This window comes from Rhipicephalus sanguineus, chromosome 2 (genome assembly GCF_013339695.2).
Source record: "Rhipicephalus sanguineus isolate Rsan-2018 chromosome 2, BIME_Rsan_1.4, whole genome shotgun sequence".
NCBI classification, from domain to species: Eukaryota; Metazoa; Arthropoda; class Arachnida; order Ixodida; family Ixodidae; genus Rhipicephalus; species Rhipicephalus sanguineus.
The window spans coordinates 175,759,984-175,904,162 of record NC_051177.1 but is presented as its reverse complement, the minus strand read 5'-3'; the positions used below and the strand labels follow the sequence as shown (position 1 = coordinate 175,904,162).

The 144,179-nt window shown below is 46.4% G+C and overlaps 2 protein-coding genes across 2 annotated transcripts; both read right to left on the bottom strand.

The window, feature by feature from the left end:
- Positions 1-40,081: 40,081 nt before the first annotated feature.
- Positions 40,082-54,569, bottom strand: LOC119381397 (uncharacterized). The gene is made up of 6 exons (XM_049413101.1): positions 54,478-54,569; positions 53,794-53,955; positions 53,308-53,584; positions 53,097-53,207; positions 52,714-52,797; positions 40,082-40,496 (listed from the first exon to the last, which is right to left on the bottom strand). The coding sequence occupies exons 3-6, from the start codon at positions 53,575-53,577 to the stop codon at positions 40,476-40,478; spliced, it is 486 nt and encodes a 161-aa protein (XP_049269058.1). The 5' UTR covers positions 53,578-53,584; positions 53,794-53,955; positions 54,478-54,569; the 3' UTR covers positions 40,082-40,475.
- Positions 54,570-59,950: 5,381 nt separating this feature from the next.
- Positions 59,951-130,886, bottom strand: LOC119383872 (sodium-dependent phosphate transport protein 3). Its single transcript, XM_037652148.2, has 10 exons — positions 130,626-130,886; positions 124,237-124,368; positions 122,778-122,933; positions 113,765-113,948; positions 96,713-96,852; positions 92,637-92,786; positions 91,957-92,086; positions 84,617-84,772; positions 69,072-69,157; positions 59,951-66,109 (listed from the first exon to the last, which is right to left on the bottom strand). Exons 1-10 carry the CDS (start codon positions 130,884-130,886, stop codon positions 65,828-65,830), a joined length of 1,677 nt encoding a protein of 558 aa, XP_037508076.2. The 3' UTR covers positions 59,951-65,827.
- Between the last annotated feature and the right edge of the window lie 13,293 nt (positions 130,887-144,179).

Below are 144,179 nucleotides of genomic sequence, written 5' to 3'. Positions count from 1 at the left end.
ATAGGACACATTCGCACCCTTTCAGTATCATATGCATCATTTTCTGAAACGCTGAGGGCGCCGATGCCAGTCCGAAGCAAACCCTCTTGAAGCGAAGAGTCCGTCATGTGTTATGAACGTGGTAAGGTCACGGCTCTCTGGAATGAGTGGTAACTGGTGGTATGCAGAAGCTAAATCTAGCTTCGAGAAGCGCTGTGCCCCAGCCAAGCTGTTCAGGAGTTCCTCAGTTTGTGGCAAAGGAAAACTGTCGACTACTACAGCTTTGTTTGGCTCCCGTAGGTCAACGCACATGCGAATCGAGACATCTTTTTTTATGGCTACGACAAGGTGAGACCCACTCTGAAGAGTCGACGCGCTCAATGATGCCCTGAGCTTGTAATTTCTGAACTTCGGCCGAGACTTGCTCGCGAATGACGAGTGGTAGTCGTCTCAACTTGCTGGCCACCGGTTGGACAGACGCGCAAACTTTGACCTTGTGAGTAAAACCTTTCACAGTTTCCAGCTCTTTTGCAAATAGGTGCTCAAACTCGAACCGCAATACCGGAGGTAGCACAGGAGTTTCTTGCGTCATTAGAAGACACCTGAGAGGCGACCCTTGAATCTTCATATCCAGAGCCGCGATGCCATCTAGTCCAAGAATGGTTGTTCCTCCAGGCACAACGTAAAGTAGGACAGAAGTGCATCGGCCATGGAATGAGGCCGTAGCAATGAAACATCCTTGTATAAGAACTGCTGTGCGACAGCCCGCGTTTCAGAGGAAGAGTGGAAAGGGGGAGGGGAGAGGGAAAGTGGAGAGAGAAAGTGTAGAGGGGAAGGGGAGAGGGTATGGAGAGGGGAAGGGGAGAGGGGAAGGGGAGAGGGTGAGTGGAGAGGAGGTGTGTGGAGAGGGTATGCGCATGCGCAGTAAGGGTGGTCACGCCGCACACCACCACCACCACCACCACCACCACCGGATTGAGCTCCGCCTTAAGATACTTCGCATGTAAAAATGGCGTTGGTAAAGTTCTTCGGCCAAGATCGAAACCGATGATCCTGTGTCGATCAAGAATGACACAGAAATTCCTCCAATTTCCAACGCTGCGTAAATTCCCTTCTTACGGCTCCAGATTTGACAGACACCTAGGTGGTCGTCTGGGTCAGCTGTGTCGTTATCTTCGGCGACATGCTGAACATTTTTCCCGCACTTTCGTAGCGACTTGCACACCTTTTCAAAATGGCCCATTTTCTCAAACTTTCGACACTTATGTGCCTTGGCCTTGCACTGAGAGCTATTTGCAAGGTGGGCCGTAGAACCACAACGGTAGCATTCTTGCTCTTTCTGAGATCTGCGACACTGACTTTGCATGTCATAGCAAGTACACGTGCTACAATGCCTTTCTCTCTGGTATAAAATGTTAGCATCTTTTACACGATGAACTTGTGATTCATTTTGTGCAAGCTCTCGTGCTTCTCTAGTCGCTTGATCGTGCTGTTTCGCAATGGTAAGAGCCCTAGAAAGCGTGAGAGACTCTTCCAGCAGAAGGCGATCACGTAAATGCCCACTTGTAGTTTTCTCAATGAGCTGGTCGCGTATCATGTCGTCCGCCAGGTCACCGAAATTGCATGCTCCTACGAGACTTCTCAGCGCGGTGACGTAATCAGCCGCAGTCTCACCTGGGGCTTGCGTACGTCGACGGAAACGGTGACGCGCTGCAGTGACGTTCACCGTGCTCTTGAAGTGACCTTCCAGCGTCGCGATGGCGTGGTCGAAGTCATCCGGGCTTGGAGACGACGCTAATGTTCCTCCCGCAGCGCTCGCAGCCATAAGCCACGGGTCGTCCGTTGTCGTCATGTCTGGAAAATGCGCTGTCCTTCCAAGCCCAAGCAGTTGAGTAGGATCGCCTTCCGACGAATAGCAGGTAGATCGGAGGCGCCCGAAGCAATCATGTAGTTCTTGAATGCCTGAATCCATTGCTCCCATGGGATGTCTGGGTGTCCAGGTGACGACAGGAACGGAGGTGGCGGTTGTAGCCCCGAAATACTCATCGTGGAGGACGACAGGCAACAAACGAGATCTCAGATGAGGGTCAAGCCGCTAGCACATGGGTTGGTGAATCTTCGTCGCCAAAATATGTTATATCGTGCATAGTAATTATGACAGCATTAGCGAAGACATCACTGTTTATTCTATCTTTTTTTGCTTCTCCCTGAGGCGGCCGCCGAGCGCGTGCCATCTCACAGCGCCGTCGTCGGTAGCGACGCCTTATATAACAACACCCTCAAAGGGGACCCTTGGGGACCCCGTACTTCCCTCACGTGACCACGCTGCAACAAGTTATGCTGACGTCATAGCTGCCATGTTTTCTTGCCGCGTTCGCTCCAGCAGCCTACTTCCCGGCGGCTGCTCGCGAACCGCGCGGAAGTGCGTCACAGTCCTGTGTGCTGACGTGATCGAGCGCTGCACCCGCTAGGTGGTGATAGTTGCACCCGGAGGCTCCTCCTTTTTGAAACCGAAACTGAAACTGGTCGGTAATGAGAAGAATGCAATTAATTATCTGTCGCTCGCTGCAGCAAACGATGTGCCGTGTTATGACTAACAGGCCCCAAGCAGCACATTGCAGAAAAAAAAAACGTGAGTCAGAAATTTTTGTGTCAGTACCCCTTTAAGAAGTTATATTTTTCCATGAATGAAACATAAATGTACAGGTAGCTCTAGATACCGTCTTCTACTTCACTGCAGTAATCTTTTTGATTATGGGTGGTTTGACTCAGTCCTGTAGCCAGGAATTTTTTAGATGCGAAGCAGCTTTTGCGTTGGGCTTTGTCCGTAGTTCCATTGGCGACAATCCGCTTTCTAAAATCTACCATAGCCATCTGTAACATGATGAGCGCGCGCTCGCGCCAAGGAGAAGTCTTCTTCGTCTTGTTCTTCGACCGCCTTGAGGATGATACGTACAAGGCACTTTAGGGGCCCGGGCTGCCGTATGCTGTCCTAGCTTGGCGTAACGCAGAGAAAATCACGTGTGCTGGCACGCGCGTTCGGGCCTGTGTAAGGGGCTGGGCAAGACGCTGTGGCCTCTCCCCCTTACACTCTCTCAGCAATCATGTGATGGCGTCGGCGAACGAGAATCTGCAGACGCGCGATGAACCAACGCGTTGTATCCTAGTCAGAATGCGCTGGCACGCGCTAGCGCGCTCGGGCCTGTGTAGAGGCTGGGTAAGACGCTGTGGCCTCTCCCCGTTACAGTCTCTCAGCAATCACGTGATGGCGTCGGGGAACGAAATTCTGCAGACGCGCGATGAACCCGCGTGGCGTGCTCCAACAAGAGTTCGGGACGAGTAACAGCAACAGCAACTACAGTGTGAATTCATGGTGTGCTCTACTTGCAAGGACGCGTTAACATCGGACAAGGTGCCCGTGAGGAACGGAACTTTAAGTCGACCCATGCACTCCTTCGCATCCCCACATAGTTCCCTTTAGTGGGAGATGGTGAAATTTTTTCGGGGAGGGGGAGGGCACTTGCTGACGGCCTTGATTATTTTAGAAAGACAACTATTTTCATTATTTATTTTCGGTAAAACAACCCCCTCTATCAAAATTTCAAGGGGGGGGGGATGCTAGGACCTTCCCCCTTCTCCCTCTGGCTACGGGTCTGCTTTGATTATCTGTGATTGTAAGTTGAGGCCGTACTACGTCATATCGGGCTAGTACTAGGATGCCCCATTGGTGGCGCAAACTGTTACCTCATTTGCCTTAATTTCTCAATTGCCAAAGCGCTGCTGCACATAATATTGGCGTTCTCGATGTTAGCATAAACTGTTATTTGGCTTTAGTGTCCATTTAAACCAGCGTTTTCTTGAGTTGCGCCAGATCGAATAATAAAGGAGTTAGCTCTTGTCATACTTCGTATACCATTCCAATTTGTCTCTATCGCATTAATTATTTCGTCCTTGCAGCGAAACTGTGTGTTTTCATGCATTACAGACACTGTTGCCACTGTGCTTGTTTATTAAATGCGAAGCATTTCTTAGCGAACCTCTGGCACTTTGAGCGTTTCTATCTACGTATCTATCTATCTATCTATCTATCTATCTAGCCGCCTACGTCTGGGTGCTCTCATGATCACCTCCTTAACTTGGTGTAGACCAAAATTTGCATGGGAGGGTAACAGGATTTGACGAATATGACTGCCGGGTCATGACATGAATAACGTTAAAATCTTGTCGCGTACGTCGTCAAACCCTTTCCACTAGACACGTGTGGCACATACCCGTTTACCACGGGCCGCGGTGTACGGGTATGCGCCACAGGTGACTGACATTTTATATCTACCCAGGAACGGCGAGAACAGACATTGTTAACTTAAATGCTAGAGCGTTACGGAAAACCAACATCGGCAGCGTTGACTCAACGAATGGAAAGAATGAAAATTAGGATCCCAGCAGGAGTCGAACCCAAGCATTCTGCGTGGCAATCAGCTATTCTACCACTGAGCCACGCCAGGTCTATAAATTGGTTTGTAAAAACAGCCTACGCAGGCGTTATAACGGTGCAACGTCAATTGTGGTTGTGGTGCTGGCTATCTAATTTTACAAAAAACCAATAAACACTACATGATACTCCTACGATATGTACTCCTACGATATACGCGTCATATCAGATTAACATCTGTAGTTCCAGTGTTCGCTCCGCTTTTATAGCAGTCTAATAAACATTACGTTTGTATTCCTATGACTGATTCAGCAAGCTATACTGAAGCATTGCTCGACCCCGGAGGAATACATTAACGAAAGTCACATATGATATCCACATCACCGCACCGCAAAATGCACTTAGTCCGCCAGAACGACGCAGTGTCCTCTTCATTTCTTACGAGGCTGGGCGATGGCCTTATGCTGACCGAGGATGATGCCAGATTGATTGACAGCCGCTTTGTAGACTAGGCTACGTAGGCCATATACGCCCAGGTAGTCTACAAATACGACAAACACCATCCACTGATGTTGGTCTACGTAGCACTATCCAGGCCTACCAGCCTCGACGGCCTATACCTCACCAACGCGAAGGGTGGCTTCAGGTTCCGACATGTCGCCGGCTCTGTCGACAGACAATTTGTCGACGAAATGACCGAGGCATCCACGAATTCCAACAGCTCTACTATACCACATACTTCACTACACATGGACCCCTCGTCACCACGATCACGACCGGATCCTATAACAAGTCATGACCAGCTGCTGGTGCTCACTGATCACGGTGATGATGCTCTTGTTCAAGAACTATCAAGAACTTCTTGCCCACATGCACACGGGTTCGTGAAACGTGCGTGTGTTCTCGGGGCACGTACTCTACATATCAGCTTACCGCTTCTGGTGTTGGTCATGCCCACGTTGCCATTGGCAGCGTCACCCAACCGTAAACAACTGGTTATATAACACATATGCGGCTCTTCAGCATATCTAAGTGTGCGTATAAAATTTATACAAATCTTTAGCGCCATTTTGTAACGTGTCGCTCAGCAAAAAAGTTACGCCACAGTCACCTACCCGCCGCATGCTTCGCATAACATCGACTTCCACGGTACGTGGGATCTGCCGAATTTTTTGCTATACGCAGTTTCATAAGTGGACGTTTAGGATTTTACTATGCTAAGTACACAGGAGGCACCGAGGCACGTGGTACACAATCTCTCCTTTAGCGCATTTGTTTGTAAGTCTACGCACGCAAACTGCAATCCTGCGGGTATGCCGAAGGACAGCTGCCGAGTCCTAGAGGAGGTTGTCCGGAATGTCGGCACGTTCAGTGTAGCTAAGTTGTGTGCCGCGCGATTGGACTGTGATGGCGGCCACGTCGCACGCCTTCTTGATGCTGTCTGCCAGAGGAACATCACGGTGTCGCACGTAGTGGTACGCAAAAGCTCCGTTGAATGCGTCGCCGGCTCCCTCTGCGATCCGTCAAGAACAAGCCGGTAATTGATTTATTAAAGATTTTCGTGTTTTACATGCTACAACATACATACTTTACGTACGATTATGAGCATGTAGAACCGCATCAACTGAGGTTGACTCCACATTAATGGGGTGCAGTGGAGTCGACCCCAATGCGGAGTCACCCCACTCACCCCACTCCGCATTAATACCGTCTTAGCCCATTAATGCGACGTCACCACTCGAGTGGGGCTACTCCGCATTGTGGTCGACTCCATTTCACCCCACTAATGTGCACCCCATTAATATTGATCGCCTGTTGTTGCATTTTACCCAGATCGAAATGCGGCCACTGTGGCCAACTATTTCACCAGTGCACGTGAACTTTGCAGCGCAGCACATTATCTACTATGGTGGGTAACTGATTAATGAATGAATGACCTTATATAAATGATTTATTTTATTGTGCTTGTTTATTTTTTATTTCTAAACAGTTGGAGAACGCCTAAGCTTCGAATTCAAGAGCGTAACGTGATAGCATAATTGGGCTACATGCACACTGCCTTTTTAATCTCTTGTCATGCTTCACTTCTCGGCGAGCACCTTAAACGACCCGCGAGGAAAGAATGTCTATTCATGCTAATGGATACAATCGTCCACGGTGTTCGCGTGCTTGCTACTTCGACAGCTTAGTTCAATCACATAAAAGTAAAAAAGAAAAGAAGCTGCAGTCTCCTTTAAGGCCAAAGCATCAGAGGCCTCACGAAACGCTAAATGTGACCGTCGGCGTCGACCAGAACGATGCAAAAACTCACGTGATCAGCGGTTACGTCTTGATTACGTCGCACTGTGACGTCGTCATTACGTCACAAAGAGCCAAAATTCCTGACTTCGGCATGACTTCATCATGACGTCACACACTGAACTCATCACGCGAAATAATCGCGTGATGAAAGGTGGGCCTATACCAGAGGCAGTGCAAAACGACGTGAGGAGCAGAAATCTTGCAATACCTCCGAACCTAGACGCAGTGCACAACCACGTTAGGAGCAGCAAAAATTCAAGTGGTGGGAGAGGACCTGTACAATCGAATCAAAAGAAATTGCTTTCGCCTTCGGATCGTCCTACACGAATGCATAAGGGATCATGTGACTTTTTTCTACAGGTTTACTTATATTTTATTTTTCACATTTTTTTGTCGTCATGTTGGTGGGGCAGCTTGTAAACAGATGTATACCTTATTGGTTCTGGGGTATCATAAATATGGAGGCACTGGATTCAAAGTTACAAACTGTAGTACGTACAACCTTTGCAGTGATTCGATGAAGTAACAGTATGATAGCTTACAAAAGTATAGAAATTAAAGCTTGTCGACCTTGAGACCATTGCCCTGCTAACTTAAGCGACTAACTATACCCACATTTGAACTTGAAGTTATTTGCCAAGAAAATACGCAAACGATATGTCACGAGCGATAGCAGACGACGCTCGGTGCAGTGTCTCGCGCCTTCGCGCGAATAAAACGAAGAAGATCGGCGCCGAGCTCGCGCGCGCTTGGGCAGCTTCGAAGAAAAAAATTACGCCTACGGTAGCGGCTGCTAGGGTGTCCCCCCTTGATCCCCCAGCGGCCTAAACTCCTCAGGACCGATGAATAAAGTTCTTGACTGACTGACCATCTCCCACTAAAGGGAGCTATGTGGGGATGCGAAGCAGCGCATGGGTCGATTTAAAGTTCCGTTCATCACGGGCACCTTGCCCGATGTTAACGCGCCCTTGCAAGTGGAGCACACCATGAATTCACTGTAGTTGCTGTTGTTCATCGCGCGTCTGCAGAATCTTGTTCCCCGACGCCATTACGTGATTGCTGAGTGAGGGGGAGAGGCCACAGCGTCTTACCCAGCCCCTTACACAGGCCCGAACGCGCTAGCGCGTGCCAGCACACATGGATTTGTCTGCGTTTCGCCAAGCTAGGACAGCATACAGCTGCCCGGGCTCCTAAAGTGCTCTGCACATATCATCATGAAGGCGGTCGAAGAACAAGAGGAAGGAGACTTCTCCTTGGCGCGATCGCGCGCTCAGATGGCTATGCTATGTGGGACGGTCGGAACTACGGACACAGCCCAGCGGAAAAGGAACTACGGACACAAGCCAGCGCGAAAGCTGCTTCGCATCTAATAAAGAAAAGGGTCTGGCAGTCCCTTCCTGGTCTCTAATGTGTTCAGTCGCCTTTCTTGCGCTGCCTGGGAACCCATAGAAACAGACAGTTTTCAATTTCTCTTTCTGAACCATTCCGCCACCTTCTGAGATTCTACAGAACTGATTTGCAATTGCAGGTATAGGGGTACTTTAAAATTCTTAAGGTGGTTGATTAATCTTGTATTTAGCGCAAAATGTCGCCACGGAGCTTCAGATTTCATTCGACCATAATAACTTTCCGTTTATGTAATGTCTCTCTCATTCTCCCTTTAGGTGTCCGTTATCTCGCGCTACAGATAAAACAGTTAGGTTCATCGATTTACCTTGTTTGGAAAACACGCAGTAAACGATATGGTACAGCAGCTAACTATGTCGTTAGCGCAACAAATCTTTAACCATTACCTGATCAGGTCGACCACGCAGGCGCCAAGAAAGACAGCTTCGACATTCTTGACATCCGTGAGTTTCCCCTTAGCGCCTTTCTCCGGCTTGGTTTCCCCGTGTTTGCTCGGTGGCTTCGCTTCACTCATGTCGCGATCGCGTCGTCAGGCTGAGTGATACAGTGGGGGCTCGATGCAGTGTGAAGCTTTGATCTCGGAATCCCAGCTTTGCGTGCGACGATAGAGACAACACTTAAGATCCTAAACTGTCTAATCAAGGAAGTCTTCGTTAGCGATGGGGACGCTCAGGACTGCCTTGGAACATATGGCGCAAGTAACATCCCGTCACGAGCCTAGGCGCTCTTTGTTTCTTCCTTACGGCTCCTTCAAGACACACCTGCTAGTCTTTAATTGCCGCACTGAACGATCACAACGGAAGAGGGATCGCAATGTGATTGCAAGGACCAGCGGGGATTTCATGTACTGTATTATTCTTGCTTTGCATAGACGCATAGAGCCTACTACCGTCCCAGCACCAAGACGAGCGGATATGGCTATGTAAAACAACCATAGTGTAAAAGGATTGTCTTAGGTTTTATTAGGTAGAAAACGCCTTCATGCTTACAGGCATAGTCTAAGTTGCATAATATTCAAACTTTAGCCACTTGACGCTGCGCACTATTTCCCAAGTGCAGGTAGACCTCCACGGATGTGGGCAAATGTCAATGGCGAGTTTTAGTTTGGTACTTCAAGAAAACTGAGGGAAAATTCCGCTCTGCGAAGGTGGATGCTTATCGAAGCTGTGTGGGACACGACGGAGGCCAGTGCGGTATGAAAGGCCAGGTTGTGAATGCACCCATCAACGTTCAAACCACTCTGCGGGGTCTACCGCGACACATGAACGACGAAAGTGCCATCGAGTTTATGAGTAGGGGCTCACTTCTGGCCTTGTTGGTACGACATATCTTCTGCCTTTCATTCATTTCCTTCCTCCTCCTCTAGTGTTCAGCGTAGATTTATCAAGGCGGCACAAGACGAAGGGGACACACACACAGGCGCCAGCTTTAAACAAATGATTCATTTGAAGCCGGATCACACACATTTACACATTTAAAAAAACCAGACATGGGCAGGTACAGTTGTATCGAGGAAAACTAGTTCTTTGTTTGTTAATAATGATGAAGGGGTACTAACGCAATCTCCGCCAAGCATATGAATTGTCGCTGATTCAATGATTAATCGAGTGCTTTCATCAAAGTACCTACGGAAAATGAAACATTTATCAAAATGCGGAACAAAAAAAAACGCAAAAATTTCAAATAAATCATGTGTTGGAACTTAGCGCCCGCTGCAAAACCGGACTCTTAAAAACGCTGCCAGCGGCGAAGTGAATGTGCATCGTGTCACTGGATCATCAGGAACGCCGGAGAGAAACTCAACTCGTGGTCGGTGCGGCTACTGCGGAAGGGTGCATGAACCAAGATGTCCAGCGTGGGCCAAGACTTGTGCATTATGCAAGAGGAAAAATCACTTCGCGTCATGCTGCAGAAGTGCCAGGGTTCATGAAGTTAGCACTCCAAGTTCCGGCGATGGACAGCAAGGAGCACACGAGTCGGAAGACTGATATTTTGACATTGTGCGTCGATAGCGTCTTGGGGCAGCGAGATTGGATCGTGAACGCGCTCGTGGCTGGACACCCGACGCGGCTCAAGGTGGACACAGGGGCGCTGCCAACATACTACCGTATGCTCACTTTCGCAAGCTGCGTTCTGCAAAAGCCATGTTCCGCCCATGCAGCACGGTGTTGACGAATTACGACGGAAACGTCATTCAGCACCTGGGACAAGCGACGCTACCGCTTCAGCTTCAAGGCAAGCAAGAAAACGTACCATTCTTTGGTGTCAAGCGAGGCAGCCAACCGCTGCTTGGCCTGAAGTCATGCGAGAAATTCGGATTAGTCTCGCCTGTGTATGACATCAGCAGGGCCGAGCCACACTGGCAGGAGTAGTTCCCTTCACTGTTTCAAGGCTTAGGATGTGCCCGGCGTCCGTACCATCTACAGCTGAGCGACGAGGCACGCCCTACCGCTATGCCTCCTCGGCGAGTGCCTCATACTCTCAAGGAGCCGCCACGAAAGGAACTGAGTCACATAAAAGCTGCAGGCATTATCGCCAATATCACCGAGCCCACTGACTGGGTTAGCCCGCTTGTCATTGTTCGTAAAAAAGATGGCCGACTGAGACTTTGCATGGACGCCCGTCAGATAAACTGAAACCTAATGCGCGAACACTACCATCTCTCGCTTCGGGAAGATATTGAATCGGAATTAGCTGGTGCCGAAACCCGGGATCGAACCAGAAGCTGTCCTGGAAGACTTCGCGCCAACTGAAGGGCCTCCGGAGGTTACCCCATGCCCAACAATGCCACAAATACCAGAGTGCCCCCAACCGGCCGCAACATCCCAGGAGCCAACTGTCGGTGAGCCCAACCCCACCTCTGCAGTGTCAAGTCCTAGTCCAACGACCCCGCCTTTACGACGCTCTACTCGAGTGCGGAGGCCTCCAGGCTACCTGCGGGACTACGAGACCCTTCCTTTCTCCAAAGAAGGGAAGATGTACCGTTAGGGGGCCGGCACCCAGGTGGTCTGACAACACAGGCTCGGGATTCTTGCTCAAAGGCGTGGGCTCAATAAACCGCCGGTTCGACTACAGTTGCAACGCTGTGTGCTTGTCATTCTTTACATGCTACGCCGTCGTCCGGGACCGCCCTCGCGAGACCATGCTCGTCTTAGTGAATAGCGAACGCGAAGGCAATTGGGCCGACAGGACTGTCTTGAAGAAGGCGTTTGTACACGTTCCTCTAAAACAGGAACGAAAGCTCGTTCCTCCCCAATATTGGAACTCGTTCCAGTTACATTTAGAAAATTGGAACGTGTCGTTACATTAACGTTACATTTGAATTTTTATTCAATATATAATGCCGGCCACTGCCGGATAATCATAAGGTGAAATAACGTGAGCAATTTAAAGCTCACATCGAGCTACATAAATTTTACAAATCTGACAGCGCCAGCAAATAGATAAAGATGTAGATAAAAGGAATCTAAAGAAACGTTCCTAGACGAACTTTTTTATAGACCACCGGCCACACTACCGACATGTCTACTGCAACTTTCCTGCTCGTGCATTACAAATGCAGCAATAATAATAATAATATCTGGGGTTTTACGTCCCAAAACCAAGGTATGATTATGAGAGACGCCGTAGTGGAGGGCTCCGGAAATTTCGACCATCTGGTGTTCTTTAACGTGCACCTAAATCTATGTACACGGGCCTCTACCATTTCGCCTCCATCGAAATGCGACCGCCGCGGCCGGGTCGAACCCGCGACCTTCGGGTCAGCAGCCGAGCACCGTAACCGCTATACCACCGCGGCGGACCATTACAAATGCAGCATTGTGGCACTTTCCACTTCAGTCTTCAAATGCGCAGTTAGAACACTGCGCTTGAGATGATAAAATAGAAATTCCCACACATGCATCAATATAAGTAAGTTTCTTGCAGAGGAAACCACATCGAAAGGAACAATACATGGGCGTTTAACGGGTTATGATTCAATATTGCAGTGTGAGTAGAAAGTAATGTCCAGGATACATATTCGCAACTTAGTAAAGTGCCTTGTTCGCACTCAGCAAGAGTAGCATCTCGATGTTGGTATCCGACAGACGAACCTGTTTTCTGGTCACCACTTCCTTGCCAATGTTGAAGAGCCATCCATCAAGCGCTTGAGGGCACTGCCGTGTTGTACACAAAGGAACAAATAATAATAATAATAATAATAATAATAATAATAATAATAATAATAATAATAATAATAATAATAATAATAATAATAATAATAATAATAATAATAATAATAATAGTAATAATAATAATAATAATAATAATATCTGGGGTTTAACGTCCCAGAACCACGATATGATTGTGAGGAACACCGTAGTGAAGGGCTCCGGAAATTTCGACTACCTGGGGTTCTTTGAACGTGCACCTAAATTTATAGGAGCACTGACATCAAATTTTAAAGTCTAGATGTGCCATTCGTTCGATTGCTCGGTATGCATAGGTCTTCTTGGTCAAATTTGAATGGCGTCCGTCGCGTGGAAATAATTTTATTTCGATGGCAAACTGCGTACAAAAGCTCAACGGAAGATTGATCACGCTGCGACATCGACACTAGTGCTACGTGTAAGGTGTGATACATTCTGCAAATACCATCCTGAGTGACGATACGCTAGTAACAGTGACGTTGCCGATCTGAGTGCATTTATTGTGGCGCCGACGACGCCAGGCGACGCTCTCACTCCGAGCGAGTGGCTCTCCTTGCTGTCCCGATCCGTGCTTGCGATTCATCGTGTCTCATCGACTAATTTGTCGTGTGCTCCACAGCGCGAGTGCCATCAATCGGAGCGACTACGTGCCAGCATGTCGGGAAACCGCTTTGTAGTGCGGACCTGTTCGTCGAGGCGCGGAAAAAGCGGAAAGTGCGTGGCGTTTCATTACACGTACGGTACACGCCAACACGACCACAAGCTATCAAAGTGGAGTAGCCTATAGACAAATAACATCGCTAACAAGTAACACGCATGTAGCGTTAATAGTGAATGTTAGTCCGTGGACTTCCTTGCGCTGGCGTAATACTGGGTTACTGCAGCCGTAACCGTGAGAGGCCTAGGGTGCCTTGATGCCCGCGCGCTCCGCTGAGGGTGAGGACAGGCGCGTCGTCTGCTACGACCGCCGCCATTGCGAATCCAGCCGCAGCTCGGCAGCATGCGAAACGCCCTACACAAAGCGCTTGCGGTGCGCGGATACGTCCGGAAATAAGTGCACGCTAGTGAGCTTTCTCGTTTTCTTTTCTTTTTTGAAGCTTCGGCAGCTTTTATTGCTGCTGTTGCCTAAATGTTTATTAAGGAAGCCCGTAATTCATGTAAGCCTGTGCATGTGTTATGCGCTAGAGGTGGACGTACACTCTGTTATGTTGAAAACCAATCCTCTTCCTTACGCCGGAAACGACAAAGTCTAAAGCCTTACTTGATTTTCTAGTAAGTTCTGCATTCCAACTACGCAAACAATCGTTAAAGTATTTGTATACATGTCAGCAGCAGCAGCAGCAGCATGTCTATCTGAACACACAATTTAGTGTTGCGAAGCTACCTAAGCGCGATTAAGATGGCTCATTTTGCTAAGTTTGCAAACAATTTACTCGTTTAATATAAATGGCATTAAACATATTGTACACAGAATAAAGGGCCAAGGGGCAGTATGGTGCGAAGATCCTGCTAAAATGAAACGAAAGCTTTTTTATCATTATTATTGCTGACATTTCTCGCACACAATTTGTAGCCGCTACTGTATCGGCACTCGAGTTACACCTTGAGTCCTTATCAAAACGATGAATACGTTGTGGAGTAGTATGCCGTAAAACTTTGCATGCGCGCAGCATCATTGTGCTTTCCTTCTTCTTTCTGTATCTGCAGTTTCTTTTTCTGTATCTGCAGGTTTTCTCGCATGCCCAATTACATGCACATATTATTGAGTGTTTCCAATACTGTTTTACACTTTGTGCGGCAGATGCACGGCGTCGTTTATTTGTCTCTTTTATTAATATTATTATCATCTGGAATTTTACTTGCATGATTACGAGGCACGCCGTAGTGGAGGGCTTCATGAATTTTGACCATCTGGTGTTCTTTAACCTGCACTGACATCGCACAATACACGGGCCTCTACCATTTCGCCTCCACCTAAATGCGACCGCCGCGACTGGGATCGAACCCGTGACATTCGGGTCAGCAGCCGAGCTCCGTCACCACCGTGGCGGACGTATTTTTTAAGGCGAAAGCCTTAAATGCCTCATCAAAAGCGAAATTTGACCGTCGGCGTCCAGCCTCTACGGCGTCAGCGTACCACGACGTTGGGGACACGGGATGCAAGAAATCGTCACGTGATTACGTCACCATATGACGTCATCATGGCTTCACAAATTTTGGCCTGACGTTATATGATGCCGTTATCACATGACATCGTAGCTTGGTCAAAAGTGGGCAGATCACGGAGGCAGTGCAAAAGCAGGTGAGGTGCCTCCGATCTTGGAGGCAGTGCAAAACCGCGCTTTGTGCGCAAAAAACTGAGAATAAGAAGATGACTTTCGCTTTCGAGCCCTGTTAAGCGAGCGCATAAGGGAGCCTGTGAGTTTTTATTTCATTAACTGGTTTTCCATGACGTACTCATTGTACAACTTGACTTTGTTTCTTGTATTTTTTACTGACATAACGTGTCTACTGTACACAATGCTTCCCCGTCTTCTTCTTGTTTTCATGCGTCTTCTTTGTATAGACGCTTCGCGAGAACTGTTTGTATACGCATTCCTGTTTGAGCCTTCAGGGCATGGGCGTAGCCAGGGGGGGGTTCAACCCCCCCCCCGAAATTTTTCAGTTTTGCTTGCGTATATATACACGCACACATACAAACGCACGCACGAACATACATAAAGTATGGTTGAACCCCCCCCCGAAAAAAATTTCTGGCTACACCCCTGCTTCAGGGCTCACATTATCAACAAATAAATTATGCTTGCTCATAGAAATAAGATACTGAATGTGTGTGTGTGTGTGTGTGTGTGTGTGTGTGTGTGTGTGTGTGTGTGTGTGTGTGTGTGTGTGTGTGTGTGTGTGTGTGTGTGTGTGTGTGTGTGTGTGTGTGTTGTGCGTGTGTGTGTGCGTGCGTGCGTGCGTGCGTGCGTGCGCGCGCGCGCTTTAATATCCAATGCCATTCATTTGTGCGCATTAATGCTGCGCCGACAGAAGCAATTACACAAATAAAATGCAAATTACACAATAAAACACAACTGCCACTAGTCGATTTTCAGTGATCGTAAATGAATAAAAAAACAGGAACTGCGTAATTATTTAAGACAGGACAAAAATGTAACCTTGAAACACTGAAGCAGGGAAGGATAAAAAACATTTAACTGCACACATACATACATGGGCATCAGACCAGCACAGAAAGCGTACTTGAAACACGGAAAGGAATATAAAAAACAAGAACCCGCCGTGGTTTTAGTTACGGTGCTTGACTGGTGACCCGAAGGTTGCAGGATAGGATCCCTGCCGCAGCGGCCCCATTTCAATGGAGGTGAAATGACAAAGGCCCGCGTACTTATATTTAGGTGCACGTTAAAGAACAACAGATGGTCGAAATTTCGGGAGCCTTCCACTATACGCCTAGTGCGCGCCGACGGAAGCGCCATAGGCGGCGAACTGAATCATTGCTCTCGGGAAAGCAACCCTAGCAAAAATTCCCAATAAAAAACCAATAGCCTATTGGGTTATTGACACCTATTGGTCTATTGGTTCTATAGGTCTATTGGAACTGTATTTGGCTATTGGTCTATTGGTTCTATATCAGCCTACTGGACCTATATTGGTGTATTGGTTCTCTATTAGCCAATTGGAATTATATTGGCCTATTGGTTCTGTATTTGCCTGCTGGCATTGTATTAGTTTTGTATTTGCCCACTTCTCAGCCCCATTAGAATTAGTCTTGCGCAAGTGTTTTATGGGTGTCTTGTCGTCATGCAGAAGGCCCACACTGTGGCAGCGCCCCTGCAATGATAATCACAGTGGATGAATGAGACATATGTTCAAATATATTCTCATAATCAAAACTACAAGTGCTTCTTCTGGCCCTTGATGATGTTGGCGATCTTGCGGGCCTCATCCGCACTCGAGGAAGTGCCTGAAAGATTCTGTAAATAAACAGAGCCATGAAATCAGAAAACAGTAACACATGTTTAATTAAAGTTTACCTTCAAAGCAATGTATAGAAAGTAGACGGCACAGTGAGAAATTATCTAGACCTTAATTCACTGCACATGTTCACAATGTTGCAGGAGCTGAACTATAGCAAAAAACTGAGTGAAATATTACACACCCAACTGTGGCTTATTGCGTGGAAGAAAACAGTATATCGGCAAAATTTTGCGGCAAAAAAGGAAGGAAAAGAAAGGGGCAAATTTTTTTTAAAAAATTAAGCAGCACCTTATCCCGTTTACACGCTTGCGTCCTGTGTTTTTTGAGCTGTACCCAAGAATGAACTGCAAACTCGTCCTTAAATTACAGCAAACTCAATAATCACTTACTATCTGTGACGTGCTCTTATTCACGATGGTGGTGCGACTATCATACTAGAGCGTGCCACTAAATCTCAACTTAAAGATGGCATGAAATAAATTAAGCTAGGGTAGATTCACGATGAGGCAACGGTAATATGTAAGACAGTAGTAAAGGCAGCCTAGATTCCATATCGTTGCAAGCCGAACACAGCAGTCAGGCTGCAATGAGTTGGATATAACACACGTGCTGCATGTTACGTGCTTATGCAATTAAGCCAACAACATTAATAAACCCACTCCTGCGATAGCCCTAATTGGGCTGCAGTATATAAAAATAAAAAATATGAAATAAAAAATCGCACCAGTGCGGTACATATGCTATGCACATTTTGTATAATGAATTATCATGTGGCCTTCTGTGGTTATTGTAACATTATGTCGAACAAGTATGATAAGCCGATTGGCGCGCACTACAACACACAAACAGCATCGACTAGAGCGTTTTACTATGAGGCGATAAACGCGTTTTCGGCTTAACACGCACGTTGTAAATACTTACAAAGGACTTGCGAGACTCCAACTACACTCACGAGCAGGGCGCCTGTCCTTTACCTCTAATCTATGCTACGTTTTTTTGTGCATACTGACAAACACAAAAACAAACTGCAATAATATATGCGCTCAATCATTCAACTTCTGAGAGCGTGTGGACTTGCAATCGAGGCGTTGCTGGTCTCGCTGTCATCAAATACCGGAGACAAAGGACGAGGGACTTGTTTTCCCGACCTTTCAGCTTCGTCCCAAGTTTGAATACAAAAAAAGGTGATATCAAATAAATACTAAATAGGAGTAACTACCATGCCCACTCAACTCACCAAACAATCGGAGCACATGGGCCTTGTTGCTCGTCTTGCCATTATTCTTGGTGCCACTTTGTAGAGTCGAAATCGGTCGAAATCGGTCAAAATCCAAGACATTTATGGCTCAGAACGTCTCCATCTGGTGCACGCTGAACACAGTCTTCACGTTATCGTCGCGGAAGCACACTAAAGCAAACATCGTGTAAGCAGGCTTACGTGAAGCATCGAGATCACACAAAGCGCGCGCTATGGCGACAGACACAACGTTTTGGCTTAGCTTGGCCGCAGGCTGGGCTTGTCTTCGTATCGGCCGAGCGCGGATGGCGCGCCAAACGCACGGTCGGTCGCGTTTGCAGATCCACAATTCTTTCTCCTGTATCTTTACAGCACTACTTATATTGCTTAGCATAAATAGTTATAAACTTTACATATTATCCAAAGCTTATCTTAAAGCTTAGCACATGGCTTAGCCTGCTTAACCAAAGGAACGTGTAAAAAAAATGTTCACACATGCAGCGTCGCCACGCCGCGCACTGCCGCGCACCGTCTCACTTTTTTTTTTTTTGTTCGTCACCTGGCTGGTTCTATGCCGGTTGTGATCTCATGGCGGTTTCTTTATTATTATTCTGTGGTGTCTGTGTTGTCGATTCCTTCGCAAGTTCTTCTTTAGCGTGTTTTACTATAGTGCCCGTTTACCGCACGGCATGTACGGAGACACCGTACCGCCGTGGTCGACACGCAGCCTTTTTATATAACTCTTTTAGTCGCGTGAGTTGCTAACTGCACACGGTGTCTCACGGTGTACGATTAAGCTCAATCGGGATCAGACTTATCAAAAGTGAATTGATCCCGTCTGCAGCTTGCGTATATAGCCAATCATGATCAAGAAATTTGATCGGGATCGGGTCCGACGCGCTCAATCAGTCATAAGATGTTATAAACAGCTACCAATAGGCGGTAGCTGTTTGAACAATAAAACTCCTGTTGGCCTTATACATCTTCTGTTAGTACATTAAGAAACCAATAGGAGTACTTATTTGACCAATACAACTCCTATTGGCCCAATAAGTCACCGATAGGCAGCACCGATTTGACCAATACAACTCCTATTGGTCCAATAAGACACCAAAAGGCAGCCCCTATTTGACCAATACAACTTCTATTGGTCTAATAAGACACCAATAGGTGGTGGCTGTTGGTGTCTATTGGTACCCATAGAAGTCTTATACAACCAATACAGCTCCAATAGATGTCCTATAGAACCAATAGTGATTTCCTATTGGACCAATAGGAAATCCTATTGGCATTTTTGCTAGGGAAGCAGACGGCCGCCGTGGTTTCCTACGTCGTTGTACGTGTGTTTCCGCGTTGTTCACGTTTCCGTAGTGAAATAAGTAACGTTCGTCGTATGTGTGGTGGCCGCAACTTCAAGGGATGTCGAATAACAATTGCTGTGGAGTGGAGTGCTCAAACACCTACAAAAACGCGCCCGGAACACGGTTTTACTCACTTACCGCAAGGCCTCCTGAGCAAGAGCGACGGAAGCAATGGATCGCCGCTGTTCGTTGGCAAAAACGAGCCGCTTCGTCATTGTGCGGGTTAACACGTCGCTTCTTGTTCTAATGCTTTCGTTCTGCCATATCGGTGCTCGCTGGATGCACTCGATCATGTTGACACTGGTAGACGACCAACGTTATCAGCCTGAGCATGCGTTGGTTCGGTTCGACCGCCGTGCAGGGCACTTCGCTCAAACGTTCTATATTTCAGAAGTGTTGTAGTTCGGGTGAGTTGGTCATCCATGAACTTAGCTTGTACTAGCGCGGTACATGTACCGCACTATTACAAGCTAAGTTCTATATTTATTATTTACAGAAACAGAAATGCAGCAATGGTTGACTTCAAAAAGAACAAGAAGTTATTCAGACGTCACCTTTGTAAACAAAACAAAGTGGATGTTCACCACGAGCTGCACCTCATAGCTGGATCTTGTTACGCTGGTCTGCGCGACGCACCTTTGATATTCACCGGCATGACGATTCACTCCACGCGGACGTTCGTTCTCCTCCGCAGTCGGTCATCACGTCTTCTCGGCGATCTCTTCAAAACTTGTCACTGCCATCTCTTGATACTTCACTCACAGCACTAGATCATCAAACAACACGTCTTCTGCGGTCGAGCGAACGATGCTATCACTAGAACAACATAACTTCTTCGCCGACTAACTCCTCACTGACTGACTTCTTCTTCAGTGGTTAATCAGGAAAGGAAGAAGGCACCTAATTTCTGTCTGCCTATAGGCGACACGGCGCAGTGCCTTGTAGGGGAGGGGGGTAAGGAGGGAATAAAAGAATAGTAGGAAAATAGAGAGAAAAGTGAGAGGAGCACATCCATCCAACGAAGAGAAAAGAGGACAGGAAAGATTGGGAAACGGTCACGGTAGTTCAGGGACGGGTCCGCGAAACACAGCTAGAGGCACAGTGCACAACATCGACGAAACGGAGAAGGTCCCGACGATGAGCGGCGCACGGCATAGCGGGCGCCCCCGCGCGCTTGCTGCGCTTGCATTGCCTGTATCGGCTCGCGCCTGGGTTCGGGAAAGTGCGTATGATTCGTCTGTGCGTAGCACTGCGAAAGCTAGAGAAAGGGCGCGATCCTCTCACCGATTCGTCTGCGGAATCAGACGGCGATGCTGGCTTGGCTTTGCTTTCTCGAATACAGTGAACTCTCAATTGAGTGAACTTCAAGGGACCCAAGGAAATAGTTCACTTAACTGAAAGTTCACTAAACTGAATATTCACTAGAATATGGAACAGCATTGGGCACAGCAGACATTAGAGTCAAAAGTGTGAAATGCAATTTATTTTGAAAAGAAATCTGTAATTTTCATTTGGACTGGTGCCCTTAAAGCGCAAGAAGAGACAAAGCTTTCCAGAGAGTGTACGTTTCTGTGCACTGCCTCTGGCGCAGCTTGTTGCTGAGACACGAAGTCTCGCAACTTTCTAACATACTCTACGACTCTACCGCGTCGGCTAGAGTTACACGATTTGAACCTGCCTCAGCGGTTACGACTTCCTCGTCGCACTCTTCTTCTTCTGGTTCTGGACGAACACTCGAAACAATTTCCAAATCAGATAGTTCTGCACATGTGACAAGATCACTGTCACACTGCACATAGTCCTCAAATGAAGCACCACTGTCAACGTCCAGCTGTTGTTTCCCGAAATGAAGATGACCGCACAATACCGATGATGCCGATGAGACAGACAAAAGAAGGGGCGAACTGATGCGCGCGTGGCTCGCTTTCGTCACCCGCACGGCCGCTTTGCCTCAGCGGCGCTGCATGCACAAGCGATGTCGCGCCGCCGCCGATGGATGGGCGATTTAGTGGCGGCTCGCATCGGCTATGCCAGTGCTGCAGTGCACAAAACTTCGTTGAATTGGTTAAAAAAATGAGCTTGGGTCCGCGGATCAAGTTCGTTCAACTGAAAAATTCACTATTGTGAAATTCGTTTAACTGAAAGATTTTTGCATAGAATGCATAAGAAAATCGCCGGGGATTTTCTAAAAGTTCGTTATTCTGAAATATTCGTTAAACCGACGTTCGTACAAGTGAGAGTTTACTGTATCCCGATCTTTCGCGTTCGTTATGTATCGGTGGCGTCTTCTGCGGAGAGGGTAAGAGGCGCGCGGGCGCGCTCCCGGCGCCTTTTTATACTTGTTTTTTCAATGCGCGCGCTCTGTCGCGCACGAACCGTCGGCGCCAGGCTTTCATGCCGTGGTTCGAAATCGGCGACGTGCGCTTAGTTAAGCGCTCGTTCGTGACAAACATCGTGCACAAGTCCACTTTCGTAGAGGGCCGCGCCTTTCCTGCAGCTGCCAGTGCAGAATTGGTTGTCTGGCACCCGCACGAAGGGGAAATAGCAGCCGCGAGCTTCATTCATCTCCTCACAGCAAAGCTGTGCAAAGCGCTGTCGTCTGCTCGGCTTCCCGCACGTACTGTCGGCGGCGCCCGCTAGGTGGCTATCAGTGGCGCCTCTATAGGCGGTGCGCAAGGCGTATATACGGCGCCTCTCAAAATCATATCGGGGTTCTTGGGACGTAAATTCTCACAAATAATTATTATTAGGAAAAAAGAAGGATCTGATCTGCAGACAAACACGCATAATATATTCCATGATACACTTCAAATCACAAAAATATCGAAAGAAAAAAATCAAAGGCAGATACAGGACCAACCAAGTGCAGTAAAGAATGTTTGCGAATAAAAATACAGGATTCATGCACGCGTGAACCAAAGCATTTTAAGCATGTAGCTGATATCAGTGTGTCCATTAATTACGCTAGGTTAACACCGGCAGAAGTTATCCTTGCATGTGCATTCGAAATACCGGCCGGAAACTTACGTTGCAAGTGCATAATGTGTTCTTCGGATGCCGCTTGTCACGTTTGATTTTTGCTGTCGAAAGAAACCTCGTATCTTCTAAAACGATACAGCTCCCAGCGTTTCTGGAATGATTGGTGCACTGCGGCACGCAACACCCTGCCATGGTGACGGTAGCGAGCGCATAAAACTGGAGGGAAACGAGCACCGACCTAAAAACAGCACGCGCGCCACGCACAAGTGGCCGGGCGGGGGATTCAAAATGGCGGCCACGCTGCCGCCAAGGCCGAGGAGGCGGCCCCTGCCCTTTCAAAAACTGACACCACTCTAAGCGGGGGCGCGCGCATCGAGGCCGGATAGGTGGGGCCATCTGGCGGCGCAAAGAAGAACCTGGCAAGCACAGAATTGTTATTGTGGAAACCTATCGTATTCTATTTCGCCGCTGGTGTGCATTCGCTATGCCGATATTCCATAGACCCCTTTGCCTATATCGGAATGCCGTGCACGCTAAAATTATCTGATATAGCTAATTGAGACACACCAGCGAGTATGGCCCAAGCGTGCGTCCCCGGGCACCTCCTCGTTGCTGCTTAGAATGGCGTCCATTTCTGAATCGCTGTTTTGATAGGGTCGAAGCGAAAATGTTTCGCGACGTCGCGTATCGCGGTGTTTCTAAGTTCCAGAATGTCATCTTCAACACAAGTCGATACTTTTGACGGCGACGCTGCAGTGGTGACAAGGCATGACTGAACGTGCGCGCCTAGCAGACGAAATGTTAGCTGAGCAGCTGATCCTCACGTCACTCCTTTCTGTGGACAAGTGGTAAACTGGGGCGCGGTCTGGAGTTGACCGCGAGGGAGCGCTGCCAGCGGTATGGAAAGGAGGGTGATAGAGGCTGTGTCATCAGAGGTATGAGCCGGCAGCTCGGCTACAGCGTAATGGCGGTAAACAAAGACGTGTACGAGCCCGGCTTCCGCCCTTTTGCACAAGATGGCATTCATTACAGTGGTGCCACGGGCAGGAGGGTAGGTAATAGGATAGGTCGCCAAGCCACAGCTCTTTTAGGGGACCGTGCCCTGAGGCCACCAGTGTAGTCAGATACGATTTCAAAGTGGCACCAATATCCAAGACACGTAGAGTCCGTGGGAGAAGAAATCGACGTAGACACGAGGGCCGAGCAAACTCGGACGTAGGGTATATTAACATGCAGGGTGGCAGGAATAGGTTGAAGTGGGGAGAGATAGAAGAGCAGCTAAGGGAGGAGAAGCTGATGATATGTGGGTTTGTAGAAACACATCTTAGAAACATGGAACAACCACCTAGCAATCCGGACTACGCATGGGAATATTGCAATAGAACAGAAGGCAGCAGGAAGGGGGGTGTTATCGGGGCATTTATTCATAAAAGTACAGACTGGCAAAGGTTCAAGCAGGAGTGCAGGGAACATTTATGGCTAAAAGGGAAAGTGGCAGGGCAGATGACACTCCTGGGTTTTGTATACTTGTGGACAGGAGCAAAAGCCAGAGAGGAAAACCAAGAAATGGTGCAGTGCATAGAAAAGGACATTGATGAACTAGGAGAATAGTGCGAGATAATTATATTAGGAGGTATGAATGCACACATAGAAGATATGGATGGATATACTGACCCAACAGGTAGAATGCTGAGGATATGTGTGAAAGGCATGATTTAATAATTTGCAACAGTACCAAGAAGTGCGAAGGGCAGATAACATGGGAGGTGGGAAGGCTGCAGTGGACGACAGATTACGCACTGATGTCACATAGGATGCATGATAGGCTAAGGGTGATGAACATAGATGAATATGGTTCCAGAAGCTTGGGTAGTGATCACAAACGTATCAAGCTGAGTTTTGGAAGAGAAATGAAAATAGGAAGGAGGCAATATGAGCAACCACAGGGTAATATATATTCAGAAAGGCAAGTAGAAATAGCAACTAAAGAGATTGAGAAAGTAATCACCGAGGATACTAAAACAGTGTGGACGTACACAAATCTAACTAGACTGAGTTGGAGCTTGCTAAGGTACGAGTCAAATCAACCGGGAACAGGAGACACAAACCCAAGAGCTGGTGGGATGAGGAAGTTAAGAGAGCCATAGTAAGACGTCAGGAATCCTCCAGAGAACACAGGCATGCTAAACAGAGGGGTGAACCGGAAGATGATGTCGAAAGAAAATGGGGTAACTTTTTGAGCTGCAGAAGGGAAGCTTCCACTGTGATCAATGAAAAGATTAGAAGAAAGGGGGCCCAATGGATGGCGGAAGTAAACAAAAAGGATAGAAAGGCAGCTGCAAAGTTTTGGAACCATCTCAATTCTCTGAGTAATAAGACATGCATGGAACAGAGGTTTATACCTACAGTTCAAGGGGTTAGGCTAGAAGGGGATGAGGCAATGGAATTTATAAGAACAATGATGACAGAAAAACTTAAACAAGGAAGCGACGCGCGCGCATGCACCCTAACGGATGAGGATAGACCAATTAGCGCAGTGGCTCCACTGGGACCACGAGAGTGGCAAAGGGCAGAGAAGAGGGTTCCTAATAGCACATCAACAGGCCCTGACGGCATCCCAATTATGCTAATAAAGAAATTAGGTCCAAACTCTAAGCAAACATTAAGAGAAGCAGAGAGCAAAGCAATAATGGATGGTGAAGCCCCCCATGGGTGGAGAGTAAGCCGGATGAGCATGATCAATAAAGGAAAGGGGGACAAAGCTGATATAAACAACTACCGTCCTATAACAGTGACATCAGTAGTTTACAGGCTGGTGATGCAGATCGTAAAGGAAAGACTACAGACATGGGTGGAGAATGAGGGGGTGTTGGGGGAACTTCAAAATGGGTTCCGTAAACGAAGGAGGTTGGAGGATAATCTGTTCTCATTGACGCAGTGTGTATTTGAAATAGCGGAAACAGAACACAGGCCCCTGTGGCTGGCATTTCTAGATATCAAGGGAGTTTACGATAGTGTGATTCAGGAAGACTTGTGGGAATACTGGACACACTAGATGTGGAAGATGGAATAACTAATCTTCTAAAGGACATCTATAAAAGTAACAAGGTAGTTATAAAATGGGAAAAACAGGTATCCGAACCTATAGAGATACAACGCGGGCTTTTTTGCAAAGCAATGGGGGTTTAGGGACAGTGAAGGCAAAATAGACTTTAAACGAGTAGAAATAACCAGGAGGAGGCTAACCGATTGGTGGCTACAATCAAGGCATGAGTGAAATGTAATCCTTCAATACATAGTGATAGTACTTAACTTTATGGCTAGGTGGCGTGAGCCACCGCCCGATCTTAGAGTCACTAGAAAATTTTCAGAGTATCGCATCTGTTTTCCGCGCGCCGCCGCCAACGCGATTGGCTTACTCGCATCACGTGACCTCTCGCCGCCATATCCCTTCCAAGCGCTTTGGGTGCAGGCGCATTGAATGCAGAGCGCGGCCGGAGATTTAGCAGTGCCATGGTCCCTAGAAGTACTTCGTCGCTTCTTTAAACGCGTCATGCAGATGCCAGAGAGTAGCTCACCAGTAACCGAACGTTGCTGGTGAGCTACTCCGGGAATTTTGTATATTTTTGCATTCCGTGTGGGAAACATTAACGTCAAAGAGCGTCGTTGTACATGGCTGCATAGTTGGCCGCGGAATGAATTCGTCCCCCTCGACGAACACTCCTTTCTGCAGTGAACTACACAAACTTTGCTGGAAATAGCTCTCATGCAGCAGGATTCTTCACCTTTTCGGTGCTCTATGTTCAGCGATATTGAAAACTACATACCACATACCTTTCTATTTGCTCGGCTGTTGCTCGATCTGTTGAACAGATTGTGCATGCATTTCGAGTTATAAGCGTGTCACGCACGAGAGCGAAATCGAAAACTTATTAATAACTGTTTACTGTATACATTGAAGGCAATTGTCGCATGATCATTTGCCACTGCGCAAAACTGAAGCGTGGAACTCTGTTGATAAACTTGGTATAAGGCAATGTTATTGGGCGTACTTTATTTTTAAAAAAAAAACGTTGCTAATGCTGCATTGCGCCGAGCGTACCCTTACAATACTGTTTAGTGGGTGAGAAATGGTCACAGCAAAAAAAAAAAAAAAAACAAATCGTCTTATCCTCCCACGCTTTGAGGGAATCGATTTCATGCGAGCCCTAGATCTATATACATACTGTGTTGCAGTAGCATGCGCGTTAGAAATTTTCGGGATGTGCTATTTCTGATCAAAATAACATAAAGCACTGCGCCGAGGAAGTTTTAACAAGAGTGCATTAAGAAAAAAAAGTTGAAAGTAAAAGCACTGCAGAAACCGAATCCCAGCTGTTTACGCGCTGGCAACGCAAAAAAAAAAACTTTGTCGGAACACAGCAAAATATTTGCAAATGCACTGCAACGTTGGGAATATTAAGGAGACAAAAAATAGGAAATGAAACAACTGAGTAATGACGTCAAACATTTTTGATAGCCTATTTTCTACGTATCTAGCTGTTAGGAAATGACAACGTATTCGCAAAATAAGATGCACCTTACCTAGTGCACGCCAATTCGCCCGTGCGTTCGGCTGCTGGCGTTCCGAACCGAGACAAATATTTCACGCACAACTTCCACTTACCGTACACACACCACTTCTATTACAGATAACACCCAGCTGAACAGCAAGCATGGCGCGCAAGTAAGGTATGCGTCAGCGATCAGTCGACGGACGCAATGCTGAATGTTCTCGATGTTCGATAATGTTCTAGAATGCGCTATGAAGTGAACCTGAACACCGACTGCAAAGCTAGCGCAAACAAACAGTCAACGTTCACCAAGTGTCGAAGTAAATGGCATCTCGCACAGCCATTACGCTAATGCAACTCTGTCTACAGCTCCGCACCTTGCGAACACACCTGGCCGTGAAACAAAAAGAGACCGATGAAGCCCCGAAGAGAGTTCGCGAGCACATGGCAACATTCGCCGCACGTTTCATTAGCTACATCGCTTACCACGCAGTCGATTCATGACTGTCGATGAGTCGAAATCACTTCTGATATCCTTTTGAAGAAACATACACGCACATATTACAGTTACGCCGAGCGTAACACGGCATCGAGGCGAAAAGATCGGTCACTTCTCAACACACGCTATCAGCGCGCCGGACGGTCCGGAAGGGAAATGGCCGCCGCCGCCCAATGTTGCCCGCGTGCAGCCTACCTTTGCGGTACTCTGAAATTTTCCACTGACTCTACCCGATCTAAAGGGCACAGCCGTATACATGCATCCATCCATCTATCCATCCAATGGCGGGCTTGCAAGCCGTTTCGAGTCGTGCTACATACCGGTGATATAAATCAATAAAACAGATAGCTATTCGTCCCTCAGTTGCATTTTCGGTCGCGAATCGCTACTAGGGGGTAGATAACTGTTCGTGGATGCAAAAATTTTGACATGCGTAAATTTGATGTCAGTGCTCCTTTAAGCACGAGGAGGTCGTGCTGCAGCGATGGGGGTAAGTTGTGGCGCCAAGGCGTGCTGCGGCACTTTGGAGGACTAAAAAAAAAGCAAACAAGCAAAAGCAAATCTGGCGACACGGGGAGCCAAAAGTATCTATAAACGTTGCGGGGAGCGGCGGCATGAGCAGGTCGTAAGTTTATAGAGGAGGTCGTGCCTTTAAGTACACAAACATTTTCGCCTCCATCTAAATTGCAGCCGCCGCGGCCCGGATTCGATCCCGCGACATTCGGGTCAGCGGTCGAGCGCCATAACCGCTAACCGAGGTCGTAGGGGCGAGGGCAGGCTCAGCGGGTGCAACAACAATCTAGCGCTGGATGCAGCACGCATAACGTTTATTGCATTACAGACGTTATCGGTGAGGCGGCTGTCGAAGTGAACTATGATAAAAATTATCGACCAATAGCTGCGAGGATAACTCGCATGTTGAAGGTATTCCTGCCTATGCGCAACCATCGAAGGCATCGGACAGGCGCCACTGCGGCACAGGCGCCCACAGCGTTTCGGTTCTCTTCCCCGCCATCCACGCAACCGGGTGTAAAAAGGTCGAGCCAGCCGCTAAATACCACGCGACGAGAAAAGCATTCCTAGGCACTGGGCCGAAGCTTCGCAGTCGGCGAGCGCGCGAACATAAAACCAATAAAACGTCGGAAGCGTATGCTGCACGGGGTAAGGCGTTCACTCCCAAGTTATAGAACCAAAGTAACTTCGCCACCATTACGTTGCGGCCCAAGACCATTCTCGCGCAGTGGGAGACCACCGCGCGGGATTTCGGTGGTTAGCACGTCGTTGCTTCACTCACTTTCTGCGGCCTCTAGCGTTGTGATTGGTTCCTCTGTCCCATGCGCGTCAAACACCAGATTCGTGACGATGATTCGCGCCGTTCGAGGACACCGCGGAACCAGGCGCAGGCGCCTCAACTAGGTAAGTTGGCTCACCCAGTTTTCCCTATGCCGACAAAGCCACGGGGACGCGTAGCAGAACCGCCCGAATACGCAGCCCCCCCCCCCCCCCCGAATACACACACACGCACACACACACACACACACACACACACACACACACACACACACACACACACACACACACACACACACACACACACACACACACACACACACACACACACACACACACACACACACACACACACACACACACACACACACACAAAACTACTTTCGAGTTGGCCGAACAAAAATGTCACCGAGGTAAAAAAAAAATGCGCGCCGTTTCCTCGCAAAGGCTTTACAATGAGGTTCAATTATTCTCGAATGTCAAGTAAATGTTCTCCAATGTGTGTCTACACTCCAGAACGGCCCTTGATTACTGTCACACTGACTCAGACAAAAAGAAAAAAAATTGGCTGTTCCTCCCGCACGTGGTCGGTCTCGGCATCGCGCGCTTCCCTGCGCCCCTGGCGGGCGCCTTAAAGGCCAACTCCGGCGATTTTTTGGCCATGTCAAAGTAATGGTGCTTTTATGTTCCTGAGACGCTCCTGTTACGGGCCCGATAGCAGAAATACTCGGCAAATTGGAGAATAATTTTAAATAAGCAAAAAAGCACAACACCGAAACCGAAACCCAACCGAGTGTACTGTCTGCGTATGACGTAGATGTTGTTACGAACGAACCGGAAGTCGTGCAAGGCATTCCGGTCACGCCGGCGCGGAGTATGAAAACTGTGACAGCCGGGACGACCAGCGAAGCGACGGCCAAACCAACGTTGTCTGTCGCCTTGTGCACAGCAGACGCTCGCTGTAGTGGCCTAAGCGCCGAAGTTAGCGGTGCCCTCGGCTGCGTCACTTCCGCCGCCTCGCCAATACTGACGTCACAGACGCAATGTTGCCAATAACTGTGGGAAGCCAGGAGGGCGTTTGCAGACAATCTTTAAAATTCATTTGCAAACAATCTGCGCATGTCTCAAGCCTGTAATTTGGCATAAATGACGGAAACGTGCAAAGGAACGTACCCAGCGAATTTCACTGAGATCCATCGACCTCGAAAAATCGCCGGAGTTGGCCTTTAAAGTGAAAATAGAGCGGTAGATTCTTGCGCCTCACGCGGTCGCCCATTCGCTCTGTTCTGCATCATGTGCTGCGTGCGTGAGCCTGTTCGATACTGAGGAACGTTTACAGAAGGAACGCCGTTCCGTCTGCCGTTCCTACGTAAACGTAACGAGTATTACCATTACAGTTCCACCGATCCTCAATGGAACGGTGACGTTCCTCCAAAAAGGAACTAGTTCCTGGAATGTCGTTCCCTGGAATGCCGTTCCGTACAACACTGGTGTGAAATGTTGATATTTCTGGGACTCGATTCGAGGTCAGTCTACGAGGAACTGTTCTAGAGGCCATTTCTTGCCGACACAGCTAGGGACAACACTACATCACTACCAAGGACGCTTTCGACTTCCTTGCCATGCATCGTTGAACAGCATATCCACGAAGAGTCAGAGCGGGCGAAACAGTGCTTGGATTATTCCACCGTGGATCCACTCGTGTAGGTTATACAAAGGGAACTGATCGGAAAGCATATGAAGACTATATTGTGGACATGAAGGACTCGGGCGTCAAACACAAGCTCAAGAATTGATGACCGAGGACCTGGCGCGTCTATTCCAGTTCAAGTGCGATCAAGACGGCGTCAAAACTTTGCTCGAATATGCCAGGAAGCACCTTCCAAGTTAGCAAGCTGTATTGTGAACGAGCACGGGCACTCAGTGAGCCTGATACCGGAAGTTATGGTCCTGAGAGAAAAGTTTGACTATCTCATTTACGTGTCTTTCAACGATGATGAAGTCGCCAAGCGGACAATCGTTACTGACTTTGAGTACATACTATGTTTGACTAACAAAACGGCCGAGCATCTGGTTTCATGATCAAGAAGGAAATGGACCGGTTTCTGGAGAAATCCATCATAAAAACACAGCGCCAATTTAAACAGCATACGCGGATGGGCGCTGTTTCTCTGTCCATGCTTAAATTAGCGCTGTGTTTTTATGACGGATCCGTACCAACGAGCTCGCATCCAAACTCGTCTAAGCCATCCTGGGGAAAGTTATGGCGATATTTCGGCCCTTGCAGGATAAGGAGCTTTGCGAGCGGTATGCTACAAAAAGCGGCTGGCCAAACGGCTGCTTTTGAACAAGAGCACCCCGCAAGCAGTCGAGACCCTAGTAGTCCACAGACTTCGACAAGAATGTGGTTACGCATATATGCGAAAGATTGAGGTCATGTTTGCGGACGTCACCTATTCTGCGAAACTGACTGATAAGTTCGAAAAAGCTGTATCAGCCTGCCAGATGGACTTCCAAGCGACCAAAATACAAGCACTGGTCATGACGATCGAAATTTGGCCCTTTGCCGTGGTCAGCGAGATAACGCTTCCACCGGTCCCCAGGAAAGCATTCCAAGTATTCTTCTTGTATTACTAGGGCACGCACTACAACAGAAGACTTTCTTTACAGCCCTATCTTGCATGGCTACGTCGAGATTGATGGGTGAGCGTGGCATCGACGTCGAAAGCGGCGAGCAGAAACTCCGGCCAGCTTCGTCCGCGTACCTATACTATACAAGTATCCACATACCAGATGTGCGTGTTGATGCTGTTCAACCACCACGAGCAGCTTTCTTACGAGGGCACTGCTTCTGAGACAAACATCCCCGAAACAAGCCATCATACGTTGGTCTTTCATTTTTGACATCAGAGGGGAGGGCAAGTGTGCTCTTCGCACTCCCCTTTGGTTGGTAACAACTTTATTGATGGTCCGGCAGAGCTTTCGCCGACTGGGCTTTTAGTAAATATATGCCTATATGCAAGTGGCAGAAGCTCAGACTTGTTTTGACAAGATCTGGGCTGGTACTATAACCAAAAAGGCATTCCATTTTGTTTCTGTTCCGTATCGCCAACTAGCTGTTAACGACTGGTAGAAATCTTCTAGGTTGGGCCAACAGTGCCTGTTTGTATCGCGAAGCATTACGAGTGCTCACAGCGTTACAGTAACACAATAACGCACGCAGTGCTCATGGCGTTATGAGTGCTTGTACGTTAGGTAAAACGCATACGAGACAATAAATTATTTTCGATACACCATCTTTCTCGCCACGAATCCTTCGGTCTTGGTCAGAAATTTTTGGTCTGTGATATAATCGCCTGCCTGTCAAAAGAAGTCACAAAACCGCGAAAATTCGCGACGACCTATAGGTGGCAGCACCGTCACCCCGCTAGTGTGGATACTGGTTTCGTGTGGTGTGTGTAGAAGCACACGGCGCTTCTGTTTTCACATCGTGATTTTGTGTTCCGTACCCGCAGAAAACTCTTCGTTATCGATGGTGAGGTTTTGTTCGGTGCCACAATGCCGCACATACTGCACAGAGCCAGGGATAAGCTTTCATTTTTATCCCACCGACGCGGAACGTCGCCGACTGTGGCTCGTTAGGCTTCGTATCGGCAAGACGCCTTCCAAGTACGCGATGGTGTGCAGCAAGCACTTCGACGACGGTGCATTCGCATTCGCAGACGAGAAAGAATGGTGAGTAGTCAGTGATAACTTTGCTAATGTGTGCATTTATATGCTTGTTGCTGCTGTGCACTACGAGCGTGAAGACGGTCGCAGTAAGCGAACGCTCGGGGAAGCTTCCCTGTGCTTTGATTTTCCTACACTTCCGCAGGAAAATTAAGCGAGAATCAATCTAGAAAGAAGAAAATTAATTCATGGAATTTATTCTTTGTCATTCGTGTACTGTCTGCGCTGTGAATGCAAAGTTTGTTCGCGCTTGGCTATGAGTCTGTTTAACCGAGAGTCCCTGAGCCCTTTTGTAGTTCGCGCATGTTCCATTGTGTTTACACGGCCGCGAGAACAGTTCTCGTTGTTCCGCAGGGCAAGTACGTGCACCGAAACGCGGCAAGTGTGTATGCATGATCTGGTGCATAGTAAAAAGGGTATCGTTTTATGAGCCCTCACTCGCCACGTAAGCGATGAAAATGCGCGAGCGAGTTTATCGCCACTGCTGATCTTGATGAATATATTTTTCTCGCTCGCTCTCTTTTTTTTTAAGGGTTTTCGCGGAAGAGATTGAGGCCTGACGCACTTCCGACACTCTACTTGCCAAAGCGCAAATTTGACAGGCATAAGCTACCTCGCAAGTACACGGATGTCTTTGTATACATTTCGCCACAAGTTATAATTGCGCAAGGCAACTCAGTTTTGCGATTTCTGTGTCATTCCATTTTCTGTTCTGTTTAGGGGACAATTTAAGTACCGAAGTGTCAGATGTGACTTGACGAAATATTTCTCTGCAGTGGGACCAGCACCGTACACAACTAAAGCTCGTCGCGTAACCTATAAACGACAGTCCCGAAGTTATACACCTAACCACAACGCGCAAGTGCATGAGAGCCTTTTTTTTAACCACTGAGCCGCTAAAAGGCTATATTCACATGAGATTTAATACTTCTCATCTTTAGGACAACGCCAAGTGCACTTTGCAATGCGCTTGAACCATAGACCGGCACCTACACCGATATGATTCTCGTGAACGCACGGTACGACGACCACACACAGCACTCTCGACAAGTGCACTCACTGATCTTATTACAGTACATATACAGCCGATCAAGGCCAAATGCTTCTTTACATCGTGTTAGGCATACGTACGAGCGGTTAAAGTTGCACCAACGCAACGGAACAAACCGCCTTTTGAGGCCCTGCATGACGTACGCGCACATGCAAACACAACGCGGCTAGCTAGACGACGCATGGAGCAATCCACACTAGGCGCGCTTCAGCCAGTAGCCGCCAGGCGGCGACTCCGCTCGATCTCGCGTAGAGTCACTGGAAAATTTCAGAGTATCGCAAAGGTAGGCTGCACGCGGGCAACATTGTGCGGCGGCGGCCATTTCCCTTCCAGACCGTCCGGCGCGTTGCTAGCGTGTGTGTTGAGAAGTGACCGATCTTTTCGCCTCGATGCCGTGTTAGGGTGGTGTAACTTCAATATGTGTGTGTGTGTTTCTTCAAAAGAATATCAGAAGTGATTTCGAGTCATCGACAGTCATGAATCGACGGCGCGGTAAGCGGTGTAGCTAATTAAAAGTGCGGCGAATGTTGCCATGTGCTCGCGAACTCTCTTCGTGGCTTCATCGGTCTCTTTTCGTTTCACGGCCGGGTGTGTTCGCAACGTCCGGAGCTGTAAGCATAGTTGCATCAGCTCAGTGACTTCGTGCGAGATGCCATTTACTTCGACACTTGGTGAATGTTGACTATTTGCGCTAGCTTTGCAGTCGGTGTTCAGGTTTACTTCATAGCGCATTCGAGAACATTATCGAACATCGAGAACAATCAGCATTGCGTCATTCCACTGATCGCTGACGCATACCTTACTTGCGCACCATGCTTGCTGTTCAGCTGGGTGTTATCGGTAATAGAAGTAGTGTGTGTACGGTAAGTGGAAGTTGTGCGTGAGGTATTTGTCTCGGTTCGGAACGCCAGCAGCCGAACGCACGGGCGAATCGGCGTGCGGTAGGTAAGGTGCATCTTATTTTGCGAATACGTTGTCACAGAGAATATCTCCTAACAGATAGGTAGAAAATAGGCCATCGAAAATGATTGATTTCACTACTCAGTTGTTTAATTTCCTATTTTTTGTCTCCTTAATAATATTCCCATCGTTGCAGTGCATTTGCAAATATTTTGCTGTGTTCCGACAAAGTTTTTTTTTTTTTGCGTTGCCAGTGCGTAAACAGCTGGGGTTCGGCTTCTGCACTGCTTTTAATTTCAACTTTTCTTTTTTTCGTAATGCACACTTGTTAAAACTTTCTCGGCGCAGTGCTTTATGTTATTTTGATCAGAAATAGCACATCCCGAAACCTTTTAACACGCATGCTACTGCAACAGAGTATGTATATAGATCTGGGGCTCGCATGAAATCAATTCCCTCAATGCGTGGAAGCCGATTTTCTTTTTTTCTTTTTTTGCTGTGACCATTTCTCACCCACTAAACAGTATTGTAAGGGTACGCTCGGCGCAGTGCAGCATTAGCAACATTTTTTTTTAAATAAAGTACGCTTAATAACATTGCCTTTTACCAACTTTATCAACAGAGTTCCACGCTTCAGTTTTGCGCAGTGGCAAATGATCATGCGACGATTGTCTTCAAGGTATACAGTAAACAGTGATTATTTTAATAAGTCTTCGATTTCGCTCTCGTGCGCGACACGCTTATAACTCGAAATGCATGCACAATCTGTTCAACAGATCGAGATATAAACAGCCGAGCAAATAGAAAGGTACGTAGTATGTAGTTTTCAACATCGCTGAACATAGCGAACAGAAAAGATGAAGTATCCTGTTGCATGAGAGCTTTTCCGGCAAAGTTTGTGTAGTTCAGTGCAGAAAGGAGTGTTCTTCGAGGGGGGCGAATTCATTCCGCGGCCAATTATGCAGCCACGTACAACGACGCTCTTTGACGTTAATGTTTTCCACACGGAATGCAAAAATATACGAAATTCCCAGAGTAGCTCACGAGCAACGTTCGGTTACTGGTGAGCGACTCTCTGGCATCTGCATGACGCGTTTAAAACAGTGACGAAGTACGTGTCAATTTTTATGAAAGGGAACACGCGAACGCGTGGCCTGCGCTCTGCGACGGCTGCCTTCAGCTCCGTCAACCGACAGCTAAAGAAAGCTCGCCCGCTTTGGCGTCATCTATTGGCAAACAAAATAACACGTCATGGCCGGTTGCGAAGCGCTTTTAGATAACGCTGCATCTCGACTCGCGTAACGGGCTATGCAGGCAGCGCGTCGTCTGCCTGTCAACAAATCAAGCGTGGCGCGCCAGCACTGCGCGAGCTGCAGGAATTGCCCTTAACGCGAGCCGAGAGGCAGCGTTATCTAAAGGCGCTTCTCAATCAGCGATGATTCGTTATTTTGTTAGCCAATAGATGACGCCAAAAGCGGGCAAGCTTTCGTTAGCTGTCGGTTGACGGAGCTTACGGCAGCCGCCGGAGCGCGCAGGCCATGCGCTCCCGTGTTCCCTTTCATAAAAATTGACACTGTACTTCTAGAGACCGTGGTACTGCTAAATGTCCGGCCGCGCTCTGCATTCAACGCGCCTGCACCCAAAGCGCTTGGAAGGGATATGGCGGCGAGAGGTCACGTGATGCGAGTAAGCCAATCGCGTCGGCGGCGGCGCGCGGAAAACAGATGCGATACTCTGAAGTTTTTCTAGTGACTCTAATCTCGCGGCCAATTCGCCGCGAGATCGACCTATAGGAGGCAGCACCGTCGCCGCGTTAGTGTGGAGAGGCGGTAGGCGGCGCGTATACAAATGCACACAGCGGCGCTTCGTTGTGAGCTGTTTGAGCCGACTGTCGGCGAATAAAATGCGTTGATTGCAGCTTACTGGTAATATATACGCTCTTCATTGTTGAATCGATGCGCGAATATCATCTAACGTTACTATTACTAGTGAGAGAAGCGCAATCTGCCGATGAAAGGTATGCTCGCCCTGGGTGACAGTCTGCGCTTACGCACTGTACGACGTTTTTTTTGTTGTTGTTGTTTTCTCTGTACGTGTTTATCTGGTGTTCTGTGTACTACGCACTGCTGTAGCACGCCTGAACTACTTAAGTGTTTACTTATTCTTCTTCATTTGTATACCAGCCCAGATTCCTGTGCAATGAGTTCAATAGCACTGTTCGCACGAACACGCATAAGAGTGCTTAGCACAGAGTTTTCATCGATTGATTACGTGCACGACAGTGATGCAACAAAGGTCCAGTTATTTTATGGAATAAGGTTTTTTTCTCTCGATCTAATCATGTCCGCTGCCTTCCATCAATTTATGACATCTCCACACAAACGCTCAAGGTAATGTAAAAAAAAGGATGTGGTTTTGCGTGATATTATACGACATAAATGTAAGGCACGCCGTCGGGATTAATTTTAAACATCTGGGTTCTTCAAAGTGTACCTAAATCTAAGCACACGGGTGTTTCTGCATAAATTTCGCCCAACGTTAAAATTGCGCGCGGGAACTCCGTTTTATTACTGCCGTGTCATTCCATTGTCTCTTTTTTTAGGGGACAGATTGAGTGCCGAAGTGTCAGACTTCACTTGATAGAAATATTTCGCTGTAGTGGGACCACGACCGTACAATAAAAGGACATCTTAAGCACAACTAAAGCTCATCATGAACTACAGTGCCGCAGGTACACCTAACAACAACGCGAAAGTGCATGAGCCTCGCTTTTGTTTACCACCGAGTCGCTAAAACGCGGCATTCACACACTATTTAATACTCCTTATGTTTGGGACTACGCCAAGCGCACTTTACGACGTGCTTGAACCAGAAAGCGGCACCACAACATTGAAATGATTCTGGCGAACGAAGGCGCGCGAGCTCACAAACCGCACCGGCGACCGTCGTCTATGGGGCAACACCAAAGACCGCTTGACCAGCTATAATGAAATTACCGAGGCCTTCTGCCTGGCCCGCCGAACCTTTCCTCCGCCCAGCGACAAGCTGAACAGGACGCAGGCGGCGGCCCTCAGACAACTGCAGACGTACACGTACCCCAACCCCGCGCAGTGTAACAGGCTCTACCCGAGTACATATCCGACAAATATATGCAAGGTCTGCCACACTGAGGTCGCCACATTAAATCACATGCTCTGGGACTGTGACAAAAATCCGGAAGGTGCTAACTCCGGAACCCTTCCGCCGCGGTGGGCCGCTGCCTTGCGCAGCCCCAGCCTCGGCGACCAACTTTGGGCTGTCCAGCAGGCCCGCGAGGCGGCGGTGAGGCAAGGCCTCGACGTCCCCACGTGGGAGACCTAAAGCCCAGTCGGCGAAAGCTCTGCCGGACCATCAATAAAGTTGTTACCAACCAACGAAGGGTACGACATCAATACACAGCCCTCTCGAAAGTCGCACTCACTGATCTTATTACAATGCGCATGCGCCGAGCAAGCCCATTTGCTTCTGCAAACAATGTTAGGTATACGTACGAGCAGTTAAACTCGCGCTAACAAAACATAACAAACTGCCCTTTGAGAACGTGCAGGACGTACGCGCACATGCAAACACGACGTGGCTAGCAGACGACGCAGGGAGAAATCCACACTAGGCGCGCTTCAGCCAGTAACCGCCAGGCGGCGACTCTGCTCGATCTCGCGGCCAATAGGGAACCCAACCTCAAGTTTGCGGCGCGACGATAGCGCCGCGCCAGCCGCGCTGCGGCTCTGTCGGAAAGCTCTGAACCTTAGGCGCGGCCGACTCAGCCCCTTTCACGGTAGCGGTAGCGCACGTGTTCTTCTCTCGGTGCGGGTAACTGAGGGGCCGTCAGCTGGGTACGTTGAACCGAGAGGCTTGCTGTGCGAAGCTGCGCATTTCCGCGATGGCAGAAGCGACCCCGCGGAAGCGCAAGCGTGGTCCGAAGTATTGCGGTTTAGTGGCCAGCCACAACAGTGCAGACAACACCAAGGCACACGAATCACGTGTTAAACTGTGTAGGTTCCCGGGCGTGTCGCACTAGAAATAAAGGCGGCAAGCGTGGATAGATGACAGCGCTGTCTCGCCTTCTATTTTGGCTGTCTGAGTTCATCGCTTTCGTTCGTTCCGACTACCTGAATCGGTATATAAGTAATGCGGCGCATGCACGCAGCGACTACAGTAATGATTACACGCTGTCTTCTCGCATTGTTAAAGTTCAGTTACGGTTGTAGGTGAAGCAACTTTGTTTTGATTCCCCGTGCTCGTGAGACCTACCCGTCGTTGTTGAACGTTCACATTCGCGTCATACCGTTAGCGTTGCGCGGTTGGTTGAATTTAATTGAACTCGGCACATCGTCAGAAGTTCGGCGCCTGCATTTCACGAGTCGGGAAGGCTGTTTTATCACGCCGGAACGGACGTCTGTGCATTTTCAGCAAGCTTTGACATCGTTCTGCAGGTTTGCTTTGTTTTTGTCACTTTATTAGGGCGATATATATTTAAGCCGCTAAATATAACTGGCATTAATACATGCTTTGCAATTGCAACCTTGAAGTAACCACCTTCTGACTTTGTGCGATTTTCTAGCCGCGTTCGCGCCACAGGTTTTATACGCCTGCCAAGTCGATATCATAAAAAGAGACTGCAAGCATGACGCGAGAGCCGAAAAAACGAGGCGAGCAGTTCATCTTGCTTCGCAGTGGTTAAAGCTCAGCTAGCTGCCTCGCGTCTTAATCGGCGGGTGATTCACCAGCGGCACAGAGGACTTGACTCTAACCTTCTCAGGAAGCAGTGCCATGGCCGTATAATCTTTTTTTCGCAAGCCGCAAACGTTTGTTCACGAAAGTACACGGCTGCTACTGTAAGCATGCCATATCAAAACAACAATCATATGATTCGTAGTCCACGCCGCAGAACATCGATAGCGTGTACGGCTTCATTTCGGAGTGCATGTGGACCATTATTCATCTTTAACATGACAGAATGAGACTTACCTCGAGGTATACGTCCTACGCGGTGTAAACGCGACTTGGGAAATGCATTTCGCTTTGAGTCGGGCGTCGTTGTCGTCGATCGTCTGCTCTTCACCGTTAACGTGATTGACGAGCCATTTTATCAAGTTCGCTTTTCGGAAGTGCCAGTCAAGCTTGAAAATCCTTTTGAAGCCGCACTGCAAGCGGTACATTGTGAGGTGCCGCAAGTGCACCGCTAGAGCTCTGCACGTGCACAGAAGCGAGCAGCAACGCGGAGGAGAGAAGGGAAAACGCGCGCTGCTTACACCCCAGTTTCTCTTTTTCGGCCAGCGATGGCTCTGCCTGTTGTTATGACTGGCAGTCGGTGGCGTCGCGCTGACCATGAGAATCGGCGGGCGAGGCGTTCTCACACTGCTAGAACACCTGCATCTTTCCTGGAAACGGCGTTCCCGGGACGGCAAAGCCGGAGACAATGGGCCACCTGGGCTTGACTTGGTATGCTGCCGAAACGACATGACCTGTATATTTGTACAGGAGTCGCCGCAGACCTTTTTCTGCCTTCGGGGAAAAATCGGAGGAGCAAGCACGTTCTGCCTTCGGGGAAGAATCGGAGGGGCAAGCACGAGGAACCTGTTGTCCTGCTTCCCCCACCTGCGTGCCGTGGACCACCGAACCCTTGCTGCTTCAAGAGTGCAACGACCCCTCAGCGACAGTGAACTGGACTGTGCCATGGTGGGTGGGGTCGTGTGTGTGATTGGTGGTCATCAAGAAGGAGGAGCCAGCCGGAGGGGTTAAAACGACGGTGCTGAGTGAGAAATGGGGCTCTGAGCCCTCGGTAACAGGCTCATCCAATGCGCTCGTCGCTGAACTCTTACCTTGTCACTATGTAATTGAGTGTTCAAAAGTGCCAGTAAACTTGTTATTGTTTTCCCATCTTGCTAGCATCAGTTCCTCAACCCGGAGACTCGACTACGCTACCAAACGGAGTCCGGGTACGACGCTGCCCTATCGTAGCAACAACCTGGTTGCCGAGAAGGGATGGATCCAAATACCCAGGCACGACACTGTCAAGAGCAGCAGCGCCGCTAAGCGTTGCTTGGGAAGCCTGCACTAAGGAGCGCATTAGTTTTCATATGCTGAAGAATAACTAATTTTGTTTCGTCTCACGGAACAAAATAGAAGTTTGTTTCGCGTTGATGAATTGACAACAGCTAGTTGAAGCAGCTGGCCAGAATGGATTCATTCACATATAATAATTATTTTCACGGTTGGTATAATAGTGTTGACCCTTCTATGCGCGTAAACGACATCAATTCATATAGTAGTTTTCCTTAAATTAGGCAGGCAAAGAAAGCTCAAATATTCCACGGGATGGCATGGAAACTCAGTCCTTCAGAGCAATGATTGAAATATCAAGCATTCTCCTGAAAAGACTTGACGCTGTTGTGGCTGTAATGGCGAGTATTGCTTCCAAGGGACTGTATGTTATTCCAGGCCGTAGCTTCGCCAGGAACAAGCACAGCTTGCCTTCTCTTGACATCGCATTACACCAGTACTTTGGTGGAGGCGGTAAGTTCAAGAGAAGGTGGAAGACTTGTCATGTCACACCACCAAAATCAGGGGCTCCGGAACCGGGGGGGGGGGGGGGGGGGCAATGGCGGCCGGCTAGGGATGGTCGATTAAAATTTTTAATCGATTAATCGTTAATTGTTAATCGATTTAGCATTTAATCGATTAATTGCTTTCGTTGGAATCTTTTAATCGATTAATTGACATTTTTAACGGGTGCTTTAAAACCGATATCTCTTTGTTTGAGAGGCATCGTTCGTGTTTAATATGGGCCCAAATCTTTTCATTAGACGCGCTGACGATCCAAAATTCCCACTTTCGAAAGTGTCAACGACGGGCACCTTGTGTGCAGTCTGCGAAAATTCACACTTTCGCACACTGGACACAAGGGGCCCGTCGTCGTTGGTTGATGTCGCGGATTCAAGCACCTGTGGCTATCATCCCTGGACTATTCGGCAGCAGGTCGCATTTTCTCGAAGCCTGCCTACTCGAGCTCATCGAAACCGAAGGCGCGTTTGGGGACCACACTGGTTGGAAAGTCGCAGTTGAAACATGCAGTGTGGCGGAGGGTGAGAAAATCCTGTGAAGGGTAAAAGAGAGACGAGGAGGAATTAAATAAGAGGCTCGCTCTAGTAAGCAAGTCATCTTTTCTCGGTTTGTCGGTTAGATATTGTGGAAGCCCTACATAATACTATAATTGCGGACTGACGCGATCTTTTTCCTGAGGTCACCTATGCAGAGATTGCACAGAAATATACTGGTCTCAAACAGACCATCCGTACAGGCAACTGCGGGAAATAGAAGGAAAGAAGATGACATTTAGGGGCTCGTTTTTCTTTGTTAGACACAATATTAATTAGAACTAAGAGACAATATTGCCAAGAAAAAGTATAGGGGGTGTTATTTGTAATAATTGGGATATAAATCTGAAGAAAGTGAAGTGGACGGAAAGATAACTTGTCGCCGGAAGGGACCGAACCTGCGACCTTCGAATTACTTTTAGGGGCTCGTTTTTCTTTGTTAGACACAATAATAATTAGAACTAACAGACAATAATGCGAAGGAAAGTGTAGGGGAGGTTAAGGGTGTATGACAAGGAAAAACGAGCACTTAAAAGTCACCTTCTTTCCCTCATTCATAGCGAGGGTCTCCTTCTGGCAGACTTGGTGCCTTCAGGTAGTATGCGAGGGATTATTGGTCAGCTGCCAGCTCGTAAAAAAAGGTCACTTGCTACGTGACGCCAAAAGGCAGAAAAAGAGTGTTCCACACTCGCCGCCATGGCTGTGATCGGCGCTGACTAAAACTCCTAGGTTTAAATGCACATGTGTACCCTATGAAGTGGACGTGGCATGACCGCCGCCGTAACTCAGTGGTAGAGCATCGGACGCGTTATTCGAAGGTCGCAGGTTCGGTCCCTGCCGGCGGCAAGTTATCTTTTCTTCCACTTTACTTTCTTCACATTGATATCCCAATTATTACAAATAACATCCTCTATACTTTCCTTGGCATTATTGTCTGTTAGTTCTAATTAATATTGCGGGAAATAGAGTGACATGAGTTTCTGCCTCCCGGCTAGAAAAAACAGCAGCTGCGCCAGTATACTCCGCAGGTTTCACCTGATCTTTGCCGTAACACGGCGCCACTCACACCTTTTCAATTGTGCGTACATCCTGAACTGTGAGCGCTATCTAGTGTACCAGACATTACAACATAAATTGCGCGACTGTCCTTTCTTGTCACAGCAGAAGACGGGGGCCTCTAGCTGAAAGCTGTATTTCTCCCTAAATATGCGACCATACAGTATTACTAAGTGCTGCAAGGTCACTTCTTCAATAGTAATGCACTGGATGCTAGACGTTCGGTAAACCGACGCGTAAAGTTGCGGATTACATAAAGGGTCTATAAGGGCATTTTCACAATTCGCGAGTGCGCATTCCTGCGCTACATTTTCTCTCAACTAATGGCAGCAACTTTCGTACTTCAAGAGAAGACGAGGTCGTAGTTGCACGTGCTGGCGTTTGTCTATTATGCGTGTTTGTGTCAAGAGAGCCGAGTTTACACTTTCCGAGTCCCAGCGCAAGCAAACCACGCTTGAACACTCTGTTTGAAGAAGTGACTAGCTGCCAATAATTGGGCTAACTGCATCGTAGGAAAGTTAGCTCAACACTCATTCGTGCTCAGCCATATTACCTATGTCGCTGCCTACCACCGATGGTTCGCGGCAGAAAAAGCCAAACGCTAGGGCTTCGGCAGAGTACCAGCACGGAACTCCTCCTCCAACTAGGCCTTCATAACACCCTTGAAGAAATAATTGAAGCGCAACAGATCTCGCAGTACGAGCGCTTGAGCAATACCAAAGCCGGCCGCCACATTCTCGACAGTCTCGGCATTTCTTATCACACACAACACGGTAACAAACACGACATACCACGCGATATCCGTACTAAACTCATAATGCCACCATTGCCAAAGAACATGCATCCTGAACACAACAAAGGCAGAAGAATCAGTAGAGCCAGAGCTATGCTCCAAAGTTTTGGCCACAATGAGGAGGCCGTGTTTGTCGATGCAGCGCGCTATCGAGACGGTCGCCGTTTTGCTGTTGCGGTTGTAGACCATACGCACACATGCATGACCAGGCAGGTAGAAACAGCGGAGGAGGTAGCTATCGCGCTGGCCATAGCTCACACCGATACCCAATATATTATCAGTGACTCACAAACGGCAGTTCGAAATTTTGCAAATGGTAGGATCTCTCCAGTGGCATTGCAAGTCCTTACTAAAGGCAAAACCCGCTCTGACGAACAAAATGCACACATCCTCTGGTTTCCCGCCCACACACCCGTCGACCGCACGGAGGTCAATCTTAACGAGGTAGCGCACAACATGGCTCGAGGTCTCACGTTCCGAGCTGCGTCTACGGTTGACACTACCCGAAAGGACTCCCTTGTGAACGAATGGGAGTGGGGGGATAGACTAACCAAATTCAGCGATATTACCCAACACTATAAAATTCAGCGACGGGAATACCCCCCGCCCCACCCCAAACTTAGCCGGGCCCAGTCCGTTCAATGGCGGCAATTACAAACAGGCACCTACACTAATCCCGTAATTATGAAGCACATTTACCCTGATTTGTATACAAACAACTCATGCAAGTATTGCACCAATAGGGCCACACTAGCGCATATTCTCTCGGAGTGTCCAGCACTAATTCGCAAAACTAGGGACGCGGCCTCCAATGAGGACCTTCGGGTGCGTTGGCGGGCCGCGCTGCTCAGCTCAGGACTAGACAATCAACTCTGGGCGATCCAGCAGGCCAAGGAAGCTGCTGAGAGACACGGTCTCTCGGCCGACTCCTAGGCGGGAACCCAGCCCGGAAACCTGCAGGAACTTATTAAAGTTATTCACTCACACACAATTATGAAAATGGTATATACGACGTATAGAGTATATACCCTATACGACAGAGAGTTGGGCTAGTTGGTATACAGCAAATAAAAGATGGTTACTAGCGTCGTTGTCCTCTTTACGCTAGCAAACGTGTCTTATTATGTATATACGGATTACCTAATCCTCTCCCCATCATCGTACTTCATCACTCTTTTTGCCCCGTAGCGTTTTCCCCGGTGCAGAGTAGCAGGCAGGGGCGTACTAGCTCAGGCCACCCTCTCTGCCTTATAATACAATATCGCTCGCTGTTTCATTGGTAAAGAATATTTTATTTGCTAAAGAGTAAAACAGAACGGCGCTAAGAACCAGTGAGTAAATAAGCAGCGCATATTACAATGCCGCACTTACACAAGAAACGAGTAAAATCTGAGGGTTGAATAAAATACAAAGAAAGTTGCGATTGACACTACAGGTGACGAAAACTACTCGTTTACCAAATGTAAGCAGACATGCGTTTATGCGGCAACACGATGAAACAGCGCGGCAAAAAACAAACACGAACAAAATAAGCTTGAAGACGATGCGCTGGCACGTATGAAATTTACAGAAAAGAATAAACTTCTCGTTTGAAAGTTGGCGAATCCACGTGCTGCTTATTTTCTCAACAGTCCCCTTTTGTTTTGTTTCATGGGGTTGCTGCTCCGAACCACACGAATTTTTTTCTACTGAGCGAAGATTGTCAGTTGCCCGAGATGCTCGGGCGACAACCGACACCTCCTTTGGGTCGCCACACATCCAGCATGCGAAAAAAGGCGTTCGGATGCTACTGACGTTGCAGGAATTGGCAAATATCCATTGCAACGTCAAAAACATGATCTACGCCAGTTCGCATGCTGTGCCAAGTCTCAAATGGGTTCGGATTGGTGCGGCGATCGACTACAGGGTGACTATAGTATGTCTTGAACTGAGAGGGCATTTAGTTCATCGGATCGTACTCCAGTGCAACGCAATTGCGTAGAAGTGCGCGATCGACGGCATCCCAAATAGAACCAGAAAAAGTAGTAGTATTCGGCTTTGCAACTTCCTGCGTCTAAGGATAGCGTTCAGGGTCTGCGTCTCAGGATAGCGCGCCTCGCAGTCATGCACTCCGGCCAAGGGGCAAGGTTGGGGGCGGGAGTGGGGGATGCCGTAATTGATTAATCGAATAGTTTTATTCGATTATTTCGATTAATTGAAAGGCTCAAATCGATTATGATTAATCGATTAATTGTAGACCTTTAATCGATTAATCGATTAATCGTTCATCGATTTTACCATCCCTAGGGCCGGCGCCCCCACAGGTTCAAAACCAGTGGGGGCATGCCCCCACGCTAAAGGATATTAACCCCCCCCCCGCCCGTTTTCTTCTCCCCTGGTACCACCCTTTAGGCTAGAGGCTCCTTTGACTAGATAAAGCGTGCTCCCTTGCTTCAACAAACGAAACATAATTTTCTGGAAGCCTGTGACTTCTGACACTCTATTTGTCGGTGCTTTGTCTGCGTAAACAGCACTGCCTGTTTTCGTCTGGTTCAACGTATCTTCCGTCCTGAAGCGGGCTGACGCTCCATTCTACAGCCCTTGCCGGAGCACGTCTCAGCGCCACGAATTTAGGATGCTTCTCGTTCTCAGCATCTTTCCTTGCCCCTATCCAAGCCGATGAAAAGCAATCAGATTAAAAAGGTCGGTGTAAGCCTGATCCCACATAAGCAAGATTTTGACCATTAACCTACCCAGGGGCGTAGTCAGAAGCTTCTTTCTGGGGTGTCTGACCTGCCTTTATCCATGTTCTTGCGTGTGTTTGTATGGCTGCACGTATATATAAACATACAAATTGTAATAAATTTAGGGCGGTGGGGGATATGAACCCTCAAACCTCCTTCTGGCTTCGCCACGAACTTATCGCTTAAAATGTTCGTTTTCTTCCGGTTCGGCCCACACCACCTTGGTTCTTCCACACGTAATGACCGTAGTGAAAATCGGAAAGGAAAAGAGTGGTCCACAGTCTTGTTGCTCAAGGGTTGCGATCGAGAAGCTCTTTACAAACTCCGGGCATGTCAGCCTCCAAGCATACGGCGAGCTTTCGTGGGCATACGCCGGCACGAATTGAAAAAAAAAAGAGAACTAATTGTAGGCTTTCCTGCAAGCTTTCTTTCTTATATTTTTTTCAAACCAGAAACTCTTTAACAGACTACTTTTTTCTATCAAAGTGCGTTCCCTCTCCTCCTTTTTTTCGCTGTCTATCTGTACTTTCCCAATGACATGTTCCCCGACCAGCGTGCGCAGGATGGGGGTTGACTATCTGAAGTAATTTTTTAAAAGACTTCGAGGTGCAGACGTCTGCACTGAAAGGGGTAAGTGTCACGTGTGAACCCATTGTTGCTCACCAAATTAACATTCGCGCTCCTAGCCGGCAGACAAAGTCGCCTTCTCAGAAGTGCTTGCTGCTAACACGTACGCCGGACTTCGGTTCATTGCCCTTTCTAAGCTTTATGAGCCATGTATAGTCAAGTTTATTATGCTTGAGGTAAAACTAAGTATGAAATTGCACCCTGCTCCTTTGCATGCGTGGTGCATTCATTGTGAACACAGCACAAAAGCACCATGCCGCCGAAAGCCACGATTTCCAAGTTCTTGTTTCTAGATGCCAGTGCACATGAACTGGATGTGAAATGAGGCTGATTGAAGAGGGAAACTCAAAGAATAAAACGCTCTCGGGCCACCGGCTGCCCGTCGTCTGAGCAAGGTTCCGTGAAGCAAGGTTGCATCATGTGATCCAACTTAGCACGTCACAACAACTGCAGCGCCCGTGTCTCCAGTGGTGGGCCTTGGGCACAAAAACACCAGAGATACACGAAGTAGAACTGTAATGGCAAATTATCATATTACGATCCCATTCACGCCATTCTTACTGTGAACGTTTAGCAAGAGAGAAAATAGCGAAACTTAACTGAAGGATATATGTACTAACGCCCGTTCAACTTTCTCGTAGTGATCACAAACGCAGTCCGGCCACGATTCGTCAAGAGCTATTCATCGTGGTATCCTCCTTACTCATTTTTATTTTGCTTCTGCCGGTGAGCGCGGAGGTAATGGTGGCAGCCAGGTGTAGTTTGACCCCGTCCCCAGCGATGTCGACGTCGTTTATACGAGCGAGCTTCGCAGTGATTCTGCGTCGGATTTCACACGTAGAGAACTTTGGGGCTTCGATGGTTTTGATCACGTGGTACATTTCTCCTCACTGGCACCCTCCCACCTGCTCTTCGGATGGGTGCCGCATTCCAAGGGCGGATTGAGTGGCCCTGCATGGCCCTGCTCTCACTGCTCTGCCTCACCTCTCCCCACTGCCAGTTCTCCCAGAGGAAATCGCCATTAATAAAATCACAAAATGAAATACGCGTATACACAAACAGTATTCGGCAACTGGACGCCTCGCTTGCCTTCGACGAAAACGAGGCTTCGCTTTCCGTCGGTTGCTGCCAGAAAAAGCTGCCGCGAGAGCACGGGGATTATTTCAGACTCACTGACACACAATCCTAGCTGCTTCCATGGCGAGGTCTTCCAGGCGAGGTTGAATGTCTGCAATCACGAAATCCGCGGCTATGCAGCGGCCATTTGCACACGTGGTGACGTAACATCGCGCCTTCTAATTCACTGAGAGAAATGAGATTCGTGACGACATCGCTTATGCACCAAATCTGGGGCGGGAGAAATCGAGTAAGAGATATTCGTTCTATGCTTACAAATATCTGCACTAATAAGTCATCTTTTCACACCCAACCGAAACTGCACGCATTCTTCAATGCCCTTGTTCATTTCAGTTCAACGTCATATTCCTCGTTAGTGTTCCTTTAAGGTCTCTAACTGGCTGTTAGTACCAGACGCCCAAGCGGGAAAGTTATACCAGAAAACATCTATATGCACTTGTTCACTACGTCGGGAGAGAAGGCGGACAAAGAATATCGACTTCACTGTCGGCTTCAATGATATGCGGTAAGCTACAACGATACTTCTTTTTCTGCTGTTACAGCTCAATATTTTGCGTTGGATGTTTCAGGCAAACGTTATGGTGGCTTTATGAGATGGTATATCAGCGTCATCTGGCCCATATAGACTCCGAGTGAGGCACAAAAAAAAGAAAAAGAAAAAATGGCCGAGGGCATCGTGAGCGAACTAGATAGGGAGTGTCTATTCTCCCGGCAGCCGAGAAAAACTTCAGAAAAAAATTTCACTCGGCAATCGCGTCATATTGGTAATCGTAATCCTTGTCCTCATTCGTGATAAATTTCTCCACAAAGCATTGTTTTCTTGTTAAGGTAATGCACACACACACACACATACACAAACACACACACACACACACACACACACACACACACACACACACACACACACACACACACACACACACACACACACACACACACACACACACACACACACACACACACACGCAGGGCCGGATTAACAGTGCGGAGGGCCCGGTTCAAAAAAAATAAGGGGGGCCCCTACCCCCTCGCCCCGCCCCCTTTCTTTCCCGCTTTGTCATCTTCTCATGCTTGAGACTTGACGCTTTTTAGATTTAGCCGCAAAGAACACAAGCCCTATTTATTCTAAGCCTCTCCGGAGTGTTTAATATCACCCGGGCGTTTTCTTTCTTGAGGAGCACGTGGAGAGATTGTCATCGTAATAATTAACTATGTCAGGAGACGAAGACACATGGACAGCATTAAGATTTGTCTCGTTCGTTGGATCATACCGAAAGAAGACTAAAATGTGCGAGAAGTTTAAGACGAAGAGAAGGAATGCATACGACACTTAGAAGTGCAGTCCAAGCCCCGTGTGTGTTTCTTCCATTCGTCTTAACCTATAGCGTTGTTTACCCTTATTTCAAGAGAGGAAACCTTTCCTCGAAAATCGGGGAGCGCCTTTGTGAAAAATAGTTTCCTCTATCTGCTTCAGCTTCACTGATTCGGTAGCGCACGCTTTGGTTGCCTGCGTGCGAACGCTGTCGAAGTTGACAGGTGTGGGCCTTTTTCAGAAACTGTTCGTACGTACTTACAGTAAATACGCTACCAATCGTCTAGCTACTCTTGATTTCATACAACACACATTTAAGCTCTTCTAAGGCAGCATTTCGATATAGTGCTATTATGCATATTGTATATGCCTACTGATCACAACAAGTAATACAGATGGTTTAAAATTAAAATATTTTCAATATGGCAAGGGGGTGGGCCAAATCTTTCGGAAAAGGTGGCGCCTATAAAAAATGAGATCCATGTAAAACTTTCACAAAAACCTTTTTAATAAGACTGGAAAAACGACCACACATTTTCATTTATGCACAAATCGTTCGCTTTTAAACATGTAATAGGGTTACATTTTTGCAGGCAATATTCACTTTCATAGCGCTATAGGAGGAGGAAACACATTCATTGCACACATCTTTTCTGCGGTTAAACTGCGGAATATCTTGATATTTTTACGAAATATTTCTTCTGAAACACAGTGTAGAAAATTGGTGAACTCTTTCGCAGAAATGCAACTTTAAAATGGGGCGTGTATACCTATTAACATGTTCTATGTTTTCATTATTCTTTTAAGTAGAGAAAGAAGGTATGTACGTTTCTACAAGCGGTTTCGTGCCTTTTGCTGAGACAGTTTGTTGATGAGCTCTTCAACATTTACCCTCCTAAGAACCTCCGTCTTTACGCTCAGCAGTGACAAATCACTGAGCCGGCTGTCGGTCATCGTTGATCGAAGCCTGTTTTTATCAATTTCAGTTTGCTGAACGATCGTTCACCAGTGCAATTTGTGACCGTTAAGTACAAAAAAATTCTAAGAGCCACATGGACATAAGGGAAAGAACCTTCAAGCTTTTCACGAATTAGAAGTTTCAGCATGTCTGCCACAGAAGAACAACCTTCGTTGCTCGCATGTGAAATGAACTTTTCAAGCTCATCGGGAATTGTGTTAGCCAGATCAGAAAGGTACTTTTTCACGAGGTCCGTTGCCTGCAGGCGTCTCTGCGCAGGTGAAATACAGTTCCAGTCTGTAATAACAGCAAACTGCGAGCAGACCTCGGTGTAAGCATTTAAGCGGGATGTGAGAGCGTGTACGAGATTGTCAACCATGACAAAGAAGGTTTCACAGCGGAATTTCGCGGAATGATCTTGTGGCTCTGGCGTGCCTGCAGTGCTGTCGTACCGTGTAGATTGCTTTCGCTTTCTCTGCGAGCTTGTTTTGTACGAAGCGTTGTCGGACGCTTCCTTCTCAAGCTTTTCAATTTCGTCAGACCTCTCTCTTTAGCCGGGTACATAATCACACAATGATTTCATCAGGCTGACGGCAGCATTCAATGAAAGTGTGGGGCTCTGAAGTGCCTTGCTGGTGGCGTTGAAGCGCTGCAAAAGTCTATTCCCAAACTCGGCCATCAGCGCGGTTTCCAATGTCGACATTGCCTTCGGCAAAGATTTTGCCTCGTGCTTCGTTTCTGCTCGTTCTTGAGGATCTTCGGATAGTTCATTCAAGGCGGCTTTGATTTCCTTAGAACCTGCCACGAGAGCCCTCGTTGCATCCGTTCGCGCTGACCACCGCGTGTCTGAGATTTACTTTCGGATTACCGCTGTGTCGTTTTGTTTCAAATGAGCCCGGAGTACAGATCAGCGACGAGTAGATGCGGCAAAGAAAACGTATATACGTTGTACAAGCCCGAAAAAACTAACGGCTTGCCCACAAGAATCTACTGCATGCGCCCCGACCAGATTAAGAGAGTGAGCAGCACAAGGGATGAAATTTGCTTGTGGATTGATTTTCTTCAAATGCGCCTGCATGCCAGAGTATTTTCCAGCCATATTGCTCGCGTTGTCGTATGACTGGCCCCGACAATCTTGGAAGTTAACTTCAAGATTTTCTAAGAGGTCGAGCGTTGTCTTCGCGAGATCTCCCTTTTGTGACTGGTTATGGGCAAAAATCCGAGAAAATGTTCTTGCAGGCTCATCGTTAGCAACGTTGCGAATGACCACTGTAATTTGATCCCTCCGACTCTAATCAGGTGTAGAATCAACTGAAAGAGAGAGAAGTACTTCGCACTCGCAATGGCGCAAGTGATTTTTTTTTTTTTTTCGGACTTCAGCTCCGAGGGCTTCTACAACCTCTTCCACAATGGTTGAGAGGAGAGGTAGGATGTTTTGCCACATCCAATGTTCCCAAATTTCTTTATATGGGCGGCAAGGAAAGGATCAAACTTGGCGATCAGTTCAAGACACCCAAGGAAGTTGCCATTTTGAGGAGACCCGAGTAAATCATTGGATAACATTACCACTGCAACTACGCAGTGAAGAACATTTCTCCAGTAAGTTGCCCGTTCCAAGCAGTGCTCTTCAAAGGAGGGAAAACAGCGCGAATGTTTGGACGAACACAAAAGGGAGACAAGACCACGGCAGGCGCTGACTTACAACTGATCTTTATTTCTGTGAAGAAGGCACATTTATACCATGTCAGTGTACACACACGTGACTGCCCTTAATGTGCTAACATCCCTCTGACATCGACATCACCGCTCTTCAAAGGATCGAATGACCGACGTTCTGCGCTTGCACAGGTCAAGCATGTATTGTCTATGATACTCATTTCCCTCGTGTGTCTTTAACTTTGCATATGCCTTGTTCCATGAAATGAACCCATCTGGTTCCGAAAATTGGTCCTTCTCGCTGACATCAGAGTACAAAGAAAGCATTATACAGATCCTTTGGAAGGGCTGTACAGCAGCTATTCGCGCAAGACTATACTTCGCCGTTGGTGCGGTGAGCATAGAACATTTCTTGCTTGAAGTGGCGGCGGTAGCCCTTCGGTGCCACGTCAGTTGGCTGAAAGTACGAGCGAGAGTAATCACCCTGCATGTTTCTAGCATTTTCACAGACATCCCCGGTTTGTGCCACCCAAACGTTGACAGTGGCTACGCGCAAAGGAAACCGGTCCGCGGGATCCATAGACATGCAAGGACGCTCATCAGGCAATGGCTGATCTGTCTCAGTTGGGGTGCTCGTCCCTGGAGAACTGGGCTTTTCATCGCTGTGTGCGATGAAGTTGGTTCCCCGACCATGCTCGTTGAATCTGTTGACTTTAAAGCCATTGAAAAGAGCGCCTCGCTCAGGAACCACTCTCTATGCGCCTTCGCATTGCGTGTTGGACCGAGCTGCTAAAATCCTCGTCAGGCTGCTTATGTGTCCATCCGCTGGATCAGCTCCTTCCCTCTACACGGTGCATGGTCTTGGGCGAGTAAAAGGTTTTTACCACAGGCTGCAAAACTGTGAACTGACTTCAAGATTATGCACGTTATGCAACGAACAACCTCTTAGAAGCATGCATATTGATTATTGAAATAGATAATCTGTTTCTATCGGGGGAATCCAGCAGGAGGGTTCAACTTTTTCGAACAAAACAACGAGGTCGGCCGTTTTTTCTGGCCCTTGGGGCGCCCCCTAAAACCGGAGGGCCCGGTTCATTTGAACCCTTTGAACCCTGGATAATCCGCCCCTGCACACACACACACAAACACACACACACACACACACACACACACACACACACACACACACACACACACACACAAACACACACACACACACACACACACACACACACACATATATATATATATATATATATATATATATATATATATATATATATATATATATATATATATATATATATATATATATATATATATATATATATATATATATATATATAGACACGATGCGACATCAGCCCACAGACGTCGTCGCCCCCACACATCAGATATACTTCCGGAGCCCCTGACCAAAATCTTGCAGTACCTCTTCCTTTTCCTTTAGAGACCCAAAGCCATGAAACCCACAGCTTCGCTTCCAATTGCCATCCACGCTTGCAATCTTCAGGAAGGAACAAACACAGCCCTATGAAAGGAAAGAAAAAAAAAGGAAATGCAGTTAGGTAAGAGGAAAGACAAATGGAAAATATTTTGTACTCTAGTGCAACTAAGCTTATTCAGTCTTGAAAGAAAATAAGCACCACCACTAAAAAATGAAGAATGTTGGGCAGGAATAACAAATAAGAATTAAGGGTTCCCATTAATGCGACTAAATTGCAATAAAATAAGAATTTGTACGCTAACAGCAAGGCACCATCACAATTCAGCACAACATAAGGAGCAGAAGCATTATTGTCCGACCTTGTGGCTTATTTCTATGTGCACGACTTGAGCAGATGCCTCGGCGCCATTTGTCATCGAGAGAAATATAGATAGGTTTCCTAGAGTCACACATTCTTCCGTTTGGCATATCTGAAGGAATGAAACACAAAATATGATATGGTATTTACAGATTTTTTAACGCTGCATGGAGCAGTTGAAAAGACAGCACTGAAATTAAGTGTATCCTCACAGCGTCTTCCTTTCCGGCAAAATGACTTTCTTCTGCTGCACCACACGCTTGCACCAAAGGATGCGAATCGCTCGTGCTGTTGTGCGAAGGACTAGCTGTGCATGTTTCCAGAGATGCATTGCTGAAATCGCCCATGTTCAAGTCACGAGGCACATCGGCCAAAGTGGAGGTTTCTGGCTCCTGCATCGTTGCTCCATCAGCTGTACCTTGCGATGGATCGTCATCTCCTGTATCAAATTTTTTGGATGTGATTGCCCGGTTGAAGTGCATTTCCCACCTGCATTTCACAAAGGCCAAGATCAGTGCCAGTCCTGTGTAGGCTGCAAGCAAACCTCTCGTGAAGTCAAAGCACTGAATGAAAGTCCATGCAGCTTTTATTTACAACATGCAGACATTCCTATTTCATGAATCCGGGAAGTCAACAGAACTATTAGAAAAGAAGTGGCTCTAGTTTCCACTTGCAGCTTCACCTGTTTGTTGTCGTACCTTTGGGCCCTTTGCAGGTCAGGTGCCTTTTTTCTGTAGACAGGCGGAAAGATGGTTGGGATGTAGGATGGATCTTCGCGAACGTCACTCTTGCAGTTGCCCACAAAATGACAGCTGCAAATTCGTGTATGCTCTTTGGGCAACCACGAAGTTCCGTCGGGACTGCAGAAGAAAGAACAGCATTGCCTGTAGCCAACCGTCATGATACACGCAAGCGCACGCGCACACACACGCGTGCGCGCGAAAGAAAATCGCCGGTGTCAACTGCAAAGCATGTATCAAGTGCCTGTTAAATTTATCGGCTTAAATATATATTACCCTAATAACGCGACAAAAACGAAACAAACCAGCAAAACGGTATGAAAGTTTGCTGAAGAGACGTCCGTTCCAGCGCAATAAATCAGCCTTCCAAACGCGTAAATTGCAGGCGACGAACCTTTGACAATGTGCGGAGTTCAGTTGAATTAAACCAACGGCGCAACGCAAACCGCGGTATAACATGTGTGAGTGTGAACGTTCAACAACGACGGGGAATCAAGATGAAGTTGTTGCACCATACATCTGCAATTGGACTTTCACAATGCGAGAGCAATCTAGTAGCCGTTGCGTGCATGCGTCGCGTTACGTACCGATTCCGGTAGTCCGAACGAACGAAACCGCGACAGAAGGCGAGACAGAGCTTACTTGATTCTCCTCACTGCGGTGATCCACGCTTGTCGCCTTTCTTTCTCGTACGATCTGCCCGGCAATCGATACAGTTTCACGGGTGGGTCGCGTGCCTTCCCATGTAACACAAAACCTCTAAAAGACGTCTCGAAACGGCTACGGACGGCTATAGACGTCTTGGTATACAAGAAGATCAAGAATAGACATTTTTGCAAAATAAAGCACTCGCCTCTCAAATATGCCTGCGTACTGTTTATTACCGTTTTCAACAGCTACGACATAGCCAGAGTGTATTCTGCCAAAGAAGTCCACAACGTCTACTTTGAGACATTTTCTAGACATTGTGGGGGAAAGTGCGCGCGCAACGACTATTTAAATGATTCTTCAAATGTTTTGTCCACGAGCGCAAAGACGCCAAAACGGCATGTCTAAAGAGCGGTGACTGTCGCTTTAGTGAAAGAAGAGACGCAGAAAACAAAGCCCTCAAAATAATTGGTTTCGCTCCGCAACGCGGGTTTCTATCAGCAGTTTGGTAAGTATATTCTTTTCAAGCCAAGGTGGCTAAGGCCGCGCAACGCTCGCGCAACAGCGAACGACAACAGACGCAAACGCGCAGGCATGCCAGGCAAGCATGCTACTGATGCTACGCAGTCGGAGGCTCGAAGCGGGTGTTGTCGAAGCGCGCATGCTCCTAGTGGAGATCAGTGGTTTACCCCTGCATTCGAGAACATCTTTTCACTCGGCGCTCCACCTTGACTCAATGTCGATGGCAGATACACCTATTGGCAGGAATGTTCACTAAATATTGAGCAATAGGCGGGATCACTTTGTGAAAACCGTTGTGTCTTTTCTGTTGAATGGTGACGCTGTGCTCAGCTCGGTCAAGTGAAGGGTGAGGCTTGTTTCAGAATACTTGTTCCTTCCTCCCCCTTTCCCCTCTTCCTCCACTAGTTCGCGCCAGCCGCCAGGCGCCAGTTCGCGGCGGCTCGATCGGCAGCAGAGCTAGCAGAGCTAGGCGACGGCCGGCGGTCATTTGCGTTTTGTGTAGCGTTGTCAGCTTTTGTTTGTGAACGGATGAACGGATTACGGGCTGTTTCGCATCAAGTAACGGTGATCATACTGTCTGTCGCATATTTTCCATCAGTGTTTGGTGAAACAATCTTTACTGTGTGTTTGCGACGGTACGTTCGTCGGTACGTTCGTTTCAAGAAGCGATTGTTCCGCTCACCACCTTCGTTGCAGCCAGACAAACAGCTAAGAACGTGTACACGTTCGGATAGAGTGCTTTTTTCGGTAAGTGCACCTGACTTTTCGTCGTTTTTACTGAAAGGTTTTAGAATTGTGATTAAAATGGGAACAGTTCTTCGCTAGGTTGAACCGCGTGGTCTAACGCGAAACTATACGCGCCGGTGCGACTCGCCCTATTTTAAGTAATTGTGTTTTGCGCGTTACAGCTCGTGGCTCCACGCACGCACGCTAGTGACAGGCCGACATAGTTTAAGCAAGCATGCTTACAACTATGCCGGCCTGTCGCTGACAAAGTGCAAAGCTTCTACCTATAGGCGCCTCGCCTGTGGGTGTGGTTATGATTGATTGTCGTTTCTTAATACATGACACCGTTTTATCATATCTGTAATTGGAAATGTTTCTTTAGAGTGACTTGATGATCTGTTATTTGTTGTAAATCCTGCGTAGCTTACTTGCTTTCGCTGTATGCAGCTTTTCTTCACTGCTGTTTGTGCAAGATATTGGGCCTGAGACCACGCCAGCTAATGCGGAAGCCAGTGCAGTTTCTTTGACGAGACTTGGAGTGCATTCATGCAGAATTTTATTTACGTTGCTGCCGTGCCACTCAGCTTCACCTTGTGCGGTCACCTTCCGATGTGTTTTGTGCCACATTTGGTTGTGCTTTATTCATTAATAAAGCCGATTTGACAACATCATGGGATAATTTATTGTTGCTGAGAAGCACGATTATTTATTTGCGCGCCATCCGCTAAACGTCATTTATGTAGTACAGTATACGTGTTGATCCCCTGCGTACGTGTTCAAATTTATTATAAACCGATGTCTTTTATATGAAAATTGGATATGTATGGTGTGCTGAAGTAGCCAATAATTCACGCGGCATATATGAGTGACTGCAACAACTTGATTCGGTCTGCAATAAAGGAGAGTAAACTCAGCGTCGAAAATTTATATATGCAACACTGAGGACATGCGTGGGTGAACAGGTATGTACGTATGTTAGTGATCTTGATTGTTTGGTCACTTGCTCGACGACTGATATAGGAAGTGGGAGAAAAAACAGTAAAGTGCTCTCGCGGGAGCTCTTTCGGTCCCTTCAATCTCTATCTTCCCATGGCAGCCGTCAGGCGGCCGACCGAACATTCTGCAAAGACAGTTATAATAGTTTATTTTATATTTCGAAAGTCCAAAATTTCGAAAACGCCGGAAAAACAAAAACGTCTAGAAAACGCCTTAACATGGTCTTGTCAAAACGTCTTTTAAAGGCGTAAACTAGGGGGACATTAGCACAGCTATCAGACGTCGAAAAGACGTCTACGGCTACGGGAATGTCTTGACCAAGACGTCTATTAGCCCTTTTTGGTAGCCGTTCAAGACGTCTTTTAGACGGCAAATAGCTTCTTTTGTGTTACATGGGTTGTCTGCATTGTTGTAGCACCCCACGACACAGCAATACTTGGGACCTCGTTTACACCGGGTCGCTTTTGCCATCGCCAAACTTCGCATAACATGCCAAGCTCAATTCCTTGCACCACAGAACACCTCTACCACTTCGCCCGCACCGACTCACAGCTGATTACAAATCACAACGCGTGCGCGCGGAATCCGCGGACGCTGCCGCTGCCGTCAAACAGCCTGAGCACAGCTGAGACTCTATGGCTGAGTCAGCCGCGCCGAGCGGTGCTACGTACGACACCTAAGAATTCCCATTCTGAGTAATGAAAATTCGCTATTTCGTGCATTTTCCCCCGCGTACTTAGCTAAACATCCCAGCACATTTCTCTGCACAATGGTAGTAACACACACACACAGTGTACCAGCGATGCCAACCCTAGAGATTTATCCCTAGATCTAGAGGTTTTCTACCACTTTCAGGGATCTGGCGCCTTTTTGTTGAGTCTAGGGATGTTACATTACACAGCCTCATGACAGGCGTGACTGAGTAGTCACGCTTTTTCCACTAGAAAGGCTATAAAAAACTATAAGCTTCGCTATTTGCTGTTTTTCATTTAAGAGAACTTTGGTGTTCTGCTGGGCTGGGTGAAAGCCAGATTACCATAAGTGTTTACCACGCACGCGCGTATCATCATTAGCGCCCTGAGTGATTGCTGTACTCTATGAAACAAAGAGAAATTTTGCCTTGTAATGCACATGAAAACGTGGCAAGTTCACGCTCGCCGTGTGCCTTCACCGTGCAAAGTCTCCATCTCTAATAACTTCTGGACCAGCCAACCTTGGCAAAAATTAAGAGAGCAAAAGTAGGAATCAAAGTTATACGAGTTCATCATTATGAAAACGGCATGAAGGAAAGAGATGAAAAGACTGTTCGCGTCTTTCCAGTCTTTCTGTCGCTTTCATAAGAGCGACAATGCTGACAAAATATTGGGCCAAAACGTGAAGCTGATGGAAAGTACACATGATGGCTATCAGCCAGTAAAAAAGGACCCCTGTACATCTACTGACAATAATGCAATGGTGATTACAAATGTGGAAAATCAGAAATTAACCGCCACCTCGAAGGCTGAAAGCACAAGAACGGCACTACAGACTTGCACTTGACCCGAACGATCACATATATGCCTTCAATGAGTGTGAAAAGTGAACCTGACAAATCTGTCTGTCTCTGTAGCAGCTCGCACCATCTGCAAGCACTTTTATGTGCAATTACTCTACAATAAATGTAGAAAAAAAGACCATCAGTGGCTGTTAATATCTTTCTTTTTAATTCCAATAAGATTCAGAAGAATTGGGCAAGAGAGTGAACTATCTTTAGACTTTGTTAAAGTTGAATTAGCCTGAATAACAACATTCAAATGTCAATCTAGAAATTTTTATTGCAATCTAGGGTATTTTCGAGGGTCAATCTAGCAATAAAACGTTGACTTTGGTTGGCATCACTGACACACATACGTGCACACACACACACAACGGACATGTGTGACATGCTTACGACCATCAAAATCATGAGTGATGCCTGCACTCCTGCACAACACAAAAGCGCGGCATTCATAACTCACGTGCTTTAACACCCGTAGTAAACTAGAAATCGTTACACATAATTATCAGAAACAAACCTCTGGGGCTGTGCTCTTGCGTACTGCATGCGACAGCAGTAGACGAAAGCACCGAAAGCGCACTGTGACCGCTATGTTTCAGTCACCATAGGGGAATTTCACCATTCCTGAAATGTTGCAAAGATTTCCTTTTTTCCCTTTTGTCCAAAATGACAGCTGAATATTTCCCGGAAAAGAGAAAATTCCCTGCACGCAACATCCCTGGCCGCACATATTCCGTTTCACAAGAGCTTGCAGCCAGAGCTGCAGCGCGGTGCTCTCATCATCCTGTAAACTCGAGCTTGGGTTCCCTATACCCCCTGCGTAGCTTCAAGCACTCTCTCTGGTACGAAGGGACAGAGAACACACTTAAAGGGGTATTCAGACGGGGGAGAAATGCTCGGGGTGTAAAGGCGGAGCCTAGTGACGTCAGCTCGCGAGGAGAAGTCTCCACAAATGCCCCCCACTCACACGGACGAGGCAAACGGAGGGGGAGACCAGTGTTACTAGACTACTCTGGTGGCTTGCACCACCCGTTTGACGAGCTGCAGACGACCATCCAGCTGCGGACTGGACACCCACTGCCGCTCTCTGCAGGAGCAAGTGCAACAATGTGGCCAAACAAGAGCCCGAAATTCCGCCACATCCCCCACCGCATGGGGATCGCTTGTCCTTTCGGGGAAAACGTCCCCGTCTCCTCCGAGGAGGCGCGGGGGGGGGGGTCACGCCCACTCGCTAATCCGTGACGTCGCGGTCACGTGATACGCAACCCCCCCGTCTCCCCCGAGCATTCCTCCCCCGTGTGAATACCCCTTTAAGTACGCAACAAATCCCCGTAGCTGTGCTCGTACTTTACGGATTTTAAAATTTTGTGTGGCAATCAATTCGTGAGGCAATAAACTACTTTAATGAAGCCATTCAATGATTACTTGGAAAAGTGCTGCAGGGCCCCTTTAAGCTCTCTCCATTAATAAATCCTCTAATATATCAACCATTCAGTGCTCATTCACTTTGAATACTATAGCCAGAAATACCTTCAAAATACACATCTTTAAATTAAGCCCCAAAAAACATATCTGTTTCACGTAATACCATTGCCAGAAGCTGCAAAACTGATTAACTATATTTGTAATCGATTTGTGTGAGAAATTTGCTGGCACTGATGAATATGCCGTGAAAAGAACTCTCAATCGGCTTGGCACACCTCCTTTATTTATATAAGCTTAAAAATTGAAACAGGTCGTACGCCATACACATTGCACCAATGACTAATTAGAGTGCTTTAAGAGGGAGGGACTGATTGATAGAGAAAAAGAATATGTGTACACTTCCACTGCATACCGTGCGACTGACACCCAAACATCTGTCCACACTGTTGGAAATAAGGAGAAGGCATGGACAGATGTGCAGACCACTTGGATGGAAAGAAAATACAAAATTGCAAGCGGGTAGTTTGCAGCAAGACAAGGTGTGCTACATCATCATGCAATTGCACAAACAAGACCTTGACTAGAGGTATTTCACCGGAATCCAAGGAGAAACAAAACTGCATGTTCCTGAGAAAGCGTACTGAACCTATTGTTACATATGTGGCGCTGAGTGAATTAGTGACTGATCAAAACCTTATCTCAGATCAAAGACTAGCCATTTTGTCTGTTTTGTAGGAACCACAGGTGTGGCCCCAAGCAACTCTTTATCGATACAGGGTCTGTCCCAAAAGTTCCCACAATTTTTTTTATAAATCATTAATTCAATATCAGTTTACAATCTTTTTAGAGCTTTCCAAAGTATTCTCCCCCTGCTTCGATGCACCACTGCAAACACTTCACCCAATCATTGAAGGCGCCCTGGAAGCTGTCAATAGGAACCGCATTCCACAGCTGCTTCTTCGGCGTCCCATGCAGAGCTCCTTTCAGGGTTCTTTTGATCCTTGGGAACAAAAAGAACACCGGTGGTGCAAAATCGGGGCTGCATGGTGGCTGGGGCAGCGTTGCCACACTTATTTTGGCCAGCAACTCGGAGCCAGTGAGTGCGGTGTGGCTTGGTGCATTGTCATGGTGCAAGATCCAATTGAAGCGAATTCCTTTTGGACGTGTCGCACTCTGTTGCATGACCGTTTCAGCACTTCACATCAAAACTCTTTGTTGAATGTATTCCCCTGTAGCACAAATTCACTGTGAATCGTACTTTTTATGTCAAAAAACCCAATGAGCACTGCCTTGATTCACGATTCGCTCATCCTTGCTTGTTCTTTCGGGCGAGGAGACTCTGTGGTGTGCCACTCGCTGCTCTGACGCTTTGATTAGGGATTGTACTAAAATGTCTACGTCTTGTCCCATGTGATCACTTTGTCCAAAAAGTTCTGGGTCCATTTCATAGCATTCATGCAATTCCTCACACTCCAACACACACTCTTCCATCATCTTGCCTGTCACGACTTCTGGCACCATTTTTACGCAGACTTTCGTCACTGGAAGATCCTCCGTTAAAACGCGATGAACGATTGTTTTGGGTATTCCACACTCTCCTGCAATCCAGCGAATACTTAATCGCCCATCCTTGTCCAGAACTTTACACACTTTTTGCACCGAGTTGTCCATTTGTGTTGTTGATGGGCGTCTCGAATGGTCGCTGTCATTGACAAACTTCCAACCTTCCCGGAACCTCTCGTGCCACACGAAAGTTTGGCTTTGTTTCCTCGCGTCATCACCGTAGGCTTCCTGAGGTGTTTCGATCGCCTCCGCCCTGTTTTAACGCAGATTCACACAAAACTTGATTGCATAACGCTGCACCAAAAACTGGTCCATTGTTTTTCTCGATGGGGGTGCAGTAGATACCTCAGCGCGGAGTGTGACCTGCCTCAACAACTGCCCACAGGCGACCGAGACCAGTCTTGTTTCGAAGCTTAAATCCCCCACCAACTTCTCTGCCCAAAGCCCCACCCCCCACAGGTGGTGTCGCAGACTATATAAAAAAAAAAAAATTCCGGGAACCTTTGAGACAGACCCTGTAAGTCAATAACACCATACAACAACTGCAGCAAAGCAGTCACAGTAAATTGTACAAATTTGCAACGAAATAAATATGCATACAAGACATACAGAAAAGTACACAAGCAAACAGAAGAAACAGTGACAAACTGATTACCATTCGAAACACAAAAGAAAGCAAGAGCATGACATGTTCAGATAACAAAACCACATATTTAATTAGAGATGCTAAGTCTTATGTGCAGTGGGACCTTGCTTGCCATGATAAAAAACAAGCCCACTAAAACCAAAAGGCTATGACGAGAATAAAGATCCAGGCCACGTGAAAATGTTCTTGAAACGCCAACGGCAAAGAAACTTTGCCTAAATTCATTATGAGCGAGCAGTTTATACAACAGAAGCAATCTTAGCAAGTCCACAGGGCTGGTAATGGTAGAGTTTTGTTGTTAGCAGGCTTTAAACAGCACCCTAGTAGACAACGTGTGCAGAGTGGTTCTTGTTACAATGTAGGTCTGGGCATGCCACCTATGAGGTGTCAATGCTGCCTTATCCTGGAAGTCATGCCAAGAAGCTGCGCTTTCTGATTTGTACCCTTAGCGTGCGGCCTATCCAGAAAGTGGTAATGGCAGCATTTCTTCTTCTTTTAGTTTCGGTATCAAAAATGGCTATTTTTGAGAGCTTTCCGCAATACTTCCGCTAGTACTATTTAAAAACATAGGATTTCGCATGGCAGCTCATCGTACCTCACAATCTGAAACGAGACTTTTATCTGGTAAAAATAGTGCAATGATAACTTCAAAGGCACGTAGACGACCAGCTTTGGCACAGCACTTGGCAGTAGAAACATTTTTAGTCTCAGTTGTGTGCCTTGCGTATCACATTTAAGAGGATTATCTGTAATCAAGTGATTAAAGAGACACTAAGGAAGGTTACTTTATCTGCTTAGTGGGAATGGGAACGCTTCTCGAAAGTTTATTTGATAAGAAACTGCTAATTGCTAACAAAGAAAATGAAGGCCAAACTTCACTTTTCTGAATCTCACATTTAAGCTTGCAATGTTTGTATGGTGGTGTGATGTTAGAAAATTTTGTATTCTAGACAGCTTTGGAAGAAAATGTTGAGGACCTTGCTAGTCCCTAGTTTCTGGTGCATTTGTAATAAGACAATGAAAAAAAGCCAAGCTAACTAATATCGAATTAGAACAGCTATTTGGGGGAATTGGCCAAACTTATCACGTGAGTGCAGTGGAAGGTTCTTGGATTTGCCAGTACCTCTACAAGGTCCACGACAACTGTCCTATAACCCACTTTGACGCTCGCATATACAGGTTGCCCCAGCTAACTCTAGCCAGAGTTTTAAAATATGCTGATGCATTATATGACGATGCAACCAAATGCATGTTGTTGACTACAGCATGGAGTAAGACTACTAATTCTTGTGTCCTGCTTAATTGCTTAATTAGGCAATTCAAAGAACTTAGCTGCTCAGCACAAGTTGCAGTGTAAAATGTTTTCATGTGGTGGGTGCCTTGGGTCACCGCACGATGACTCGAAAAGGACCTTTAAAAGAGCATGACTTACTTCAAGTGTTACAAATCGCTGATCAACTTTCTTAAGGCACTCAGTTACTGGGACATCACAAACACCAAATTTTCAATATCGCAGAAAAAAGGTTTACAGAAATTCTGGATGGCTAGCGAAATTGCACAGACTAGAATATAGACCTAAATGCTTGTTTCTTGCTTTCTAAAAACAGTGGCACAAAATACAGTACCAATTCTGAAAAGGATTTTCAGGTATCTTATATCTTAGTGTGCTCAATAATATTTCTAAAATGCGAGCTGCATAATGACTTGTACAAAATGCTCGTGCAAGTATACATTATGCAACATGATTGTTTGAAGTCAGTGGAGTAAGGTAGCGTAAAGTAATAAAAAATGTTGAAAGATGATGAATGCAAAAAAAGATGAGTAAAATGCATAACTCTGTTTGACTTGTAAGGCTTAGTTCTGCCCGCTAGGGTATGCAAGGCAATGTGTACGGCTGCCAGCCTTTTGGCTAATAAGTCGGCATATATTTATCGGTATATGTATATATACTGTGTGTCAGTATGTGAATGACAAAGAATAGTATGCAAAGGAAATAGTCCAAGAAGCAGAAATAAAAAAATAATTATAAGCACAACATATTACAAAGCACACTTCTGATTTACACAAGTCCCGGCTCAAATAGAAATGCTGCCTCCGATAGCAGTAGCTACTCACAATGTAAAGCTGATAACAGCATTTGATAATAGGAACAGACATGTGTATGGAGGAATGACCACACCCCACAGATGACATAAAGGCACACAAAGTGCTTGACTGCTTCTCAAGTACCAATAATTTGCAATAACATCAACAATTTTACATATGTATCAGTTGCTGAAGTTAATTAGGCAGCAGGATAAGAAACAGAAAAAGGATGAATGTGAGCCAAACACATGCAAGTAATTGTGTTTGCTGAACTGCTTTTCTTTTTGCTCATTTGTCATGCTAAGTTAGGCCAGTAATTATGTAAAACCAATTTAGCAATTCAGCAAAATGTTGTGCTCATTTACAAGATCAACACATATATCCAGAAAAGAGACTTTTGCCAGAAGAGGACCTTTTCTGTACTAGACTGTTCCATCACTGAGGTAGCCATCAAAGGAAATTTCTTGGAATTAGTAGTACTACTAGCAAAGCCTACTGTTGTCATGAAGCACTTGCATGACCAATGGCGAGCCCATAACAAATGCCTTGTTATACCCTTCACACCAATGACTGTGTTTCTCTTGTCAGTAGACAAAGCCACTTAATGTCATCAGTGGCTCCTAAGATACTATGTCCTGAATTTCCACCAGCAATAGTATTTTCTAGTTTTCCATCTCAGTTTTCCTTCTTTTTGCCCTTCACCATGACTTTGGACAATTACTGTGCCATTATCACTGGGACTAGGCGCTTGGCACAACACATAATGAGAAAGAAATGAAAAATAAAAGGCAATGTCACAACATACAAACTCTGAATTGCTTTCTTAGAAATGGCTGAGCAAGATCATATTTTACCACTACATACACCCAGAATCTAAACAAATCAGACAGTATGTCTCTGATGTTTACAAGTCATTCAGAAGCTGCTTTTAAAGCACTCCAATATCACTTCACCGAGAAACGTCAAGTTCGGCTTTAAGCTGCTTACCATGTTAGTGGCTAAGTATAAAACTCAAGTCTGAATGTCCTAGGTGAGCAAAAATGATTTTGTTTTTTCCGGAATCGCTAACCATTTCGCCACATAAGTATTTGACACATACTGCAGCATCCAGTTCTTTGTCTTGGCAACCAGTTAAAATGCAGCAGTAGCAACATGCGAAGTCCTATAGAATGTGTATGCGGTGACTAAACCTGTGCAACACCTCAGCTTTCACAAACAGGATTCCAGAAAAATGTGAACACAAGGCACTTTGTGACAGTTGTTGCACTCACTTTCAATTCAACGGTGAAAGCCCAAACGGATTGATGATTCTAAGAACGGTGCACAAAAAAGACACCGCTCGACATAAAAAGTTGCACTCACAGCACAGTGTCTCGTGATGCATTTGACTGGTTCTTGCCAGACAACAATGCAGTTCACAGCAATGCAGAACCCGCCGTGTGACTGTTAATTCTGCCCGATCTCGAACCCACTCTCACCTCAAAGGTAAGGGCTGGCAGGCACGGTCACTTGACACACACTGTCAAGTGACTCAGGTCACGGTGCTCCAAATCAATCGAACAAATGCAAGTGCTTGATGTTGATCAATTAAGTGTAGAGCTTGCGTGACATAGCACAATCTTGCATAAGGCTCGTGCTGTCTAGAGCACATTAAGCTGACAGTCCAACACATCACCGGGCTAAGCCAACTGCTTTCGACCAACATTACGTTTCAAACACGAATGGAAATTGCGAGTGCCACGTCTTCACACCGGGTTGTTGAGTGTCGCTCACATCCACTGCCATCAGGCATCAGTCTCGGTGAAATGTCGACACCAAAGCAGTCTGCGAGATCCTGACTAGTGTCACAGCTTCTTGGCAGTTGACAAATCCACTGCATCCGGCGATGCCGGTGTACCGAGAAGTGCCGTACTCGCTGCGATGGCGCCTTCCTCGGCAGATGCCACTGCATCACCACAGTTCGACAGCGGAGCCGATTGCTGTCGCTTGCTGGCAGCAACACCGGCCGGGTCAGCCCAAGGCTGCCGCTCGGCTGAGCCATAAATGGCAAACACAACACCGCCCACGAAACTCACGGCGGCTGCGAGGTAGAAGATGTGTGTCCACTGCGTCGCCTTATCACCTTTCTGAAAAAAAAAAAGTACTACTTTAGTAAACTTAATATGCATCGAAACAGGGTCTCCCCTTCTTGCAAGCTCTTTTGATACGGGCCAATGTTACTGAGCAAGAAGCCAGTTGGGCCTGAGAAGATCATGATTATTGACTGGCTGTTGCTTTGAACTACCTAGTGACTAGTTCAGGCAAAGATGGACGCTTGAAGCGACATGAAATCGTTGAACAAGGAAAGTTGCTAGACAGGGGCACAGCTAGAAACTTTTTCCGGGTAAGTTTTTTGCATGTGTTTGTAAGTGTACGTATATATACACACATACTAAATGTGGAAATTTCAGTGGGAGGGGTTGACGCCCTTAAACCAACCCCCTGGCTACGCCACTGGCTGGAACGAAACTTTCGACAAGAGGACTTGTCTTCGTGAGGGCAGTGCATACTAGTCTGATGAAGAAAAGTCCACTTGTTGAAACCTTGGCTACAGCAACATCCCCTGCTCAAAAATTTCTCATCCTGGTAGATATACGGTTGACTTTCATTAATTCGATTCTGTATGAACTGATGAAATCAATAAAATTATCTGGTGGGGCGAATTACACAAAATGGGAAAAAAAAACTCGCTGATGACTTATTTGGCAGATTTTCAGTCAACTGTAACACTTCCAGAATTGAATATTTACACATACTTCATGGTCCTTAAGCAGAAAACTGACACAAAAAAGGACATTGTAGCGTGTAAAGTATGGAATAAATGTAGCATGTTCAAACTTGCAAGAAAAACAGAATATCTTTTGATACTGGAAAAAAAGAAAGTGACAAAGCCAGCAAGATTTACCGTTATGAAGAACAATACATGTCACTCTCGGTACATTTGATGGCAAGTTAAGATTTTCTGCATTAATCACGATCACAATTGAGATGGTGTCCCACGCCAGACTAAAAAATTTGCAGTGGCTTAGCTCGGCTATGTCAGGATATACGTAGCGTTAGCAAAGGTTCAGCTGATTATTCTTAGCTTTCCAGATTGTCTTAAGATTATTAGCCTTCTTCTGTTCATTCTTTGCAAGCTGAACCGCTAATTGCCAGGCAACTACTTCGGGATCCGATGACACAAGCTTCTCGCCTCTTCTGCGCCGTTGAGCAGCATTTGTGCTCTGCTTCTCCATGGCGTGACCCACCTGCAAACGCCAGTCAGAGGCGCTATCAAGTTCCCCCAGCGCAGTGTCAGACGGCGACTGCACAGCGAAGGCGAATAGCTGCGCGCGCGCCGGCGGCACTGTGTCTATGGCTACGATGTCACTCCTCTCGAATGGGGTGCAGACCAGCAGCGGCGAGCTGCGCGCGGCGGTGGCGGCGAAGTCTGTGCGCGCGCCGGCGTCAGCGTGTCTGCCGCGCCTACGACGCCATTCCTCCCGAACGCGCAGACCAGCGGCGGCGAGCCGCGTGCGGTGGTGTCGGAGAGCGCGTGAGATGCCAGCTCCGGTGACCCAGCTGTGTGACATCACTGATCCTTGCGCATGCGCAGCACAGCTCATGACCCTCCATGCGAAATCGGCTCCGGCTAGGCAAGTGTAGCTAACGCTACAAAACTTCAATAGTCTGTCTTACAATGCGTGCAACGGTCGAAAATACTAGGCTTGTGCGAATAGTAAATTTTAGGTTCGAAGCGAATAATGATTTTGGTCGAATAATTTCGAATCAAATTCGAATAGTATATATCACACATTATAAAGAAAAACAAGCATATTTGTCATCACCAACCAACCTGCACAACGTTTTTTTTTTTATTGTAACAAGGCATGTGCAAATGTCATTCTTTTTGGTTCAAAGGGAGTGGAAGCAACTTTGAATAGTAGCAGGATTTGGCTTTCGGTAGAATGCAAGTGATAACCTGTGAAGTATGTTATGTTTTAAAATTTACTACACTTGGAGCACATAAGCTGGTACAACAAGTTTTTAAACTTAAAAAAATGATGAATCGATGAGAGGGTAATATGTTCATTTAACCTTGAAGTGGGGCTTCGGGCCAGTGCAGATTTTCCCTGGAAAGGTGTATTCACGGTATAGCACCCCTCCACTGCAGTGAACCACCTTTACAGGAGGTTACAAGCGAACAGCACGGATTTTTTCTGAAAAGGTGTATTCACGGTATAGCACCCCTGCACTGCAGTGAAACTACCTTTACAGGGGGGTTACAAGAGGATTAATATACACCTATTCGTTCCTTTCGAATACTTCGAAATTTTCAATAATTTAAATTCGAATCGAAGCGAATTCGAATACTGTATTATTCGTCCGAATATTCGAAGTGCTCGAATATTCGCACAAGCCTAGAAAATACCAATAACACGTGACGCGACTTGTTTTTGCTAGCTGAATATGTAAAGTAGTCAATATGCGAGATGAATTCATTTGAATGCGTAATCATAATCTGACTGAAAATTGAGTGTTATCACTGTCATACTACATAGACTCGTCATCTTCTGATGGCAATGGCAATGATGCTGGCCAGACTGGCTTTAAATAGGTTAGTGGATGCAGTTCTGGTACAGTAAAAGCTCGTTCATTCGGATTTCACGGGACTGGCAAAACTGTCCGAATGAACCGATGCCGAATTATTGAAAAGTATCAAGAAAACAAAAACAAGTGTCGATTACCTCGATGCACTTAAACAAAACATATGCTTGCCAGGACCAGAGAACATGTCCGAATTGTCCGATTTTCCAATTAACGGTGGTCGAATTGACAAGCTTTTACTGTATTGGTTTCGTATTAAAATGCATTTCCCAACAAATTTTTCAGAAGATTTCTACAAAGAAAAAAAGCATGCGTCAGTACGGGATGTACAAATTTTTTAATCAAAATGGCGAAATGCAATCCAAGGCAAAAAGAGGTGAGGACAGGAACGAGCACTTCAGGTCGTGATGCTGTTCCCTCTCCTGAACTGCTTTCGCCTGGGGTTCTGAGCAATTGACTTACCGCGGAGGATGACAGCAGACCAGCAACCAAAGGAGCTAGTACTCCTGTGGTCTGTCCGAATGTCGTGATCATCCCGTTAAGGGTAGCTGCACAAAAAAAGTTGGCGAGAAGTTGAGAGTGACAGTGTAAATAATGCTGTGAGATGGTAGAATACAGTGATAAACAGCACATGGCACTTATTAACCCATTTGCTTCCACTACTGGTGCTGTACTGGCGGTCTAAAAGGTGCTTTTCTTGCCCATTGTTGCTAGGTAACAGCACACTGCAAGTGGTTTTCATTTCGTTTGGTCTTGTTTACACCAGAAAAAGATATGAGTCCACAATTTTGAGAGCAACTGGCTACAAGAAGAAAAGTTCTCTGAGCCTAGACAAGTTTCTCCCATTGTAAACACGGTGATGCGCATAAGTGAAGGGCTTTCAGAGGAGGAAGTTCTCAAAATTGCTTTTGACAGTTATGCTGAAAGAGACCACCTTGACAACGGGGATTTCGTGCTCGATGCTGCATGCTGTGCCTCTACGGTGACAGTGACGATGAAGATGATGCAACTCATACGGAGCAAGTTGCACTTAACGCCCCTTCATGCTTTGAGGTTTTTCCCACTCGTAGATTGCTTTTAGCACTGAGATCAAAATAAGAGCATAATTTATGTGATACGACGAAAGTAGCACAACTTCAACAATACCTTGGTTTGGGCAAGTTCGTCCATCATTAGAGAAATTTTCAAAGTGCAAACGACGAAGACGAAACACATACAACAGGAGTGGTAAGTTGCAAGTAAAGTGTCAGTCCTGTTGTATGTGTTTCGTCTTCGTCGTTTTGCGTTTTTCAAGCTTTCTTTAGCACAACTTATTGTGAATTTTATGGAGCGCTGCATGCCACCAACAAGCTAACGACTTCAACGTTGACGACTTCAACTTCTTTTTGCTGTCGGTGCCACGCTCCACAGCGCTGCGAATCGCATCTTTCGCGTTTAAAATTGTCGACAAAGAACTAGCTGCGATGCCAAATTTGGCAGCTACATCCTTCTTTTTTTGGCCTCCAGAAACGGTGTCCAAGATGGCCATTTTGTCCTCAAGAGTCAGTGTCTTGCGTTTTTTCGTCGAAGCACTCATCCTTGGATTGTCACAACGGGTACTGGATGCGTGGCCGCGTGTCGGTTCACACAAGCGCGAGGCGTCGGAAACGAAGAGCGAGCAACACGATGGCATCGTACCGAAGAAAACAAACAAAGAAAGACATGCTTACAGAAAACCAAAAAGACGCGTACCTTCAAGGAAAAAAGTAAGGACAGGACAGAAAGGGCGTCACTCGCAACTAACTTTATTCCCAGAACATCAGCGTCACATATAACCACAGCGACCCTGCGCGCGCACATCGCCTCACCAGCTCGTCAAAAACCCGCGATAACAAGATTAACTAATCGAAAAATGAATCAATGAAACTAAATTCACCCCCACGCAGAGCAACAGATGTGTCACTAACACAGCATTCTTTCTTCTTTCTAATATAGTATGCTTCCATAATTTCACGCGCTAAGACATCGTTACTCTTTCCAAGAACGGAAACACTGGCAAACCCAGGCTCATGCTTGCAGGAACCACAATGCACAGGCAAATGTGCTGAAAGTTTATTTTTCACCGAAAGTTCGTGCTCCCTCATCCTGTCGTTTATGCACCGGCCTGTTTGGCCGATATATATCCTACCGCAACTAAGCGGGATCTCGTACACCACGCCAAACGAGCAGGCGACAAAGGGCCTTGCGTGCCTCTTCCCACACGGGGAGGGCCTCGGTAGAGCACTGCACGGGCTCGGGCCTACCCGAAAACCCGGGCCCGGCCCGGCCCGTGGGCCGGGCAGGGTAAAGTAGTTCTCACGGCGGGCCCGGGCCTGAAGCTCCGGGCTTAGGGCCGGGCCCGGGTTTGAGGTCGCGGGCTCGGGTCGAGCCGGGCTTGGACTTTGCTGAGTTCTTAAATGAACACTATAGTGAAGCACTGAATCGGTTTAGACTGATAAAGTGACGTCTAAGAACTCGAATCTCATACATTTCACCATGGTAATTTTATTATCAGACGAGAAAATCAAGGTCAAAATTCTATTTTTTAAAAAATTTCGCGCCGAAATATCTGAGCCTGACGCCACGGATTTCAAACAGTATTTGTCGTATTTGGGGACATTGGCTCTATAAAATTTGCTGAAACTTGATATGTTAAGTCTATGGCCCCCTCAGAGGTCAACGTACTTCATTTTTAGTGATTATGAACTACGTAGACCCCATTAGACGCCGTCAGAATATAAGATGTCACGATGTCTGCTACGCGAACTTAAAGCGGGCGTCGCCACCCGCATTTACCTTTTTGCACGTTTCATCACTTACCAAGACTCTTGTCCCGGCGAACGTGGTGATTTAGGAATTTCTAAAGAGTAATTTACTGATAATAGAGAAATTGTTTTTCTTTCTAGTGCCCTTTCATGTTTGTTCCACATACGTTGTGCATACGTACATATATGTTTCACATTTTCTCTAAAAAAAAAAAACGCTTTTTTTATGTGGGGCAAGCTGTTTAGAGAAATTTTATTAGAGACAAGTACTGAACTTCTTTTGCTCCTTGCATATGGGGCTACTTGATTTATCTTAAACGGGCGAGCTAAAAGAATATATACCAGGCGCTTATATAATCAACATGTCGTTATTCTGTGCTTTATTTGCATTCGTTATGATTTTATATCCCAAATGTTATTCTGTAATCACAGTAATAAATGTGATATAATAAATATACACCTGTAACTTATCGCAAAAGCGATTATAGAGCTCCATAGCGAGGAAACGTTTTTGAAGTTTCCAGCCCTCCACTAAAACGAAAGGACTGCACACAATCTCGTTACATAGAATTCCTATACAGAGACATTCTTTTCCCGCGGCTTCGTTACGGCCCCGAGTGGTCATGTGACGCGATATGGACGTGCGCAGCCTGCTTGGTGTGCCCAATTTGTTAATATTTAAACTTTCGCCTTTTTTCGCTATATCAGGTGTCTCAAACCCACCTCAGCTAATGGGCCGCATTCACGAAAATTTACTCCGGCAAGGGCCAGGACAGTAACGCAGCTTAAAAGCGCGGGGGAGGGGGGGGGGGGCGTTAGAGGAGCTAGGTCATACTAAATGTCAGCTAACGTTGCCATTTAAAAGAAGAGCTTTCCCATATGTCACATATAGGTCGTTTGAAGGGTATTTGGCGGCAGAATTCCAACAACATATCAATACCTATCTTCAACATGACTAAAATCAGGACGCTGATTTTGAAATATAGAGTTTTGTTTCACGGTTAGGTATCAACACATGGTGGTCGCAGGGGTTGCCTCACAACAAAAAAGCTTCAGACTTTTCATGGCTGTGTAGCTTAAGTACATGCTTATAAAGAAAATGGAAAATTGGGACGAAGACAGTCATGTGCGGGCCTTTAGGGAGAGGCCCACGGGCTGCGTGCTTGGGTCCCCTGCGCTATACAGGTATAGTGTGAGAACTATATGACACTGCCACAACACCGTTGGAATGTCTCGTCTACGTGCCGCGCAAGATACTTGGCGTTTTGTATCAACAACGGGTTGGTGCCGCTGGAAGTGCAAGCTCTGTTTGGGTCTGTCAAGCCATCACTGAGTCATTCGAGGAGGATATGCTGGATTTGGAAATCGGAGCTGTGGAGACAGATTCGCTTCCTTCAAGACTGTTTGCGTGTCAAGTGCTTTGAGTTGGACACTGGGTGGTTCGCGCACCGTAGGCTTAAGCTTTGTCAGCGAGCCATAGCGCAGACTACTGAGTTTTGGTGGCGATGTACGCTGAATCACCTCCCGAAGGGTGCCATGAAGAAAACTGCTCAGCCGACCCAGCTACACGTCTTAGGAAACGTAGACCTTCCTGAGGGTATTTCCAAGACTCTCAAGAAAGGCCCCAAGTTTTCCGTGCCACCAAGTCTCCGTGTCCACGAGTTGCTGGCCTTGAATCGGCGTGTGGCCAATTGTGCAGATGGTGACCACCGTGATAGATGCCTATTGGAGGGTGTTGATTGCCTGCTGAAGACTGTGCAGCGTACACATCTTCTTCCCAAGGATACGACTGGGCAAGTGGTCACATACTTCAGGACAAATAACCTCCAACTTCTGCAGTCCGACAAAGAGGGTGGCTTTGTCGTCCTGTCGGCCGAGGCGTCTCGTGAAAAAGCTGCACAAGCTATAGCCAAGAACTTTACCCGAACGAAGACACAGCCAAACAAGGTAAAAGCTAAGGCGATCTTGCTCTGCAAGGATCTGCAGCTTCACATTCTTTCAAAAGCCATCAGTTCCTCGAAGCGAACCGCGCTGTCGGTGTTTTTCAGTGTAAAAACTCATAAGGTCGACATGCCATTCAGGTGTATTGTCAGCGAACGGGAATCTTGGCAACAAAATGTGAGCAAATTTTTACTGAAGCATCTTAATGCGCTTATTGTGGATGACCCTTTTCTTGTTAAGAAGTCAAATGATGTCACACAGTTCTTGATAGGCCTAAACAAAGGTGGCAATGCTTTTTCTATTGATGTTGAAGATTTGTTTTATTCGGTTCCCCACGCAGAGTTGTTTTTAGTTGTTAGAAGCTGTATTGAGCTGAATGGTGTTCTTGCCTTTGAGCGCGCCACTGGCATTTCCCTTGACAACTTTATGACGTTGCTCGAATTTTATCTATGTTCCACGTTCGTGTGTCACGATAATCAGTTTTATATTCAAAGAAAAGGAATCTGCATAGGTTCATGCGTGGCACCTGTGTTATGTAACATATTTTTAGCGGATTTTGACAGAGAAGTGGCTCACGTTATTGACAATGCTGAAGTGAAGATTTTTAGGTATGTTGATGACTTTTTAATCATTTTTAAAGCTAACCCTTCTTTGACAACCACTAACTCAGTGGATGAGGTTTTAGCTGTTTTTAGACAACACGCCAAGGGTCTTTTATTCACGCATGAGCTTCCTGTTGGTGGTGTGCTGCAGTTTTTAGACCTGAGTCTCACTTTCTCGGAGACGCACATATGTTGGGCATATTGCCTATGTTCACGCAAGGCACTTCTTCCTTATGATGCCTCGCATTCGAAACTTGTCAAGAGGGCCGTTGCTTCCATGTGCCTGGAAGGAGTGCTGGTGAAATCTTGTCCTCATCGAATGCAGGAAAGTTTCAATAATCAGGTCACGAGGCTGTATTCAGCCGGCTACCCTGGTTCTGTCGTTGTTGCAGTCTCGGAAACCCTCCTTCAGAAACTGAAGGGATCGAGAAGAAATAGGCAGCCGATGGAAAAAAGGCCCATGGTTATGCCATATGTGCAGAAGGTTGCTCACAACCTTAAGAATGTGGTCAACAGGTACAAGGTACCCTTGGTGTTCACGGCGCCCCGCAAGTTGGCTAGCCTGTGCCCACGAATTTCTTCTGCACCGAGGCCCTCCCCGTGTGGGAAGAGGCACGCAAGGCCCTTTGTCGCCTGCTCGTTTGGCGTGGTGTACGAGATCCCGCTTAGTTGCGGTAGGATATATATCGGCCAAACAGGCCGGTGCATAAACGACAGGATGAGGGAGCACGAACTTTCGGTGAAAAATAAACTTTCAGCACATTTGCCTGTGCATTGTGGTTCCTGCAAGCATGAGCCTGGGTTTGCCAGTGTTTCCGTTCTTGGAAAGAGTAACGATGTCTTAGCGTGTGAAATTATGGAAGCATACTATATTAGAAAGAAGAAAGAATGCTGTGTTAGTGACACATCTGTTGCTCTGCGTGGGAGTGAATTTAGTTTCATTGATTCATTTTTCGATTAGCTAATCTTGTTATCGCGGGTTTTTGACGAGCTGGTGAGGCGATGTGCGCGCGCAGGGTCGCTGTGGTTATATGTGACGCTGATGTTCTGGGAATAAAGTTAGTTGCGAGTGACGCCCTTTCTGTCCTGTCCTTACTTTTTTCCTTGAAGGTACGCGTCTTTTTGGTTTTTCTGTAAGCATGTCTTTCTTTGTTTGTTTTCTTCGGTACGACGCCATCGTGTTGCTCGCTCTTCGTTTCCGACGCCTCGCGCTTGTGTGAACCGACACGCGGCCACGCATCCAGTACCCGTTGTGACAATCCAAGGATGAGTGCTTCGACGAAAAAACGCAAGACACTGACTCTTGAGGACAAAATGGCCATCTTGGACACCGTTTCTGGAGGCCAAAAAAAGAAGGATGTAGCTGCCAAATTTGGCATCGCAGCTAGTTCTTTGTCGACAATTTTAAACGCGAAAGATGCGATTCGCAGCGCTGTGGAGCGTGGCACCGACAGCAAAAAGAAGTTGAAGTCGTCAACATACGCCAACATCGACAAAGCTGTGTTCACATGGTTTATGGACATGCGGGCACGAAACCTACCCATCAGCGGCGCTGTTTTGCAGCAAAAGGCAAGGGATTATGCTTGCATCCTGGGCTGCGATGATTTAAAAGGCAGTAACGAGTGGCTCGAAGGTTTTAAACACAGGTACGGGATCATTGGCAAAGTGATCAGTGGCGAGTCCTCTTCTGCGGATAGAGATGGCGCCGACTCGTGGATCCAACACAAAATACCAGGTATTTTGGAGCGCTACGAAGCGTCGGATGTGTACAACGCTGACGAAACGGCACTTTTCTACGAGTTGCTTCCGAACCGTACCCTTACGCTTAAAGGCGACGTCTGCCACGGCGGTAAGCAGAGCAAACGTCGTTTGACTGTGCTACTGTGCACAAATGCAGACGGAAGCGACAAGAGAGTTCCGCTGGTCGTCGGCAAAAGCGCCCGACCTAGGTGTTTCATAGGAACCCACAGGATGCCCGTAAATTATGTGGCGAACACGAAAGCCTGGATGACGCACGACATATTTAGTGAGTGGCTGACGGATTTCAATGACGACGTCAAGAGGCAAGGACACAAGATTTGTCTGTTCATAGACAATTGCACTGCTCATCACATAGAAGGGCTCGAGCTCTCCAACATTGATCTGGAGTTTTTACCCGCGAACTGTACATCGCTCATTCAGCCCCTTGATAAAGGTATTATTAACAGTGTCAAGTGCTCATACCGTCGGCGACTAATCCAAAAACTGCTCCTGAACATTCGTCTGCAGCGAGATACGAAGGTGGACATTGTGCAAGCAATTGAGATGCTTGAAGCGTCCTGGCGAGAAACAAGCGCTGAAATTGTTGCGAATTGCTTCCGCAAGGCCCGAATCTCAAAAGAGGTTCAGGCTGAGGAAATCGACGCCGGAGAGGAGGAGCCTTCATGTCCGCCCGATCTCGCCAAAGCTTGGATTTCGCTGCGCACGAATGGAGGAGCACCGTACGATGTGCAGATTTGTGATTTTTTTATATGCGGACAACTGCGCTGTCACAACTGAGGAGATCACGGATGAGGCTCTGGCAGAAACTGTCCGAGAACGCAGTGACGACAACGGACCTTTGAAGGACGACTCGGCACGCGCTTTGCCCTCCCCAAAGAAGGTGCTGGACGCCATCGACCTTTTGCGCCGTGCCGCGGGCTCGCTGGATGATGACGGAGCAGCATTGTGTTCACTGATGTCGTACGAACGGTCAGTGCTGCCGTCCATTATGAACAAACAACAGAGCAAAATCACGCAGTTTTTTACTGCGAAATAAATGTTTTGGGTGAGTTCTGCCGTCAGTTACTTTTTTGCTTACTTAAGCTTTTCTTTTTTTGAATTTTCGTGCCGAACCTCCATATAACGAAATCCTCTTTATAATGAAGTTTTTCGGGAATTTGTCAATTTCGTTATATCCAAGTTTAATTGTAGTCCAAATGTTTCGATGTGGCAATTGTGAAGTCGCATACACATATCAGATGCAGCAAACAGTGGGAGGTGAGCGCGAGAGCGATTCGTGTTTGTGTGCGGCGGTTTGCTGCACATGCGTGCACTCAGCGCGCATCCTGTTAACTAGGCTTGTGCGAATATTCGAGCACTTCGAACATTCGAACGAATATTGCAGTATTCGAATTCGCTTCGATTCGAATTTAAATTCTTGGACATTTTGAAGTATTCGAAATGAACGAATTTGTGTATAGGGCGATTCCACGTAAGATTGAACAAACGATGGCTGGTCGACCTCTCAAATTTATTTCAAAATTTTATATATTATTGCCTGATGAGTGGAAAGAAGAGATCCGCAATTTGTTTTGCCGCCAAAAATTTTTTCGAACCACAGGAAATCAATAATGACGAAGAGGTGGAGTGGAGCGCTCATCCGCTCTGCTGCTTTGGCCAACTTTCGTTATGAATTGCACAAAATATATTAAAGTTAGGTAGCTGAAATTTATTTGCCTAAATATATGCATGTTTTTACTTCTGCTCAGGTATTTTTAGTTTTTATGTGTAGTGTAGATGTTTTTATAAAAAATCTCAAAAATGGCCCAATCGGCAAAATTTTCTTTACTTTGAAGGTCTTTATCTCAAAAAAGTCTTGTAGCAGAGGTACGAAAATTCCGCATTGCGTTCTTCGCATGCGTATCTACCAAACTGCCAAATCTTGTATTTATATAACTTTTCAGTAAAGAGATATAATCGGGCTAAGTTCAAGAAAACACCGAACAATGAAAACTTCTGACGACGATTAAAAAAAAAACCAATTTTTTAAATTTCTTAAACTTTGTCCACTTATTCTCCTCCACATCAGCTTTCACAATCATTAAAAACATGTTGCATAATGTCGTTGCACTAATAGTTACGGCCCCTCCAATGAGACCCTTAGGCAAGGATGGGCAATTCCGACTTCTTGCCCAGCAAGTGTATAAAATGCAGGCAGGATTGAATTTCTTTTTATTAAAATGTCAGCAGGTACCTAAAAAGGTGTCGCCGGCACTGAAGACGTTAATTTTGAAATTATTTGGTCACTGCAGCGGCCACGAGCGCGGAGCTACCGAGTAGGCGCGCGCGCACCCGAGATGCCCGTTGTAAGAGACGGCGCAGTGAGAGCTCGTTCTCGCGTCCTCAGACCGATTGAGTTCGAAACAGCAACACCTCTCCGGTGACTTGAACGCACGTGCACTGGAGCTTCGCTATTCTATCCGTCCTCTGTTCGCATCTCAGCGAGGCGCTGATAACACGGCGAAGATGGAAGCAAGATGAAAACTCTATAAGGGAGCTATGAGCGCTCGCTTCACGCACGCTGCTGCCACAGAAACTGCGCTGCGCCAGTTGCGATCAGTGGAAAGCATGAACGTGGCGCTCCAGTGGCAAAGCAAAATATGGATTGTCAAAGGAAAGAAAAGCAAAACTATCGGTAACCAGATGCGCTTGTCTATATTAGATGTCGGCAGCAGACGGCGTGAACTGGCCGCGCGTTCGGTCCGCTGTTCACACTTCATTCGGCGCGGATAGTTCTTGTGCTTTGCTCTTACTCTACTCCTCCTGTGCGTCTCATGACGAGAAAGTATAGCTCTGAATGAGTCTATTGTGGAGACTACCTTTCGAAGCACAAGAAGCTTAAAGGAGTACTGACACGAATTGTAAAAAATTTCGGATTGTTGCTCTAAATAAAAATACTGGTGTCGAGAAACGTAAAACGACTATTGTGGTGCCTGGGAATGCATCCTATATATTTTAATTAGCGCCACCTTAAAAAGACACTTTCGGTTTCGATATCGAGGGGGTGGCTTCTCAGTGTCGTTTCATAGCAGTGTGACGTCACGGAGATACAGAAATTCGCGACGTACTAGCGAGAAATCCGTCATCTGCTCGTGTGTTATAGACAACGATGAGTGAATTGTCGTCCAGTGACTCTGACAGTGATTTCTACGATTTAAGCTGCATGCAGGACGCAGAACTCGCGAACTCGTAGGAACTGTCTTGACTTGTCGGGATAATGTCCTTACAGTGTGCCTGGCTGGCAAATGCTCAGCGACGAAAACTTCCAAGTCAAATTAAAATATTTTATACGTGTTCTCCGACTCCAGTGTGTGGACAGCGTGGACACTGCATACCAACGAAGCAAAAAATGTCCCTTTTGCGATGTCTCAATATCGTGTCAGTACCCTTTTAATTATTGCAAAGTAGCCAAAATTTCGCAGAGTTACCGACCTAGACATAAATGCTTTGAAGGAACGTTTAACGCCCGAAAGATCAGTGACTGTCAGTGAGACGGACTACTTGTGCTACGCGTGCTTTTGCTACCACTGCAATGAAAGGTCTTCACGGAACGCACAGTTTAACGATGACATTCTTATGCCCCCTGAAAATGAAATCGACGCAATTAACCAGATCACTGCGACTACCGGTGCACGTACGTTCAAGTCACTCAAGAGGTGTTGCTGTTTCGAACTCAATCGGTCTGAGGACGCGAGAACGAGCTCTCACTGCGCCGTCTCTTACAACGAGCATCTCGGGTGCGCGCGCGCCTACTCGGTAGCTCCGCGCTCGTGGCCGCTGCAGTGACCAAATAATTTCAAAATTAACGTCTTCAGTGCCGGCGACACCTTTTTAGGTACCTGCTGACATTTTAATAAAAAGAAATTCAGTCCTGCCTGCATTTTATACACTTGCTGGGCAAGAAGTCGGAATTGCCCATCCTTGCCTAAGGGTCTCATTGGAAGGGCCGTAACTATTAGTGCAACGACATTATGCAACATGTTTTTAATGATTGTGAAAGCTGATGTGGAGGAGAATAAGTGGACAAAGTTTAAGAAATTAAAAAAATGTTTTTTTTTTTTTAATCGTCGTCAGAAGTTTTCATTGTTCGGTGTTTTCTTGAACTTAGCCCGATTATATCTCTTTACTGAAAAGTTATATAAATACAAGATTTGGCAGTTTGGTAGATACGCATGCGAAGAACGCAATGCGGAATTTTCGTACCTCTCCTACAAGACTTTTTTGAGATAAAGACCTTCAAAGTAAAGAAAATTTTGCCGATTGGGCCATTTTTGAGATTTTTTATAAAAACATCTACACTACGCATAAAAACTAAAAATACCTGAGCAGAAGTAAAAACATGCATATATTTAGGCAAATAAATTTCAGCTACCTAACTTTAATATATTTTGTGCAATTCATAACGAAAGTTGGCCAAAACAGCAGAGCGGATGAGCGCTCCACTCCACCTCTTCGTCATTATTGATTTCCTGTGGTTCGAAAAAATTTTTGGCGGCAAAACAAATTCCGGATCTCTTCTTTCCACTCATCAGGTCATAATATATAAAATTTTGAAATAAATTTGAGAGGTCGACCAGCCATCGTTTGTTCGATCTTACGTGGAATCACCCTATATTAGTCCGCATGTAACCCCCCTGTAGAGGTGGTTTCACTGCAGTGGAGGGGTGCTATGCCGTGAATACACTTTTCTAGGGGAACTCCGCAATGACCCACTTCAAGGTTAAATGAACAAATTACCCTCACATCGATTCATCATTTTTCAAGTTTAAAAGCTTGTTATACCATATTATATGCTCTAAGTATAGTAAATTTTAAAATGTAACATATTTTACAGGTTATCACTTGCATCCTACTGGAATTCAAATCCTGGTACTGTTTAAAGTTGCTTCCACTTTCTTTGACCCAAAAAGAATTACATTTGTGCGTGCCTAGTTTCAAGTTTAAAAAAATATTGTGCTGGTTAGTCGGGTCATGACAAACATATTCATTTTTCCTTATAATATGTGATATATACTATTCAAATTCGATTCGAAATTATTCGACCAAGTCACTATTTGCTTTGAACCTAAAATTTACTATGTGCACAAGCCTAGGTACTGTTACCTTTTGTAATATAGCGTGGCAGGAGAGGAAAATAACAACCAATCATCACACAATGCTAATTGTGCAACGAATGTGTGGTTTAATGCTTCGCACCGACTGCAAAGTGCTCAGCCATAATTCATCATCGTCATCAGCCACATGCAGCATCAACAAAGTGCACATAATAGCTTACCGATGTGTAGCGGGTACCTCGCTTATCCACAGAAAGATGAATAATGGCGTAGTGGGTGTTGTCCTACTTCACAAAAATTATGATTTACGGCGTAGTGGATACCTTGCATGTGTACCTGTATTAGTTGCCCCAAGAGAGTTTAGAATGGGCTCTAGAAAGGCCGCTCTTTCAGCTTTTGATGGGACTATGCTGTGCGGTCCATGCAGGCCTGACGTAGCCGATAGGGCGAAAGAGAGCGAACGCGTACCACTTGAGCACTGGCCACGACTGCGGAAAGCCATAACTTCAAACACAGTTGGTGCTGCCCCAACACGAAGCTATGCTAAGAATTCGCATTAGGCAGTATCATAATCACCGGTGATTTTTTTTGAACTATTGCACTTCAGGAACTTCCTAACATGAAAATTGAAATGGCAACCTTCGTGGAAAGAAAATTGTTTTTATCAGTTCTACATGTGCTCCATTAAAGGTCTGGGTGTCAAGCCAGTATACTTTAAAAGTTGTATGATGGCACATAAGCTCAAAAAAGAAAAGATGACATCAGGGGTGAGATGGCTGAAACTGAATTGGGAGCAGTTTTCGGAGCAGCAAAATCTTGATTTTGGAGCAGAAGAACCTTGATTTGGAGCAGTTAGCGGCATTTAACTTGTCGTCCTAGGAGCTTGAAGAAACAAATTTTTAGCAACTTGGGGGGGACAAGTACATATTTTAATTGGCTTAGAATACATGTAACACTGAAACAGCCTTTGGAGAAAGTTTTTTAACAGATTATCGCCAAGTATGAACTACACTACCTTTTTGCATTTCCCGCAACCTATCAGCACGTATAACAAACATATGAAATAATTGAAAAAGGGTTGTGGAAGTTAGGCTCATCTCAAACATTTGAAAAAAGAAACTGAAAAAGCATCACACTTATCAAAAATTTTAAAAAATGTAATTACACAAAAACTGTAGTTACATAGCAGTAGGCTTCTGCTTAAGATCAGTGATTTGATTTAGCATATTACTGCTTTGGCTTTTAGTATGTCTGCTTATTTAGCTTTTCAAGCTTCCCAAGAGCTTCTTTCTGTAGGTCAGGAGAACATCACAATAAGAACATTTGGCTATCTGCTCGGCTGCGCGGTTGGCTTAACATCAAGTGTACTGCACACTTTTAACAGACGACAACAAAAGCTCGCTGCACCACTGTTCACTGCCACCTCGTGCGGGACCATTTTCAACAGTGCAGCGCAGGTGCCAAGAAGCCTCGCTGCACAGACTATCTTGTCTAATGCATGCGTATGGTACTGTAAGAGAGCGCCATTGTAATGTACGCGTTTATTGGGGGACAACACAAACGTGCTTCGCGTCAGTTTGCTGCCGCCTTCTCGTGCAAAACCACTAAAGATGTGGTTCTCAAAAGTTCTGGCCTTGGGGAAACCCAACGGATTTTCCAGAGTACCGCGGAACCCCCCACTTTTTCTTGAACACGAAGACAATTGAAAACGAGGCGGGAAGGGGGGGGGGTGATAACACCTCTGGATGCGCGCAACCAGAGTATAAGCACTGCCCGCGTTGACCTGTTCTTTTTTCTTTAATGTCGAAGACCATCGCTGTTGATGTAGAACTACCGATAATATATAGAAATGAGAACTGCGATTCCCCCACCCCGCGACTCGTGTAAAGCACCTGCTGACCATACAGTGCATGCTTCAGGCCAGTGGCGGATCCAGAGGGGGGGGCGGTAGGGGCGATCGCCCCCCCCAAAGTCAGTGTCAGCCCCCCCCCCCCTGCCTGCAATGCCTGTCTGTCTCCTCATCCCTACCCTATCACTCCCCCCCCCCCCCCCCCCCGGTCAGATGAAGGAACCGCCCCCCCCAAAGTTGGCACCTGGATCCGCCCCTGCTTCAGGCACCGCACGGTGTGAGCAATGTGTTCACGTAAACAAAGCGCCGGACGTACAGAGGCCTGTGTAGTCTTCTGCAAAACAAAAAAAGGAGGCATGCCAGTCGCACAGCGAAACGGCCGTCGATCGATACACCGGTCGTAAAGCTAAGCCTAAATGCTCGTGCAGCCCACAGTCGGCACGAAGCGACGCCTTTACGTGTACCAAAACGCTCGCTGCACGTTCTGATTACAAAACCAAGCAGTTGCAAATCACCGCGTACGAAAACTGTGCCACGTGATCGCCGACACGCCACGAGCAACGAATAAAGCTCCGAGGTGCCCGTTGAATCGTACAAGTTTCGTGGTGTGCACTAGACGACGAGTGCCGGATGGGTCTCTCGCTACCCACATACACCCGATGTGCGGATGCAGAGTCGATGGCTTTGTTAAATGCAAAATGCAATGCAAATTTGCTTGTCTAAATAAATAAATTGGTTGCAAATGGGGGTAAAACGGGAGCGGGTTGCATTCATTCTAGCCGATTGCGGAACCCTAAGATGTCCTTCACAGAACCCCTAGGTTCCGCAGAACACAGTTTGAGAACCCAAGCGCTAGAGCATCGCAGAGATGTGTCACATGCAGGAAGGTAGTTGACGCCGCGTTGACGCAACAAGGTACTCGCCCACGGCAAACGCGCGTGTAGGTGACCTCACACAGCCGCGTTGACACAAAAACTGCAGTGAACGAACGAACACGCTACGCGCAACAAAGAACCTAAGAGTCAACCTTGCTATGCATGCCACTCGGTGGTTTTTGCTAAGCGACAGTAGCGCCAGAACACATAGCCTAGCGGGTAGAAGTAGCACGTTTGGAGCACAGCAGCACGTTTTTGCGGGGTCACGCATATTTACAACAGTCCAGAGGAGATTATGGCGGCACCATGGGAGCCTTCACGCTTGGGTGCGTTTAAGTGTTCTGCGAACGTATTATTTTCTTGGTTTTCCTGGCGCTGCTTCGAAAATCATGTTGTCAACTCAGCCTTTTTTCCCCACTGAAGCTCACATGGGCATCAAAATTGTTGCTTTTGAGGCTGCTTTGGAGCAGTCCGGTGCAATTTCTGTGATTTTTATGCTTTTGGAGCAGCTTGGCGCAGGAAAACGGATTCGCATAAAAGATGCGCAATATGCACAGCTGTCTCACCCCTGTGACATGAGAAGGTAAAGCCTACAGGACAAGTGTTAACTTCACGTTAAAATTTATTCTCGACAACCAAGCCGCTTTCATCTTTCAACACAAAGGCAACACCGTGGTGCATGCATGCTGAAATCATTAAAACTAAAAGAAAAACTAAAAAAAGAAAAACAAATTTTACTATCTCTTCACAATAAATAAAGAAAAATCGCAGCACGAGTATATAGCAAGGACATCCTTGCACTTCAGTATCATCAGGGAATCGTACAAATTTGCCCCTGTTTCCAGTTCTTTTAAACTTAGAAATTGGCTAATAAGTTGTAATCAATTGATAACTTATGGTGGTCACATTGAAGAAATATGTTCAGGTGCTTAATCGGGCAGCGACAAATACAAATTTTGTTCCATTCAAGTAACAATGCATACTTAGCTTTTTTTTAAAAGCTTGGAACAAGTTAGCTGAAACGTCCAGTATGCACACACCGGCTGAGATACTCTAATGAATGAGTGCAGCATAAGGAAAGTGCAATAAGCGTGGCCACATACCCGAGTACATGGGAGCCATATCAACCACTGCAGCTGCATTGCCTGCTGTGAAAGCACCCAGTGTGACCTTGCCAATGACCAGCAGAAACACCACAAGTGACCGGTTTGTTCCAGACACGGTCAGGCACAGAAGGCACAGTGTGGCGCCAAAGTTGGCTGCAAGAGAACATTTCAAACATTGGACATGTGCCAAACAAAGCATGCCAAAAACTCCGGAGTATGCCTCGCAGCACAGGCATAAATTCAAACAGCCTTCCTTCTCGTATATCCCCTTTAAAGGCCAACTCCGGCGATTTTTCGAGGTCGATGGATCTCAGTGAAATTCGCTGGGTACGTTCCTTTGCACGTTTCTGTCATTTATACCAAATTACAGGCTTGAGACATGCGCAGATTGTTTGCAAATGAATTTTAAAGATTGTCTGCAAACGCCCTCCTGGCTTCCCACAATTATTGGCAACATTGCGTCTGTGACGTCAGTGTTGGCAAGGCGGCGGAAGTGACGCAGCCGAGGGCACCGCTAACCTCGGCGCTTAGGCGGCTACAGCGAGCGTCTGCTGTGCACAAGGCGACAGACAGCGTTGGTTTGGCCGGCGCTTCGCTGGTTGTCCCGGTTGTCACAGTTTTCATACTCCGCGCCGGCGTGACCGGCATGCCTTGCACGACTTCCGGTTCGTTCGTAACAACGTCTACGTCATACGTAGACAGTACACTCGGTTGGGTTTCGGTGTTGCGCTGTTTTGCTTATTTAAAATTATTCTCTAATTTGCCGAGTATTTCTGCTATCGGGCCCGTAACAGGAGCGTCTCAGGAACATAAAAGCACCATTACTTTGACATGGCCAAAAAATCGCCGGAGTTGGCCTTTAAGCCTAAATTATGATGGACTGTTCGTAGATGTGCTAAGTTTACACAACTTTACTCCAAGGCACTCCTTATTCTATTGCAAAAAAGAGAAAGTTGTAATATGAAGATCTGTGAATTTTTCAGTAATTAATCTTAATCAGCATCAGTCATGTTCAGTCAAGTTCTATTTTCGCAGTAATATGGTCAACTCTCTTCCAGTCGAAATATGTATGCAACTTGTTATCCGTTATATCCATTCTAGACAAACAAAAAAGGTGCCAACAATGGTACATCGTAGCCAGCCAACACGCACTATCGGCACCGCCATCATATTAGGACGGCAACAAAGGCCCATCATTCACAGCCAACATACAATACTGGCACCACCACTGTATGAAGGGCAAATACAGCCCATCATTGGCAGTCAACAAATGGCACTTCCATTCTATAAAGAAGGCAACAATGGCCCGCACAGTCATAAGAACTACTAACTTGACATCCAGTGGGGCACAAAACATATGCTAAATACTTACGACGAAATTTGTTTTAAAATGTTGTTGAGTAATGTAAAATAAAATATATAACAAGTTCTCAATTGAGTATGTGAGCTGTTGGAAGTACTACGTACTTCTATCAAAAAGAAAACTCAAAACACAATAAAATCAAACTTCGCAATGCTTGTTAAAAAGTCATCTTGTGTGATACAGCCAGCGCATACATTGAAATTGTATGAAAAAGAAAAACGCCAAAACCCCACCTTTACATTGATTGAAGCTGTATACAACGTTGATGAGTGGAGTAGAATAGAATCCTTATTTGCTTCACAATGGGCCTTAGCCCTGGCACGGCTTCTGAGCACGCGCACCGAAATTATTCTGAAGGCTTTATTCGCGGCAAGTACTCAAAACATTTCATGTGACTTCCTGCTGCACCACGTATTTTTGTATTTGCTACACGAGTACTTGGTTAACAGGATCATAGCTTTTTTTGTGCGTGCGCTACAGCATTGTGCTGCCCAAGACTGCGGTATCACTCACGGAATTCTGGAAGGAGCAATCATTTATAATTTCAGTCTTAACACTTCATGCAACCAGATGCGTTCACTTCAACTAAATGTTATTGGTGTTCGGGAGACCGCAGAAACCGCACAACTGCAGTTTTGCTCAGGAATTTTATGTCCCTCTCCTACCAGCAGTGGTGTAGCAGGATGGTGGCTGGTCATCAAAGCACTTGTCACTCAATGGTTTCTCCACAAACAACAGTTCAACAGCAGTGCCATGCTTTCAAAGCCTTGGGGAAGGAGGGAGGGAGGGAGACGACAAAGCGGCCTGGGACGATGCGTACACGTTTCGGTCTCTTTGGGCTGGCGGCTATCCTTTGTTAATCGGCCAATGGTTACTTCACTTTGTTTGGGCATCGGCAGGCACACGCCCTTCTGCGGTCAGTCCGGAGTCATTGGGAAAAAAACGGACTCGGATACCAGGACATGATGCGATTCTACAGCGAAGCCACAATGAGAAAGCAGCTGCCCTGTGCTTCTTCAGAAAAAGTATTTTGATTTTTGACGAGCCCTCCGCAGATGAGCCTCGACGTGTTCTGACAAATTGCAAAGCTTTCGCTGGATTTTTGTGTTTGTATGGCGTTCAATAAGTTGTTTATTTACTTCATTGCATGTTACTTTCTGAATTTATCACAAGTAAAATATGTGTGGCGTTTACTAGTGTCTGCATTACCACGCATTTTCTTTACATTTCTTCGTTTGTTAATACCCATGTAGTGGGCTTTCCTGTATGCATTGCAGTAGGTTAGTAAAGTAGCGAAGTTGTCAACATATGTTTACAGTGAAATTTCGGTATAACGAACTTCAGGGGACCGCGTAAAAATGTTCGTTATTTTGAAAGGTCGTTATAGTGAAAGACCAAAAATTTACCATAACAATAGAATTTCAGTAACGCAAACGTCCTACCTTTGCAACGGTACGTCCTTTGAACTCGTTTCTCACAACAATGCACACGTGAACGACAGACAAGGCACGTTTATTTGAAATAGTCCGTGATCGTTTTTTTGACGGGTGCAGCACAAACTCTGCTTCACGAACGATTCTAGACCGTCCGCATTTTTATGCGCCGCTTCGGTCGCTGTTCTGCTTTTTTCTGTGAATAAGTGGAGTTTCCTCAAGTAGTCCAACGCATCTGTGGCCGACACGGACTCGTCGCGATCTTCGGGTGCTACCGTGACATCGTCGTCCATGTCATCGCTGCAATCCTTTAAGGCCCAACTGCATGCACGCGAGTTTTGAGCGACAGCCGACAGGATTTGCTGCCGCGGAGGGCCATCCATCGCCGTCGCTTGTCGCGTCGCAGGTTTCTGGAAAGCCAGAAAACATCGCTTGCCGCCCGGAAGTGAGCATGACGATGTCGGCAAAATGGCGGCATCTCTGACCCTCGCTTCGGTTGCAATTTGCTCGTGATGCTTCCAATCGGCGCGTACTTCAAGGAATGCAAGTTATAGACTACCTTCTTTACAGCCCCATCTCACGCGGAGAGCGAGGCAGCGGCCGTATTTTGTCGTTAATATTGATCGACGGTTCGTTTTGATGTTTCGGTGGTAGCTTGCTGCATTGGCGGTAGCTTGCTGCAATGTCAACATCGTCGTCGTGTGAGGTAGCCCTTCTCCCTGCGAAGCAACGATGTGAGGCGCTGCGGCTTTTCTTAAACGTTCTATGACAGCAAGAGGAAACGTTGTCGAGATGCGCCTCGTGGACTAACCCCAACATAACGCAGTTTGCAAAGTGCGACGTAGCGTAGGCAGCGTACGCTTCCGGGCGCCCCATGGGATCACAGCAAATACTACCAATACTACTGCCGCGGTTAAACATAAGATTGCGAAAAAAGAAAGTCACGAAACGCTTTTATGGCATCCTTATCTCAAACAAGACAATAATAAATTTGGCATGTCGTCATTCATCAACTCTGTAATTCTTTTTCGTAATTTGCCTGCGCGCATGCAATAGTTTTCAATCGAGCAACCGTGACACTTCGTCGCGAACATGTGGGTGCTCCCGTCGCGACAGCCCGTTCGTCGCAGCCGCCTTCGCCTCGAAAGTCGCGTGCAATGCATGCGGTTGGGCCTTTACAAAACCTGATGCGTTGTCGCCTCCGCAACGGAGGGGAAAAAAAAAATTCTCCGCCCGCGTCTTTCTCCTCCCGCGCCATCTCAGGTTTTTGCGGGAGGGCGTCCGCTCTTCGCGCTGCGTCGTCTGCTACCTTACAGCTTCGACTGCCATGACCGATACACTGAAATCTAAGAATCCTCGCATTTCGGGATATAAGTTCGTAGTACTGAGGTGTTGTTAAGATTACAAGGGAATTAAATAACGATCGTTATTCTGAAATGTTCGTTATTCTGAAGTTCGTAGTAGTTAAATATTTTTACATTGAAACTATAAGCAGTCGGCACGGGATTTCTTAAAAGTTCGTTAATTTGAAATGTTCGTTAATGTGGTGTTCGTTGTAACGAGGTTTGACTGTATTTTATTTTGTTCATGTGCCACGTCGTGTGTCAGTTAAACGCCCGTGTTTCATTTGCCCTTCATCGATCGTTTCGCACAAGGAAATGCTGGATTTGTAACACTCAGATGTGAAGTTATTGCAGCCAGTCAAGCTTTGCAGTCACTGTGTGATAAATAAATAGGCCATGTAGTTTCCAGTAGTTCTAGGCAGATATGGATTTCAGGTGTATAGAGTGCCTGTTCAAGTGTAGACGTTCATTTATATCATTTTGTATCACCACTTTGCTTTTCACTCACTCCCTTTTGAACCAATGGTAAACTGACGACTCAATTAAGCGTTAACAAGGAGATGTTTTGTGTGTGCTTGCGAGCGGTGCCTTTTCCAGGATTTCTAACATAATAAGACAATTAGTGTCTGTTTTAGGCGGTTGTCGTCCGCAAACAATTGGTCAACACAATGAACCGCGAGATTCTTTCCATAACTTGCAGTATCTTATCTATATGTACAGTAGAACCCCGCTGTTACGTTCCTCACTGCTGCGTTTTCCCGGCTGTTACGTCATTTTCCACCGGTCCCGGCATAGCTCCCATAGGATACAATGTATTGGGAACCCCGCTGTTACGTCGTAACTGTCGGACCGTTCCCGTATGATACGTCGCGAAGTGTGCCCGGAGCCGACCGAGTGACTACCAAAGAGAGCGGCCATGGCGCATTTTCACGCAGCTTGGCCTCATTTGACCGTAATATTAGCCGCATGAGAGGCGCAAGCAACAGAATCTTTCAATTGATGCAAACAAAAGCATGGCCTTCGAGATTCAAATTGCAAAGATGACGTGTATGACGTAAATGCTCGCGAAAGCAAGGCCTTCGAGATTGGCATTTACTATTGACAAAAGCATAGCCTCTGAGATTTGCATTGCACAAACATGACGTGTATGACGTAATTGCTTGCGAAAGCAAGGCCTTCGAGATTGGCATTCACTTCTGCCATCGCGTTGGCATAGACTCATCATCATCGTTATTTGTCGGAGAACGGGAGGAGTTCGAGCTGGTCGGAGCTCGCATGGTCGTGCGTGCGGTTCGCGGTCGGACTCGCCGCGCCGGTCGTGATTGCGTGTGCTTAGTTCTTTCATGCCTACAGCTGTTGGTGTTAAAAAAATCACATACGTTGATTACATTTCTGTGGATAAGGCCGTCCTAAGCTCCGCGTTTCTGTCCATCGACTAGATCGCGGCTGAGCGCGCCAATTTTCGTGCTGCTCGTAAGAATTGAAATAAAAATTCTGTACCACTAAATATTTTGCCGTTTTTCCTATTTTTCGGCTCTTACGTTTCCCGTCTCTTACGTTTATTTCCTACGGTCCCTTAAAAAACGTATCAGCGGGGTTCTACTGTATACATGTAAAACAAACTTATGTTTACTCTCAGCTTTTCTACACTGGTTATTCTTGCTGCTTGCATAAAGATGGAAGTATGGACAACATGCTTTTAATTACATTACAGTCAACACAGTAATGGAAACACAGTCAATGGAAAGGCGGGCAAGAAGCGATGTTAAACGCTAGCAAAAAATATTGGAGCTGCAAATATTTATACAATATTGGTGATACGTATGACGGACAATGTTGGCTAAAGCCATCTTTGCCAATATTGGAGATATGTTTGATGGAAAATAATGGCTAGAGCCATCTTTGCCAACATTGGGCCATCATTGGCTTCAATATTGGACCAACACACATTTAAAGGGACCCTGCAACACTTCTTCATCATGGTCAGAAAACGATGCCGATCGGTAGTCGAGGCTCCTGAGAACACGTGAGCCAAACATTATAGCGCAGCACGTGGCCTAGAATTTACAATTCATTCTCAAACTCAGCTAGAAATTGCTCTCTCTTTTCTCTACAAATGACGCCATACACCCAAATCACTGCACCATATGTGCAAGTCCACTGCCGTTGGCTGATCTCAGCATAACGAGCTGCATAGTTACCGTGGCTGCTGTGGGATACTGTCATGTACCCGTGCGCACGCTCACGATCACACTGAAAGTGCGCGGCACATTCAAAGGAGAAATAAAAAGAAAATGCTCAGGTAATGACGTGCGCTGACGAAGGGACCCATCTTCTTGCCCCCTTGTCATCCCCCTCCTTGCATAGCGTTCAGTGCGCTCGGTGGTACAAAAAGAGAGGGAAAGCGCTTAAAGCGTGCGGAAAATTTCTGTAACTCAGCTCGTACTTAACGGAGTCTAAAAATTTTGGCGGCATTTCATTCATAAGGCCCTTTTAATGAAGCCATTAGACAATTACTTGGAAAAGTGTTGCAGGGCCCCTTTAGGTGTAGTAAAATCCCGAAAGCCAATGTAGGACCAATATTTGCACCAATGTTTGCCAACCTTGGGCCAAGATTGCTCCAATGCCAGTGTGCTGCCTGGGTCAGAGCAGCATATCTTTTCGCACTAAACTCATGCCACACGTGGAATTCATGTTATGCTTTCGACACTGCGACAATGACACCGGGGCAAAATGGTTTATGTCAGTGTGCAGCACGAAGCAGACGATGGCCTCGAAATTCCACAAATTATGAAGCGCGCTCATTCTGTGTGCCAAGTAATGAATAAGATCACGCTCTGACACTTTTCTTTGTAGCGCACTTTTAAGATGGGGCCTGATCTTGCAGGAACTTTAAGGAGGAAAACAGTTCTTTCGAACTAGAATGAAACTTTTACGCCACTGCACCTGAAGCAGCACACATGCATCACAGAAAATGTGCCATTTTAGCATCAAGTTCGGCCGACATTTAGCTTGTACCTGCTGCGTAAAACAATATTGTGGCAAAGTACTGGTCTTACGAGTACAAAAATTAGCAATGGCAAATGTGCAATGAAAGCTGAAAATTTCTAAAGTGCAATGAAAAAAATGTTCTTCGAAGATTTTTTTAGTCTCTGCAGCCAGTTTCCCTTAAGGAGACAAGTCCGTCCAGATACTCACCAGTGAGCTGAAAGGCTTTCCGGACAAGAGTGGTCTGCAGGCCGCAACGAAGCAGGCAGTCTGCAAGCATGCCCGAACCCAGCATTGACACGATGGTGAAGGCAAACACGAGAGCACTGAAGTTGGCATTCTGGGAAAAGCAGGAAATGTGAAGACGTGAATGGCATGGGTGCAGAAAGAACCAAACAAAGCTAAAGAAACAACGTAGGTAAAAAAATGGAGAAGAAATAAACTGCATTTATCAAGTTTAAATGAAGAAGGTTGTGTGCTTGGATAGCTGCGCTGCTGGCAAAAAACTGTTGGTTCATCCACTTAAATTTCCCTTTGCATTTCTATGAGCCAATGCGAGATGCTGCAAGTGTGTATTTTTTAAACCCTCAGAGACTACACAGGAAGTTTAGGAAAGTTTTACAGAGTCAATGTGGCCAGATTACCAAAAAGAAAGGCTTTAAAATCTGTGACGTCTCAGTCACATTTAGGCGCTGAGGTTTCTGCATGCATAAAAATTTAAAAACAACCATTCACCTTTCTTTTCTCTTCTATTAATTAACTTACAATGGTGACGTTGACAACAATAAATTTCTCAAAAATAATTTAGTAGTTAAATTAATTTAGTGTCTCTTTAATTAAGTTTGAAAAAGTTTTGCTTTTCAGTTCCGCCGTTTTTGATTAAGGCACACCTGACTCAGGGACATCCCCAGGACACCTTCCACGTATGCTGGCAGCTTGGTGAACAGCAGCATGGAGACCCACAGGTTGGAGAACCGGGCTGCCACGAGGGCCCACACAGGTGCTGACGTGAACACTGCACGCCAAGGCAGTGCCTGTTTCTGCAGCAGTAAGTATGCGAGTATCACATTGGCTGTCTAAACAAGGCGAAACTGGTTTCGGATACAGCAACATGCTCTAATATGCACGCTCACCACAATAGCAGAATCTCAGTGATATGAAATCTCAAAAGTAAGCGAAAATATTTGTATCACCCGAAATATTGTAGTATCATCGAAACACTAGCAAAATCCGTCCTCAAACTAAGACATACACAAAACATTCACTTTCGTCGAAAGAACTCGCGTATGTCTTTCTGGGACACATGTGAATGAATCGATAAGACACGGTGCAGCTGGTTGCCACAAACGCGCACGTAAAAGCTTTGCTTGAGGCCAACTGTAAATGAAGTGTTGAAGTCTGCTCTACCACAGTCATAAGTGAACGACAGTAACGCCGGAACACTTTGTGCCTTTTTTATGACTTTATTGCCTTTAATCAACCCCTGCGTTAGCCGCGTACCTTAGGGGCTGCGTAGTCATTATTGATGATTGCGTTGATAGCAACCGTGGTTTCGTGCATAGCGGTTGTGGCAAACGGTAGTTCAATTTTCAATAGGGGTGTGCGAATATTCGAAATTTCGAATATTTTTCTAATAGTGTTCGCTATTCGATTCGATTCGCACTGGAATTTTACTATTCGAACTATTCGAACTTCCCAAAGACAAATACAGTCATCGTCCGATTGAAAGTGGTCCCTAGATTATCGATATGCTTCACCTCATCACACCCCAGTATTGCAGCAAAGCTGCCTTTCAAGCTCTGCTACGGTCGCAAATGTATTAACTCAAGAAAACGCCGGTTCCAACATGGAGATGAAAGATGTGGCAGACGTGGGGGCTCAATTAATGCTGTTTTGGACCTGAAATTTGGGCAGGAAGTCCGAAAAATCGGAAGCCGAAGCTTTTTAGCATAAAAAATTTCAGATGTTCTTATATATCGACGTCTACGAGGCAGATTTGGAACTCCGGACTTGAAGGCAGCACACCCTTGTTCGCCACATAAGTTGGACTTCCAAAGGAGTTGAAAGAGGAGCACAGGCTGAGGAAATGGCATCTTTGCTTATCACGTGTAAAGTGTTGTCGGCAACACTTTGCTTGCACCAAATCATGTACATAAATAGAATTCGGCCTCTACATTGCCTCATTCTTGATAAGACAACTATGAAACAACACCCTGCCAGTTAATCATCAACATAGCAAAAAGAAACACTTTCATGTTGCTATCTAATAAAAATATGCTTAGGAATCCTCTCTAACTTTTTTTTCTGCAATTTCACTTTCGAAGTATTCGAAAAATATTCCAGAAATATTCGATTCGATTCACACTCACACTTCAATATTTGAATTCGCTTTGCACCCAAAATTTTGCTATTCGCACAGCTCTAGTTTTCAATACATGTGCATGGGCCATGCTCGTGCTTTCAGAGCTACGTCGTTCCTATCTATGATCGCAACTTCCGCGGTTTTGTACACTGCGGTTGCGGTAAGCAGCGTTGCTTTGACTCGGTGAGCGTTGGATGCGCATGTATTTTTAGAGTTTCGTTGTCGCCATGTATGATCATGTCGATAGCGACCACAGTTTCATCCACAGCGGTTGTGGCAAATGATAACCACAGTTCTGACTGTGTGTGCGCTGGCCGTGCGCGTACTTTCAAAGGTTCCAGAGCATACTGGCCTCAACTGTCGCTCGACGGTTTCGGTACCAAAGTTGGTATCACCCGCTGCTATGTGGAAAACTGTCCCGAACATCCGAATTTTCGGCCCATTGGACAAAATAAAATTTAGCTGGAAAATTTTCCGAATTAGTGTCAGCCAGGATCGTATCCCTGAAATTCTACTGTACTCTGTTCTCTTGCCTTTCCGCTAAGCTCAGGGGGCTGATTTCTCTCATTTCTATGTCAGGTACCATGGTCTTTAGCTCTTGCTCCTCCTTTGTATGACAAAGAAAGACGATAGACTTCAACTTCATTAAGTATATCCTGTCGTTTTCTTCCGCTACAGTGCAGCCTGTAACATTCTCCTTCTCAGCTTGACTATTCCTAACTTTATGATAAAGCTTTGAAGAAAAGGATCACTCTGGCACCAGCCAATAGATTTTAAACACCCAACAATTAAAAGCTAGAATGGCTCCTTGCTTAGGGTGAGGTCAGTAGAATCAGCAGAGTCAGCAGTTCCTTGAATATTTTTTTGTCTGCAATCCAGACAGGCTGCACTGCTGCAAAGAGCTTTGGCACACAATGGAGAGCAAGTTACCGACAAGTGATTGAAATTCCTTATTGTTTGCTGTAACTGCAGAGATACCAAAAAGGGGGCCCCTAACAAGATTGTTCTCTACCAATAAGGCAACTGCTGAGCCGGGGTCAATTTGGTGGTTATATGTTTCCAAGTGTTCCGAACACTCACAGCCACTGCATGTCATTAGTAAAGGCAACAGGTAAAATTAATGTTGAAAACTTTTGTGTAATCAAGAAATTTTATTGTCCTCAGAATACATTTGTAATGCCAATGTTCAAAAACATTGATCAAGAAACAAGAAAATGAATTCCAAACACAATGTACCCCACTTAAAATATTTTTCTGAAAGCTTTAACTGGTTTCCTTCACCGTTTCTTGAGGTGGCTAATGCCTGATAACTTAAATAAGGGAGACATCCGGGAAGATGCTACCTGAAGACGCTTTTTTTACATGTGAAGCAGCTTTTGCGCTGGGCTTTGTCCGTAGTTCCATTGGCGACCGTCCGCTTTCTAAAACCTACCATAGCCATCTGTAACATATTTTGAGCGCGCGCTCGCACCAAGGACAAGTCTTCTCCTCTTGTTCTTCGACCGCCTTGATGATGATACGTGCAGAGCACTTTAGGGGCCCGGGCTGCCGTATGCTGTCCTAGCTTGGCGTAACGCAGACAAAGCCATGTGTGCTGGCACGCGCTAGCGCGTTCGGGACTGTGTAAGGGGCTGGGTAAGACGCTGTGGCCTCTCCCCCTTACACTCTCTCAGCGGTTACGTGATGGCGTTGGGGAACGAGATTCTGCAAACGCGTGACGAACCCGTGTGGCGTGCTCCAACAAGAGTGCGGGACGAGTAACAGCAACTACAGTGAATTCATGGTGTGCTCCACATGCCAGGACGCGTTAACATCGGGCAAGGTGCCCGTGATGAACGGAACTTCAAGTCGACCCATGCGCTCCTTCGCTTCCCCACATGGTTCCTTTTAGTGGGAGATGGTGAAATTTTTTTTAATATTCACCCAAGAGCAATGAAACTTAGGCTACATATGGAGCTCTTTATGCTAATTTCAAATGTATAATCAGTTTTATAGTGACATGCATAGGCTTTGTTCTTTATCATGACATTGTGTAAAATGTAGGCCTTTGTACCGCCACTTTTTCTATAACTAAACTTCTATATTTATGGGCTATTAATGGCTCATATTCTTACCCATCAACCGTAGAATGCTGAAAACCTACTCGAGAGTGCATCTAAGACTTGTTAAGTTCAGAAAATTGGAGCCTGGGAAGTCATAAACTGTTCCAACTCCAGCAATCAGTTAAATGAAATTTGTAAAAACTTTCTGGTTGGAGCCCTTGCCATGACTGTCACAAAGTATAGAGGAGAAGGTGGCAAAGTTCTTCATTGTATAAGAAATGTTTACGCATAAGGAACTCAACAGAACTGAAGGTGCACAAAGAGAATTTCACCGAGCACTGGACCCTTGACAAAGACGCGTGCAGTGACCTTACTGCTCAAAAAGCGCACTTTATTGGCTGTGACACTTCATAAATAAATGCAATGGTTTCATGCCATAGGCCCTCCCATTACAATTATGGTTTAATAGTTCTTTCTCGTGAACAGACTGAGGAGTCGCCCCTTGCGTTACAACAGAGTAAATACGTTAGGATGTACAAGAAACAAATGCACAGTTCCTCACCGTGGCACAGGCCTTGAGTGGACCGGCTCCATCCGATGCCTGTATCTTGCGAAGCTCTGTGGCGGACACCTTTGGGTCGTGGGCAGGATCGTCGAAAGCTAGGAAGTACCACAGTGCTAGCCACAGGAAGCCCAGTAGGCCTGAAGCATAGTTTGTAAGCCATTGATAATGAATAATATAGGACCACATCTCTAGTGTACCACATTTACTAGCTTAAAATCCACAATTTTAGTTCTGAGAAAATTTGGCAGGGTGCAGATCTTACATGAGAGCATGGCACATGACTACCCGGTGGAACCGGGCAGTAGGTGGTGAAGGATCAGCTAAGTTATGCAGGCAGGGGCCTAAACACTGAACACACGTTTATTCACATTCGGCAATATTGTTAAAGTTTCGCTTCACTCTTCAGCATCATCGTTCTCAGCACCACTTCCGTCATCACCTAAGCTCACCGACTCAACAGCAGATTTCAAAGGATGTTTTTTTTTTTTCTACTGTGACATTCATGCTTTCAGATCCCCCTCAAAAGTAAAACATTTTCAATGGTACGGACTTTTACAGCAAAAAATTCATTCAAAACTGAAACTTCAGTGAAATTGTTTTCATAAGTCTTTAACCTTGAAAGTACCACTGGTCTTGCATGAGTAAATATGATGTATAGTTAAACACCAGTTTAACAAACTTCAACATAACAAAATTCTCAATATAGCAGTATTTAACTTGTTATAGCTTCGCTCCCATCGAACGTCATGCAGTATGTAACGAAGCAAGTCTATCCATAGTTCAGTGATGCTACCGAGGACTTCCGATTTGGAGCAATTTTCGGAGCAGCAAAATTTCCATTTTGGAGCACTTTGGAGCAGCAAAATTTTCATCTTGGAGCACTTTGGAGCAGATAATTTTGCATCTGGGAGCAGTCTGGAGCAGCTAATACTACATCTTGGAGTGCAGTAGAAAAGCAAATTGCATTAGCATTCAAGCACCTGAATGATTATTATGGGGCTCTTATGAAGAGCTAGAAATATTTCGATTCATTGCAAATCTCATGGAAAGAATCATCTCAGGAGAACTCCATACTTCACTCACTAATGAAAAAAGAAAGGCTCATGCAGTTGTGTGTTCTGGATTAACCTCTTCGGTGATTATTTTCGACACTAGCAAATAAACAGAATACCGGATCAGTAAAATTGCACTTTATGAAATAACACTCTAAATACATCTATGTGGTTATCAGCAGACGTGGCAGACAAACGCCGTGACGTACAACAGTGCCTCAATGCCAAAGAGTCACACTGTCCCTAATGCATTCCCTCTTTATAAGACAACCCCAAAGCAAAAGCCAGGTTCTTTTTCTTATCGATCGATGTGTTGATCCCCCCCTTCCTCTATGCAAGCTTTCTGCACCTCACCTGGTTTTACACTACTTCCCTGGTCGGCGCACCAATCACGGAAGCAGTGCAAAGCGACGATGTCATGTGATGACGTCATCAAGTAACATCACGATATATGACGCCATGATGACGTCACAAGATTTGACGATCTGTGACGTGATGATGAAGCCATCACATGATTATTCTTTGCATCAATCGATTGATGCTGCCGACGGTCAATTTTCGTGTTTGATGAAGCATCTAAGGCATTCGCATTAATATTGCGTATTGAACTTTAACAGCATGGCCGTTAACAACCTGGACCTTACATACCAAACTGTCCTCCACCATGTCACCTCTGTGCCGTGCGTGAAACAGCTTCGCTTATCATCGACTTCACAGAGTGGAATGGCTCCTCAATTTTTTTTGTGATAACAATTATATGGACACTCTCGACGGGTTTTTGCCGTCCCAGTTGCCGTAATTTTCCGTATAAAGTCCAAATTGATAACATCACCCCGCGCATCCTAGCCGCGGGTAAAAGCTCGCGAGCACCGGCGACGAACGCGGCTGAAGCGGAGAAGTGAGCCAGCAGTCTGTCGCCGTCGCACGGAGAGCGCATGCGATAACATCTTCCCGCGTGCGGGCCTGCCGTCGATTGTTTATCAAACAGAGAGGAAACGCCCAGCCCGTCTTTCGAAAGGAGCATGAAGGGACGCCGAGAGAGAGGAGGGGACTGCATCGTTCTAAGGGCGCAGTCGCTTGCGCGCGCTATCTCGAGGCAGGAGACGGCTCATATACCTGCTGTGCTCTCAACGCTTACTTCGCGTTTAGAGAACTCGGAGCACGAAAACGCTTCGGTTCCTGGAGTGGTCATATTCCCTTAAACCAGCGTTTTGTTGAGTTACGCGAGATCGGATCCAAAAGAGTTAGCTGCTAGCCTTACATCGTATAACAATACAATTTGTTAGTATCGCATTCATTGCTTCGCCCTTGAAACTATGATGTTTTTAACCGTCAGCTAAGCGAGGGGCAGACGTGTAACATGGCGTAGCCGCTTCACTGTGGGCCTTCAGCGACGGGCCCGTTAGTGACAGCTGTGCATATTAAAACGAAATTGCGGCTGCTCCGACCAGGAGGCATGCTTTTATTAATGAGATGACATTTTTAAATAAGCAACCAAAAAATTCGAATCGGAACCCTAGCACGCACGAGCTCGAAAGGACAGGGCCTTTTAAGGGGTATTTACCAAAGAGTGATTACAAACTCGGATGTGCTGGTGGAAGGAATTACGAAAAAGCTCTTCTGGATGAAGATCAATGGATAAAGTATATCTGAGAAAAAGTGTCAACACGTTCCCACCGTTCACGTGCTCTTCCATAGACGCAAAGCACGGAAAATTCGATATTGTTCCATATATCTATTGCTAGCGATCCCGGATTTCATTCCGCGATGTCCAGAAATAGAACTGACGGACACTTTAGCGGCACGCGTGTAGTTATTGAACATCATTCTCCTTATGTGCCGTGCGACGCTTGAAAAGAGCTATCAGCAGCGTTTCTGGCACTGACGACGTGCGCCAATGAATCGCCGCCACACTTTCTCGCTACCGATAGACGTCACGAGCCTCTGTGGAGAGCGCGTTTTGCAGTCGAGCCGACTGGCAGAACAAAAGCTGCGTTGGCAACCTGCATGCATGGCATCGTCGCTTACTCGGGACGCACGCGCGAGCGCTATTTATTGAAAGGAATCATTCCTGGTCCGTGGTTGCGACTTTGGCGGCCCCAAGGTGAAGCTGCACATGTTCTGACACGCTGGCGGTGCAATTGCCGGTGATAGACGCCCCCAAACCCGAGACTCTGGCGCAGTTTGGCGCAATTTTCGTCGATATTATCAGGATGGCGCAGTAAATACAATTTGGCGCACTTTGGCGCAGTTGGCGCAGGAGAGGAATCACTGATAGTTTCAACATAATGAAGTTTTACTGCTACCACAACGGCGCCAACAGAAACTTCTGCTGGTGCCAGAGCTCAAATGATTCGACTACACACAATTTCTGTGAACGCATTTTTCAAATCAAGCAGCATGCAACAGAGAGTGGCTGACGAAGCAGGAAAGCATTTTTGTGGTAGCAGTGGAGGAGCAAGGGGGAACCTGAACGCTCTCCCCTCCTCACCTCTGGAGCGGCAGTGGGCTGCATGCAAGCATACTAGCACATCACACTGTACTGCTCACTCTACAACCAGCATATTGGCGTAGTTCTGTATTCCCGTGCCTCGTGTCAGCACCTGATTTGGAGTTTGTGTTGTTGCCATGTGTCAAGTGACAAGGCTGGCATACTTAAGTTGGTTAGTTGGTTAGTTTGTGGAGCATGTCCCAAGGCAACTCAGGCTATGAGAGACGACATAGTGGAAGGCTCTGGATAACTTAAATTACCCGGTGTTCTTTAACGTGCACTGAAGTTGCATACGGGCCTTTAGCGCTTCGTCTCCAATCTGTACAACGCCTAAGCCTTTTGATGGCAAGCTGGAGTTGTAGAATGGGTGTGATATCTTCACCTACACAGATTACTGCAGTCAAATGGACCTGGATTTCTTTCGTATTTATGCATGATTTACAGTTACTGGGAAGAAAACTTCACCAAGTGGCATAAAGGCATGGTCACCAGATTTTAGGTTCAACAAACATGATTTCTTACAAGTATCATTGAAAAATGTTTTTGCACATTTCAGGGGCATCTTCCATCTAATAAATATTCTGTCGGCAACTATATACTTCGCACGAAATGTCAAATTTCAATGTAACAATATTTTTACATAACAAAGTAAATTGATGATTTTACTGACTGCATCACATCGAGGATTAACTGTGCTTCATTAAAAGGGATACTCAGACACCCATGCATGTACACACAAAACTGCACCTGCACATAGCGAACAAGAAGGACTACTAAACAAATAACTTGATTTTCGTGGCCCTCCTTTGCCTGTGTGTAGGCACTCTGCAGTGTGAATGCACATTACAACCAATTAGTCCTTGTTTTAGTCATCTGTGAAAATAGTAAACATCAATTTGCTTTATTTTTACTTTTGGATTCTAACTGAACTTCTTGCTCTACTGAGTATGCATGGTCACACGGCAACAATAGCCTTTATAATTAGATAAGCAGACTCGACAAAGCTTATTTCCCTCGCTTGATCTTGAATGCTGTCGCCAAATCTCGGCTGCAGAAACTGAAAATCAGTATTCAGGATGAGCACTTCAGACAAAGCAGGCATGGAAGACATGAGGTGGTGCAATATTTGCACAAGGTGAGCCATAACCTGAAGAAGGTTGCTACCAGGTATGGAATTCTGGTAGTGCTTTCTGCTCCTAGCAAACTGGCACAGTTGTGCTAGCGACCTCTTGTGCTAAGCAACAAGGGTGCCAAAGAGGCACGTGAGTACTTCCAAGGGTTGTGCAGGTTTACAAAATTCTCCTGACCTGCAGCAAGTTCTACATAGGACAAACCAGACGGTGCATTAACAACTGGCTGAGGAAGCACACCAATAGCATTGGTAAAAGCGATGGTGCACATCTGCTGGTGCTTGCTCGTTTGTGCCACATTTTGTGCATGTTAAGGTGTTTGTCGAAAGCAGAGATCAAACGGTGAGGGAACTTCTAGAAGCATTTCATGTAAGAAGGAGAGGACCTGCCTTTATAAGTGAAGCATCGATTTTCCTATATACAGCATAGACCGCTTATAATGTAAGTCACCGGAGTCCCGAATATTCACACTATAAGTGGTACCGCACTATAAAACCAAACATTTTTGAAAGGCTGCACGTGTGCAAAACATGACCAACAGGCAGCCGCACGATTCTGACTATCGAGGCATGCGAATGAAACGTAGTTTTGCATCCACTTAAATTTGAAAATGTCGAACGGTCAGCGTCTGCAGACCTGCGGTGCCGACATAACAAACACTGAAAAAAATTCGCCGTAACGGAAAGCAGCCGCGGTAACACACTGCGCATGTGCGATGTCGAAAACGGTGGCGACCACGAACCACGAGTGTTGCACACGCACGCCTGCGTTTTCGTTGAAGGTGTAAGTCACCCCTTCTAAATGCAACAACTGCAAAATGTTTCATTGACTCGGCACCAAACTGCAACTTCGATAGTCCGTGGCCACTACCGACATTTCAGCTAACGCTCGTTAGGCCTAGCGTGTGCGTTGCAATGTGGCATGCCGTCGTGAAAAGCTTGCCCAAGACAACACGGAGATCGGGCGCAGAAGAGATCGCACTTGCAAGCTAAACCGAGGGCAGCACGCGTGAAACAAAGTTTCGGTTCGCAGTCGGGAGAACAGCCAAAGCAACTATCCTGAAAAAGCCTTCCAAGCTTATAAGTCCGCCTATTGGTGGCAAAGGCGAAAGCTTGATCACGTCTCAAAGCATTGTTACTTGTGGGGGAATCGAGGTCGCACACGCGACATCTGCACTCTACGAAGAAGGAACTATTTTTCCTGATGGAAAACTGAAGAGACAAACAGTGGTAACACGCACTTTACGCGGACACAGGCGCCCGTTCATAGCGGAGTGCGCATGACAAGGGGCCGAAGCAAAGGGGGCAAAGGCTTCTCCGTCGCCCACACAGCCGCCCCCTTCCTCACACTATGCACCCGCGACGGGCTGCTGCTGTCCCCTCCCCCACCCCTTTTCTTTTTTTTTTCTCCCCCCGCTCCTCGTTCGTGCGTTCTGAGTCCACTCCGTTGCTCTCTCCCCGGCCGGCACATCTCCGCTGAGAAGTGCACTCGCTCCCTCGCTTCTCTGAGAACTTTCCAGCAGCCGCATTATAACCAGTCTTTCACCTCGCGGGACTGCACAATAAGCGGTATGCGTATACATGGAGTTCTATGGGGGGGGGGGGGGGGGGGTATACAGGTGTCAGAAAAAACTGCAGTATAGCCAGTCCTGCACTGTAAGCGGTTACAGTCGATCCCGGATATATCGAACTCGAAGGGGATCGCGAAATAGTCCGATATATTAATAATTCGAAATATAAAATATGCATATTTAAGGCTTATATTAATGCACTGTAGCTCTCGAAACAGTTTTCGGAATTTGTAACGATTCGCTCACAACTAGTATGCCAAATAACAAGGTGGCAACTTTTCCTTTTGCAAGTAACTGCCCTTAATTTCGCACAAAAATAGTGCGTAAACTTGTCTTCCTTGCGCACTGTCAAGTTCAACTCATCCTAAATATCATTGAAGCTTTCCAAATAAGCAAATTCACCACATTCCGCCACAACAGCGGTGACTGACAGTGAATGCCGATGCAAGCTCTGGAGCACGGTAAAAGGTTGTTTAGCGGCGGCATTGGCATCTTCATAACCGCACGGGTCCACTTCCGCGGCACCGGCAAAGTCAGCCTTGATCTCGGCATCGATGCAGTCAGAAAGAGTGACGTCGTTATCTGCACCGATGAAGTCGCTTGCTGTACTCCTGCCCGAGAGCGCACCCGGAAATGCTAAGTCGCAAAATTCATTGGGGCACCGTGCGTCGCTGTCAGCAGTCATGACACACCCAAAGTCACCACCTGGCACCAAAGCCCGCAAGGAAACAGTTCATGACGGTGCTTTGCTTGACGTCGTTCCAAGCACCAGTCATCATTTTATCGCTACGAGCAGGCCAATGTTTAGTTCGTCTCCCAAATGAGGATTTGTCAGGAACGAAGCGAGAAGTACCGTAGTATTTACTCGAATCTAACGCGCACCTTTTTTCCGGTAAAACGAGTCCAAAAATTGCATGCGCGTTAGAATCGAGTACCGAAAAAAAAAAAAAAGCAACTCGGTTATCGTGTTGCCATCGGCATTTCAATATGGCCGCCTCCTACGCGCCTTGGCTATTTCTGCCATTACCGTACGTGTGCTGAGGAGATTGTCATCCCGTTCTGCGTTCGCGTCGACGGCATGGAAGTGCCGACTCCAAATACTCGATGAGTGCACCACGTTGCAGCATTTAAAAGAATAGTTATTACATGTGCTGAGACGGGCGGAAATCGGGCCGCATCGCGGTCGTTCGGAGTTCCCACAACGTGCGTGCGAGACTGGCGCAAATAGAAGCAGAAGATTTTTTACAGCAAAGCTTCACGAAAAGGTTTCAGTGGACCAAGGCAGGGCCGGTTTCCCGAAATCGAAGAGCGTTGACAGCGACAAGGAGTTGTCCGACAGCGACGAGGACTGATCCATTACGCGACTCGTATCACCGCCGTAGTGGTGACAGTTTTAGCGGCAAGGCCGCTTTTTGACTTTGTGTTTTACTTTTTTGAAACTAGTCCTTTAAAACCCAAGTACTTGTTCTTCTGAATGTGCAAAGTTTGACTCCTACAAACTTTTTTGTTCTTTTCTCTCACGAAAAAATGGGTGCGCGTTACAATCGATGTATTACTTTTTTTTTTTGGTCGCGGAAAACGGGTGCGCGTTACAATCGAGGGCACGGTAGAATCGAGTAAATACGGTACACGAGTCCTCAAGCCGCAAGAGACAACGCTGCCCAAAAACAACAAAAGAAAAGTCCCCACCACCGTCGGCATCTTAGCGATGGCGATGGCACTTGTGGTTTTGTAGCAAGCAGCTTCTGCTTTGGCACGAAAAGCAAGAAAAAGCGTAGCCTCCGAGATCTGTGTTTTATAACAGAAAACGCCAATAACATGTCACGACACTGCGGATCTCGAAGGCCATGCGTTTCGGGCCCGCATGCTATCAAGCGCGAACAAACAAGAAAGGGAATGTCAACATTGCGACGAGGCTGCCGAGTACAGTAAAAGGTCGTTAATTCGACTCGTTAATTCGGAAAATCGATTAATTCAGACACGTCATCTGGTCCCTGTAAATATACGCATCACTCTATGAGACTGGGCGCTCGTTATTTCGGACAGATTTGACCGCAAATCGGATAATTCGGCGACTTTCGGGCCGCTGGCGAGGCTCGAAAACGAAAAAAGAACAATTAGGAACAAAAGTGAAGCTCAAACGCAGCATCGCCAGGGACATCAATTATCGACTTGGCTTGACTTGAGACTGGTTGAACGCCTTTTCTTCGCGTGTGGGTTTGGCGGTGCCATGTAGTTGCTTCGTTCCCGCTGGTGTGCTGCATCTTTGAGCGTCGTTTTATCGAGGAACGATTCAGTATGGCTCCTTTAGCTTGATCGTTGCTGGTGCTTTTGTGCTGACTTCTCGTGTGAACGCACTCTCCACCGATGGCAACGCCGGCGAAGTGGCCCAAGTACGAGGCCAAGGACTTCAGCACCAAAGTAGAAATTTTGCGTGCCCTGAAAAATGGGCTCTCCCGACAAGTTGCTCCTGTGCCATGATGTCGGCAAACAATACGACGTGAGTCTCCTGAGCGCAGTTAGCATTCTTGCGTATGTGTGGCAGAACACACCTGCGCACGCCATTGCCAACTATTTCAGGCACAGTGGCTTTGTTGTACTCGACTCCGGTGATGCCGCAGTGGCCAAAGTGTCGCCGGACGACGGTGCCGATGATGGGCAGGATTTTGGAAGTGTTATGCCTGATGCAGTGACACTCGACGATTATATCAGCATTGATGATGGCGTTGCCACTGCCGGCTCTCTGACTGATGAGCAAATCGTCAAGGAAGTGATGATTGGCGACGAATCCGAGAACGAAGGGCCTGAAGAGCAGCAGCCACACCATAAGCCACACAGGACCCCTCGTACTGTGAAGGAAGCCACGGAGGCCCTCGTCGTCCTTGAAGAATTTCGTTTTGGCACTGCAGACAGCATGCGAGCTGCTGAGCACCTTGAAGGGCTCAGAAAAATTGTGACCGCGCGAATTTCTGCTCGAAGACAGACACGCATCTGCGATTACTTTGTAAAGTAAAGGTATGTTGAAAAAACTTGCATTTATTGTGTTTATTTCGACCATTCGATAATTCGGACATTCGGTTAATTCGGACATTCTTCCCGGTCCCTAGAAATCCGAATTAATGAGCTTTTACTGTATCTCCTCATTCATGTCATTTTGGTGCCTTCGGCAATCGGCCCCGTTAAAAAACACTAGGCCCGTGCGTTACAACCTACAGATCGCGCATCGAACAAGCCAGTGCACCCACAAGCGCTGTGCAACCTACCAGATCAACGTAATGCAATGACACCGGCTTTTCGTCACCTGCACGCGAATAGTAATCGGAGCTTGTCAGAAAGTGGCCGAAAATGACCAACATTTGTTAGGCAAAATGCACTCCCTGGAGTTCGGCGTGGCACAGCGTTCGATATATCGGATGTCTCGCTGTGCGGGAGTTTGATATACCGTGTGCACCAGCCCTATACATTGCATGGGAAATTCAAGGGGATTTTTCAACTGTTCGATATAGCCAGGATGAACTGTAAATGGTCTGAGCTGTACCTCAGTATTGTGCCATTTTGATAGACAGTTTTCGTGGTTACTGTTGTGTCGTGTGACCCCTGGTGCCATGCTGAGACACCAGTGCTGTTGTGCTCTCTATTCATGCTACAAGGGGGAGCTAGGTCTCTGCCATGCCGGTCATGTGACCCGTGCCTCGCGGACCAATAACCTTTCTTCTCGCTCCTTAAAACCGCCCGCAATAAACGTGGGACAGCAGTCTCCCGTCAGTCTCACCAAAGCTTGGTCTCTGCGTCGTCACTCCGCGCGCCCTCCCGTCGTTCGGCCTCTCCGTCGGCCCGCCGCGGGTTACGCCGCGCTCCTGCCCTACACAACACATGGCGACGAGGTGCTGAACCCGGTTCGACAGGCGACGCCAGGAAGAGCACGACGTACATGACACTACGCTACGAGTCACATTTTTCTGCTGCGCGTCGGTGCTGCTTCCTGCACGCTACAAGCGCGTCGACCTGACTTTTCTTTGTTCCCGCTCCGGCTCCCTCTACGACGCCACCTTCCTGCTTGAGCCTACTGCCTACCTCCTGCACACATGGCGGCCCATTTTGCAAACCTTCCTCCGTTCCTCAACGTTCCCGGCAAGCCTTCCATTCCTTGGCATTTATGGAAAAAGATTTTCCAGGTACACTTGAAGGCGGCCGGCGGAAGCGGCTGGGAGGACGAAAGACGCGCGTCAGCACTTATTAGCACTTATCGGTATCGAGGGTCAGCGCAAATACTTCGCGGCGCAGGAGCAGCTCGAAGCACAAGGCGGCCCAAATGCTACGCACACGGCCAGTACACCGACGGCGGCGGACTCGGGCACGGTGTCGACAGATGCGGCGACGATGGAGTACGACACGTTGCTACAATTCCTGGACGGGCTTTTCGCCGAGTCAACGAACGTGCTAGCCGAGCGGCACCTTTTCACAAGCCGCAAACAACTGCCCGGCAAGACGTTTCTCGACTTCGTCACCGCGCTGAAAGAAAAGGCCCTGTCATGCAAGTTCGGCGCCACTTACGACGACAGAGTACGGGACCAAGCAATTCACGGGGTCGCCAACGCACATGTACGGGCCAAACTACTGTCGTACGGGGAAGCCCTTACGCTGCAGAAAGCCGAAGAAGTTGGACGCGACTTGGAGGCGCTCAGCAAAGCCAACGCGGCATTCGGAGAGAATGAACGGCTACTCGGTTCGCACTCCGGTTACAGCGGCAGTATTCAGTGCGTCGCAGCGGCTCAAAATGGCGGGTCGGCTGCTTCGCTGGTCCCGCATGTCACTCAACATGGCGGCGGCTTCCCCCCCGGCGCGGGTGGCCGGGTCCAAGATGGCTCCGCGGGCTCGACGGCGCTGGCACAATGCTGCGTTCGCTGCCAGCAAGTACAACAGCTTGCGCCCAAGCCTCAAGTCGGCCCCTGTTTTCGTTGCGGCAAGTTAGGGCATTTGGCGAATTCCAGAAATTGTCCGGCCAAAAAGAAAATTTGCCAATTTTGCCGCATCAAAGGGCATCTCGCGGCAGTCTGCCGTAAACGGCAAGCGTCGGTGCAGGAAGTTGCCCCCGTCCGAGACGCTGACTCCGGCACTGCCACAGTACTATCCGTCCAAGCGGCGCCGACTAGCCCAATGGATTTGCGCATCCCTGTCGTCGTCAGACAAATCCACATGTCATTGTTAGTGGACACCGGAGCGACGGCATCGTTGATGACGAAGAGGGACTTCGACGCGCTTTTCGCTTCGAAGCATCGCCTGCTGCAAACGTCAGTCCACATGCAGAATTTCTCCAAGCAGCGCATTCCAATTCTGGGCTGTTTCCATACGGACTTGCAACACCGTGGGAAGCAGGCTCACGTCACATTTTACGTGACTACGTACGGGACTTCGCTACTGGGGCGGGACGCCATCCAGAAATTGGGACTCCTGATCGACGGCGCAACGTTGACATGTCGTCGCGCTTCACCCGTTTCCTCGCAGCTTCCTGCAGGTGTGCCTCCGGGGTTCGAGCACCTGTTCGACGGGGAGCTGGGACTTGTCAGGGACTACGTCCACCGTGTCAAGAGGCGGCCGGACGTACCAGTGTCCGCCAAGCTGCGTCGCCTGCCTCTGGCGCTCCGGCAACAAATCGCCAGCGAGCTGCGCTGGCTCCAGGACGACGACGTCATCGTCGACGGCCGCGGTCGACAGCCACATTCAAAAGCGCAGATCAGCAGCTTACAAAGTTTTTTGCCAGAGAGTGATGCGAATGGGTCTTCAGCATCGGCTCACGGCAGCTGCAATCAGCCCAGTTCTGGAAGAGATGGGGACAGGTCTTCAAAGTCGGCTCCCGACAGCCGCAACTCTCAGTCTTCCTGCAGGGCCTGGGTCACGTCACCCACAGCGGACGCGCAAGCCCCCAGCCCACTTGAAGGACTACATCACAGACTAAAGTAGTCCGCGTCTTCTGGGGCTATACTGCCTTAAGAGGCCCGCAGTATAGCCGCAGAGGTCTAGTGCGTTTGTGTGAACTTTTCGTGAATAGTGCAAGCTGGCACTTGTGTTGGTGTGGTGAAGTGACTTTTTTGCGTAACAGAGGTTGTAATATGTGCATCTAGGACTGAACTTCTGCGTATTGCAGGTGCCATTTTTTTAGTGTTCCTGATGTACCACAGTTTGAATTGTATAAGGATGCAATTCTTCCCAGGGCGGGACGATGTTGTGTCGTGTGACCACTGGTGCCATGCTGAGACAACAGTGCTGTTGTGCTCTCTATTCATGCTACAAGGGGGAGCTAGGTCTCTGCCATGCCGGTCATGTGACCCGTGCCTCGCGGACCGATAACCTTTCTTCTCGCTCCTTAAAACCGCCCGCTATAAACGCGGGACAGCAGTCTCCCGTCAGTCTCGCCGAAGCTTGGTCTCTGCGTCGTCACTCCGCGCGCCCTCCCGTCGTTCGGCCTCTCCGTCGGCCCGCCGCGGGTTACGCCGCGCTCCTGCCCTACACAACAGTTACATGTGTCACTTCACACTTACAAGCTACAATGCATGCTTGTAAGTTCACTACGTGTTCTACCTTTAAGCATTGATAAACAGGCAGCAGTTGGCACTTCTCTGTCTCTCCCCCTTCCTTTTTTCAAAGTTTCAATCTGTGCACTAGGACCAACATGTTCAGCAAGCTATGCATGTAATTGCAAGTCGGAGTATCCTATCCCATGGGCATGCGACTGCTTCTTTAGGGCAAGCATTCACAAGATAGTGCTAGGCGGTCTCTTTTTGAAAGATGCAGCAGAGCAGATAGAATCTCATGTAGAGATCAAAGAATACATTACTGTTGGTGTCCTCCTCTCCCTGTTTTTCGTAAAAAGTGCCCACCACTCAATTTAGATATAGTAGGCAGGCCATAGGCCCTCAGTCATCAGTAGCGCTTTGTATGCTTGAGAGACGTCAGCGAAGACGACAAAAGGCGGTGCTGGCACTATTGCTGACAACAATGAACCTGTTCAATATTAATCGTGGCACTAAGCAGGAAGCAGAATGTGTGTTACCAGGCACCAATTTCGTTTGCAAACTTTGAAGGAGCTGGGCCAAATGTTGTGTTGTATATGGTAGAATGATAAGAGCAACACACCAAATGCAAGTGGCTACAGTTGGCTACAACTGCTAGCACACTGGTTGAAGGTACAACCAAACTGGCAGCAACAGTGGCGTCAACTAATGCCATTTTGAACTTGTGGTCATTGCAAGAAATCAGGAAAACATGAAGAAAAATTTCAGAAGCTTAAATTTAATGTTATACACCGGCTCTATGGGATGGCAGTACCATGGGGCGCCTGAATTAACGGGCATGTCTGAAAAAACAGCTACAGTCAAACCTCGTTAATACGTACCCGCTTTAAGCGTACTAACGGTTAAAACGTAGTTGCGATGAATCCCCGACCGAGTCTCATAGAGCCTAATGCATTCGCTGACCGCTTAAGCCGTAGCGCTTCGTCCTACGCCTACCGGTTAGTGCGTACCCTGCGTACTGTGATAACTTTTTGTGCCATAAAATTTTACTGCGCCGCTGAACTTGCCGACCCCCCAACGTGCCGCCAAAGGTCTTCGAGAAGTGCGTAGATCGGTCAATCGCTGATTACGACTTTCGCGCGATTGCGACGTCGCTTTTGCGAGTAAGCACCGGGAAAGATCGAAGGTGAGGCGGCGGCCATCGACAAATGTGCTAGCATGACTTATCGCCGACAACGTTATCACAATAAGTATCTTCAGATATCTGCTCGGGCACGCGTGCGGTGCAGCACTACTTTAAGGGGGGACACTGTACTTCAGAGAGAAATGCTAAATTTTTTCATGTATTTAAAAACAAACTTAACAGTATAATTCAGTTTTTAATGCTGATTTTGAAAATGTAATTATTTTTTTCCTATGTCGATTAGTTTTTGAGATATCTTAAAATTAATTACCCATTGTTTCCAGGTACGGTACACAAAAAAATTTTATTATAGAGCTACTATTGACACATGCCTAGATACTAATGAACATAAGGCACACAGGGGTAGGAATGCCTTTTTGATCTGATGATCTTTAGCTAGGTTGTAGCACCTTGATTTTCAGTGTTGCAGACACATCCACTTTATGCTCCAATTTTGTGCCAAATATAAAATGTTTGAAGATATTATTCAAAAATTCACAACTACCCCTGTGTGCACTACAGATAGAGCTACATGTCACAACAAAAATGACAGTCCTAGCTGCTCTGAAGGCAGAGATATCTTTCTGGCAAGTTTGCAACCGCAGCAAAATTTGAATCCTGAGAAATCGTGAAAAAACACAACAAGTCCATTTTGGGCAAACTCTAGCATGGAATAGTCGTGTATTTACAATAATTTACAATTTCAGCATTCTCGGTAGGTACCAGGCAGGTAGTCCTTCTGCTTTGAGTCCCCTAAATGCCTTTTTTTCAACGCCCGCTGCATGTTTTCTGCAGAGGCACGCTTGCGAGCTGATGCTGTTGATCTGCGACGGTCTTTTTCTGCCATGCATTTTTTAGCCGAAGGTCCAGGTCCAGACACATTCATTGTAGCGAAGATCTCATTCAGCGCTGTTTGGTGATTGCCAGTGGTCTTCATAGCGCGCGTGGCAAGAATGTTCACAACGAACGGGTTACACGTTTTTCCGCTGTTCACGCGCGGCGAGCTCCACACCGGCGCGTTATCACCGCAGATCTCGCACGACGTAACAATCTTTACGGCGAGGCCGTATTCGCGCTCACCTATGCGCAGACACATCGCCGTCGCACCCTTTGCACTTCACGTTTGACTGCAGAGCGTTTAGAGCGTCGAGGCTCACCAGAGCGAAGCGCGTCTCCATCACATCCGAGCCAGCCGCGGCGTCGTCCGTGGCAGTGTCGTTTGCACAAGCGAGAAGACCCGATTTTCGCGTGATGGCCGGCGTTTATGCTAGGTTCCGGAGTTTTACTTCCGCGTCCTTCTCGATCTTCAACAAATCCAACATGACGGTGTCGCGCCGAAACATCTGTCGAACGTGGTCGCTGTCAGAGCCGCTTTCACCCGCTAGGCCTAACCCACAGTCAGCGTCTTCGGGGGCGCTTGGCACGGGAGGCAAACTACCGTCGACATCTTCTGAAGGTGATCGGCGCTTCTTTTGAAAGTTGTACACTTTCCGTTTCTTTGTCCGCCCACCGAATTTGTACTTCGTAGCAAACTTTGGCGTCGAATTCGGCATGGTTGCGCGTTTCAGCCGCGTTGTCCGACACGAACTCCCGCGGCCCGAGCAGACGACTGTGGAAATCTGCCAATGGCGTGCGCGCTCACTGTCACGTGCACTGGTAGACCAATAGGACCGCGCATCGGGACTAGCTTTTCGCGGGCTTTTTCTTAGTGGCCACTTGGCGTATGCAGTAGTGGTGGCGCGAAAAATAAAAAAGAAACGCGGCTCTTTCGAACGGGACCAAGATGGCCGCGATCAGAGACGTAGAATGGCAGCTGCGCGTCCTGCAAGAAAGCCCATTTTTGCGCGTCCATCGAGAAATATTCGCGTCACATGCATGATATAAAACGCTACTGCGGCTAAAATATCAATCCAGGACGCGTGAAAATTTGCCAGATTATGCATCAGTCACTGCAAAATCCGAAAATAACATTTTCAAAAAAACGATTTTTTCGCGATTTTTCGGTTTCTAAGACCCGTGTCCCCCCTTAAGCCTACTGCACGCTTTTAATAGGCGACAACCTGAACGCGCTAGGCCACCGATCGCTGCCGCCTCGATGTGCGGGGCCGTGTTCAAGCGCGCGCCGCTTTGTACAAACGAAAGCAGCTCGCTGTTGCGGAGTTGAGCGTTGCTGGTCGCGGGCGACGACAAATCTCTTTGCATTGACACTATCACGCTAAACACACGCGTACCGTACAGCAAGCGTAGCGTTGTTGTAACCATACTGCACGCTTTTATTGGGCGACCACCCAAACGCGCTTCTGTATGCTGCCAGCACCGCTAGAGCGTCGCAGAGTGCGCATCGCGTGCAGGAAGTTCGTCATTGCCGCGTTAACTGAACGAGCTACTCACCGCATCTGTGCACGGTCTGGAGCTAAGTGGGTACGAAGAACACTCCCACGACAAATGCGCGCGTGCAGTGCAGCTAGTAAGCGGCCTGGCAGTGACGGCGTGAGCCGAGGCCACACGCTGCACGCAACTAGCCAGGAGACGATCGGCTCCACGCAGCCGTACCGCGTTTCACTGAAACTGTGTCAGTTTTCATTCATGGTACAGACGCACACACATATAGACGACACTGTCCGTTCCGTCGCTATGTCGGTCACTGCGTATACCGGACCCTGTAATAGTTCCGAAATTCGCGTCCGCTACCGCGCGCTATCGGCACTACCGGACGGTCGTGCGAGAGTGCCAGAATCTTTTCTCCACTTTAGCAAAAACAAAGAAAAGGCTTTGCAGTGGGTAGTGTAGGCAATATTTGCTGTGGCACTGTATATATTTCTTTGCTGGGGGCGATGGCGTACGCGAGGAAATGCAAATTTTTACGTGGTGGTTGATGCGTACTACCGTTTAGTGCGTAGTTATGTGGCGTTCCCGGCAGGTACGCATTAACGAGGTTCCACTGTACTAATGCATACTGTTTCTGTTTTACGCATAATGTACTAAACTGTTACCATCAAATCTCTTACGACTTGATGTCATCTGACGACAAGTGGGCCTGACCGTGCCTGTAAAACTACAAACTAACGACTGTTTATACGAGTACACACACCTTCAGTGTACATGGCTCACCAGACATGTAGAACGCAAAGGGCCACCCTCCGGCCACCGACATGGAGGACAGGTGACCAAAAAGCAGAGTGGCCACCACAATGCCCATGTACCGGCCACAGAACACCAGCGCCACAAAAGTCGACCGCTCACGTCGGGGGGCCCAGCGTGCCACCAGGGCAACTGATGATGGCATACTCAGGCCCTGAACAAAAGAGGTTCGGAAGTAAATGCAATCAATGACTAAGACATTCTTTCAATAAGGGAGGGCAGATGCAGATTAACCTTGGCGCATAATTTGGAATTGTTATATAAATGTCATTGGCATAATGTATTTGAAAGAACGACACAGAAACCTACACACAGCAAGCTTGCTATCACGGGCATTTAACATGTTCTAACAGCTGCTTTCCTTAGTGCACCGGAAGAACAAAATGGCAATAGGGCGAGTATTAAATCAGACCCACCTGCTGCAGTAGCTTAGCAGCTAAAGCAATGTGTTGCTAAGCCTATGGACACGGGTTTGAATCCTGGCTACGGCAGCTGCATTTCGATAAAGGCAAAATGCAATAACAGCCATGTAGTGCTTGGACTTAGATGCACATTAACCCTTTGATGGTTTACACCGTGCATGTACAGGGTCGACCACATCTAAGCTGAACACCTCATTAGTATTCAAACCGGTAAAACTAGAACGTTTCTTATACTTCACGAGTGCAATGCCCGTTATAGAACGTCTAATCATGGTGTCGACAAACAGAGTAATGATTTTCCGAATTATGTATTAAACAACAGCTTCAATGAGGTCTTGAATACTAATGAGGTGTTCAGCTTAGATGTGGTCGACCCTGTATGTTTAAAATGCGCGTCTTTTTTGATCATTTCTCTTGCTTGGCATGTGCTGCCACACTTCGGGAATACGTGGAATTTTTTTCTAGCACCGATGCCTCTCCGTTCCTTCTTTATGCTCTACTACAGCAGTGTGCTGGCTAGTTTTGGTTTCGTCTTTCAGCAGGTTCCCACTTACTGCGCCCGCAAAACTGATGGCTTTCTGGTTTAGAACATTTCAAAAGGTGCCGGATTCGTTACTATCTTATTTGTTGCTCCCCGGTAAGCAATTACGCCCGTTTCTGTGCAGGCGTTAATTGAGACAAACGATGTCGCTCTGGTTGCGTTTCCTGTTACGGGGACTGGCAATGACTGCTTCCGTTTCGTTGGCGATAAGACGAATGATTATTATAGGTTTCAGACTTTCCGGACACACTCACAACTACACAATTTTCTTCAGTGCGCTCACTCATGCAGTTTGCTCGCACTACGGAAGTGGGCGCCGGTTTCTCAGCTGCAAAAGTTAGTCTAGCGGTGATTCCTCTGAATCGCCACTTGACTGGCGAATCAGTATCTGAGTCGGTAAATGTCAGCCCATGATACGAGGCGTTACTTACGAGTTAAGATTCAGATGATGATGAGCGAGCGACATCTCAAAAGCGTGCGCGGCGAGACGATGCTGACTGGGTAAAAAGTGGCTTTTCTCCCTCCGTGTTACCACTTGACGTCACATCGTGCAGTTATTTTTGTATGTCTATAAACTATACAGGCGTTTATTGCAATGCATAATTTTTTAACAACAGTCGTATAGGGTTTTTTTTAATAATTTATCTTGCTGTTACTCATGAAAAAATCATGTGCATGCAACAACACAAAAGATTTTTTGTCACTTTACGGTTACCTAAAAATTTTTTGGACAATTTCTTTTTTCTTAAGGGGGCACACTGGTTTTAGAGATGAAAAATCATGGAAAAAATCAATTTTCTGAATATAGTATTTTTGTAACACAGAGGCATTACTGCAAGTGCTGACCAAGTTTCTTACATCTTGGATTGATATTTCAGCCCCAAAAGCAATTTATATCACCAAAGCAAGCTATATTTCGAATGAGAAAAAGCATAAAAATTGGGCTTTTATATCGATATGCTGCTTTTGAATGACGTGTGCTGCAGCAGTAGGCATGCAGGTTATGTCTCTGGTGTAGACTAATCATCTAACAAAAATATTTCAATATCTTCTCTTACATGTGGTTCAAAATGAGCTTTATCTGTTTTCTTGCATTTTTTCAAAACAAGCTTTTACTCACCCTGCTTGTTTGTTGCAACAATCGCTAAAGCTCTAGGATAGCTACAGCTGTAACATTTTTTGCTGTATGAAGCTAAATGCATAAAGCTTGAAATGCTGCAAGCAAATTCCTTCTTTTCTTCTTCTATAATTTTTTAAACTGCCTGTGTTCTTGATCGTTAGTAGCTGTACTGTAAATGCTAAATTTCAGTGGGCTACTAAATTGTTAATTGTTGTTGAATTTGAAAACTGCTTGCAGCAGTTCGATTCTTATTCATTCTGCTTTCCACTCATGCATTAAACATAACTTTCTGCCCACTTTATTATCTATTTTCTCACCAAATAGTAGTAATTAATATTTAATTATCTCAATAATTAATTGAGTCAAAGAAACAATTACTGCACTTTTAAAATCAGCACAAAGAAATACATATATATCTGTGCTTTTTGATTGAATCTGGTCAGAAAATGAATAAGATAGCCCCAGGTACCATGTCCCCCCCTCAAATAGATTCGTCTGAATAATTTAATTCGGCAATAAAAAAAAATACACATTTCTGGGACGCATTTCGCGAAAAAAATCGACCCTCAAAAAGGGTTAAAGAACCGCAGGTGGTCAAAATTAATGAGGAATACCTTACCTTGATGTGTGTCTTTATCATACAGTCGATCCCGGATATATCGGACTCGGATATATTGAATTATTGGCTATATGTAACAGCTGAGAAATCCCCTTGAATTTCCCATGCAAAAGTCTGGGGCTGGTGCTCACATACATAGAACTCCCGCACAGCAAAATATCCGCTATATCGAACGCTTCGCCACGCCGAAGCCCAGAAAGTGCATTTTTCCTAAAAATATTGATCATTTTTCGGTCACGTTCTAACAAGTTCCGAACCCTTGTCGCGCGCAGGTGACGAAAAGGCGGTATTATACCATTGTGCTGATCTAGTTCGCTGCGTAGCGCTTGTCACTGCACCGGTACATTTGATGCGCGAACCGCAGGTTTTAACGGGCAGGCAAGTGTTTTTCAGAATGAGAATGCGAAGTGACTCGGCAGCCGCGTGGTAATGTTTGCATTCCCATCCTTGTTTGTTCGCGCACGATGGCATGCGGGCCCGAAAAGCATGGCCTTTGAGATCTGCAATCTCGTAACGTATTTTTTCTGTTTTCGGTTTTAAAACGCACATCTCAGAGGCTACGCTTTTTTTTCGTATTTCTCGCAAAAGCAACGGCTGCCTTCTACAAAGCCAGAAGTGTCATCGCTATCACCAACATGTTGACAGTGGAGAAATGTTTCTTTGGGCAGGGTTGTCAGTGCCTTTAGCGGCGTGTGGACTTGTGTACTTCTCGTTTCGTTCTTAATAAATCGTCATTCGGAAGTCGAGCTAAACATTGTCCCGCTCGTAGCGATAAAAATGATGACCGGTGCCTGGAGCGACGTCAAGTAAAGTGCAGTCCTGCACCGTTTCCTTGCGGGCCTTGGTGCCAGGTGACGACTTTGGTTGCGTCATGACCGCTGACTACAGCGTACGGTGCATCAGTGAATTTTGAGAGATATCGGACGGGAGCACAGCGAGCGACTCCATTGGTGCAGATAACGACGTAGCTGTTTCTGACTGCATCGATGCCGAGATCATAGCTGACGTTGCCGGTGCTGCGGAAATGGACCCGTGCGGTTTGAAGATGCCAATGCTGCCGCTGGCACCGCCAAACCCTTTACAGAGTTTGCATCGGCGTTCAGCGTCGATCACTGCTGTTGTGGCCGAAGGTGCTGAATTTGCTTATTTGAAAAGCTTCAATGATACTGACGATAACTTGATGAATTCACGGCGCACAACAAGGAAGACAAGTTTGCCGACTATTTTCCTGCGAAATAAAGTGCGGTAACTTGCAAAAGAAGTTGTCACCGTGTTCTTGAGCAGATGTGAGCGAATCATCATGTTCGCGCTTTTTACGATTTCCGAAAACTGTGTCGAGGCCTGCAGTGCTTTAATTTAAGCCTTAAATACGCATATTTTGTATTTCAAATTCTCGATACACCGAACTATTTCGCGGTCCCCTTCGAGTTCGATATATCCGGGATCGACTGTATTATGAACAAATGAAGGAGAATGGTTCAAGGGCTACTTTTTTCGTTAGGTGCAACCTATTGAAACAGAGAGAAGCGGCATTAGCTAACATTCCCAAAATTACATGTACAGAAATACCTGAAATGCGCATGGGGGAATGACCCCCATTGTAGCTGAATTGGTAGAGCATCGGACGTGTTATCCCAAGGTTGTAGGCTCAGTCCCTACAACGGGAAATTGTTTTTCTGTGAATTTTAATTTCTTTCCTTTCATATCATATCTAATACACTCCAGGTGAAAACAACAAATGATGTCGCCTATTCCTTCCCTTGTCTTCACTGTCTATTGGCCTCATTCAGTTGTGTCATAATCATATAGTAGCTTCGACATGAAAAACCAGAGGTTACCAGTTTTAAATTAAATACAGTGACCGACCGCTTATTCGGACTAGGTGGGAACTGCCGAAAAGACCGAATAATCGAGAGTCAGAAAAAAGGATTCACCAGAAAAAAAGTATCTTCACTGGCCCAGTGGCCGCAAAAACTTATCAATGTGCGTCTGCCCACATGCACGCTTACGTGTGACCAAGTCTGCCAGTATTCCAGCCAGCATTTGGACATTGCTGTAGGTTGACAATAGCCCTGTTACGGCCTACGCTAAATGCTCATTTGATGACTGTAATGTGGGCGGCACATCATCATCAGAGTCACTGTCCACCTGCGCCGGTTCAAGGACCTGACGGACGATCTCGTCATCTGAGACGAGGTTTATTGGCGATGCGTTCCTGTGGTGACGCTTTGAACAAACACAGCGAGTCGGGGCAGAGCACCATCCAGAAAGATGCCAGCGACCAGCAGCGCGCGGCGAGCGTTCGCGATACTGCTGACCGGCGGCGCGTCTTCTTCACAATTCGCCCCCGCCGAAAAAGAGCCATCCTGGCGACCTAGGAGTCTGGAGGCAGAGGGCTGTGGTATGGCTTGCGACGTGCCACATGGACGAGGTCACGTCCACGCCGGCGCTTGTCGTCAGATGGGGAAACTGGCTCAATGATAAAATTCACCGGGGATGTTTGCTCCAAAACACGGTAAGGCCCTTCGTACTTTGGGACGAGTTTTGAGGAAAGCCCAGGAGTTTGGTAGGGAACAGCCAGCCATACAAGAGATCCAGAGGAATAGCTGGGACTTCGAAGTGAGTTGGCGTTGTTTTCCTTCTGGCGCTGTTGTTCTTGGGATGTAAAGGTGCGCGCGAGTTGGCGGCACTCTTCGGCTTGTCGGGCAGTGTCGGACAGGTGGGCATTCGGAAGCGTCCGGACGATATGGTAGGAGAGTGTCGATGGTGTGCGAAGGTTCGCGGCCATACAGGAGGAAGAAAGGTGAGAATCCCGTGGTAGACTGTGTCGCGGTGTTGTATGCGAACGTTATGAATGGAAGAATGCGGTCCCAGTTACCATGATCAGATGTCACGTACATCGCGAGCATGTCACCGAGGGTGCGGTTGAATCGTTCGGTGAGCCCGTTAGTCTGCGGATGGTATGCCCTGGTCCGTTGATGAACAACGTGGCATTCGGAAAGCAGAGCTTCGACGACTTCCGAGAGGAAGGCTCGACCTCTGTCACTAAGGAGTTCCCGAGGTGCGCCATGTCGAAGGATGAATCGGCGTAGGACGAAAGACGCTATGTCCTGCGCTGTGGCACTTGGCAGCGCAGCAGTTTCAACGTAGCGTGTCAAATGGTCCACAGCGACTATGATGCACCGATTGCCATCCGGTGTCATTGGAAGTGGGCCGTAGAGATCTATGCCGACGCGGTCGAAGGGGTTGGCAGGGCACGGAAGTGGCTGCAAGGCTCCAGACGCGTGTGAAGGCGGTGATTTGCGACGCTGAGAGTCAGGGCAGCACTGAACAAATTTTCGTACAAAGTTGTACATGCCGCGCCAGCAGTAGCGATGGCGAATACGTTCATAGGTTTTGAAAACTCCGGCATGGCCACATTGTGGACCGTCGTGGAAGGCAGCACATATTTGTGATCTTAAGCTGCGGGGAATGACCAAGAGCCATTTACGGCCTGCGGGAGCGTAGTTCCGTCGGTGTAGCAGCCGATCACGAATGGCGAAATGGGCAGCTTGGCGTCGGAGAGATCGGGATGCAGGAGTGGTCAATGCTCCAGAAAGATAGCCGAAAAGAGAAGCGATCCATGGGTCACGGCGTTGTTCAGTAGAAACGGAGTCAATGTCGAGAGATGTGACTGAGTGTGTGCAGTTCGTTGCGCAGGCCGAGTCTGGAGGTAGAGGCGAACGAGACAAGGCGTCCGCGTCAGAGTGCTTGCGTCCGCTGCGATAGATGACGTGAATATCGTACTCCTGAATTCGGAGTGCCCAACGGGCTAGTCGGCCAGACGGATCTTTCAACGTGGCGAGCCAACAAAGGGCATGGTGATCCGTTACCAGGTCGAACGGGCGACCGTACAAATACGGGCGGAACTTGGTAAGCGCCCATACTAGAGCTAAGCACTCCTTTTCAGTGACGCTGTAATTGGTCTCTGCTTTTGTCAGCGTGCGACTCGCATAGGCGACGACGCATTCGGAGTAGCCGGGCTTACGTTGGCGAAGGATGGGAGGAGAGGTGAGCAGACGACCGAGCGTAGCAATCGCGACGTCGCACTCAGGAGACCAGGAGGAGAGGTCTGTGTCACCGTGTAGGAGCTGGGTCAACGGCGACATGATGGACGCAAAATTTCGGACGAAGCGCCGGAAGTAGGAGCACAGTCCGACAAAACTTCGAAGCTCTTTAATGGTAACAGGCTTCGGGAACTCGGCGACGGCACGAAGTTTCGCAGGGTCGGGTAGAACACCGTGCTTAGATACTATGTGGCCTAAGATGGTCAGCTCTCGTGCGGCGAAGCAGCACTTCTTGAGGTTGAGTTGCAGTCCAGCGTTGGTTAAACACGTCAAAACCTGTCTGAGCCGATGTAGATAGGTAGCGAAATCGGGAGAGAAAACGACAATATCGTCGAGGTAGCATAAACACATAGACCACTTGAGGCCACGCAATGTGTTGTCCATGAGTCGTTCAAACGTGGCAGGTGCGTTACAAAGGATGATCTCGTCATCTGAGACGAGGTTTATTGGCGATGCGTTCCTGTGGTGACGCTTTGAACAAACACAGCGAGTCGGGGCAGAGCACCGTCCAGAAAGATGCCAGCGACCAGCAGCGCGCGGCGAGCGTTCGCGATACTGCTGACCGGCGGCGCGTCTTCTTCTTCACACATCGTCCAGCTCTGCAAAAACTCCCGAGCAACTTCGGATTGAGGACCACTGCCTTACACCTGGCAAATAATCACTGCTTTTAAGTGCGAATGCACTTTATAAGCGACCCTGAATCCGCCGTCCCATAGCAACGGCGCGAGGAGCGGAGAGGAGCGTCTGTAGCAACGGCGCAGCGACGTCACGCCCCACGTGACTGCGCGCGCTCCGCCCTCCGCTCCGTGGCTGCGCGCGCCCCGCGCATTGCCTGTGGTGATGAAGGCCGGCGGCGAGACGCCGAACGAAAGCGTGCGAAGCGAGCCGAGCACCCCGAAGCCGATCTGGCGCGGGGACGCGCGATGCGTGAGCGAGCGTGGGCCCTCGAATTCGATCGGCCGGACGCGCGCTTCAAGCGAGACTTCCTGGACCGCAGCTTCGGATATAGCTGCGCGGTGTGCGATCGACTGTGGTTCGACAACAACCTGAGCCCCATCTCGGGCATGCGCAACGCCGCCAACAAGTTGAACGCGTTGCGGGTTCTTTGGAACGAGTTCGGAAGACAGATCATCATCATCAGTAAAAGTGCTTTGCACTTAAAACGGCCAGACCTCCGTGGGTCGGCTGGCGCGTGCTCTCTCGCTGCCATCTCCTTCGCTCGGCTCTGCAGTTTAGTCGCGCGCGCCCCCTTATAGCATCACCCCGTGCTTCGCACTTCCTCATACTCCCCTTCGGGGAAATGCGGGTTTTTTTTCGCCATCGTCAGTGCCTTGTAGTTGCTGCATTTTTTCATTAGCCCCGATGGTGCAGGTGGCGTCGGAGCCATCTCAGCAGATCAGGCCTTGCACGACAAGCAAAAAGAGAGCGACACGAAGTGGGAGACACAGATCAGGCCTAGCCGCATAAACATCTGACAATGCAAACCCTCAAACGACAAACAAGAACAACGTTGGACTGGTTGGTGCTGCAGTGCTCGAGTTGTTGTTCTTTGTCCGTGTCACACTCGTACGCGCTGTCGTTCACTTTAGACTTCAAATGCCGCACCCAGCTAACTCCGAGCTTGGCTTGGCCTGCGGTTTAGCCGTGGTAGCCATTCAGTGGATATTTACTGGCTAAAGCCAAAAGGTAGCCATTACATGTAGCCAACAAACATAGCCTTCGAGATCGGCAATTGTAATTCACGCGTGGATTTTTACACTGGCACGACCTCCAACCATAGACAGTGCAACCTTTCAGTCTGGCAACCTAGCAAAAAATATTGCTAACATCGCTGACAGCTTGTCACAGTGGTTGACGTTGCACTCCACCAGCCAGCCGGAGTCCGAAAAATCGAACAGCGCACTGTGGAGTGTCCGAATTTTCGGTTGTGAGTTTACATTACTTCAATGGGGCGAGTGGTGGTGCTGCGAAGGGGTCCGAATAAACGAGCTTGTCCAAATTTTCAGCATCCAAATAGACGGTCGGCGACCGTAGATCAGACTTGCTTGAACTGTGCACTTCTTCTGCACAGAGTTGAACATTTCTTTTTAGTTTCTGAATAAATGCTGCTGGGAAAACGAGGAAGTGGCCGTGTCTGAGCAAGCAAACCGTGGTGCAACATGACTACATACTCACATGCACGAATCCCAGGATTATCCGGTGTGCAACCAGGGGCGCAACGCCCAGCGTGGCTATCCACGGTGTTGCTGATGTCAGTGCTGATGAAGTAAGCAGCCCTGCCAGCAGGGTCCACTTGGCACTGAAGCGCTCCGCCAGTCGACCGCCAAGAACCTGATCAAGTGAAACCTCGTTACTATGAACACCAGATTAAAGGGACACTAAAGAGAAACAATGAATTGGTTTAGATTGATAAAGTGTGCTCGGAGAACTCTTGTGTAGTTTATTTCACCACAATAGGTTTATTATTAGAGGAGAAAACGAAGTTCAAAGTTTCATTTTTAAGTTTCGCGCCGAACTTTGTAATTCGTGACGTAAAGGACTTCAAAGAGCATTTAACGCATTTTGGCGCCACTGGCTCGATGAAATTTCCACAAACTCGTTATGTCAAGTCTCTGGCCCCCTGAGAGGACAATGTACTTCGATTTAACCGATTAGGAACTACATAGGCCCAAGCAGGCGCTGTCAAAAATATGTGACGTCACGGCAAATGGTGCGGGAATTCCAAGGTGGCGTCGCCACCTGTATTTTTTTTTTGCGCGTTTTCTCGCTTATTAAGCGTCTTCACGCAGAAAGCGTGGAGTTTTTGGTATCGTGGAAGACTACTTTACTAATGCGAGAAAAATCGTTTTGCTCTTTAGTGTCCCTTTAATGAACATTCCTTATATCCTGCGCTGACTGCTTATACGGTATTTTCTTGCAGCAAACCCACAATAACTATGCAGATAATTTAGAGCTAAAGTCAGGGTGTGGGTTTCACGTGAATTTTGGTGCACAAGTTGCATTCTGGGCATTTTTTCACGGTAACGCAAGAAAGGCACACCCCTTTTTTTTACTATTTTTGCAGAGGCATAGAACTTCCATTGGAACAAAGCCCGAGTCCCTGCTCATAGTGTAATCACACCCATATTACTAACAGTAAAAGACAAACCCAAAAACTGATCTGATGTCTGCAGTTCTTTATATTCTGAAACATAGAATAAGCATCATGCTATGCTCTGTAGGTTTAGAAAACTGTTTCCATTCAAAATGATATTAATGGTGGGAAAGCCCGTTTTCATATTGCTTGCTGTTGCCCTGCTTACAAATGCACTGATCACTACGATTCTACAGTAGTGTTAACAAGCTCGCAAAACTGAGACACAGAGCTGCGTGCCAGCCACAGCACAATGGGAATCACCGTATCGCTAAGTGAAGATCACCCCACGCAATATAGTCTTTATTCAAACAGAATAGAGTGAATCCAACATCACCAAAGAAGTGATCAACCCATAATATAACCTTCGGAATGATAGTGGCCCTGGCTTATTTCATGAATTGCTTACTTGGTGCATATATATATATTTTTTTTATGAACACAGAATTCTGTAATCCGTTTGTATTGACAACGCCAGTTAAGAGAGCTGTGTAATCTTACCTGGGGCATGATTACCCCGTAGAAGTATGCACCCAGGATGACACCCTGCACTGAAGGTGACCAAGAGAATGAAGGTGCTCCTGTTTCCTCCTCTAAGGACACTGCAGGTGTGGTTGTGATGAGGGCATTGTCCTATGTACAAAATTTGAACAATGAAAATTATTTTAGCTGTCATGGACTAGTATACGGGGTGTTTTTTTCAGCTGCACTGAACTTTTAGAACTATGTGTATCATATTGGCGGTATTGTTGGCATTTGAGAGTCCAATTATTGATACATAATGTGCAATTAACTAGGTTTTGTTTTTACTTCTTAACAATTGCTCTTGGGTGGCTGAAGCAAATGAGTAGTTTGGCAACACTTTAATGATCTAGCTCAGCACAGAAATCCTCAATCGAAACATTCTTGTAGGGCATATTTCACATATGGAAGCTCTCAGAAAGGGAAACTGACACCTTTTCTATGTTACATTACCTTTCAGTGAGCCTTTCCTTTCTTTCTTTTTCTCTTTTTTTTCTTTTATTATTTTTTTTTTCGCTCGTTACCACCTTTTACGCTGTAGCACGTGTAGGGTGGCCAGGACACCCTCAAGCTGATTGTATCAGCTTTTTTTTCCCCTGGTCTCCGACAACATTGTATTGTAAATAAATAAATAAATAAATAAATAAATAAATAAATAAATAAAATGCTATATATCTGTTTCCATAGCTCATATAAGAGCTTTTTTATTGAAAGTTTCTTTGCTCAGCTATATAATTTCGACAGCTCCAAACTACTTATTTGCTCTAGTCACCTGTGAACAATAATTAACGAGATAATTATCAAATTATCGTTAATTACACGACTGCACAAATTTCTCCGTGCTGTGAGGCTACCAACCTGGCGACTGAAATGCGAACAATATTGTCACCATGAAAAACAGGCCCATTTTCAACAACTGGATGCACCGAAAAAAAAAAAAAAACGAATGCCCAGTGTATTTATCAGATTTCTTCTGTTTTGTTTTCATTTGTTGAACTGGAGCAACATTATGTAAGGTAGAATCACTAAAAGCAGCAACTTAGGGAGCTGTGCATGGCCTAATCCTACTGCAAACACTTGACAGAGCAGTAATCTCTCCTTCCCGATTGACGAGGCACTTGTTAGAAGGACTTATCTGCTGTTACAACACGGCATTCTCAGTGTACTCGCATGGCAAAAGATGTTTACAGCAAGAAGCTCACGTGCAAAATGCACATTACACAACAGAGAAACAGGTGAAACGAATAGAAAAAGCATGAATGTCAGCATGTTATATCAGTTGGCTCATATTAAGATTTCTTGAACTGAGACAAGGATAATGAAGTACAACATGACTCAAGCCAGCGCTCTTCATTTTTGAAGGGATACTATAAGTATAGGCCTGTACGCAATGATACATGGCAAAACTTGTAGCACACCAAGAAGGACAGGGACGAAGAAAGGGAAGACAGGAAGAAAGCACATAGTCTTGTATTTACTTTCTTAGTCCGTGCCCTTCTTAGTGAGCTACAAGTTAAACCACGACTTCATTTTTGTCGTTACAAAATGCACTTTTGCACAATAATGCCACTGTATCAAACTCAAACGGCCTCTAGAAAGCTGACAGGCTCAAAGGACACTGGCAAACAGAAAAATGTAACGGTAATCTGCTTATCAATAGCAGCGTAGTTCTTGGTTCATTTTTTTTCACCACATTGGTACATTCGTAACAAAGCAGAAATGTACCATTTTTGGAGAGGATAGCGGGGTAAAAGCTGCAATATCTGCAGCTTGACTAGCCCTGCCACCCCCATGGCACAAAGGCAGCAAGATGTGGTACACAAACAATTTTAGTCGTAGGCAACATATGAAGTCTCAATGCAACATCCAGAAACAAAAAACACTCAGCATATTAAATTTACATCACAAAAAAAAACATTCAAAGACATGACATCTAAAGTTAAATTTTTAAGCATTACACATAAATTGTCATCTTGTTAATTTGAATTTGTTTAGTATATTGGGTAGTACTGTACTGTACTACTGGACTGTAATACTGAAGTAGTTGTGATCCAGTTTGTACGCCGTTGTGGAGTGTTCCAGTGAATAGTGTGTCTTAATAATTATAATAACTGTTGGGGTTTTACGTCCCCAAAACTACGATACGATAATGAAAGACACCGTAGTGGGGGGATCCAGAAATTTCGACCGCCTAGGGTTCTCTAGCGTGCACCTAAATCTAAATGTTCTTTGCATTTCGCCCCCATTGAAATGTTGCCACCATGGCCAGGAATCGAACTCACGCCCTTGAGCTTAGCAAACAGTGTGTCTTGTTGAACGTGTAAAGGGATTTAGAGTTAAGTTTGTTAATCTACATACGTGGTGGCTGTTTTGGATTAGTTCTGATCTAAATGTTGTTAAGAGACAGTATTCGTAGAAAGTTTCAATGATTAAAATCTTAAACCTTGCAAATGATTCGGGTGTACGTACATTGCATTGTATGTACTAGTGATATGTGAATATTCGACTTTTAGAATATTTTTCGAATAGTATTTGCTATTCGATTCGATTTGCACCGGAATTTTACTATTCGAAATATTCTAACTTCCGGCAAATAAATATAACGATGAAACATCGCCGTGCAGCGTGCTCGGTCTTGCGTTGTGGGGCGCCGACGTGCGAAACTGCCAGCCGCTTCCACCGGTACACCAAGCGGTCGCTGCGTGACGAGCTTGGTCGGGGCACCCACTGCCGATGCGGAAAACGCCAATCCACGTTTCTGAGGAGCCAGCAGGCGATGTGGTTCGTTGCTTGCGACGAAGCACATTGAGGCTTCTTCGCTTTCGCATGTCCGCTAGCCCGATGTCCTTGCTCGCAAAGTTCGGATTCGCCTCGTACACCAGTGCCCGTGAGTGGAGTTAGACCTAGCCACGACTTCAAGCAGTAAGCTCGGTCGCGATGTGCGTGGCCGTGATGCCCAATGTTACAAAGTAGGTCATGCTCGATGGCAAGTACAAAGAGTCAAGAACGAGGTCCGAAGTACTGATAAGCAGAACCTCTAACCGCGAGTCCCATGAGTCATATACAGTTCATTCTGAAATGCGTGTCTGCGATGCTTGCAACGAGCGCAGCGCACTATAGAAATCTGATGATTGAGCTTCCGCTTGCAGCTGCCAAGCTAATGTGTAATTACATTCAAAATGATCGTCGACCTCTGAACACAGAACGACTGTGAACACGTCACTAAGTAGAGCAATTTTCGACAGCCGTGACCCCGCGACGCGCAAGCAGCAGACGACGCTCTCCCGGAGCAAGGATCGGACCAATGGCGAGGCATGCTGGAGCAACATGGCGGTCGCGGCCAATCGGAGACCTCATAACGAGCTTCAAACATTTATTTGCTTTTTGTATGCTTATTTTTGAATGGAGGACATAGCTGCAGCGGGAAACTTGAAGATGGAGAAATGCTCTTTCCAATGGGCCTGAGATGGCGGCCTCCAGCTGCGCTGTTGCAGAGCTATAATAGTATTTTAAATGCTGTTTCTTTTCTTGCGAATTCCGCAATAACAATCACCACCTTGGCAGGCGCAACAAATTTTTTACCGCACTTCTATGTAGTTTTCAGCGAAGATATTTTGGAATGAGAAAAGGGGCTAGAAATTGAATGTGTGATTTTCAAAAAATCAATTTTTAAAAAAATTTTCTCGATATAAAAACCGCATCCTCACTTAAGAATAAATCCGTTCTTTGAGTGTGATTGCGAATTGTAATTCTCTCCAGTTATAACACACCGATTCAGTGTTTGCATAAAAGTCTGTTGTAACAGTACTCGGATTTTACATATTCCCTTTACAACAGACCAAGATCCTCTTCACTGTAAAGGCCTGTTGTAATGGGGTTATACTGTATGCGCTCCGTCGTGATTTTGCGATGGCAATGTCACACCATCTGCCACTGGCAGTCGGCTGTTGCTAATGCCGCAAACATGGTCTCGGTTTCGTACTCGATTGACTCGTTTCACGAAACGTGCTTTCCGAATAATGTCTTAGTGTCGCAAAATCAGTGCGATGTAAAATTCATCAGTATCACTCGAAAAACGGCGAAATATCAAATCATCCAAGCTCGTGGCAATACTGCACGTTACGTCACCTGCGTCATTACGCGGCAGCTAGCAGCACAGTTTCATTTTCACGAAGCACACAGCGCGCTGCCACCAGGTGTACTGGTTGCCATGCAACAGGAATTGTTTTCTTTTTGGCCATGTTTTGCACTAAATTTTAACGCAAAAGTATTACGTGGCCAGGTTTGCAAAAGCGCGCACTCTTCCGGCATCCGCAAAAGCCGTGCGCGGAAAACACGCGACCTCTCTCATCGGCACTGACGCTGGTGCCAACGTGTAAAGTGTTGCCGACCCCACTTTGGCTGTACCAAATCATGTAAATAAGCAAAGATTGGCCTCTGCATTTTCTCATTCTTTATAAGACATATAGGAAACTCGACTTAGCAGCACCCCTCCATTGCTTCATCAACCTAGCCAAAAGAAATACTTTCATGTTCCTATCTCATAGTAATATGCTTGGGATCCTCTGCAACTTCTTTTCCTGTAATTTCACTTCAAAGTATTGGAAAAAATATTCGAGAAATATTCGAAAATTATTCGATTTGTACTCAAACTTTATTATTCGAACTCGCTTCGCACCCTAGATCTTGCTATTCGCACAGCTCTAGTATATACCTGAAAGGGAACATAAGTGGAAGGTGTGATGCTTGCTTCAATACAGCCTTTTCAATGTCACATGCAAGTTATCCATGACCATCTGTTTATGTGGAACACATAGCGACAAGCATCACAAGGAGTTCTGAGTGTCAAAGCTAGTAGTGTGGAGGTCACTGCGGAGGTGGCCATCACGCTCAAACTGGCTTCTACCCGTGCCTGCCATGTGGTCAGCATTCCTAGGCTGCCACCCACAACCACTCCCAAGGGACGCATCTTGCCTGAAGTGAGAAAAAGCCTAAATAACATATGCAGCCCTACGATGGTTGAAACACAAAAGGCACTTGGGTAAGTTCTCTCGGCAACACGGCTGCTCATACCATGGCTCGAGGGATTACTCGGCAAGCCAATGAGCTCACACAGCTGGAGTTGAGGAGTGACCACATGTATCACATAAGGAAACCTCTATCATTACAGGTTGGAGAGGGCTCAGTAACACCCACTCATCATTAACAAAGTAGCAAGCAACTGGTGTGGGGCCTCCTTCAAAGATGTTCCTGAACTGGGTAGCTCTTAGTCCCTGCTACCCAGACCAATACTGACCCAACTGTAAATCAAGCAATAAAATGGTGGATCTGCCTCACGCACTGTGCCCCTGCCCGCTGGGCTGCCCCTCCGCTTGCTCCAAATAAAGTTATTCCTCCCCAGAATGCATGAGTTGTGAAGTTTCACCAGGGTCTTAAATTTCACCATTTTTCATTTAAATGCTGAGCTAATTCACGTACAGATAACGAAGTTGAATGTCGGGCCATGCTGGTTTTTATTTGTCACTGAAAATCAGTGCTACAGGCGCAACAGTAAAGAAACATGCATTCGCAATGAGAACTCAAAAAAGTGGTTTGAAGCGTGCTAGTTGGCTGTGCACTACTATCTTATTTCCTTTTTTGTTTCTCTTTACCTGCTTTCTACCTGCTTTGCCTACGGCCCTGCACAGATTGAACAGGTCACAAAAGAATGAAAGCTTCCATAGCAACAATTTAGGAAATTGTCAGTGTAAATTGTAACTACAGAAATACAAGTTTAATTATTTAGAACAGCAGTGTCTTCGATATGCAGAGCTCCTTCATTTTCCTGATTCAACCTGTCATTCATTCCCTATGATACACATCATTATGTTCAATGTCATATTCGTGACAACACACGAAACACCTGCTAAGCATGTGTACCCATATATGAGTAATGCACAATATGAGGAAGTCCTAATGAGTGGTACTATGTGAGCACCTGTCGCACAAAACTGAAAATATATTCACTCACTGTGTATGCAAATCATACTAACGCTGCTCAAACAGAAGACAACTAATGCTGGTCATTCATAATTGCAATGCTCAAAGCACAAGCTTTTTCTAGCATCCAATTAAAAAAAGTCCCAATTTGACCTTACAACAAAGGCTTTAATTAGGTGAAACAATTACACTTGGTCCAGCTTTTATATCCTTCATTCCTAATGCATGAGGTGAACTCATCGACTCCAACTACTGCTGTACCATATTCACAGGTCTACACCACAGCCACGAGATTTCAAGAAAATGAATCACAATAAAGTCATTATAATTCAATACAGTAGAATCACATTAAACGAAATCTCAAGGGACAGAGAATACGATTCACTCACTTCAGTTACCTCACTGGTGTTCGTCGCAGCAGAGCCAGAGACGTTGTTGAACTGTCCCACTACTGTGTGATTGTCACGCTGGAACCAGGAATCACTGGGTACAAGGACGTCAACTTCGTCTGTTGCTGGCACCTGCTTTGTCATGGCCAAAATTGCAATGCCCAGGTCGAATTTGTGTGTTGAGAGGATAGTGTTGCCAACGAAGAGCAGGGACAGCAGCAAGTAACGCCCCGGCACACGACCTGTTGATGACAGAGACATGTGCAGATATGTTGTCGCAGAAATGTCCATGAAAGAAAGAGTTTCTAGAACGCTACTCTACAGAGAAAAATAGCAGCCTTGATAAATATACTTGTAGGGGTTTTACGTCTCAAAACTAAGATATGATTATAAGGGATGGCACAGTGGAGGTCTCCGGAAATTTCTACCCCCTGGGTTTCCTTAACGTGCACCTAAGTACACGGGCCTCAAGCATTTTGCCTCCTTCGACATGGGGCCGCCACAGCCAGGATTCGATCCTGTGACCTTCGGGTCAGCATTCAAGCACCATAACCACTAGACCACTGCGACAGGGTTAAATAGTAGGAGCCTCATTAGTGCTGGTTAATGCTACTGATCATTACAAAGACACTGCAGTGGGGAGCAAACAAAGTGTGGGTACAACGGAAGGTACAATAAGAAATAATGCAAACCCAATGGTACAGGACAATGACAGAAGGAGCCAAATCCAGAATGGCATTTCCAACCAGCTAATGGAAACCTAAGCATGAGTGTAATTTCATCAGGAATAAGTCTAAATATGAATATGCTGCATAACAACTATGTTTTACACAAATGCATGCTGTGTGAAAGTGTAAGATTTGTGATTGAAACATTTTGTGCACCAAGTTTGGAATGCAAGATTTTAATCACTAGAGGAACGAAATGTCTCGTGGTTGTGCATGTGGTGCACGTTTTCGATTGTTCTTCCCGGTCACATCAGATGCTTATCCTCTAAAGGCAACACGCACTTTACACAGCTCCTAAGCTTGCGCAACCCCGGAAACAAAATAGTTCATCTAATAACTTACAAGTCCATAATTTGTGCAATCCCACCATTTAAGTGCACTGCTATTTCTAACTGCCCACATAATTAACTAGCCTCATGTGAACGCGTGTGCTCATTTGAGAGTTGTCTAAAGACTTACATTTGCTTCAATGCAACCATGTTATTATTACTTCAATCTGTATTAATTTACCATTTTATACTTCTAGTGCAGTGTTTCTCAGCCATGAATTTTTGGGGACCCTTGTGGACCGGTGGAATAGATGAGGGGCCCCTTACAGTGAGGGGGGTCACAACACAGCATGCAGCATGAAGTACGCGGCTTTTATTTAAATGGGTATCCGCGGACCCCCCTGGGCTCCACGGAACCCCCTTTGAGAACCACTGTTCTAGTGAAGTGCTTCTTTGCTGCTCGTGAAGATGTAACGATGGGCTTGGTAAACCATCGGTGAATGTACTTCTGCTAAGTAATCTACTGCAATTTGCTCAGTATATTCCTTGCCTGTGTTCTCAAACAAGAGGTCTGGCAGGCAGTGTATTAAGAGCTGTTCACACAAATTGCAATAAATGTAAAAACACCATGAAATCACAATCCATATATTTAAATTAAAAGAGTATCGTATATGCAGCCAACACTGGAAGAACACTCTGTAAGCAGGCAGCATACGTGCTTACTAAAGAGAGGCTATCACGAAAGACACAATTTTAAATCACATGCTTGAACAAAAAAGTGATGCATTTTAGCCATAGTCAGCATCCAAGAAATAAATTTACCGTCTTAACATGGAAAGTAAAAAGAACACCACATGCTTGTGACTAATGGTCAAGCAACAATACAATGACAAAAAAAAAGGAGCCTTCCATCAATGTCATTTCCTGAAAACTGTAACATAACAGAACTGCAATTTTTTAGACTAAACACTGCGATGGAATTGCAGGCAGCACTTCATGTATTTCAAAGCTGTGCTCTACAAAAAGATCCTATTTCTAAAGTTGATCTCACTAAACATATGTGAAAATGGAAGAATGAAGTGCTGCATAGCAGCCTAGATTGATAGTGCACTAGCAGGTAACTGCAACCCAAATATGTACACTTATGAAACAAACCCATGTCATAACTTGTACTGATTGCAGGCAGCAATGACAGTTTTATATAAAAATGTGGTTAGCCCAGGTGCATTTCTTTCACTTAATGTTAACTAGAATATTGGCTACCCCTGTTTTTTTCTCTGAGCCATTCTACTATCTTCTGATTTTTTAGTGTTACGCTTATCACTTTCCATTCAATTGCACGCGGCACAATCCTTAACTTTATCTCGAGCTTCTGTGTTATCATCGTAAAAAACAGAGAGCCATTTATTAGAACAGAAAGGCTAGGAAGTTGGAGTGAATCACAGTTCCGACATGTAACTAAGCATCGAGAAGGTCAAATAAAAAAAAAGAAGAAAAAGGAATGTTTTGACGATGAAGGCAAAAATTTAGTGAATAAACTTGAGCAGCAATGAATCTTCAGTGCCTTAAATCGCGACCACTTTCTTGCAAAAGTTTGACGAGAGCCTTGAAAATGCCATGCCAATGAAAAGAGGCTCACTGTGTCTTCAATGAGAACCTTTTTCGGATGGACGTTGTTTGATGAACTTGGATAAGTGTTGGGCCAATGTCCTTTCATTGCAAAGCAGTGACAGGTGCTCAAGGACATGTCCTGTATATTCGAATATATAGTCGAACACCTCTAGAACAACATTATAGATATAATAAAGGCTCCCTTACATCCTGGCTATACAGCAACCCTTACTTTGCATGACATTTATAACGAAAGGTTGTAATGTCATGAACATGTCACTGAAAAAGCATTTTACTGTATTGCACTAGTAAGTGCAGCATGGTCTGTCTCACACAGTTCATAAGTTGTAAGTAGTGGCACAGAGTTTCACAAAAAAGCTTCCTAAAAAGAAAGAGGCAAGTACAAAATGAGGACTGTACCTTTTTTTTCTTTTGCTTTAACTTTTAATCACAGCTACAGAAGCAGTAAAGCGGTTAGTTACCTCCTATATAAATTGGTCAATCATTCTCATTGGATGTCAACTGCTGGGACAAAATAAAGTTGTGTCCAGATAAGAACAAACATGAGGTCCCGGTCAACATTCCAGATTTTGATGAAATTTACTGTAGGCCTAGGCATAAGACCTAGAACAATGGTTGTGAAAAAAGAATTTTGTTTGCCTGAAAAAAAAAAAACTTAAATTTTGGCTGCAAAAACACTTTTTTGCCAATTTCGCGATTTCTGAATTTTGAGTGCACCTAGGAAAAAAATGGTGCGCTTCTTGGTCACAATATTTATTCCCTTCAAAGAACAAGTGAAAAACAATCTTATGAATATTATGAGTATTATTTTTCGTACCTGTCTTCGTACTGTCACTTTTGACGAAAAAAAAATCACAAACATGGCAAATAGCGTAAAATACCCGCATTTTCAGAATTTATTGCTGGAAACAAGTTAAACTGAGGATAATAAAAATCGGCACATATTAACTTTGATATTTGCTATCTCTTTTAAAATAATTTTCGTGGTTTCATCACGCTCAGTTTCACTCCATAATTGTGCTAAAACATAAGTGGTTTACCAAAAACGCCGAAGTTTGAAAATAATTTTCTCAAAAAGGCCATTTTTATTTATTTTTTAAAATCTCGCTGATTGAAGTCAATGACGTCATCTACCATCCTGCGTAAAAAAAAAGCTGCTTCATTTTGGTTGCTGACAAGTTATAACGCACCACATGTGGCCAAGTCATCCTAGCGGCTGCATCGTTATGCGCTGAAAATCAGATATAAGTTGTTCAAGATAATTGAACGCCATGTTGAACGCGACATAATCACAAAGCAGCAGCTCCACAACAACAAATGTGCAGCCAGGTGTTATGGTTCAGCAAACTTTGTCCCGAGATCAGTAGCTTTACAAACCAGCAGCAGTGGCCGTTTGATTCTGCAGGCACTCACAGTACATGAGTGCCGCTTTGACTGTGGACGAGCTCCTCTTGCGTGCCAAACTATGCCCATAGGATGAATGAAATAAGGAATGCATCACTGTTAAAGGTAAAGGCTGTTAAGTGCCAACAAAAGCCATATTATACAATGAAAACTCTACCAGCAATTTTGCAGTGAGCGCATACAGTATTGCACTCGTGTTGCTTCCTCTCTTCTGATGGCCTAAAGATAACTACATTAACTCTATCAGCAACATATGACACAAAAGCAGGCCACTGTCATCTAAAGAAAGCTTTCATACATGCTTACGATAGTCATACAACTCAAACTGCAGTTGTTCCCTATCTTGTGCCAGAACACTTGTGTCAGACGGCTGTGAACAGAAGTATGTCCAAGTTGTTTGCTTTATTAAAGCATCGCTTTTACAATACTGTATTCTTGTGTGTCCACAGATACAATACCCAACACAAGCCGCGCATTTATCACGATATTTTGCGGCTTCGGGCATGACAGCAAGGAAAACAGCGCATGCGCGCTGTATTGAAGGCGCTCACTGCGATATTGCCGGCAGAGTTTTCGTTGTATAATATGGCTTTTGTTGGCACTTAACTGCCTCTACACAGTGATGCATTCCTTCTCTCGTTCATCCTCTGAGTGTAGTTTGGTGCAAGCGGAGCTCATCCGTAGTCGAAGCGGCACTCATGTAATGTGAACGCCTGCAGCATCGAGCGGCCGCTGCTGTGGGTTTGTAAAGCAGCTGATCTCAAGACAAAGCTTGCTGAACTATGACACCTGGCTGCGCATTTGTTGTTGTGGAGCTGCTGCTTTGTGATTATGTCGCGTTCAATTATTTTGAACAACTTGCGTGCAATTTTCAGCACATAAAAACGGTGCAGCCACTAGGCCGACTTGGCCACATGTGACGCATTATAACTTGTTAGCTACCGAAATAATGGAATGTTTTTTTAGTCTACAGTAAATTTCATCACAATCTGGAATGGTGACCGGGCCCTCGTGTTCGGTCTTATCTGGACACACCCTCTAGTAGCAACCTCAGATTATCCTTGTCTTGCAAGAGCCAATGTTGCTTCATTCCTGCATACCTGGTCAAACTTCTGAAGGGCGGCGACAGCAAAATTGAATTTCGGTTACATTAATTATCAATAAGGTCATTCATTTTCAGGCTCTGAGTTTCTTAAAATTTTGAGGGTAAAAGATGGGTGTTATTTTTCAAGCGGTAAACTGTGCAAAGTCATAGCTTTCATTTTCTAGCAACCCGAAGGTCGAGATTTTTCAAAAAAAGAACTTCACTAATGAAGAACGGAAGCATTTCATGGCCCCCTTTTGCATATAAATATTTTATTTAAAGAAGTGCAATCATTCGGAAGAGCCACACATAAAAAAGGAACACATCTCACAAATCATGCGATGAACATGGCCATACAAATTCGTTCACAGGAAACCCCATAAATAAAAACAACCAACACAGATTCGCTTGGCAATCACTTGTTTACTTTGTTATCTGCATGTTAGCATAGAAAAAATAAAGGCAGCAATTGTAGTGGAGATGAGTATGCCCCACAACAGATGTGATGTTTTTTTTTATCTTGCATGCCCTGACTAATTTGCATTATCATCTGCACTTTGAGCACTTCTGAGTCAATCCTATCGTGTCTTTAAATGTAGGTTATTTGTGGAAATGTCCTCAGTTGTGGCAGAAATCATTTGCAATGCACATGTAGATGTTAGCGCTATGTGTGCCTCCAACGAATCGATGCCATTTAAACATGTGCGACATCCAAGAAAGGCATTGCAACATGCAACTGCTGCAGATGCAAATGCAGCTACTGAAGGAATGATGCACTTTTGTTCACTAGATGTTGGCAGGCACTGAATAAATTGCAGATCCCTATTACTACTTAAATGTTAAGTGAAAGAAAAAGCCTGTATCGTACTCGTATATGATTAACGACCTTAATTTGATATATCTTGACCGCTTGTTCACACAAGAGGAGCAATGTTCATTGGTTTTGTAACGTCTGTATTTATTGTTACCCTTAACAGAAGTATAACATTTCAAGAGAAATCTGCTTAATCTAACCACATTTTTTATAAAGCCTGTTTATGGTGCAAAAATCTTTATTGTTCAGAGTTCTGCTACACACAACCACCTTACTGAAAGCAGCATTAGGATTCATGGGATGTTCAACACTCTGCGTTTTGCCAGAGATTATTCAGAAACAGACTTTCCTCTTTTGTAATGCAAGCTGCCAACTTGCGCCTTTTTTAATCTCTGATCTTAATGAATTAAATTCTAAGGTTTTTGCATGCCAAGACCACTATACAATTTTGACGCATGTCTTCGTGGGGGACTCCGAAACAATTTTGACCGCTTGAGTTTCTTTAATGTGCACTAGGCTAAATTTAAGCACAATGGGCGATACTGCGTTTCGCCTCTGCTGAAATGTGACAGCGATGAATGAGGATCGAACCAGCGTCCTTTCCGTACAACACCTTAGCCACTAAAGTACCATGGCGTTCTTTTTATAGAGAAAGTCGAGATGTCTAATTAGCAACAACTAAACAGTGATCGAAGTGCACTAATTACAAGGACCCCATAGACAATGATAAGGCTGTGCTTTTGTTGCAGAGTAGCATAATCATCACATCTCACTATCTTCAAGTTTGCTTGACAAAGCCTGCCAGCACCTTTCAACAACATTACATAGCCACATTTGATTACAGGCCAGCAGAATTCGTGATTAAAGGAAGTGGAAAAAGCATACTTTAGGGGTAGTACCGTGCTTGACAATACAAGCGACACATGTGATACCGAATCACACTCACAAAAGGTTGTGCACTACACAGCCACCAACCTCCAACTATTTGATACGGCATTCACCGTTAATACCTACGCTTTCATGTCTCAAGCAAGAGCACAACTGGTTCTCAGGTTTCATAATAAAAATATGCTAAGTTGTCAACAGTTTCTTCCCTTATCTGTGAAACGATTAAGCACACAAACTGATAACTATTCTCTTGACGTTCTCACAGTTGTATATGTGGAAGAAGCATTACCAGGCTAGTAGCAGGTCAATGCATTGTCTTGGTGCCTAAAGAAACTTATTCCTGCATTGTTATGTACCTCAGCGTGTGTACTGTAGCCGAAATATACAAGACAAAAGTTTGTTATGTGCACCATATGCATGGTGCAACAAAACTTCACACCCTTCCAGAGTCCCAGCAACGAACCACTGTTATGGCATACATAGTGGAATCATTCAGTCTGCATACAGCTGTGCAACAAAGATTTCCACTGCCACGCGGTGCTTGTGTGAATCATAAACTGCAATAAAGAACTGCCAGAAATACGCTATTGTCGTCACGCAGTAGTATAATATAGGAAGTGGCACATAGCCTAGCTTCTTGCCAAAGCGGCGTATTTACAGCGGGTCTGAAAAGTAGTCGCACAGTAACGTTGACGGAGTGATGACCATTTATGACATTGCGTATCTCGGCTAAGGTTGTGCTATGCAGCTTTACAACAGTGGTAACCTAGCAAGAGTGTGCTGCGATAGCCATATCAGGGTTTCCCAAGCTTCGTAAAGTAATAAATTGCGACACACGAAGATTGACACACAAAGGAAGCATGGCACAAGCCAGCAAAAGCTGCGCATGTTGTACCACACTTCGGTAGTCGAACTTACATCACTACACATTACTTGCAACGATAAACCATGCTTTCAATACAAAGTTATACGAAAAGTTCTTTGATCATAAGCTGTTGACCAGTTTTCGAAGTTGAAGAGCAGTTCTATATTGTGTTAGCAAAAGAACATAAAGGGGACTGAAAATGAAGACTCAGATGCCACGAACAGTTGACCACAAATGAAATCAATGCATGAATTGCATAAAGCAGAAGCCCTAAACCACAGTCTCATGAAAGCGCATGTTTGCCACTCACACTCTAACATATTTAACTTCTATCTTGTCGATGCCAACAGGTGCAGTGTTAATGCAGTTACTGTTGCCTTGTTTTTTGACACTAGTTTCTCAAACATTATTAAACTATTAGGCTTTAATTTAACGTTACACACGAAACTGTACAACGTCGAAAAGCAGCCAGCAGAGACATTTCTGACATCATTCAGCAAAATTTCCTTGGCCATGTTCTACATGTGCATGGTATCTCTATATCAATAGACCACCTTCCAGCCTGATCACGTCCACACGACAGTTATATACTCCACACAAAACATAGCACTTGCCATGTAGGCCAGACAAACAGAACAATATAAGACTGAAATTTCAAAAAACTCTAATGACTCTATGAAGATCTCGAGTTTTTTTTTATTGTTCCATGTCATTCTCTGCTGATTCTCACTGTCCGTCCTTTTCTCTCGGTAACCATTATCGAAATGCCCATTTGTTCTCCATAATCAATACAAGCACATAAATGCCCTTTGTATCTGCTGTATGTACTAAAGGATTTTTTACAACTGCATTTGTTCTTCGCAATCAATACAAGTGCATTAGATACCCGAGTGTTTGTTCTTTGAATACACACAGCCTATCTATACACTTATCTGTCTTAAGTGTTACGCCTATCATTTCGATTCTATTGATGACTGCGTGTAATTTTGTCGTGTAACCCTTTATCAACATCATCACATGAATTTCCTTTCTTTAATGACGGGTGCCTGATACTTTGCTTTAGGGATAGCTGTGGGGCACAAGGATACATGCCAGGCATTTCTGAAAGGAAAGTGTAATAGGAGCACAATGTTGAAGGAACATACTGTTGCAAACCACTGCCAAGCAGTATGAGTGTAACCTACAGGAAGCACAGTTTACTAGTTTCAGGATTGAACAGGTGGCAAGTTGAAAATTATCCAATTTTTTCAGTACCGCACAGAGGAACAAAATGACAGGAAGTGGACAGGACAAACACTGGTATAACAACCGACAACCAGTCTAACAAGCGCTGTGGTCCAACAAAGTGCTGGTCTATCTATCTCCCGTTTGTTATACCAATGCTTGTTCTGTTCACATTCTGTTGAGTCATTCCTACATTGGCTGCCAAAAAAATATCTCTAGTGTCTCAGGGCAGCTCTCACCACATTACAATCCACCAGACTTGACTAACAGCATCAGAGATGCTGCAGCACAGGAGACTCGCATATTGCTGTTGTCCTCAAAGAATGGCTCGCACCCACTTTAGGGGATCGGCCAAGAATCAGGTGAGGTATAATTACTGAATATGCATGCACTTCCTTGTGCTCATCATCAATCCTTTCCTCATCCATCCCACTTCCTCAATGTGCATTGTTTAGCTTGAGTTGAACCTTTCTGTAAGCAAATGCTCCCACATTAAATAGCATATATCAGAAGTAATGTCAGTGATCTGCACTGAATATCTTAACGAATTCGTCCGCTATGTATGCACAGCCCTGCTCATATTTTTTTATTGCGGCGTAAGTTTGAACTTTATTGCTGTAACTTCACATGCGCCCACGAGCGAGAAGTGACTTCACCGTCTTCCTGATTCGCTTGTGCGCTACCAGAATTACGTGAGCGATCGTGCATTCATTCACGCGCACGCGCCCACGAACATATGCACGCAATTAGCAAACAAGCGACAGTTTGAACACGCGAATGAAAGACGACAAAAAGCTGCAGCAGGTAACACGGTGGCGTGCACCTGCACGCAGAAACTTACATTTCGCCATTTCACGGCTTTTCACATCAGAGCCGCGGAAACCGAAGAACACCGGTGCAGTTGGCAGTCATACGAGTGCGGTGAGACGGCAGCACTGCAAAGAGAAATAAAGCCCCCGTCTGTGTGTATGCAAGTGGTGAGGGCTCCTGACGATGCAACGAGAGCGGAGGAGGAAACACAGGACAGAGGACTGCGACAACTGGGAACGACAACTTCTCTCTCTCATGCCTCCCGGACCTCTCCCTCGGTCTTTTCAATTTGTTGTGCTTTTTTTCCCGCGCTAACGCCAGTTGAGCTGCCGACGCACTCGGGTTATCTCGAGCGGTTCACGGAGATAATGCAATTGCACCCTCAAAAGCAGGGTCAGGGCGCTACTTAATGTGGACACCGGTTGTCACTAAAGTCGAGGTCGCATAACATTAGTACGCGGGCCACTCCGACGACGATGCACTTAGTTTTTGCCGGCGCTTCACCGATCTGATACGGCGCACTTTGGCAGATATGTACTTAAAACTGTGCAAAGAACTAAAGCTGAACGCCGACAGCTATGACAGGCATTCACCCTTCGATCCCACGTTGGAAGGGGTGCGATCGCCAAGTACTGCACAGCACGGGAAGCGTGATCGACGAAACAAGATGACAACACGATCGAGGCAGTGAACGCGGGGGACGAGACCTTATTTATTGAATTACCGCTGTCAATCGCGTACTGTCCGTCCGGTCTAAGACGTTCAGCAAGGCTGCAGTCAGTCATCTTGCGTGATAAAAAGAATACGGGACTCGGGCCAGCTGCTGCAGCAGTGAGCAGGTGTAGGACGAGGGGCGACAAGCAGCACGACTCTCCCGTGAAAAGGCGGCTGCTATCAGTTCTTTTTTTACAACATCGAGGCAAATTACCGCGACACCGTGCAAGTTGGCACCCGACTCCTGAGGGAGTGGACGTTGCGCAAGAATGCTTGCTCACGTGTGGTTTGTTGTCATGCTCTTTCCCGTCTCGCCCTCGCGTGCACCGACTGTTCATGACGGTAAGCGCCCAAAATGGTCAGCCGGTATCCGTTCGTGCATCGCTTACTACTGGAAGCGCGGACTCCGCAAATGCGAGCACTCGGAAAATATGGAAACATGAGACGTCACCCTACTGTCGTCGCCTCTAAATATGCAGCTACGCCGAACACGCGCACTCCACAATTCCGCAACATCTCGGAACTGAATGTCGCAGACCTGCCGCTAGGGCTGTTAACGGAGTGAAACCGAAACTCCTTTTGCCGATGCTCAGTGCGCAGTGGTTTGAGGCTGAAGCTACAAGACCTGTTGACGATAATTAATGCAGCGATGATGAGAAATTTCGAACATTATCTGCAACCAAGCAAAGACATAAACCGATAAAGAAGCATTCTTTTCCTTTTAAAAGCGGAGCTCTTTAGGCTTGAGTTCTGTCCGTGGCCGGTGACCTCTCAAAACTCAGCGTTTCTAGAACGTTTCTAGAACCAGCTGGGCGCAGCTGCGCCAAGCGAAGAGGAATGATCATAAATTCTGTGTCACATGCCGCGATGGCAGCGAAGAAAATTGTTCGGTTCACTCTATTCGCTCTGTTCTGAGTGGGTCCGCCTGAGAAAAAGTTTAGTGAGTGTTAGTCCGAGTGAGTTCGGTTGAGGAAAACTTTGGTGAGTCTGAGCCCTCAGGGCAAAATATATTTCTTGAGAGAGTCTGAGCGAGCTCCAATATTTTTGCCGACCTGTGGGAATGATAGCATAGACATGCATAGTATAGTATAGAAAGTGGTGTGAAAGGAAGTGAGGCTACGGAGGAGTGATGTGAAGGTGAGGAGGATGGAAATGAAAAGGGGGGAGGGTAAAGTATAGCGTAGCCTTGCATGGTATAGTACAGCAAGGGGGTGGGGAAAGCAATGTCGACAATTATCAGCGCAATTTTAGAAACTGGGCATATTACTTCGTATACTCACATTTAAACAATATCCCTATCTGTTATATTAAATTGTTGCACTCACCCAATCCTTTATCAGAATACGTACACTGAGTGTCTAGTGCACACGTGTACAAGCTGGGACAACCAGTTTGTACATGTGTACAAGCTGGTTGTCCCAGCTAACTTGGACCCAGATTAAAAAAAAAAAAAAACATGTGCTCTTAGAAAGTACTACCGGTTGTTTATTAGTGGCAGTCGTGCGTACTTACAACCTGTATTTTTTTATGACTAAGCGCCGATTAATTAAGTAACTTTAATTAGCCAACTGTTTTGTTTTTGCTGGACTCGATAAAATATTGACTTTATGTTGTCCGCCGCCTCAAATAACCCCAGAAACATGCATTTATTTTTTGCTGAAATCTGCCAGGTTGTTTTTTCTAAGAAAAAACAAAAGCCCGCGAAACACGCCAAATATGAAATAGACGCGCGCTCGTGCGCCGCTACTCCAGCGCTCCCAAGCGTTCTTTAGTTGACATACGACTGCGTTCGTTCATCACCGCACTGTGCATGGCTTCATGCTTGATGATGGGCGCGTCAGCAGCGTGTTTTGATGCGCGTCCATCGAAAAGCGTCCAGCCCTGTACAATGAACGAACGCAGCCGTGTATCAATCAAAGAACGCTTGGCAGCGCTTGAGTAGCGGCGCGCGAGCGCGCGTCTATTTCATATTTGGCGTGTTTCGCGGGCTTTTGTCTTTTCTCGAAAACAAGAAAACTGGCAAATTTCAGCAAAAAGATAAATGCTTGATTCTAGGGTTATTTGATGTGAGGTACAACATAAAGTTAATATTTTACCGATTCGATCGAGCAAGAATAAAAAAAAATGGCTAAATAAAGTAAATAATTAATGAGCGCTTCTTCATGAAAAAATACGGGTTGTATGTACAGATGACTACCACTAATATACAACAGGTAGAACTTTCCTAGAGCGCATGCTTTTTTTTTTTAAATCTTGGTCCACCGTCCAAGTTAGCTGGGACAGCCGGTAGAAGGTGAAAGGGATGCTTCATGCAACCCCGCACCGTCTTGACATTTCATTTGTCAGCTTTATTGCATTTCATTTTTTGTTCTAACGAGCTATAGCAAAACTGAGAGCGTACGATACACGGGTGCTGCTAAATACCGAGGGCTAAGTAAGTATGCAGCCGCGCGTGGTAGGTACGTGAAACAGGTAGAGAGCTCGCTGCCGCTTCGACACACGCAAATGATGCGCAGAGGAACTGGGCATTGCGTTAGCAATCAGTACATGTTGTTCGTGAGTAACCATCATGACGGATTCATAAGAAGAGTGTCGGATATCCCTAAAAGGATCAATTAGCAGATCAGCCTTTAAAATTCTCCTCAAGTGTGACTTTGAAGACGCAAGTATCCTCTGGACACCGGGGCATGAATCTCTAGGGGGAAACCGAGCGACGCATACCGCAGCCCGAGAGCATACACACCGCGGGCTACCCCGCAGCGATACTCGGACTCCGGAAACGCAGAGTAGCGAATACCCAGAAAATACTAAGAAATACTCGCGCGCTACAGGAAGCAACGACGACGCCACTATCCACCTGCTCACAAAAGGCTGACTAGAGAGCAAGCAGTGTCTTGAAGAAGGCTCCAGGTCCCTCCGCACGGTACACTACTCCACGCAATCTAGCCCGGCAATTTCAGTAGGAACTGCAGATACTTCCCGGAGACTGCTAAGACCCTCTACCACATGGTATGGGGATGCCGCAACAACCCAAGTATCCTGCCCATAGACAAACAGAGAGTACAAGAAAATACGGAAGACCAGTGTGGCGTTGGGAACGTCAGCGAACCCCGAGGACCAGC

What these genes read in the sequence shown, in the direction of transcription:
- LOC119381397 (XM_049413101.1), bottom strand. Translation starts at nt 53,577, where the DNA reads ATGCACTTCAACCGGGCAATCACATCCAAAAAATTTGATACAGGAGAT. An exon ending in TTGCCGGAAAGGAAGACGCT is followed by an intron (nt 53,208 to 53,307) that starts GTGAGGATACAC and finishes TCATTCCTTCAG; the next exon opens with ATATGCCAAACGGAAGAATG. An exon ending in AAAAGGAAGAGGTACTGCAA is followed by an intron (nt 40,497 to 52,713) that starts GATTTTGGTCAG and finishes TCCGGAGCCCCT; the next exon opens with GATTTTGGTGGTGTGACATG.
- LOC119383872 (XM_037652148.2), bottom strand. Translation starts at nt 130,886, where the DNA reads ATGTCTCTGTCATCAACAGGTCGTGTGCCGGGGCGTTACTTGCTGCTG. An exon ending in TAATCCTGGGATTCGTGCAT is followed by an intron (nt 113,949 to 122,777) that starts GTGAGTATGTAG and finishes TCTTTTGTTCAG; the next exon opens with GGCCTGAGTATGCCATCATC. An exon ending in TATGGCTCCCATGTACTCGG is followed by an intron (nt 69,158 to 84,616) that starts GTATGTGGCCAC and finishes TTTTTTGTGCAG; the next exon opens with CTACCCTTAACGGGATGATC.